At 41.1% G+C, this 144,179-nt stretch overlaps 1 protein-coding gene and 1 long non-coding RNA gene across 3 annotated transcripts; one reads left to right on the plus strand and one right to left on the minus strand.

The window, feature by feature from the left end:
- Positions 1–861: 861 nt before the first annotated feature.
- On the minus strand, positions 862–41,820 carry LOC129698159 (GRIP and coiled-coil domain-containing protein 2). The gene is made up of 23 exons (XM_055637096.1): positions 41,740–41,820; positions 38,184–38,240; positions 37,952–38,036; positions 35,459–35,526; positions 35,041–35,145; positions 31,966–34,434; positions 29,978–30,050; positions 28,396–28,496; positions 28,203–28,301; positions 26,405–26,524; positions 25,707–25,871; positions 25,162–25,266; positions 22,788–22,950; positions 21,992–22,092; positions 21,383–21,460; positions 18,419–18,556; positions 17,860–17,981; positions 16,573–16,749; positions 15,449–15,666; positions 10,385–10,579; positions 7,029–7,168; positions 5,318–5,519; positions 862–3,049 (listed from the first exon to the last, which is right to left on the minus strand). Exons 1-23 carry the CDS (start codon positions 41,743–41,745, stop codon positions 2,982–2,984), a joined length of 5,055 nt encoding a protein of 1,684 aa, XP_055493071.1. The 5' UTR covers positions 41,746–41,820; the 3' UTR covers positions 862–2,981.
- Positions 41,821–41,982: 162 nt separating this feature from the next.
- Positions 41,983–94,590, plus strand: LOC129698160 (uncharacterized). Of its 2 annotated transcripts, XR_008723626.1 has the most exons (4): positions 41,983–42,345; positions 49,579–49,786; positions 75,589–75,687; positions 92,357–94,590. It is a non-coding gene; the product is annotated as an uncharacterized LOC129698160 (long non-coding RNA). The 2 variants fall into 2 exon arrangements; XR_008723627.1 differs by lacking the exon at positions 49,579–49,786.
- Positions 94,591–144,179: the final 49,589 nt, after the last annotated feature.

Here is a 144,179-nt window from a genome sequence, read left to right on the forward strand (position 1 = left end):
CACCATTTATATCAGGAAAACACCTTCACCTTACTAGAAATACAAAACAGAAGCCTACTTTCAGAAGATAGGCTAAAATGTCTTAACTGTTGAATACCATAATTGAAATACGAGCAGACTTATCTTTACTAAATGTAATGATTACTATTATATATATTAGGAATATTGGTTTACACATTTCAAATTTACATACAACACGCTTAAATATTAATGATAAATGAAAATGCTGAGTTGTGCAAAATGTATATTTTCAAGTCAAGAATGCACTTAATTTATAATTGTGAACAGCTACAAATATACAATTTATGCAGTTCATTGTTATTACATAACCTTAGTGTCCAAAGTAATAGCTGAGAAGGAAGTCATTATAATCAGATTATTAATCCTCTAGGAAAAATGGATTACATTTTCAATCACAAATTTAGTTCAGATTGAAAACAAAGATACCCTTATAAATGCACAAATAAGAATAAAAGGCTATATATTTTACAAGATGTTTTTTTTTTGCAGCCTCTCTTAGTAGTCATATTTCATCTCTCAAACCATGAAGAATGTTCTCATTAATATACCGTTGGCTGAATTTAAATAAACATCGTCAAAAGAAATTCCAGTACTTTCTTTCGCATTACATTATTAAATGTGGTTTACTTGCAGGGTAAATCACAAATGTACAGAATCTGTGGCAAGGCAGAATGGGAATTCTTCAAATTATAGGGGCTTTCACTGACATTCCCCCCCCCACCAAAATTAAATAGCAGGCACAATGCTCAATTACCATCCGGATGGAGTTGGTATTAAACAATCGCTTATTGCGGAAAGGAATTGAGTCTTCTACAAAACAAACAGGCAAACTTCAGCTGAGTGGTCCATCGATAAAATGTAAGTTTAGTTTAGAGATACAGCCCCATCGGCCCACCAACCAATGATCCCTGCACATTAACACACACTAGGGACAATTTACACGTAAACCAAGCCAATTAACGTACAAACCTGTACGTCTTTGGAATGTGGGAGGAAACCGAAGATCTTGGAGAAAACCCACGCAGGTCACCGGGAGAACGTACAAACTCCATACGGACAGCACCTGTAGGTCAGAATCGTACCCAGGTCTCTGCCGCTGCAAGCGCTATAAGGCAGCAACTCTATCACTGCGCCACCCATAACATTTTACAATATATTTCTATGATCAAAATACTGCGCACATTCAAACAACATGTGATTCATCCAAGAACACACAATTTTATCTGCATCTGAGCCTTCTTACTGGTAATTACAAATTTACAAATGTGCACAACAGCTGAAAATCCATGCAAAGGCCATCACAACCAGCAAATGACCCAAGATATACCTTAACATTTCTTACTTTGCTTAGTATAAACGGAATTGCCCTTTCCTGCCTCAGTTTTGAAAGATGAATGCTGACGCATCCTGTAATTACAATGCATCATATTTGTTACAATTTGCATGTACAAATGACAATAAATTGAGGGGTGGATATTTGATTTAATAAGGGATTTGTTTTATATGTTAACGGGAAGGTGGGAAACATATTTAGTAGGCTCATCACCTCCCTGCTCTCAAACACTTTTTACTTCAGGCAGTAAATCGAGCAACTGACCATTTAGCCTCCAGTAGCAAGTAGTTACTGGAATTCTCAAAATGAAATCAGGAGAATCTTGCATCTAAAAATAAAAGCAAATAGTTGACAAACATGTACAGAAGAACCTTTAAATGCCAGTATGTGCAATTTGAAGGTATGGTTTCAGAAAATAAGTAATCAATTCATTTGATCCCTCCACTGAAAAGCTCATGGTGTAATTATATACAACTGAAAACAACTAAAATTTCTTACAAAGTAAAGTATTCAACAGGCTTTGAGATTCCAGAAATGCAGTGTTGTCTTAAAACCAGTAAGGTCTGCAAATCTTTTAGTCCCTTTCATTTTCTACATCTTCTACCAGCTTCCTTTGGTATATATTTATTCCAGTTAAATTACTGCACATACTAAAGAGTGGAATCAATTCAAATTTGCAACTGATCCCAATGAAAATATGTCTAATTTTCCAAAAAACTTTATCCCAGTACGATAACATGTATAACGCCTTAACATTGGAATTCTGTACATTTATGTACCTATATAATGCCCAGGCTGAAACTTGCAAATAATTTGTTTTGCATGTTGATATATATTTAAAAAAATTCAGTTTTTGTTTTAGTCATGACAAAATATTTTGTTTTAGAGTAAATTACCAACTCATGCTACACATAAACTATCGCTTCCATAAGTTAACACCAACTGTTCAAAAATCTGAAATAAACAGAAAATGATAACTAAAACGGAGAATTGAATGCAAAGTATCTGGGATGGTAATAAGTTTTAAAATAGATGTAGATATATAATAGCTTCCACGTTTCACTCTCAGATTTCTTGTTCACCTTCCTCATTTTACTACCCTGTATCTGTTTAAAATCTGTAATATATTTAACAGTTCTGATGAAAAGGCAAGTTGAAATATTACAATTTTAAATTCAAAGATCATGCTGGACTTGGAGATCTTCAGTTTTATACTATTTCTATAGGGCCACTTTACATCAGTAGCCCTTTTTTGCGGTAAATGTGAAGTAATTGTGTTTGTCATGCCAGGTATCATCAGGTACATGCTAACTATGCTTTTATAATTTTGGAAGAAAACAAAAATAGGCTCATCATAAATTTACATTAAAGATTAATCACTCTCCCTGTGAAAGTCTCTTTAAAATCTCTCTTCCAGTTATAAGTTCTTCCCCATGGGATATAAAGTTAGAAATATAAAAAAGGACAACAATGAACTCATAGCGACAAAATATTTACAGATCATGACAAACACAATAGACAAATCAATTTAAAGAAAAAAAGTCTAAGGCAGGTCTTCTCTCCATAACAACCAAATCTCTGTTCTTCATGGAATGTTAACTTAAATATCTCGCCCTGTCGAACTTTATCAAATTCCAGACCAACTGTGAAGATATGAAGTCCACCCTGATGACCGTGAAGTGCTTTCTTCTTCCCCTAAACATAAAACAAAGCAAAACTGAATATTTACATACAACAGAACATAAAAATAATTCACATTGACAAGAGAAATAAAGATCAAGGGGCATAAAGTTCTTGCCATTTTATCTGGTTCAACAGCAGAAAAAATTGCCTTCATGCATTTTCTCTACATCATGGAAAATCTCTGGTCTATTAGGCGAGCAGTCTACTTGGAAGGCTGCCAGTGCCGTCCTGCAACAGTCAGCTCAAAGAAAAGAAATCGAACAGTAGTTCCATTTTTTGTTCCATTTTTTGGAAACCATTTGCTTTTTGCTTGATGCCTCACCACTTTTGGCAGGTTAGCTAACTTTAGGAAGTCAACAACCAAGCAAAATTAGTGACATATACATTTTTAAAGTTGTAATTAATAATGTGCCTCTGACTTCAAATGTTCCCTTTGGGGAGAGACTCATCCATACTACTCTCTACTTAAGCCTGAGAATTCATTTGTGGGGAACATGTGTAAACATTATTATTATTACTGAATAGTCTGAAGGAGTGTCTAGGCCCTAAATGTCACCCATTCCTTCTCCAGAGATGCTGCCTGTCCCGCTGAGTCACTCCAGCTTTTTGTGTCGATCTTCAGTTTAAACCAGCATCTGCAGTACCTTCCTACACATTATTATTACTCTGTTAGTAGTGTAACAGTCAACACCACAAAATATTTATTTGGACACATTGGGTCAGGTTTGTAGTCGTTCTGAAGTCAGGAGGGGGGGGGTCACGGAAGTAGGGCATTTACATTATCGCCAAAGTCATCCACTAGACTGAACTGTGGATGAAATATAGCAAGTAACACGGGTATCTTCAGAATGACAGTCAGAACCTTTTTTGCCCCGGGGTGATAATGTCCAACACTGGAGGGCATAGCTATCAGGTGAGAAGGGGAAAGTTTAATGGAGATGTGTGGGGCAAGTTTTTTTTTTATTTTTAAACACAGAGTAGTGGGGGCCAGAAATGTATTGCCTGGGGTGGTGGTGGAGGCAGATACGATAGTAGCATTTATTTAGTTTTTAGATAGGCACATGGAAATGCAGGGAATAAAGGAATTTGGATCATGCATAGGAGGTGAGATCAGTTTAAATAGGCTTTATGAAGGGCCTGTTCCTGTGCTGTTATGTGTTATGCTCTATGTTCTGTTCCAATGCGAGATCTTCCTTATTTTCTGGATGCAAAGCAACAGTGTACTTTGGTACTAAACTATCTTCTTTAGATGTAATAGGGAGCCCATTAAATGATTCCAGATAATCCAATTTCAGTATTTTTGATAAATTCATGTTATTTCTCCATTGATTTTAACAGCACCCTTTGGTCATTTGACAGTTTTCCAACAGTTAAGTCCCTTGAGTACGGATAATGAGTCCAGCATCAAAAATAACAATGAGATATCCATGAAAATACTTCTATTTAACACAGCAAATTGCCCCTAGGTGTTTTACCTAACAGAAATTGACAGCAGGCCAGAGAAGGCTATATTAGGGCCTTATACGAGTCACCTTACCTTGGTCAAAGCTGTAGGTTAAAGACTCAAAAGAAAGAAACAGGAGGTTCAGCAAAGGAAATCCAGAGTGTCTTTACAGTTAAGACATGTCTATGGTATCACAGGTCAGAATTGTGATTATGGAAGATTACAAAGATAGGGAGGACAGAGGCCGTCGAGGGATATGGAAATAAGCCCGGGGATTTGAAAACTGTATGCCTTTAGTTCACCTGTGACAGTGAGATCTGATCAGATGAGGCTCAACCACAGGAGAAGTGGGTTTATCAGCAAAAGTTAGTGGTTTAAAAAACAAACTTGTTAAGAATGCTAGAGAGAAATGAGGGAATTTTTTCCAAGCATCGTCTTTTTCAGAACGCTGTTAAGATAATTACTCTATAAACTAGCAATAAAAAGAGACGCCAGGTGGTGGATAGGAACGGTTTAGATGAATATGGACTAAACACGAGCAAATGGGATTGGTTTAAATGGGGCATTTGATTAGCATGGATGATGTTGGGCTCAAGGGCCCGTTTCTGTGCTGCATGATCCAATGAGCTTACAAAACAAATGGCACATCTGAGACAGACGTCATTTTTACGAATGAGAAAATGTGGGCCAAAGTTTTCCAAGCTTACAAGGATAACAGCATCAACATTTTCATAAAGGAATGCCATGGTTTTTGGCTCTTCAGTCACCTCAAATTGCAGTACAAAAGCCCATTTAAAGACTGAGAAACTGTGCATTTATCAGATTTCATGTTTTACCTTGAGCAACAGCAGCAAGCTTACTCTTTTCCTCTGGGCTCAGTTGTAACATTGTGTCAATCACAGGGAGAAGACTCTGCTTCTCACTTCCTGCATTTAGGAATATAAACTTCAGCATGACGTTCTTCAAGTATTCCAGGTTTGCAATAGACTTTTCACGTTCCTGGTTCCTTTCTAGCCTCCTTACTTCACCCTTCAGCAGCTATTTGGTGAAAGAACGCACAGTAAACAATTAAAATGTGAAATCAGAAAGAAACCTGCAATTAACAGAAGTATTCTGTGGGCTCACAAAGATCCAACACAGATTTCACAGCAGTCTTTTAGGAAGCTGATCAATAAGTTTTTTCAAATTTCTCCCAACCTAGAAGGCAATTAGGTCCATAATTCCATGTTGGCTCTGGGGCTTCTCATGTACACACTTTTTCCTCGTTTGAAGAATTAAAAGCTTTTCCCATTGGAAGAAAGAAAGCCTTTTACCTAGAGTAGGAGAACCAAGGACCAGAGAACATAGGTTTAAGGTGAGAGAGAAAGGATTTAATAGGAATTGGGAGGCACCTTTGTTACACAGAGGGTGGAATGAGCTGCCAGAGGAAGTAGTTGAGGCAGGTACCATAACATTTAAAATACACTTACACAGGTACATGAATAGGAAAGATTTAGACATATGGCGTAAAAAAGTTCATGTGGGACTCGCGTAGATGGGGCATCTTGGTCAATATAAATATGGGCCGAAGGGCCTGTTTCTGTGCTATATGACTAAATACTAATGCTACAAATATGAAATAAAAGCAGAACTTAGTGGAAACACCCCGCAGGTCAGGTAACAACTGTGGAAAGAGAAGCAGACTTAATATAGACACAACTGCAGACGCTGGTTTACAACAAAAAGACAAAGTGTTGGAGTAGCTCAGCAGACCAGGCAGCGTCTCTGCAGGACATGGATGGGTGAAGCCTGAGATTTTTCAGAAGTACTGACAAAACAGTGGCCATGAAGGAGTTACCTCTCGCTGGAGAATCTAGAGCCACGAGGCACTATGTGAGACAACCAAGAGGTCATTAAATAGTGAGCAGAGAATTTTTATTTTATATACAGGACTATAGATCTCTCCAGTCAGAGAACCGTGGATTCTCAACCAATAGCCGAAAGTCTAGTCAAATTTTAAGATCAAAAGACATATGTTCAAATCAACTAATTGGCTTTTGATTTTTTAAACACAGGCAAAGAGTATGTGGATATCTGGTGAGATAGTAGACATGGAAGGAATCTATGTAGACATTCAACAGACAATGCAGGCCCCTATAGTGACAGTTTCTTAAGTCCTTATGTTTTAGAGAAGAGAATCAATTTGTAAATGGATTTCAGATTGGATAGTGATGGTAAAAATCCTGTAATGGCTAAAGAATCAATTCAAAACATAGATAAAGCCCTGTAGGAAATATCAGAACTTAGTGGAAACACTCAGCAGGTCAGGCTGCATTTATGTAAAGGGAAGCAGACAATGGACACAAGGAACTGCAGATGCTGGTTTATAACAAAAAGACAAAGACAATTTAAAAACTGATCAGCTTCTTTGGGATCAGGTAATATAATGAAATTGACATCAATGTATTGAAGCAGATTTCATTCCTTTACATCTACAGCAAAACTGAAATGAGTTATAAATCATTCCAGTCCCCTTTGAGCTTCAACCCACTGTGCGCACATGCCTACCGTAATTTGTTCCATAAGGATGGCATTGGTCGCTTCTGTCTCTCTTAGGAGCCCATTTAAATGGTCAATACTCTTTGTAGCTGTATTTAACTGTTGCACTATTTCTTCCTTTGTTGGCTCAGGATGCCATTCAGGAACATCTGCAATTTATCAATGGAATAAATAACAAGAATATGTTGGGTTAACAAAAATATATAAATATCAAAATATTTTGACAATCCATTGCCCTTCCCCCCCCCCTTTTAGAATTAAAACAACAAATAGATGCTTCCTGCAATTCAGGAGAAAATGAATGTTTGCATTTCTTAGCTAGAGATTTGGTTATAGTGCTGATGTTTTAGCACAGTTCTAGTGAAATCTATGTTTCTCGAAGCTTAGCTTTCCAAGTTGAAACACCACCAGACATTTTCTGCCACAAACTGCATTTGTACTTCATGTCAAACATGTACATATTTACATAATCATTTCTGCAATATTTGTTTAGAATATAGCCAAGAACTTGGGGTTTGACTTTGAATTGTCATATGTACCGAGGTACAGTCAGAGCTGTTTTGTCAGAGCATTTCAGTATTCTAGTACCTGAAAATCAGTATTTTGCTGAGGAAATCAGTATTTTTACGCGGTGCCATATTGCTGAAAAAGGTGTTATTTTTTATGTGCGGTCATACCCATATAAGAGTACAAGAATGCAAAACTTTGCTATCAAATGACACGTCTTCTACGCACCTTACTTAACAGTGCATTCATTGCCATCTCTTTGTATACTGCTGTTTGAACGGCTGCTTCCCGCTTTTAGCACCAGATGATGATGTAGAAGCCATTTTGGTAGCCTCCCTCTCCCTCCCTCGCTCCGTCTCCCTACTTCCTCTCTTTCCCTCCCTCTCCCTCCCACACCCTAACACCACCACTGATCATTTTCTGCTTGCCCCTCCCACTCTCTACCTAGTTGTCAGAGGCGGGAGAGTTGAATTACTGATTAGGGAGAAGGTCACAACTACAGTTTGAAAATACATCTTTGGGGGCTGTTCCAGCGAGGCAATAAATAAAATACGATCACTATGTTGAGTCTTTACTATAGGTCTTTCAATAGTCAGTGGGTGCTACAAGAGTGTAAAGATTTGTTGCTGTAGGTGATTATAACGGTCCCAATTTTGACTAGGTCATCCTGACAGCTATGGAATTATAATTTAAGTTAGGTGCATTCAGAAGAGTTTCTAGAAACAATATGACGATAGTTCAACTAGGGAGGGGGGGCTGTATGAGACCATATGCTGGGAATTGATCTTGGCCGGGTGATTCATGTTTCGTTGGGGGATCAATGTGAGAACAGTGATCGTAATTCCATAAGGTTTAAGATAGTTATGGCTGAGGATAGGATTGATCCTCAGATGCAACTACTAAGTTGGGAAGGCTAATTACAGCAGTATTAAGAATATTAGGCTGGACCGAGGAGAGGTAGATTCAAAGAGGCTGTTCGTGGGGAAAATTTTATTTAACATATGAGAGTGTTTTAAAAACCAGCGCATTCTTTAGAGGACAGAAGACAGTACGATTTGGAAATTTTGGAGGTCAAGAGATCGTGGAAGTTTAGCTAAAAAGGAAAAGAAGGCTTCATATTTAAAACGCTTAGTAAACTCAAATTAGGCAAGGCCCTTGAGACATATAAAGCACGCAGGAAAGAAATTAGGAGGGCTAAAAGAGGTCGTGAAATGTCCTTCGACAAAAGAATTCAGGAAAATCCCACTTTGTTTTAAGTCAAGAGTGTTTTATTGTCATATGTCCCAGACGGGACAATGAAATTCTTACTTGCTGCAGCACAACAGAATACGTGAAAACGTAAACGTTGTATATAACGGAGGGGGGAAAAAAAAAAGAAAAAGTTCAATAAATAACAAATATAGTGCAAATAAGAAATAATAATAGTCTTTTGCAATTCAGACCTCATAGCTTATTTGTTGTGTTTAATAGCCTGGCTGTGGGGAAGAGGCTGTTCCTGAACTTGGACGTTACAGTCTTCAGGCTCCTGTACCTTCTTCCTGATGGCAGTGGTGAGATAAGTGTGTGGCCAGGATGGTGTGGGTCCTTGATGATTTTGGTGGCCTTTTTGAGCAAACAACTACGATAGATCCCTTCGACGGTGGGAAGGTCAAAGCCGGTGATGGACTGGGCAGTGGTCACAACATTTTGTATTCTTTTCGCTCCTGGATGTTCAAGTTGCTGAACCAGGCCACGACGCAACCAGTCAGAATGCTCTCTACGGTGCGTGCACCTGTAGAAGTTTAGGAGAATCCTCTACGACATGATGAATCTCCGTAATCTTCTCAGGAAGTACAGTCGCTAATGTGCCTTCTTTACAATTGCATCAGTGTGTTGGGTCCAAGAAGATCTTCTGATATATACACGTCCAGGAATTTGAAGTTATTGACCCTCTTCACCATCGTCCCGTTGATATAAACAGGATTGTGGGTCCTCATCCTTCTCCTACTAAAGTCCACAATCAGTTCCTTGGTCTTACTGATGTTGAGAGCCAGGTTGTTCTGCTGGCACCATTTGATCAGTCGGTCACCCCCCCCCCGGCCAGTTGATGTTGATTTCATGGACTTTAGCAAAGTATTGGGAGGGTCATGCTGCAGTTATATATGACGTTTAGTTAGAGGGTAGTTAATCTATGGAACTCATTGCCACAGCAGGCTGTGGAGGCCAAGTCAGTGGATATTTTTTACAGCAGAGAGACATATTCTTGATTAGAACCGGTGTCAAGGGTTATGGGAAGAAGTCAGGAAAATTGGATTAAGAGGCAGAGATCAGCCATGATTGAATGGTGGACCGAATGGCCTTATTTTACTCCTATAACTTGTGAAGTTGTGATTGGTGAGGCCATATTTAGAGTATTGTGTTCAGTTTTGGGCACCATGTTATAGGAAAGATGTTGTCAAACTAGAAATGGGGCAGAAAAGATTTATGAGAAGCATTGGAGGCATGAAGTAATTTCCAGATAATTGGCTGTCGCAGCAGTTGTGATACACAAGCGCACGGAAAATTTAATGTCGCACAATTGGATTTGATAGCTTTTACAATTACAAAAAATAACACTTAAAAAAAGTATTTAGTATGATTTTGAAAATAGTTATCCTCTATATAAAGGGTAATTAAATATAATAAGCTAAACAGAAGACTTTCAGCAAAATAGCAATTATGTAGAGAAGGCAAATTGTACATTTAAGGTCAAGAGTCAAGAAGAGAGTCAAGAGTGTTTTATTGTCATGTGAATTAAATTCTTACTTGCACAAGTCTTATTAGCATGATAAGTTAAACAAGTACCATATTAATATTGTTCCAGACTCCTAATAACCAACCTGACTTAGTCTCAGGGAAACTGAGTAATTGCTCAAGAGATGTAACTTGGGAATTAGTAGACAGCACCGACTCTGTTTCAGTCATCTCCATTCCTTCTCCTTCCTCACGATCAATGGAATTCATATCCAATAAAGAAATATCCATGTTTTTTCGGTCACGCCAACTTTTTCCAGTGGGCGGAACTGGTGGAGAACCTTAAACATAATTATAGGAACAAAAGTCAAATGATGTTACAATTTTTTAACTGGTCAGAAAACACAACACCAATCCATCAGATGGTCTCATTTACAATGTTGGATATTAAACTTCTCTACTTGCCCTCCTGCTGTGCCTGTATTACTTAATTGCAGACGCTTGCGAGTCAGTCTGGTGCTGCAGTATAATTTTTGCTCTGACATTGTTGGTAAAAATTTGCTTATTTTTGAGAGGAATGTCTTCCAAGGTTTCAATATATTTGGTTCATAAGAATGTTTTCTAAAGATTAAACATTTATCTTTAAACATCCATGTAGCTGAGACAAAAAGGACAAAGGATTTAGTTTTAATGAAGTGAGAAGAGATTCATGTGGTGTCTCCCCTCAATCTCTTTCCCCATCTCCTTTCCCTTTTACCTCACTCAGGTAGAGCTAGGAGGATCTCCTCCAGCAATGTCCTGGAGCCAAAATGATCAGCCTCCAACAACCACAGAATCTGTATGAAGAAGGATCTCAACCAGAAACGTCACCTATCCATGTTTTCCAGGATGTGCCTGAACAGTTGAGTTACTCCAACACTTTGTGTCCTTTTGTGCATTAACCACCATCTGTCGTTCTTTCTTTATTCAACATTATTTTCTGCTGATAATGTTGCCTACCACTGCAGAGTTTTCCCTTTGATGCTCAAAGATTTCAATTTCATTACAACTCCTTGATACCACACATCGTCAAATACCGCTTTGTTGTAAAGCACAATCATTTTAATCTCACCTCTGGAATATAGCTCCTGTGTGTCTATGCTTAAACCAAGTTGCAATGAAGTCTGGAGCCAAATGACCAATTATAAGCAGGTAAAACTAGGGAGTTTTGGTAGATAGCACATTTGATGACCTTATTACTAAATGTAATTCAAAAAAGCATTTAGATGAATAATAATTAATTATTCAAAGTCAAACCTGTGGACATCTTTAACCTCTCCTTGCTCCTATCTAGATCCCCAACAGCTTCAAGAAGATCACTGTCATGCCAGTGGCAAAGAAAAACAAGGTAATGTGCGTCAATTACTACCACCCAGTGGCTCTGACATCCACCAACATACTGCATTACTACCACCCAGTGTCTTGTCTACTGCAGTTTACCTACTGACATAACAGGTCCAAAACGTATGCCATCTTTCTATCCCTAAGCTTATCCCTGCAACATCTGTTTAACAAGGATTCCAATATCAGATTCCCATTTATTGACTATAATTCTGCATTCAACACCAGATTTCTAACTAAAAACATTTCCAAATGTCTTGACCTATGACTAGGCACCCTCCTCTGCAACTGGATCCTTGACCTCCTTACTCATCGACGGCAACTAACAAAGATAAGCAACAACCCCCCCTCCACGAAAATTCTAAACATTGGTATCTCATAGGGCTACATATTCAGCTCGTTATTATATTTCCTCCAGTCATGACTGTGGGGGAAAATTTTGCACCAACTTCAGTTACAAATTTGCAGATGATATCACCGTGGTGGGCTGAATTTCAATGACGAGATTGTTCAGGAAGGAGATACAAAGCTGCGCAGCATGGTGTCAAGCCAACAAACACTCCTGCAACATCAGCAAAATAAAGGAGCTAGGCGTCAACTTCAAGAGTGGAGGAAGAGTACACACCCTTATCTGTATCAATGGTGCCAAGGAGCAGATGATCAAGAGCTTCAACTTCCGAGGTACAAATGACACTGACAATTTCATCTGGTCCAACCACATTGCTACGTCTTAAAAAAAGCACACCAGTCCATTATCCAAACCAGCCTCTCTCTGACTCTACCTACATTTCCCACTGCTTCGGGAAAGCAGCCAACATAACCACTCACATGCCAGTTATTCTCTCTTCTCCCCTCTCCTGTTGGGCACGAGTTACTGAAAGCACATTTCACCAGTTTCGGGAATAACTTCTTTCCAGCTGTTATCATATTTTTGAATGGACCTCTCATGTGCCACAGGTACATTCCTGTGTCACAATCCACCTCCTTGTACTTTTTTTTTATCTTCCCTTTCTCTGTAGTTCTAAATCCACACATTCTGAGTTGGTTTTCTTTCTCTTTTGCATTATTCTGATGTGCTTTTGTATGGTATGATTTGCCTGGATGGCATGTAGACAAAAATGCTGGAGAAACTCAGCCGGTGAAGCAGCATCTATGGAGAGAAGGAATAGGCGACGTTTCGGGTCGAGACCCTTCTTCATGCCTGGATGGCATGCTAAGTTTTACATATCTCAGAACACCTGTCAATAAATCAATTCTAATAATTAAAATATTTAGAGCCCCATTTATAAATTAACTATTTTAAAGAAAAAAAAATCACAACAACCCAATTAAAACAATTTTCTGTATTTTTTAAAAAATTAACAAATTAGCCAATAAAATCAAAATGATCAATAAATGAACCAGATTTGATAAGAGAACTCGAGGTAAAGGAACCGCTTGGTGGTAGTGATCATAATATGATTAGTTTTAATCTGCAATTTGAGAAGGAGAAGGTTAAATCTGAAGTGTCAGTGATGCAGTTGAACAAAGGGGATTATGAAGGCATGAGAGGGGAGCTGGCCAAGGCAGACTGGAAAGGGATCCTAGCAGGAATGGTGGTGGAACAGCAATGACAGGAATTTCTGGACATAATCCGGAAGACGCAGGATCATTTTATTCCAAAAAGGAAGATAGATTCTAAGGGGAGTAGGAGGTAACCGTGGCTGACAAGAGAAGTTAGGGATAGAATAAAACTAAAAGAAAATATGTATAACACAGCAAAGAGTAGCCAGAAGCCAGAGGATTGGGAAACTTTCATAGAACAACAGAAGGAAACAAAACGGGCAATACAGGCTGAAAAGATGAAGTAGGAAGGGAAGCTGGCCAGGAATATAAAGAAGGACAGTAAAAGCTTCTTTTGATATAAGGGAAAAAGAGTAGCAAAGTCAAATGTGGGTCCCTTGAAGGCAGACACGGCTGAAATTATTAAAGGCAACAAGGAAATGGCAGAAGAGTTGAATAGGTACTTCAGATCTGTCTTCACAAAGGAAGACACAAACAATCTCCCAGATGTACAGGAGGACAGAGGATCTAAGGAGGTAAAGGAACTGAAATAAATTTTCATTAGACGAGAAATAGTATTGGGTGGGCTAATGGGACTGAAGGATGATAAATCCCCTGGACCTGATGGTCTGCACCCCAGGGTCCTCAGGGAGGTGGCTCTAGAAATAGTGGACGCATTGGTGATCATTTTCTAATGTTCAATAGATTCAGGATCAGTTCCTGTGGATTAGAGGATAGCTAATGTTATCCCACTTTTCAAGAAAGGAGCGAGAGAGAAGACAGGGAATTACAGACCAGTTAGCCTGACTTCGGTGGTGGGAAAGATGCTGGAATCAATTATTAAAGAGGTAATAATGGGGCATTTGGATAGCAGTAAAAGGCTTAGTCCAAGTCAACATGGATTTATGAAAGGGAAATCATGCTTGACTAATCTTCCAGAATTTTCTGAGGATGTGACAAGTAAAATGGATGAAGGGGCGCCAGTGGATGTAGTGTATCTAGACTTTCAGAAAGCCTTAAGGTCCCTCACGGAAGACTGGTGACTAAAATTAGAGCACATGGTATTGGGGGTAGGGTGTTGACATGGATAGAAAATTGGTTGGCAGACAGGAAGCAAAGAGTAGGCGTGAACGGGTCGTTTTCAGAATGGCAGGCAGTGGCGAGTGGAGTGCTGCAAGGCTCGGTGTTGGGGCCGCAACTGTTTACCATATATATTAATGATCTGGAAGAGGAAATTAGGAGCAACACTAGCAGGTTTGCGGATGACACAAAGCTGGGTGGCAGTGTGAACTGTGAAGAGGATGTTAGGAGGTTGCAGGGTGATCTGGACAGGTTGAGTGAGTGGGCAGATGCATGGCAGATGCAGTATAATATAGATAAATGTGAGGTTATCCACTTTGGCGGCAAAAAGAAGGGGGCAGATTATTATCTCAATGGGGTTAATTTAGGTAAGGGGGAGGTGCAGCGAGACCTGGGCTTCCTTGTACACCAGTCACTGAAAGTTGGCTTACAGGTACAGCAGGCAGTGAAGAAAGCTAATGGAATGTTGGCCTTCATAACAAGAGGATTTCAGCATAGGAGTAAAGAGGCTCTTCTGCAGTTGTATAGGGCTCTGGTGAGACCACATCTTGAGTATCATGTACAGTTTAGGTCTCCTAATTTGAGGAAGGACATCCTTGTGATCGAGGCAGCGCAGGTTCACGAGATTGATCCCTGGGATGGCAGGACTGTCATATGAGGAAAGATTGAAAAGACTAGGCTTGTATTCACTGCAGTTTAGAAGGATGAGGGGTAATCTTATAGAAACATATAAAATTCTAAAAGGACTGGACAAGCTAGACGCAGGAAAAATGTTCCCAATGTGGGGCGAGTCCAGAACCAGGGGCCACAGTCTTAGAATAAAGGGGAGGTCATTTAAGACTGAGGTGAGAAAAAACTTTTTCACCCAGAGAGTTGTGAATTTATGGAATTCCCTGCCACAGAGGGCAGTGGAGGCCAAGTCACTGGATGGATTTAAGAGAGAGTTAGTTAGAGCTCTAGGGCTAGTGGAATCAAGGGATTATGGGGAGAAGGCAGGCATGGGTTATTGATAGGGGACAATCAGCCACGATCACAGTGAATGGCGGTGCTGGCTCGAAGGGCCAAATGGCCTCCACCTGCACCTATTTTCTATGTTTCTAAATATAAGCCATGACTTTTTTCTCCCTTTATGTCAACACGGTGTACTTTCTGAATTTATCTACCATAACAAATGAGCAGAAAGCAGACAGACATGTATTGATACTCACGTGGTAAAGTATTTTCAGTTTGATGCTGGAACATTTGTTGCTCCATTGTAGACAATTGTTCCTGTAATATTTCAACTGTCTTTCTGTGATTTTCTTGAAGAAGCTGGACTTGCTCGCGATAGCTCTTTTGTGCTGCTTCATTCTGGATAGTCAACTGACTCACAGTCTGAGCATGCTCCGATTTCAACATTGTACTTTCTGACTGCGCACAGCAAAGTCTGTAAATTATAATGCAAATGCATAGATCAAGACTCACTGAACTGATGTTTGGGACACTTAAGAATAGCATGTTCCCTCAAACACATCCTTGTTTAAATATCAATTGAAGAATTTATGGACTGTGATGCAAATTTTGAATTTATTGTTATACATGTTATTTTATTATATTATTGAGCTCCTTCATTATAAATAAAACTAGTGCACCATTAAAATAATGAATAGTAAATATTGAATCATGGCAAGGCAGAAGATTGGTAACAAATATCATGCCAAAACTTAATAAAGAGGCATGAAGATATACAAATGTGCAGGATTTTTGCTTCATTAATGGGCCATTCATACAGATTATCAATCAGATAATAAAAATGCTGCCAATTAGTACATTTCCATGCTTTTGAGAGACTTCAGTATTCAAACATATTTCAACACTATTTTGCTACTTTACACTGAAATTCACTGTGACCAAATGATAATATTTCACCGATATATAGAAGAGTACATGATTATATGGGATTAATTAATGCAATTCATAAGTGCTTGAGAAACAACCTCGAGTAGGCAACCTCTGGTTAGACCACATCTGGAGTATTGTGTACAGTTTTGGTCTCCTAATTTGAGGAAGAACATCCTTGTGATTGAGGCAGTGCAGCGTAGGTTCACGAGATTGATCCCCGGGATGGCGGGACTGTCATATGAGGAAAGATTGAAAAGACTAAGCTTGTATTCACTGGAGTTTAGAAGGATGAGGGGGACCCACCCAGTCGTGTGTGGTTTAGGCCAACCTGGTTAATTCTCTCCAATGTGAAACTTATTAGCCTCTGGCAATTCATTAATGTTACAGCAAATGCCAATGTTCCAGCAAATACTCCAAGTTTAAAAAAAAACATAAATAGTGTTTGTTATACTTTTCTCGAATCTCAGCTTCCCTGGTCACAGTTTCCTGCAGTATCTTGTTATGTCGTTCCAGTAGTCTGTCGTGCTCAACTTGCAGAGTCTGCAGCTCACCCACACTGACTTGTAGATTGCACTGAGTTTCCTGTAATTTGACCTTCAACTGGTCAATCACTTTTTGGAGATGTTCTCTGCAACAAAAAAAAAACATTTATTCAGTCCAATCTCTGTATGGTCCTTGAAGCTATATGGAACATGATCTGGCCCATTGAAGGGATGGAATTATGTTCCCATGTTCTTAGTTTAGTTTAGAAACAGGGCGTAGAAACAGGCCGTTTTGAAAATGATGCGGTCTGGGGAACGTACAAACTGTACAGACAACACCAATAGTCAGGATCGAACTTGGGTCTCTGGCGCTACAAGGCAGCAACTCTACCACTGTGCCACTGTACCACCCTTCTCTTTAGTGATTATAGTGTGAACATACTGACAGATCAGGGAGTGAGAGAAAAAGCTTTCCCCAGTCTAAAATGACAAAATGTAGACAAGCGCCTGCAAATGCTGGAATCTTCAGCAAAACACAAAACACTGGAGGAACTCAGCATGTCAGGTTGCATCTGTGGAGGGAAATAGACAGACAACATTTTGGGGCAGGACCTTCTTTAGATTGATGGAGTAGGAGAAGAAAGTTTACAACGAGAGGCAAAGGTGGACAAGCTTGGCAAGTGGTAGGTGGATATAGATTAGATGTGATCAGCAGATAGGTGAAATGACAAAGGCTAGCGGTGAAATGAGAGAGTGTCAGATAAGGAAAGAGCAGGAGTGAAATGTAAAGATAGATGGAGGGATATGGGTACAAAGTGAAAGAGATAAAAATGGGACTGATTTGGGAGATGTGATAGTGTGGAAACCGGCCCTTCAGCCCAGGAGTGAAAATAACTGGATGTGGGGGTGGGGGTAGTTGGGAGAAAGCTTTCGGATTTATTCCTTTCAACCTTCCTTTATCATGATACTATCTCTACCCATCTTCTACTTTTTGCATGAAACCAAGCTACACATTCCCTGAAACTCAAATTTTGTGTACATCCTTCACAATTCATAAATTTCTTTTGAAACTAAAAAATCAAAATGGTACAGAAAGTAGCATAAAAGAGCTCAGCTGCACCATGGGTTAGTTCCAAAATCAAAATGTGTATTTACACACATGAAAGAAGCAGTGCAAAAATCATCAGTAAATAACAGAATTGATTTATAAAGGGGGATAATGAATGGACAAAATTATTTTGCCTTCCATAACTCACTTTTCTTGTTGAGTTAATTCATTTTCATTCTGGGCAGCGGTTCGGTTCTTCTGTTGCTTTAAGACATTGTGAACTCGAACTTTGTAATTCTCAAAATCTACAGTAGTTGCAGCTTGCTCAGCCTACAAAGTAAAATTTTAAAAAAAAAATCACTACGTACCATACCTAGACTTGTACCTATCGTGTAACAAATCGTCCCTCTATCCTCACTTCAAAAATGTTTTTTCTACTTTTGCTAATAATCTATTCATTCAGCAAATTTCTTTTGTAGAATGCTGCAGTTCTCCCAAATATTAACAATATGACCTTAATTTGGTATCCTTTGCAAACTTAGAAATTGTGTTTTTGATTTAGTAATACTTAGTATAATATATGAACACAAGTCCTAGCAATGATTTGTGTTGTCATGATGACATGTCATTGTGTTGCAATGACATGTCATTGGGTTGCAATGATTTGTGTAATCATTATCCACATTATTTCACTGCAAAAGGGACCCTTTTTCGTTTTCTACAATTTTATACCACAGATTATATTTCAGACACATTCAAGACTGTACCTTAGCATTATTACTCTCTTCCTGCAGAGCTGTCATCTTCTGTGTAAGTGCACTTAAAGTACGATGGTTTTGTTCATTTGTCTGTCGCAACAGTTCATGAATGTTATGGTTTTCAGCAGTTAACTCTGCTCCTTGAATCTGCAACGTAATAGGTTTATTGATTTTCTGTAAACCTCTTGTGTAATATACTACAATCTATACTGTAGAAACAAAGAACTCAGTGGGCAAGTTGGGCCGAAGGACCTGTTTCCATGCTGTATGATTCAAACTGTAGATGCTAGTTTATGCCAAATGATAGACACAAAGTAACTCAGCAGGTCAGACGTCATCTCTGGAGAAAAAGGATGGTTGATGTTTTGGGTCGGGATTCTTCTACAGACTGAGAGCAGGAGGTAGGAGAGGTGAAGAGCCAGAGACGAGAAAAGACCAGGACCAATCAGGACCAGCCACAAATACTGTGCCCTCCATAATGTTTGGGCCAAAGACCCATCATTTATTTATTTGCCTCTGTACTCCACAATTTGAGATTTGTAGTTAAAAAAAAAAAAAATCACAGGTGGTTAAAGTGCACATTGTCAGATTTTAATAACAGCCATTTTTAATCCCATAATGTTTGGGACACAGCAATGTCATGCAAATTAAAGTAGTCATTGATTATTGCCTTGCTTTAGAATGAACTGCCGGTCAATGAATTTTGAGGCATTTGTTTGAACTTGAGCAGATAGGATGTGTCTATACATTTCCAGGACTCTAAATTAGCGGTTGCCTGGGTGCCAATAACCACCCAAAGTGCCGCCGGGCAAACTAAATGCGAGTCATTTTGCCCGGCTTGGCACTGCACATATTGGTTTATTCCGAAGATAGACACAAGAAAATGGAGACGACGACGTAATATTATTGACCTCAACTAAGTCTTTTTTTCTTCTTCGATGCTGCAGAGAATACAATCCCAGTTATCAAATCTTTCTTCAAAGTGAAAAGAAAAATCCCAGCCCTGCCAACATCTTCATAAGAGTGTGTGTTTGTGTGTGTGTGTGTGTGTGTGTGTGTGTGTGTGTGTGTGTGTGTGTGTGTGTGTGTGTGTGTGTGTGTGTGTGTGTGTGTGTGTGTGTGTGTGTGTGTGTGTGTGTGTGGGCGATGTTCGGGGAGCGTTTCCATCTCTCCCAGGTGCTCAGTGCCCAGCTGGGGTCAGGGGAGGAGAGGGTCAGTGACCCAAGGGTTGGGCATCGGAGCGGAGCCTTAGCCCGAGATTCATCTCCGCGGCTTCCGGAGGCAGCACCGACGCCCCCACTCACCTGGTCTGCTCCTGGCTCCGGACCAGGGTTAAAACTCCATGGGGTGTGGACAGAGCCGCCGGAGGCGAGGGTGGGAGGTGTGAGTGGTGCCTCGGGGTGGGGGGGGGGGAGGGGGGGGGGAGGTCGGTGCAGGGAACACCACCGCGTCTCACCTACCACACCATCTGCAGGGGAGGAGAAACAAAACTACTTTTTTCCCCCCCAAAATCACCTGCGGGCCGGTAGTTTGACACCCCTGCTTTAAACCAGTGCCCTCTAGTTCTTGAATCACATATCCCGGGATAAAGACTATGCATTCACCTTATATATTCCCCCCGTGGTTTTTACTCACCTTTAAAACAATTTTTGCTTTATTTTGAATTTCCAATACCTGCAGATTTTAATTCCATGAATGTTAAATGTACTGCAGTTTGCAATTTTAAATAGTGTGCTTAAGTGTCTAAGACAATTAAATTGCTTGTTCTTTACGGGAAACCCACCGACAGAAAACTATTCTTATTGTTAAGTGTGGAGGAGATCTGGAAGCCTTGGGCAAATTGAATTGTTTGTGACTTTATTTATTTAAAAAAAATTGAGTGTGAGAAATTTGTGATCAGCATGAGAGCGTGAGAATTTCGTGAAATGCGTGACTCTCACGCTCAATGTGTGAGAGTTGGCAGCCCTGATGTTCATACTGCTGGGTTGTAAGCTACCCAAACCAAAACCCAATCTATACTGCTTTGTTATTTTGAATTAAATACACGGACCAATAAAGAATAAAACTATAGAAGGACTTTATTTTTAGTAGTCCCCTTCATAATAACCATGGATAAAGTAGTCTAAAAAATCTAAAGTAAATGCAAAATTAAGCTTTGCAATTGGATCAAAACTGACAAGAGTTGCAACACAAAGGCCACTTAGCCCATCAAGTCAACGTAGAACATTTCATTCTGAACTAAAACACATTTGAAAGCTACATCGTCAACAAAAAACAATATATTTATGTATAACTTTTAGCAAAGTAAAATATCTCACAGCAACTCACAGGACCGCGATCAAACAGTTTCATAGTAATCTATGTGAAAAGTGACCAAAAACTTTGTCAACAATGTATAGGTTTTAAGTAGTATCTAAAAATACTGAAATACTCAAGAGTATTGTGCAAGGTTTGTGCAAGAATGCCAGGATGTTGAATCTCAGCAACTGAAGATATGGGTGCCACAAGTGCAGTGATTAAGATCAGGACAATGTAAGAGACCAGAACTGGAGGAGTGTTATATCTTGGAGTGCAGCCAAGTTTGAGGAAGTTCCTGATAGAGATCAGTAAGGTCACGGGAGGAATTAGAAAAAGCATTTTAAAATGGCTAAACAAGCAATAATGGTTGGTTAGTGAGCACAGTAGTTATGGGAGTTGATGCGAGGGAGAACAGCCACTAGAGGTTTAGATGACCTTCCTACTATGAAGCAGTTGGTAAATGGAAATCTAAAAAACTGCAGATACTGGAAATATGACACAAAGCATAAAATGCTGGAAACAATCAGCAGTTAAGACAATATCTCTAGAATTTTAGCTTGCAAGTCCTTTGTCAGAATAACTTAAAACGTTAACTCTTTCTCTTTGTTAGCTGCTGTCAAATTAGTAACTACCACTTGCAAGAACTCAATTGAAAAATACATTTAAAAAAAGTACCTTGTAATTTTCCACCTGCTGTTGGTATAATTCCAGCTCTCCTTTAATAGATGCTTGAAGAACTAATTGCTCAGCTTCCTAAAAACATAATACCACGACAATTATATACTTTTCTTCCAACATCAACAAGTCAAATTCAGGATATCATTTCCAGTTAATTTTGAGTATTAACCGTGTAATTAAATTCTACATTTACACCTGTTAAAGAATCGAATGTAGGCCCCCTTGTAAACTGCCAAAATTAGTATTATAGAATAATTGTTAAATTTCTTTGATCTTTTTCTGGATCTTTTTACTGGTTTATCTGTAGATCTATCAGACCCTTCGTTGGGAATCTTTTTATTTGCTGTACAAGGCTCTCCTGCTTCCTCATAGTCCCCGTTCTCAAGTACCCATAAATAAACAACACGAAAATTACTAGAGATGCAAGATATTCTCTTCAGAATTATGTCATTCAAAATCTCAGCAACCATCCAGTCTCAATCAAAACTCAAGGTACAGAAGTCATATCCTAAAACTTGACTGTGTTTAATCAAGGATAAAAATATATTGAATATACATTTGTTCCGAATGATTAGGGACATGTGAGAGATATTGTTTGTTACTCACAACTTTTTTTGAATCACTAAGTTCTTTCTTGGTTTTCACTAGCATTTGTTTAATCTTGGTGTTTTTTTCTATGTTTTCCTCCAATGTTTTCTGAAGACTTTCTGCAAACAAAAAAAATTATCATTATTTTTCAGAAGACATCATCCCATCTGTTTGAACAACTGATATAGAATTTAATTAAAAAATGGCACAGCAATTATGAGCCTTTTTAGGTAAACACATATTGGAATATAGTGAGTATATGAATAAGTTTTCTAAAAATCTAAGTTCATATCATATAGATTAGGGCCGAAGAAAAGTCCAGTGGAAATATTATTCAAAGTCCTGATGCCAAAAATGAAAAAGATAACAATTTCTTTCACTGCTATTAAAATAGTGGTGGCAAAATTTGTTATTTTATGAACATGCCCATTTACATTCCATGCCTTTAATTCACCCACGTTGCACTGTCCAATCGCACCCCTGATATGATGTTCCTTGTCTTTACAATTTCAGTGAAATCACTGTCAAGAAGGGAATGCTTTTACCAAAGTGTAGAAATAAAAAACTGCAGCTGCTGGTTAATACACAAAGTGCTGGAATAACTCAGCAGGTCAGGCAGCATCTCTGGAGAAAATGAAACCTGAATTGTCAAAACACTAATCACCTATTCATTACCTGCTGAGTTAGTTCCATCCTTTCACCAAAGTGGTTTGATTCATTTCACGGAAACCATGCTTGGAATAGTTCAAAACCATATACTTCGAATAAGACATATAATTTTAAACTTTCTATTGAACGAAACTGTTTAACTTACTTATTTCAACTTCCATGTTTTCCAGTTTCTGTCTGAAGGATGCAGTTTCTTCTACCACTTCACCAATCCTGTGGTCTCGTTCAGTAATTTTCTGGTTCAGTTCTTTTTCCAACCGCTGATATTCTGCAATCTCCATGTCCATTAATGTGCTTTTCTGAGCATCCTAGCAACAGTTGGTACAAACAGTAATTTACACTGTACTCACTGGATTTATTTCATTTGTGTGAAATAGAGTCCTTTTAATAGATGGGAGCAGAGCCTACATGGCTATTTCAGTACTATATAAAATAGTATATTATTTGTTATCAAATCAAGGCCCAATTAGGTATAAATAATTATCCTGTTGTCCTAATTGATGTACAATCTTTAACCATCAAAATGGACAGTAACTGGTTATCAGTCTAATTTACTGTGTGTACCTTATTGTGTCCAAGGTGCCCTGTTTATCTACACAGTAGTGGGTGCATTTCTATGAAGAGTGAATTGATTTTCTAATGTCAAGCGCTTTACACAATTTCAAGTTTTTTTTTCTTTCAAAATATTATACACTAAATCTAACTTGAACGTCATTTTCATGGATATATAATAGTTTAAAATCAGTAAAAAGTACTATGATATTCCAGCAATCCCATTCATTTATCTATGCCAAAATATTATACAGGTGCACAACCTTTTATCCGGTGTTCCAGAAACCAAAAAGCTCCGAAAACCGGCCATTTTTTCCAGATGTCGTCTGCGCACCAAAGCTCGCGTTTGGCGCCAAACTTGACCCAAAACGACCCACGGTCAACCCAGGTCTGTACTACTGTAGCGGCTGCCTCCTCCCTGGAGACCGGGAGACGCTTAAACATCTGTAAATCATTGCTTAAATGTTAGTCAGTTAGTTTGGAGGGCTTTTATGTGAAGGGGGGGTGAAGGGGTAAACTTTAATTCTTAGTCCCCTACCTGGTCGGAGAGACGGGGAGCGGTCAATGCCTTACCGGGTCGCCGTGCAGTAAGCTCCGCAGCGCTGTGGCCGTTGGGACTGCGGGCGGCGCCAGTTGTAGCTCCGACCCCGGCAACTCTACCCCTGGCTGCGAGGCGCTCCAAATCCAGCGCGGCCCGCGGCCGGACGCCCCAGCTCCGCAAATGTCGGGAGTCGGCAGCGTCGCAGCGCTGGGAAACCAGCGGGGAGCGGGCAATGCCTTACCGGGTCACCGTGCGGCAAGCTCCGGAGCGCTGTGGCCGCCGACACACAACATCGCGGAGCGTCGCTGGATTTGGAGCCGCGCAGCCAGGGGTAGAGTTGCCGGGGTTGGAGCTCCAACCGGCGCCGCCCGCGGCCGGACGGAGCCCCCAACTCCGCGGCTCCAAATCCAGCGACACTCCGCGATGTTGTGTGTCGGCGGCCACAGCGTTCCGGAGCTTGCCGCACGGCGACCCGGTAAGGCATTGCCCGCTCCCCGCTGGTATCCCAGCGCTGCGACGCTGCCGACTCCCGACATTCCCGGAGCTGGGACGTCCGACCGCGGGCGGCGCTGGATTTGGAGCACCTCGCAGCCAGGGGTAGAGTTGCCGGGGTCGGAGCTCCAACCGGCGCCGCCCGCGGCCGGACGGAGCCCCCAGCTCCGCGAGGTTGGGAGTCGCCGACCAGGTAGGGGACTAAGAATTAAAGTTTCCCCCTTCACCCCGACTCCACCACCACCACATAAAATCCCTCCAAACTAACTGACTAACATTTATGCAATGAGTCTCCCGGTCACCCGGGAGGAGGCAGCTGCTCCAGACTTTTCAAGCCGCCCGCGCTACCTACCTAATCTACGCTAAAAATCTTCCATTCTGAAATCCGAAAATGTCCGAAATCCGACAAGTGTCTGGTCCCAAGGCTTTCGGATAAAAGGTTGTGCACCTGTACTGGTAAATTTCTGAAGAACCCACTTTCAATCATTACTGTTTTTCCTAAAACTATTTTAATTTTTACTAATTAACTAATAAAATAGCCATAAATCTGATGCAGAAAATTGTAGATACATCGCAGCAGGTTAGATAGCAAATGCTTTAAAATAGTGTTAATGTTTTATGTCTTATGATCTAATATATAAAATCTGGAAATTTTAAGAGGCAACATTTTTTTCCCCCCAACTCTTTTAAAGATAAATCTTCCTGCTTCTGTCCACAGGGTTAAAGTTGGGGCAATGTCAGAAGAAAAGTTGCTGATCCACCTCACATTGAGATTCGCTGGATCAGGATACGAGGCTGGATATTATAGAGGGGGGAAGGAGTGAAGAGCCTAAGTCATAGACAACTAGGAGCATCTTGTTTTATTTCAGATTTAAGGCAACTGTAGTGCTTTACGTTTGAATGCAATGGGGTTGTGTCTGTTGGAGATTCCTACCTTTCTCACAAGTTGCAGTTCATGGATTGTTTGTTGAAGTTGGTATTTCTCATTTTGAAGTTGCTTTTTAAGTTCTTCAATTTCTTTTACCAATGCACAATTATCCTGCAGTGCAAAATACATTTTTAATATACAAGTTATCTGCTTCAGAAAAGAAATTGTTAGTTTAGATACAGTATGGAAACAGGCCCTTCAGCCCACATTGACTATCGATCACCCATTCACACTACTTTCGATGTTATTCAATTTTCTCATTTATTCACTACACATTTGTAGTAATTTACAGAGGCCGATTAACCTACAAACACGCACATCTTTGGGATGTGGAGGAAACTGGAGCACTCAAAAGAAACTTGTGGAGACAGGAAAAATGTGCTAACTCCACACAGACAGCACCTGAGGTCAGGATCAAACTTGGATCTCTGATGCTGTGAGCCCCACTATCTGCCACACTCTGTCACTCCCTAAATTGAATATAGCTCAATGCCTGAGAGTTTTAAATATATTTTGTGGAATTGTACCAGTTATTTTCTTAGTGTCCATACCTTGGATATCTGCTCCTTGACAACTTTTATGGCTTCTAGCTCTTTTTCAACAGCTATCTTGGCCTTTTCGGATTCCAATATCTGTATTTCTAGCTGTTTGGCATTTGACTGCAAAGTTCCTAAATGAACCAATATATTTTCTTTCTCTGAAGTCAATTGTTTGTGCTAAATGGAAAATAGGTGAAAGTCAGAAACAGATTCATTAATAAATAAAGCAGTGTATTCCTTCAAAGATTATGATTCTCACCTTTTTTTGCACAAGGCTCTAACATGCTATGTATTATCTAATTTTTGCATAATTGGGGACGACGACGACGATTGTTAATTTGTACTGTACAGAGCCCGATGAAAGACACGCACACAGACAGACAAGACACACACACAGAGTCCACAGAGCAAACAGAAATTAAATTATCTGCCAAGGATTTCGTTTACTGTGGGTCTTGGAATTAATAAAATGGGACCTTTTTGATTTGTTATTAACAAGATTAAATTTATTGTTTTCACATATTCTCAAATGTAGTTTTGTTTGCTTGTTGTTTGGCCGGTTTTACTTTAGGGAACAATTGTGCAACAATGCCCGATAAGGATTTTTAAATTAGCAGATTAAATATTTGTAGCATAAACTGAATTATAGATTTGCTGCATCGTAGACAGAAAAATAGGACAGTTAACTATGATGACAGATAGCACCCTACCTGTTGAAGACATGCTTGAAGGTGTTGTGTAAGCTCCTCCACCTGGTTTTCACAATTATTTGCGCGTTCTTTTTCCACATCCAGCTTTTCTGCTTGCTTCTCGTATTCCAGCAAAATATTCTGAGCAGAAGAAACATGATCTTAAATAAATTATAGCAGTTATAGGAAGGCCATTTATGACATTTTGTTTTTATTTAGATTAAATGACAAACTGCTTAATCAATGTTTTCCCCCACGGGTTTCTGAGCCACACAAACAGAGCAATCTGTAGCCGTTTTTTTAGCACGTGTGTGGTGGAATGTCTTGGGATCCCTCAATTGGGAAACAAATTAAATGCTTTCCCTTTAACCCTAGCCCACTATTCCATTGAAAGTGGATGTCTGATGTTCTGCGAGGAAAATATCTGCCTGATCAATCGGAAGAGAGGCTTCCATGTATCATACACAACTAATGACCACATAAAAGAAGTTATCTAGCATCTATAGAACAATCCAATGAAGAACTGACACCAAAAAAATGAGGAGGGAAAACCCAGCAGATTCTGAGTGTCAATTATTTTCATGGAGCGGATACTCAATTCAACATCTGAGCAGGTGATTATTTATATCACCAGTTATAAATCTTAATCCTCATATCAATCCTCATCCTTCCTTATAACTATAAAACTCTGATCTTGGATGTGGGGATGTGAGCATGTGTGCGCGCGCGCGCGTGTGTATTTATTTGAGTTAATCACATCTACTCGAAGAAATGACGTGTTAATGGGAAAGTTCTTTACATATTCCAATAGAGATTTACCCCCTGCAGGCAAAAATCGGCTTACCTGAAAATGCCCTGCTTTATTTCTTGAGTAGTTAATTAAAATGTTCACAAATCCCATCAAAATTTGAATTCAAACCGCCTGTTTTTTTCGCCGATGACATGACAATAGATCTGCCTGCCTGCCATGCCATGCCATCCCAGCCCCTGCACAGTTGTCGGTTATGGGCGAGTGGTGGAATATAGCATTGGGGTAAATATTGTGTTGGGGGAACGGGTTGCGTTGGGGGACCAGGCCTTCCGTGTGACAGGGACCCAATGGATCCAACTTGGTCTAGTATACTATAAACATCTTGTACGCTTCACAAGATTTCATCATTCAAAATTTTCCGACAATGCCAATACATTAAACAATCCAAGGCAAAAACTGACTACAAATAAGAACTATGCAATGGAGATATGATTACCAGGATAAGTATTAAAATATGAGCATGAAAGAGCCATAATTCAGTTTAAATCTTACAAATAGTCACCAGTAGAAATTATACCCCACATTAATTATCATGACAGGATTGGTTGAGTCACTTTATCTCAGTTCTTTTGCTGTCGGAATAGGTCATGATGATAATGACAACTAAGTTGCTTCATTCAATTTTTAAAATTTAGATATTTAAGAGAGATCAGAGAGATTCAGAGTGATTATTCATTAACTTTCTCAGTGTCTGTTGATCCTGATTTTTCCTCCCAGCAAATTGCATAACCACCAAGAAAACATACAACAGAATCAGAGGAATCTTTCCAAATTTCCCTTTCATTTTACCTTATCAACACCTGCGGTATTCTGATTATTTCATAACTGCTAGTATTTTCTTAATATACTTCCCTAAGCCTGTATAATGGCATTTCATCTGAAGATATTCTGAAAACAACACATGGTTGTCCACTACCCACTTGATATGCCACTTTCTCAAGCGAAAGCACATACATCATACATTGTTTTGTCTTTTACAATTCCCCTCCACAATGTTAGAAAGAATACCTTGTAGTTGTCAGATCCTTGCATAATGTCCTTGATGGAAAACGACAGTTTATCTCGCTCAGATTTTACAATTTCCATTTCTTCTGTTAAGAGTAGGACCTAGCCGAAAAGGAAGTATTTCTTTATACAAAAATCACTCCTAAACAACATTAATTTCAAGAGGAGAGGAAAAAAAAAATCACTGGGTACCTACCTGCTTTTTGCTGGCATCAAGTTCTTTTTTAGCTTTCACCGCCACAGCTTTAATCTTGTTTATTCGATTTTCCTTGTCATTGCTTACTTTTTCAAGTTCAACTGTTTTGAAATCAAAACATTCTAAATAAGCTAACCGCTATCTTTTAGTTCTCCACAGCCAACCACACATCTCCTCCCCCCCCCTTGCTTTCTTGAGGATGCTCAAATAAAAACGTGGAATATTATACAAATCAACAATCTAGGTTCAAGTTAATTTGAAATTGTGTGAAATTTGAGAAGCAAGTTTCATTCACATTATTTTACACATCACATTGTGCCTGAACTGCTCTGTCGGTGGATCACCAGCTTCCTGATAGACAGGAAGCAGCATGTGAGGCTGGGAAAGCACATCTCGGACCCGCAAACCCTCAGCATAGGAGCACCGCAAGGCTGCGTACTCTCTCCTCTCCTCTACTCTCTCTACACCAACGACTGCACCTCCACAGGCACCTCTTTCAAGCTTCTCAAGTTTGCGGACGACACAACCCTGATTTGACTGATCCAGGATGGGGAGGAATCTGCCTACAGACAGGAAGTGTCACAGTTGGCGTCCTGGTGTTGTCGCAACAACCTAGAGCTCAATGCTCTTAAGACAGTGGAATTGATTGTAGACTTTAGGAGACCTCCCCTCACCCCACTGACCAACAACACCACAGTCACATCAGTCGAGTCTTTTAAGTTCCTGGGAACCATCATCTCCAAGGACCTTAAATGGGGGGCTACCATCAACTCCAAAAGGCACAACGGTCAAAAAGGCACAACAGAAGATGTACTTCCTACGGCAGCTGAGGAAGCACAATCTGCCACAGGTAACGATGGTCCAATTCTACATGGCCATCGTAGTGTCTGTTCTCACTTTCTCCATCATGGTCTGGTTTGACTCAGCCACCAAGCACGACACCTGGAGGCTGCAGCGAATTGTCCGATCAGCAGAGAAGGTCATTGGCTGCAAACCTTCCCTCCATTGATGAACTGTACACTGCAAGGGCCAGGAAGCGAGCGGGTAAGATCATCTCTGACCCCTCTCAACCTGGCCACAAACTCTTTGAATCACTTCCCTCTGGAATGCGACTCCGGATTGTCTAAGCACAGCCAGACATAAAAAACGTTTTTATCCACGAGTAGTTGCTCTACTCAAGAGCCAAAAATCTGCAGCATTGGATTTCGGGGACCTGAAACATTACCCATCCATTTTCTCCAGAGACACTGCCTGACCTGCTGAGTTACTCCAGCACTTTGTGTCTATCTACAACAAATCTGTAATTTTAGATACTTTTCTTTTAAAAGATAAAGAAATGCAATACAATACTATTTAATACATCTAGAAGTACTACTTGATTCATTTTTATCAATAGAGTTGGACAGATTTATAAAGAGATTGCGATGTCTACGATGTTCATCACCCGAGTGACCCAATTATAAATAAATGAAAACTAACCGTGTTGAGTATTATTAACATTCATCACGTTTTCTTTTAGAGGCGTTCAGGTACATTGACCAATACTTAACCAAGAACAAAAAGTACTGAAATGGAAACATACCCACTTTCTCATTCAGTTCTACAATTGTGTTTTTTAAGGTGTTCTCTTCACTGGAGATTTTCAGCATCAAATCCTGTATCGAATACAATAAACAAAAGGTTAACCTTAAGTTGAAGGGTATTGCATTCTAAAATTTCCTGAAACAGAAAACAAAATACAGTCTTCAATCGAACAGCTAGACACTACCTGTTGTCCTAAACAAAAGTAAATATTGAATTCATAGCCCAATATTCAATTTAAGATATGAAAAATCAAAAATGGTTTTATACTGTAGCTCATCAGCTACCAATATTTGACTGAACATATTCAAGATTTCATCCATATAAAGAGAGACAACTACAACCATATCACAGACACAAATGATAAAATCAAGTCTAATTTCTCAATTTACGAGATTCAAAAAGAGTTGGAATTTACAGGTATATGTCTGAGTGCGTTATTTTTCTCAAGATAAATCAATCTGTTCAAGGATCTCTTCCTGACCAGCTTGTAATTTCAAAGGAATTCAATAATTTGACAAAACTTTGAATGGTACTCAGAAATTACAAGAAAAGGTTGAAATAAAATGTCCCATAAAACAAACATTGAGCATCAAAAGCGGTTATAAACTTAAAAGCCATGGTTACTTCATTAGCACCATTCTTCAGTACTACAGCCAGGATCCTTGCTAACATTGCAGTTTACTGGAATTGAATTGCTATCCAGATCATTCAGGTAGCTGCTGATCAACCCAGCCGATGTTGATCTGGACTCACATATAGAATCTCTGGAAAAAAAAGGACGAGACGTTTTTTGGGTCGGGACCCTTCTTCAGACTGAAGGGCTTACTTCTTCGGAATGTCAAATTTCTCAATCACCATGCCGATACTAGCTTTCTCAAGTTCCACAAGCATAGAGGAATTTGAACTAATGTCCTCTGGCCTATTGGTACATTGTCAGGGAGGTCTGTTAAACTGAAGCCAATGGGGAATTGGGGGAAAATACAGCACAGGTGGAGTTACACAAAGGGACAAGATGAATGTGACTATTATTTGATATTAAATCACCCCAATCCAAAGAGATCACTGCACAAACAAGCACAGACAATTCTGGAAACACAACAGGTCAGGCAGTATCTGGAAAGTGAGTTAACATTTCACAGTTGTACATACCTGAAATATTATCTATTCCACAAAGGACAAAGTAAGTATTCAGGTATTTTTCTGAAGGACCCTTGGACAGTACCTGACCTGCTGAAGATTTGCATTTTTTTCTGCATTTATTTCACATTCCTGCATCTGCAGTTAAAAACAAAAATAATTGCAGATGCAGGAAATGTGGGAAGTGCCATCTTCAGAGACTTCATGAAAAATCTTGAATCCACGATAATATCATACAATTGAATGTTGGTGATAATTTCACAATGTTTAATACCATTCGTAACTCTTCAATAAATGAAGCAGCCCAAATCTACATGGTGCAAGACCTGGATAAAATTGACAGTGACAGTAAAAATGGCAAAAGCAATTGTGTCACACAAAAGCTAGGTAGTGATTGATCAAAAAAAAGGGAAACTAAAAGCCTTTGACATTCAACAAAGTAAAAATATATCTTCAACAAAATCTCCACAGTTGAAAAATAAGTTGAGAAAGAATTTTATAAAAGATATTCCAAAATCAGTTTGGCTAATATCAAGTAAATTCAATGCACCAAGAAATGTATGTCTTCAAAAGAAAATAATAAACTGAAGAGATTTTCTATTTACAACAATATTTCCTTTGAAATTTAAATCATCATACCTTGGAAAGGTTGGGTTATCAAAGGACCAATACTTTAATACTTTTTTCAGCTAAGTGACTAATAATATTTGCTGGAAGCTTGGCTTAGACTTGGATCCACATAGCCAACAGAAAGATTTTTTAAACATAAAATGTCAACATTGCACTCTGTGCCACCAGTTATTTATTCTTAGTCTTATTCAGTATATTTAATTTTTTCATGTTAAATACCTTCAATTTTTCAAGCTCCTCTCTGCATTTTAATAGCTCAGATTCTTTTTCATTCAACTGGAGCTTCAATTTATCGTCTCCTTCTTGTGCCATTTCTTTTTCAGTTTTCTCACTCTGTTCTTGCCTTTGTGTTTCCAAGTTTTCAAGCTTCTGTGTAATATTCTGAATCTGAACCAGTAGATCTTCATTCTCATGGTTATTTTTTTCACTTAGGTTCTGCATCTCTAACAGATCTCTCTGCAGTCCTTCCTTATCAAACAATGCTTCATCTAGGTGCTTTTGCAAAAGGGTTTTCTCTTTCCTGAGGTCATCGATTAAACAATCAAGTTCAGCCTGTTGATCTCTATTTGCATCGCTCTGTAATTGCAATTCTTCTTGCAAATGTAGTATGCGCTCATCATGTAGTTGTACTATAGATTGCTTTTCATCCTTCATTTTTGTCACATATTCTTCAAGTAATTGCATTGCCTCAATTACACCCACCTCATGACCATCATTTCTAAAACTATAAGCTTCCTGTTCAACAATATTAACTATTGCACATCTGACATCAAAAAGTTGCTGTTTTCCAAGTTTATCTGCTATTTCTAAGCTCTTCTTTTCTTCAATTAAAGCTTGTAGTTGATTATTGAGATCATGACATTTTTCTTCATTTGATCCCATGTTTTCATTTTGCAAACTCAGCCTTGCTATTTCGTTTTGCAAAGATTCCTTTTCTTTTTCTAACTTTGTAAACAGTTCCTCTAAGCTTTTTGTCTGAGAGTCCAAATGCTCCTTCTCAATTTTAATAGTCTCCAGTCGGGTTTCCACTTCACTTAATTTTTGACAGGAATTATCTTTTTCTGAAACTGCCTCTCTTAAACAAAGTGCCATTTCATCCACTCTCTGCTGCGATTCATAATTGTCCTTACTGAGTTCTTGTATTTGTTGTTGAAGTTCTGCACAGTTACCTTGTTCTTGTTTGAGAGATTGTTCCAATTCACTTATTGACTTTTCAGAGATAACGCTTCTTGCTGTTAGTTCCTCCTTCTCTCTCATTATATTATCTACTTGCTCTTTTGAATCAATGGCAACTGCTTCCTTCAGCTGAATTGACAATGCCAACTCTTCATTCTTCTCCTGAAAATTACTTGCAATTTGCTTTAGTTCTTTAGCCTCCGCAACTTCAGTCTGCAGTTTGTTGATCGACTCCAAAAGATAATCTTTCTCATTAAAAACTTTTCTGAGCTTCTGTTGCAGGTCATGAATTTCATCAGATTGCTGCTGTTTCATAATCTCAAACTCATGGCTAATCTTTGAAGCAGATTCTCTTAATTCGGTCTGTAGTATTTCCATGGTTTTGCACAAGTTTTCATAGTGACACTCTGCCTCCTCTTTCTCTTCCAATAATGTTTGGCAATGCTTGGTCAAGTCATCTACCTTACGAAGCCATTCAAGTTTTTCATTTTCAGCTGCAGAAGATAAAGTTTGCTCTAACACCGAAATATTTTTTTTATGCTGTTCCATTACAATCTGTATTTCAGCAGTATGCTGCATGACTGCCTTTTCACAACTGTGATTGGCAGAATGAAGTTCATCTGTCAATTTGGTAACCATGCTCATATATTCTTCCTTGGACAGCTGGAGTTCATTTATCTTGAACTCCCAATCCTCTCTCTCATGAAACAACTCCTCTTTCACGTGCTGCAGTTCCATTTCTACTTTCTCTTTTTCATCTTTCAAGTATGCAATTTCATTCTGCCTCAAACTATGTTGCGATTCTAATTTTTTCGCACAGTTCTCAAGATATTTGATTTGCTCACTGGAGTCAGAGGTTGATTCTTTTGGAAGCTTTTGTTGCAAACGTTGAACCTTTTCTTGCTCTCCTGTCATTTTTCTTAACTGATCTTTCAGTTGATTCAACTGAAGCTCATAGTTGCTAATATTAGCAATCTGTTCATTCTCAAAACGTTTCTCTTTCTTTGAATGCTTCTCTTTTAAATCTTGCTCCAACATCTTAAGTTCTTGTTCATGTGCTATGACAGCAGATTCAAACTGTTGTGTTAATAGTGCCACTTCTTCTTGATGGGTTTTCTGAATGTTCTTCATTTCACTTTCCTGCTCAGAGGCAGAGTTCATATGAACTTCTTGCATCCTCTTCAATTCTTCCTTTTGCTCCTTGGTGATTGTTTCCAGCTGCCGTTTCAGTTGAAAATCAGAAGATTTTCTAACTTCATTTAATTCTTCTTCCAGCCTCTTTGTTTCATTCTGCTGCAATGAGTAGACTGCAAGCTGTTGCTCAAGTTGTCCAATGTGGTTAATGTGTTTGAGATTTGACTCCTGAAGTTCAATTTCTAACCTGTTCAGTTCATCTTTGTATTTTGCTCGAGTAGTTTCTAAATCACAATATATGGCTTCAATTTTGTCTAAATGCTGTTTTTTTAACAGTTCAATTTCGTCCTGGAGAGCTGCTTCTTTTGACAATGCATCCTGAAAAGATAAAAAATAATGTCATCACTGTTCATATATCATGGACACATGTTCTGCTCATCTTGTATTGATGTAGAGCTAATATTAAACTAAACGTTTTAGGTAAAATGAAGAAATTACCTATAGCATCGTTAAAGAAACCTTCTTCAAAAAAAATTATGCCCAAGAGTATCTTAGCATATACCAGCCTTACAATATCCATTGCTGATCACAAAATAATCAATCTGATGTGTAAAGTTCTAAAACTAAACAAATACATATTTTTCTCCATCTATACAATTTTTGTTTGAACAATGTCAAGGCAGATAGAAAATTTCAGCAATATATAGTTGTTGAAACGGCGTAAGCTATACCAATATCAGTGCATTATTCAGCTAAGTTAACTAATCTATTGAAGTACCCAAAGCATAATGATTAAACTAAATGTGTAGTGTTGAAAAGCAAAACTGGAGCTTAATATATGGAGGCCAAAATAAATGAACAAATAATCCATCCTCTCTTATTCAAAATGCTGATGAACAGAATATACAATGCAGTATTTTTAAATGCACACAAAATTTGCATTAAATGTTATTTTCAGGGACACAATAAATGGCTAATCACTACCTTCAATTCTTCTTTGCAATTTTCATTTGCTTTTCTCAGAGACAGTGTACTTTGTTGAGCTTCTGCTTTTTCCAAGAGTACTGTGTCCAGCCTGGTTGTAAGTTCCTGATCAAAGAAGCAAAACATTACAGTTTTACACCATTACAAAACATTACAATACAAGCAATACATCAAATTTATGATTTACAAAAAAAATCACTTTTTTAATACTTAGTTTAGTCAGAAGTCAATTAATAATCACTATGAAAATGAAATTTACAAATTATGACAGAACCTTAAGTTTACAAAATTATAAAATGACATTACCCAGAAGGTTTAATTGAACTCTGTTTATGCACACAAGTTACAATGATGTGCATTTGAGCAGCTTGTAAAAAGTAATATTAACATTACAAATAATCTGCTTCTTAGACATTACCTGGATGACTGCATCATTGTCTTCAATAGCTGATTTTGTTTTCAGCTGTTCAATTTCATTTTCCAGTACTGAAATGATATAACAAGAATTAATAGAATGACCTTGATTCGATAATATATTGTAAAAAAAACCCCATGAGTAAATATTAATGAGTTAAGCATGTGGAATAAACACAAAACATACAGTTTTGAGATAAAACATAATTGTTTACAAAAAGTGGAAATTGTAAGGAATTAATAACATCATGATGGTTATGAGGAAGTGAGGGCAGCGGTCATGTTGAAAGACCCGAAACACCCAATGACTCCAGGTACATCACTGATGATGTGTTCAGGAGCATCAATAGGCTTAACAGCTGCGGCCCACCTGCAGTCCGTCTGTTTTTTTTTCTTTCGTTTTGTTCCTTGTCATGTTTTAGTTAATTTTGTTTTATTAAGTTGTATATGTATGTGGGTGGGGTGGGAGAAACATGCTTTGGCCTCTTCCTTCGGGGGATGCGACTTTTTCTTCGGTCGTATCCCCCGTCTCCGTCTGCGCCGAGGCCTAATGGCGGAGCTGGCGGCAACGGAGCTGTAGCGGCGGCAGCAGCGGCGGAGACCTGACTCGGCCCTGGAGCTCTGGCGGCAGCAGCGGCAGCGGATACCTGACTCGGCACCGAAGCTGTAGCGGCGGCAGCGGCAGCAGAGACCTGACTCGGCCCTGGAGCTGGCGGTGGCGGCAGCAGCAGCGGAGACCTGACTCGGCACCGAAGCTGTAGCGGCGGCAGCGGCAGCGGAGACCTGACTCGGCCCTGGAGCTGTGGCGGAGGCAGCGGCAGCGGAGACCCGACTCGGCCTCTGAGCTGTGGCGAGGCAGCGACCACCCGCGGAGTTTGAACCGTCGCCTCGGCGCAGAGGGAGAACAAAGAGGGAAGAGCCAGAGACTTTAAGATTTTGCCTTCCACCACAGTGAGGAAGTGTTTGGTGAACTCACTGTGGTGGATGTTAAATTTGCGTTGACTACGTGTTTTGTCATTTTTTTAAAAATTACATGTATGACTGCAGGGAAACAGAATTTCGTTCAGACCGAAAGGTCTGAATGACAATAAACAAATCTAATCTAATCTAATCTAATCAATAGATGTATTTTTATCAATGGTATAATAATTTGTAAGTTCTATGAACCAGTCTGACAAATTAAAAAGAAACACTGAGAACAACGTAGTAAGAAACAATAACTTACACATATTACATTCAATGTACAAAATTGTGCCAAGGCTCTTCAAAGCATCAATAGTTTAAAGAATATAGATAAAGCAGATAACAGATTGGATCACCAAATTTATAATCAAATTGATGTGAGCTTACTAGGCCTTGAAGGTGAATAGGTAGACAGAAAAGGTAGTGGGTTTAGGAACAAATTCCAGATTAAAGGATCATTTGCAATTGGAGAGCATAGTTGAGGAGGAGTGTTGGGGTGAGGTAACTAACAATTCTCCATAACAACACAGGAAATAGTGTGAGTCGAAAAATACCCAGATGAAGAAACATCGGAGGATGGGGAATATGGCCAATCCAGAAACCTAAAACATGTGGCGTGAGAGCTGACCTGAAACACTGGAGTAGGAGACAGAGGAGTGGGAATTAGAAAGGGTGGTACAGGATAGTAATAATTTGAATTATGTGTAGGAAGGAGCTGCAGATGCTGGTTTAAATCTAAGATAGACACACAAAGCTGAAGTAACGCAGCGGGTCAGACAGCATCTCTGGAGAAAAGTAATCGGTGACATTTTGGTTCGACCCAAAAAGGAATCGAGACCTATTCCTTTTCTCCAGAGATGCTGTCTGACCCATTGAGTTACTCCAGTTTTTTGTGTCTACCTATGATTTGAATTATATCTACTTTTATGACAAGCCCCGTGAAGAACTGACAGACCAGTGTATTTATTCAGAAATATTGAAATGGCAAATGGTAAGGCACCCTTAACTGTAAATGTAATTATGTTACTGGGACGTACTTTGGGTCAATATTATAATTGCCCAATAAAATGAATTCAGTTTGCAGAAGAGTGATATCCATGCATTCACTCTGTTATGCATAAATTGTAAAAACTACCTTGCTATTTGGAAAGTAGGGTTAGTTTGGAGTTGGATAGACAGTACAGTTTTAGTAACGGAAATTCAAGGATTCAACATGCAAATGTCATTCTCTGAAAATTAATTTACATAAAAGGGACAGGTTTTCAGGATCGAAGCAAGTGTCGTTGTTTTTCATTTGGGTTGCCTAATCACATCTATATTATCATATGAACGTTATAATAGCACAAGTAAGACCATCAAAATTAATTTATTTTGAGCTGAATGAACAATAAAATAATTTATATCTTTTGCCTGCAATCAATCTCAGCATTGGATAGTATTCACTATTCAAGGTAGAAAAGGATACATGCTTTGATCATTTAAAAATACATGATTATACAATTGTTTTCCAAGATCTGCAGTAAAATCATATTACCAGTGCATTTTGACTTTGTCTTCTGTAAAAGGACCATTTGCTTCTTTGCAAATTTTATAAGGTCTTCCTTTGACAGAGTGTCTAGCTGCAAATACAACAGAATATGAATTAGTATGAACATGACATATTTCAATGTCAATTCACAAATACAAGTAATATTTAGTACGGGAAGAAGCTCTGAGAAATTGCATAATGTTTCAGAAATTCCAGAGGATGTTTCCAATTATCAAACCTTAGATTTTCCTGATGCAGAGCTTGCTGGCGATGCCACATTATCTGAGCCATTCTCCTGTGGGGCAAAAGAAATAGAAGCTTTACAACATGCATCATTGATAGCACGTTTTAACATGATACTAACACTCGCAGTATTGCCAACAGATTTTATTTCACCTGTAATGAATAATTGAAAAATACTATAACTGCAATTTAAATTGAACCTTTGAAATCAAGTTCCTTGTACATACTTATCATTAATAAGTATGTACAAGGGCCGCCATTACCCCGGAAGTGGCGGCGCTGCACTGGCAGCAGCGGCTCACCTGCAGTCCCGTTTGTTTTTGCTTTTTTGTGTTGTTTTTTTCGTTTTGGTTAGTCTAGTTTTTTGGTTTTTAGTTGTGTGTGTTTTGGGGGGGGGGGGGTTGAAACAGGGTCTGCTGTCTCTCCCTGCGGGGGGAATGCGACTTTTTTGTCGTATTTCCCTTCTCTGCCTCCGTCTGTGCTGAGGCCTAATGGCGGAGCTGGCGACCTTGAGGCTCAGGAGGCAGAGCCCGACAGGACTCGCCCTGAGCTCGCTGCCGTGAGGACGGTCCGGCTCGGTGCTGGAACAGTGCTTCCGTGAGGGGCTGTGCCGACCCCGTGAGGGCGGCCAGCACGAGGGAGGAATGGTGCTCCCGTCGGAGTGGCCGAGCTCGGGGAGGTACGGCTCTCCCAGCCTGAGGGAGAAGCGGCGCCCATGTCGGGGTGGCCCAGCCCGAGGGAGGAGCGGTGCCCATGTCGGGGCGGTCCGGCCCGAGGGAGGAGCGGCGCCCATGTCGGGGCGGCCCAGCCCGAGGGAGGAGCGGCGCCCATGTCGGGGCGGCCCAGCCCGAGGGAGGAGCAGGGCCCATGTCGGGGCGGCCTGGCGCGAGGCTGAGATGGTAACTTACGTGAGGGCGATCCGGCTCGGGGCTGGAACTGTGTTCCGGTGGCTGGGACGGTGTTCTGGCGGCGGTGACCTGAGTCCGGGGTTCGGCCTCGAGCCAGCGGTTGCGTCAGCAGGACTGGGTGGACGGCAGCTTCGACCACCCCGGGCCGCGGTGATTGAGCCACGGGACTGTTTTAACATCGCCCGGTGGGGTATCGCCTCAGCACAGAGGGAGAAGAGGAGGGAAGAGACTGCAGATCAAAGCTTTTGCCTCCATCACAGTGAGGAGGTGCTAGGTGGACTCACTGTGGTGGATGTTAATATGTGTTTATTGTTGGGTTTTTTTATTGTATTGTATGTATGTATGTATGTATGTATGACTGCAGGCACGAAATTTCGTTCAGACTTCGGTCTGAATGACAATAAAGGAAACCTGCAAGTAATTCACTATCTTTACAAGTACCATTTGAAAATGATTCATCTTCTCTGTAATCAGGGACTCTGTCCTAAGGAATATTCTTTTCAAATTACATTTATTTCCACACTAAGGTAGTTAGCAACACTGCATTTCTCCAACCTTCAACATGATCCACAACTAGTTGCATCCACCCGAGTCCACACTTCTTCGTAGAGACCACTCCCTCTGCAAATCCTGCATCCCTTCCCACCCAACCCACCACCTTCCTCAGGTATTTTCACCAATAAACACAGGAGATGTAATATCTATCCCTACAACTCCTCTTTCACTTCCACCCAGGGACCTCAACAGACCTTCCAGGTGAAACAGTGGAGTTTGCAACTTTTCAAATCTTGCTTCAGACTGAAGGGTCCCACCCCAAAATGTCACCTATACATGTTCTCTAGAAATGCTGCCTGACCTGCTGAGTTATTCCAGCTCCTTGTTCATCGATTTAGTTTAGTTTAGAGATACAGTGCAGAAACAGGCCCTTCAGCCCACCGAGTCCACACCAACCAGCGATCCCCGCACACTAACACAAGCCTACACACACTCAGGACAATTTATACTTATACCAAGTATACAAACCCAAGCCAATTAACCTACAAACATGTATGTCTTTGGAGTGTGGGAGGAAATCGCAGATCTCTGCGAAAACCCACGCAGTCACGGGGAGAACATACAAACTCTGTACAGACAGCACCCGTAGTCGGGATCGAACCGGGGTCTCTGGCGCTGCAAGCGCTGTAAAGCAGCAACTCAACTGCTGCACCATTGTGCCGCCCTAAAATGGGAATTATATTCATGATCTTTTGGTTCAATTGAGTTCTATTATTGGTTCTATTATAAATTAGCCAAGCCATCCACAGTACTTCATTTTGAGATTAACCTCCATTTGTCATGCTATCCCAAAGTGTTGACTGCAATACAAATGTGACAACACCAATAAACCTTGCTCTGCTTCTTTCCCTGATTCCAGACGGAATGAGCTAATAGCTACTGGAAAGGAATTGGCTGCTTGCGTTTCGATCAGATTCCATTAATATACACTTGATATTTTATTTTAATATATTACTCAGATTCAAAACAAAGGGACTCTGAATGGTTTTCAATTATGTATTTACCATTATTGATGGCTAGGCTAATTTATAATAGAACCAATAATACAACCCAATTGAACCAAAATATCACATGGATTTAATTGTGATATTGTGCCCCCCCATCCCCCCTGGACTGTCTCCCTCGGATGGTCACGTCACACAGCTTATTTATTTATTTTACTTTTCTTTACATCGGTTGGAAGCTGCATACTAAATCTCGCTGCACTGATGTACAATGACAATAAAAGATATTATTATTATTATTCCCAATTTAGGACACAGTTACATAATATTAGCTGATACAAGTGCAATATTAATAGACCACAATAAGTAAGATGTTTTTTGACTGGTTAGCTGGAAAAGCAGGTGGACATAATTTTACTGGAGTACAGCAGGAAGTTCTTTCAGCATCACAACATTCTTACCTTAAGCAATAACAAACTGGCATTGACTACAGGTCATAACTACTAATACATTTATAGTAGTGTGTTGGGGGTGGCATTATGTAACTACAAGTTCCCAAATTCCACTATAAGGCTAATTATAACGTTAGAAACAGCAAGCTTTGTGTCAAGGCAACAACCAAAAAGTTCAACCTTATACGTTTTTTTGTTTAAGGCAGTCTAATGGTTCAGTAAATGCAAACAGGTCAACAAGCAAAAACAGCTTGTTATAGGCGTGCATGAATGCTTTGTTCGTAAGATGGAAAATGAACTTTAACCTTTGCATGGCACATTTAAATTGCTGTCCGAGATAGAGCTACTTCCAAGAGCATCAGTATTTAATTGTGGGCCTCATTGCATCTCAAATGACTGACAGTTTAGTTCCTCCAAAATCTGCTGTATAAATATCCTGCACGTAAATGGTGCAGTCAATACTGTTAAAATGTAAACCTTTGCTAATTTAGCCTGAGTATATCAGTGGCATGTGGTTGTACAAGTCACATTCAATGCAGATGCGTAAGCAGATCAGGCCAGCAGGTTTTGCCGCAGTATTGATGATCATATCAGTTTTGGCATGAAAGTGATAAACAACCGAATGCCCCTTTACGCCAGATAACGCCGAAGGCAGCAGGGCAGTTGGATGAAGCCCTGGGTCGCCCACTTACCTCCATGGCCGCTCGACGCCCTCTCCCCCCCCGCCCCGCGCGGTCGCGTTCCGGCTCCGGCTCTGAGCCTCAGGCTCTTCCGGCCGCGTGCCTGCTGACGTCCCCACACCGGAGCGAAACCGGAAACGCAAGTAACCACGGCAACGGGTGAGGGGCGAGGCCTCCCCCACGTCACCGGATAAACAAGCGCCGCCGAGCGGAGGTGGGACGATGCCCAGTCATCGCTCCTTCTGCCACGGATAAAGGTGCCACGCATAAAGGTGCCCCGTCACCGCTCCTTCTGCCACGCATAAAGGTGCCCCGTCACCGCTCCTTCTGCCACGCATAAAGGTGCCACGCAAGAGCATCCAAAGGATAGGTTCAAGAATGGTCTCCGCCTGAAACGTCACCCATTCCTTCTCGCCAGAGATGCTGCCTGTCACTCCAGGTTTTTGTGTCCATGTTCTGGAATAATAATGTAATAGTAATAGAATAAACGAGACAACAATATAGTGAAATCACCTTCACTGGACAGTTTTAGGGGGGCACTAACAGCACGTTAGTGTGCACAACACATCCAAGTTGGCGATATGCAGAGTACTGCCCTGCCGACTACAAATTCAGAAGGTAACGTTCAGGTGGAAAGTCACTGATCAATGATCACATATCTAGAGTCATACAGCGTGGAAACAGGCCCTTCGGCCCAATTTGCCCACGCCAACCTACATGTCCCATCTACGCTAGTTCCACCTGCCTGCATTTGGCCCGTAGCCTTGCAACTATCCTTGTCCAAATGTTTATTTTAATGTTGTGATAATACCTGCCTCAACTACCATCTCTGGCAGCTCGTTCCATACACCCACAACCCTTTGCTAAAAAAAGTAGCCCTTCAGGTGCCTATTAAATCTTTTCCCCCTCACCTTAATCCTCTGGTTCTTGATTTCCTACTCAAGGTAAAAGACTGTGTTTACCCGATCTAATCCTCTCATGATCACATACACCTCCATAAGACCATCCCTCATCCTCCTGTGCTACAAAGAATAAACTCCTAGTCACAGAGTGAATCAGTGTGGAAACGGGCCCTTCCACCCAACTTGCCCACACCGACCAACATGTCCCAGCTACACTAGTCCCCCTAGTTCCTAGTCTGCTCAACCTCACCCTATATCTCAGGCCATTGTAAATCTTTTTGGGGCCCTTTCCATCTTAATATCTTTTCTATAACGGGGTGACCACACTGAACACAATACTCCAACTATGGCTTCACCAATGTCTTCTACAACTGTAACATCCTTATAACGTCTACTCAGTACTCCGACAGGTGAAGCCCAATATGCCGATGGTCTTCTTGACCACCCTATTTACCTGTGACACTGCTTTCAAGGTACTATGTACCTGCATTCCTAGATCTATTTGCCCCATAACACTCCCCAGAGCTCTGCCATTCATTATGTAGGTCCTGTTTAGATTTTGAAAAAGACAACACTTATTACATTAAAGGACATTAGCCATTCCTCAGCCCACCTGCCCAACCGATCCAGATGTAATCTTTGATGGACATCTTCGGTATTCATAATACCACCCACTTTTGTGTCATCTGAAAACTTACTAAGCATGCCATGTACGTTCTCATCCAAATCATTGATATAAATAACTAAGAGTTATGAGCCCAGCATCGAACCGTGGCACACGACGTCACATGGTCTCCAATCTGAAAAAAAGCCTTCCATCATCACCTTCTGCTAGCTTCAATGAAGCATATTTTCTATCCAGTTGGCTAGCTCTCCTTGGATCCCATGCAATCTAATTTTCCAGAGCAGCCTACCATGCAGAATCTTGTCAAACGCCTTGCTGAAATCTATATATATAATGTCTACAGCTCTGCCCTCATCAACCTTTTGGTTACATCTTCAATAAACTAAAATCAGATTCTTGAGACACAATCTCCCACGTACAAAACAGTACTGACTATCCAAAATCAGCCCTTATCTATTTCAATGCATGTATATCTTATCCCTCAGACTACTCTCTAGTAACTTTCCGACCACAGATGTTAGACTCACTGGCCTATAATTCTCATGATTTTTCTTGCAGTCCTTCTTAAATAGAGGCACAACATTTGCCACCTTCCAGTCTACTGGCACCTTACTCATACTTAATGATCTCAAATCTCAGCAAGGACACCTGCAAATTATTTTCTAATGTCCCACAATGTTCTCGGATATATTTGATCAGGCCTGTGAGATTTATCTACCTTCATATGCGTTGGGTCGTTCAGCACCTCCTAGACCGTATACTGACTGTCCTCAAGACAGCTCCATTGGTTGCCCCAAGTTCCCCAGTCCTCACGTCTTTCTCCACAGTAAAAACAGAGAATAAATACTCATTGAGTCCTTTGCCCATCTCCTGTGGCTCCAGGAGCCCAGCCATTTTTTCCGCTTTGATTCCTGAGACAGCCTTTTCACACTGGTTACCCTTTTTCCCTTAAAGCCCCTATCCCACTTAGGAAACCTGAACGGAAACCTCTGGAGACTTTACGCCCCACCCAAGGTTTCCGTGCGGTTCCCGGAGGTTGCAGGTGGTTGCCGGAGGTTGCAGGTAGTGGAAGCAGGTAGGGAGACTGACAAATACCTCCGGGAACAGCACGGAAACCTTGGGTGGGGCGTAAAGTCTCCAGAGGTTTCCGTTCAGGTTTCCTAAGTGGGACGGGGCATTAAAGTACTTATAAAATCTCTTTGGGTTATCCTTACTATTATCTTCAAGAGCTAACCCTTTCTCCCTTTTTGCCCTCCTGATTTCCTTCTTTACTGTGCTCCTCAGTTCCCAAAACTCCTTCAGAGATACACTTGAATCTAACTGCCTATACCTGCCCCATGCCTCCTTCTTATTCTTGACATGAGCCTGAATGGCCTGGTCAGCTGCTGTATGAATTACTTCATGTTCCGCTTTAACATTACATTCTGGGTGTTGCTTAAAACAGAAGTAAGAGAAAGAGGAGGCAATTTGGCCCTACCAGTCTGTTATGTCTCAATCGTGGCTGATTTCCTGTCTTAATCCCAAATTCCCACCTCATTCCCATGCCCTTGATATCTCCATGTTTGATCAACTGCTAGCCTCTTTATACTGTCGCTGGACAAAGAGCTTGGTAAGAAGAACCGGGGGGACGGGGGCGTCTTACACAGTAAATGCAGGGACGATGACAGGTCATGTTGTCTGAAAAATAGGATTAGTCTTTCAGAATAGATGTGAGAATAAACTTTGCAATCCAGAGAATAGTGAACCTTTGGATTTCTGTATTAAAGTGGGCTGTGGAAGCTCAATTTAGTCTTTATTAGTTTAGAGACATATCATGCCCTAACATGAGAGTTTGGGACATCAAATTTATACAAGTAGTGAAATAAGAAAGGCCAGGCAACATTTCAGGTATTCATAAAAGTGTACAATCCTAGATTATATCCAATCATACTCAGTAATCCAATTATCCACAGGTAAACTGTCAAGAAAATAAATCTCTCAGTTCAAAGCATTTGGATCGCAAAGGAGATTTAATACACTGACACACTGATGCCAGAGGCAAACTTAAACACAATTAAATTAAATATTGGAACACGATTGGACATTCACTGCTAAGAACCACGCCAGTAATTACTTGGTTCCCACTCAGGTCAACTGGCCCAAACAGACCAAAATGTTTAAGGCCTGAACAGGCTTTTGTGAATTTGTTTCTCAGACAGCACAGTGATAAATGTGCTCTACTTAGTCTCAATGTGAAGGGCCTATCCCACTTTCCCGAGTTATTCATGAATTCTCCTGAGTTATTCACAAATTCTCCCGAGTTTTCAAACTCGCAGAATGTTCGTAACGAGTTCGTAGGAGGCCGTGGATATATCGTAGCGGCTCGTTATGCCAGCCGTAGGTACTCGGGGCATCAGGTAAGTCGGGACTTTTTTTCAGCATGATGAAAAATGTCCACGAGTAAAAAAATAGCCCCAAGTACCTATGGCTGGCATATCGAGCCGCTACAATATATCAACGGACTCCTACGGACTCGTTACGAACATTCTGCAATCACAGATTTATAATCATGGTGTCTTCTTGCACTATGCAAAGCAGGTAAATTATAATATAAATGGATGTGCAATACTGATTTGACCTCAGCGGTGTATTATTCCGCTGCACACTCCAACAACACCCCAGCTTAATTTTACAAAGTTAATCATGGCACCAAATGGAATGCAGCACCCCATAAACAAAATTCATTAAAATAATTATGAATTATCATGCTGCTTTAAATCGAAGATAGACACAAAATGTTGGAGTAACCTAGTGGGACAGGCAGCATCTCTCGAGAGAATGAATGAGTGACGTTTCGGGTCGAGACCCTTCTTCAGACTGATGTCAGGGGAGAGAAAGGTACATAGATAAGGACGTGTAATGTGTGAAAGCAGGACAAAGGGAATGGAAATCCTATCCTGTAAATCGTTAAAGTTGCTAAATGGGATGAATCACAGATGGTGATGAGTTGGAGTATAGAAATGAAATCGACCGATTGACCAAATGGTGCCAGCACAACAGCCTGGCTCTCAACACCAGCAAAACCAAGGAACTAATTGTGGACTTTGGAATGGGGTAGGATAGGGTCCCACAATCCCGTTTATATCAATGGGACGATGGTGGAAAAGGGTAAGAAACTTCAAATTCCTGGGCGTGCATATTTTCAAAGATCTTTCCTGGTCCAAGCAATCTGATGCAATTATAAAGAAGGCACATCAGTGCCTCTACTTCCTGAGAAGATTATGGAGAGTCGGTATGTCAAAGAGGACTCTCTCGAACTTCTACAGGTGCACAATAGAGAGCATGCTGGCTGGCTGCACCGTGGCTTGGTTTTGCAAATTGAACATCCAGTAGCGGAAAAAACTGCAGAAAGTTGTGACCACTGCCCAGTCCATCACCGGCTCTGACCTCCCCGCCATCGTAGGGATCTATCGCAGTCGCTGCCTCAAAAAGGCTGCCAACATCATCAAAAACCCACACCATCCGGGTCACACACTCATCTCACCGTTGCCAACTGGAAGAAGGTATAGGAGCATGAAATCTGTAATGTCCAGGTTCAGGAACAGCTCCTTCCCCACAGCCATCAGGCTATTAAACACAGCATCAAATAAGCTCTGAACAATAACAGTCTATTATTAGTATTGCACTATATCTATTTATTGTGTATATATGGTCTATAGTCTGCAGACACACTGAACTTTTATCTTCCGTTTTGTATTATGTTTACATATTCTGTTGTGCTGCAGCAAGTAAGAATTTCATTGTCCTATCTGGGACACATGACAATACAACTCTCTTGACTTGACTCTTGAAATATTTTGAATAAGATTTGTGAGGATTAGAAGGCCACAGCACTAAAATATCTAACAGGTGATTCAATCCTGCCTGAGGTGTATGTACTTAACCTATTAAATGATTTATCATTTAAAAAACTATGATTAAATTACCTTTAAGATTAAGGGAATGCAAACTAAATATTTTCAAACAGCTTGCATATTTTAACTCCTCAGCTATTTTATTGTTTCCATAAAATTGTGCTATACTTCTCCCTGGCCAATACTTTCTAAGTTGGAATGTGCAAAATTGTTTCCTTTTGAGAAACAGCTCAGATGCAGGGAGATGTGACCTTAAGATGCTGGTTGCTCAAATATCTTATTAGTGAGTGTTGTTTGTGCTGTGTTGGGCCACTAGGTAGAGCAGTGCACATAGATTCCATCTGTCAGTGGAAACAAAAACGTACATCTCGGATTAGTCATACCATTTGTTTTTTGACCAATTTCAAGATTCATAGCAATCATAGAAAAGTCTGCAGCAAAGCTACTCAGAGTGGGTCAAGAATAAACCACTTTCAACAGGTTTTAAAAGAATAAAAAGAAAAACAAGTTGTTTTTGTAATTGAGAACCATCAAATATTTAGTAAAAGGCTTAGAACAAATTTGGCAATTATCATGCAAAGAAAATTATTAGTGAGGGGAGCAAAGGGAATTGACTTTCTTTCCCAAAAAATCCAACAAAAACATAGGAAACTGGAAAAGGGCTATAGGAATAGAATATACCACAAGTCAGTAAGGATTGGACAACAAACCGGTTAATGCACAACGTGTCCTTCAACAGAATTTAAAACTAACACAAAGCTAAGAATCTTACCGAGCGGGAAACAACTCGGGGATAGTAAGAGACATGGGGAAGGATGATAACAATAGTCCAACAATTGTAGTTTAGTCAATGGGATGAAGGACCTGCTGGAATTTCTGAGAGATGGAGATTCGATAAGATGTTATTTGAGATCAAATCAGAGAGCCCACAGATGAATCGGGGATGTAATGAATGCATATAAAGAAACAGGATACGATACCAGTCCGATCCCTGCAACAGTAACCTAGTGCTGCTACCAGGACAACTGGCCTTTAAGGCCTTTTTTTGACAGATCAGAAATCCCATTTTTATCAAATGTTCCAGCTTTTGGCATCAGTGAACCAAATAAATTTAATACGAAGCTACTGTCCGCAAGGTAAAACCTGTGCATGAGATTTCGATGGCAGACAACAGAGACAAAAGAGACTGCTGATGCTGTAATTTGGAACCAAAGCAAAACTGGAAGAAGTCAAGCAATATATGTGGAGGCAAAAGTTGTAGGTTGACATTTCAGGGTTTCAAACTGATTTTGGAGGCACTTTCCTGTTGAACGAGCGGGTGAAAGCAACAAAAACATGGATAAAATACAATCATATTACTGTCATTTTAACTGCTAAAAATGGGATTTCTTGATGACGTGTCAAAAAATATACGTTAACTTTGGGATTACAATACAAAAACTGAAAATTTGTCAATTTAATGTAAATGGACTCAGATGTACATCTTTAATGTATACATATATTAATACAACTAATTTGTTATAAAATAAATAATGTATATGATTACGAAGTGCCGAATATTGGATAAAAGCACCTGGTTTTAATTGTTGCTGGAGGCAGCTTCCAAAACTCAAAGTAGCTAAATAATTACATGGTAGCACAAATGACATTTATCAACCATCTCATGACTGGTGATATGTTGAATCTGATGAAGTGACTGAAATCTTATTAGCTGAATTTGTCACAACACCAACTCAATCTTAGGAGTAATATGTAACTTTTTGTACAAACAAATACAGTATATATTAAAACGGTCATGGTTGTGTGCACAGTGTTGTTGCTTTTATGGTGATGTTGCAGATGAGGTTGTGAAATGTTATAATGTACTTATTAGAATTTTAGATTGGTTGCAAACATGAGTTTTTCCATCATAAAATGGTGTTTGCAAAGCAAAGAAATAAATTGTTGTGACAGGATATAATGAGATTTCACCTCTTTTTAAATAGCAAACTGTCAGAAAACCTATGGGTACATAAAATCATGGGCTTCTAGTTATTTTCTATCTGTTGCAGAACATTCCTGAGTTTCATTGAATTGATTTGAATGAGACCAAAACCAATTTCATTTTATAAAATGTGGCCACTCTATTCTATTACTTATTGACTGGACAGTGATGATTAACAGTACCTCGTTATTGAGTTCTGCTTGATTCTTTGAATTATTGATAAATTATTCCAATGGTAATATGTCAATTCAGAATCAGAATCAGATTTTATTTGCCAAGTATGTTTTGCAACATATGAGGAATTTCACTGGCCAGGTCAGTCATACAATTAAAAGCAACAGACTCAAAAACAAATTTTAACATGAACATCCACCACTGTGACTCCTACACTTTCCTCACTGTGATGAAAGGCGAAATAAAGTCCTTCCTTTTGTTCTTCCTCGGTAGGGGGCTTCGAGCCCTCCATTGACTGGGACGGTCTTGACTCCTGCAGTCGTCGGCGTTTGGGCCCTCCACGTCGAGGCGTTCAGCTCCTGCATCGGGGGGTTGTCAGCTCCCCCGAGCCGGGCGATCGAACCTCGCGTCAGAGCTGGTCGAACCTTCTGCGGCGTTGGAGTTCCTGACTAGCCTCTCCCGAAACTGCGAGCCCTTGATGGTAAGTCTGCAGGCCGCCGTGGGAGCGATCCCAGGCAAGGGATCCGCTCCGATGTTAAGTCCACGCCCCGCGGTGGGGCTCACGACAGTCCGAGGAGGCCTCCAGCTCCAGCGATGGTAGGTCGCAGAGCTCGGAGAATGTGATCCGAAAATTGATCGCATCTCCGGGAAGGTAGGAACTTGAATAAAAGTTTCCCCTGATCCCCTCCCCTCTCCACCTATATAAACCAAAGTACATTAAAACAAACTTTTAACAAACGCTAAAAATAACAAAAAGATGAAAAAACAAACAGACTGCCGACAGGGCAATTGAGCACAATTACACACATGCAATGCACAACATTTGTCCAAACAGATGTTTTACTGGATTATCTCCTCATTCCAGATTTAATGATGCATTTAAAAGCAAATTAATAGAATGCATAGCTTTAAGGTGCACAAAGCAAAGTTTAAAAGAGATGTATGGTGCAGTTTTTGTACGCAGTGGGTGGTGGGTGCCTGGAATGCACTGCCAGACACAATAATGGCATTTAGGAGGCTTTTGAATAGGCACATAGATGTTCAAGTAATTGAGCGACATGAATCAAGTGCAAACAGGAAGTTAGTTAACTTAGCATCATGTTTGGCACAGACATAGTGGACCAAAGGACCTGTTTCTATGTTCCTTTTGATGGGATCATTTTAGGGACACACTGGTAGTGCTGTAGCCCAGCTAGCAGAACTGCTGTTTCAGAGCCACTCAGGTTCAGTCCTGACTAGTGCTTTCTGCATGTGGAGCTTGAACATTCTTTCTGTCATTGGGTATGTTTCCTTCATATGCTCCCATTTAAGGGCCTGTCCCACTTAGGAACTGCCGGCGACTGTCCCTTGCCTGGGATCGTAGCAGGTCGCCGATAAAGCGGCGACTGGACACCCCCCCCCCAACGACAATGTCTACGACAAGCTACGACAATCTACCACAGAGTCAACGTCAAGGCAAGCTACCGACAACTGATGACCCAATAGGACATCACCCACGACAACTTACGACCACACAGGCGACAAACTACGACAACCAAAGTGAACCTACGTCGACCCGCGACAAGCTACGACAAGCAACGATCCTGTCGGCGACAACTGAAGACAATTCAGTCGCCAGTACCTGTCGCCGGTTGGCATAGCTTGACGTAGGTAGTCGTCAAGGGAATTCACTGGTCAGCACCCGGCGACAACCAACGCCACCCGGCGACAACCTGCGTCATCCTGGTGACAACTTACAAGAGCACCTACGACAGGAGAAGACAAGCTACGTCAAACCCACAGTCGCTGAAAAGTTCAAAATCCAGCGGCGACCAGAAAAACGTTACGACTCTTTAGGCGACTTGAGGAAACTACTCACGACCGTACGGGCGTCACCTCGCGACCATGTGGCGACAGCCCAGTCACCTGTAGTCACCAAAAAAATCGCCTAAGTGGGACAGGGACTTTACTTCCTCATTCCAAGGATATGTAGATTTCCAGGTTAATTGGTCACTGTAAATTGCCCCTAGTATGTAGTGAGTTCCAATGCATATGCTCGCACCATTTTGAATGACTTCAACTCATTTTGTGCTTTCTCCACTAGTCCCACAATTTGCTGCTGTGTGCACTGGAATTCAGTGCAAAAATAGTACACCTTTTTGGCCAAGTAAATTATCACATTAGCTGATGTTTCCTTCTTAAGGTATGTGTCCATTTACTACTGAAGATTATATGAAGCATTTTAAATAAAAGCATTTTGGAGCGATTCTTCAATCTTTCTATTGGTTTTTGTATTGATTTGTATTGAACACTCAGATGCCATGGTGGCGCCGTGGTAGAGCTGCTGCCTAACAGCGACAGAAATCTAGGTCCGATCCTGAATACGGGTGCTGTCTATACGGAGTTTGTGCATTCTCCCCATGACCACGTGGATTTTCACTGGGTGCTCCAGTTTCCTCCCACATCCTAACACATACAGGTTTAGAGGTTAATTGGCTTCGGTAAAAATTGTAAATCGTCCCTACTGTGTTGGATAACGCTATGTAAGGGGATCACTGGTTGGTGTGGACTCGGTGGGCTGAAGGGCCTGATTCTGCACTGTATCTCTCACCTAAACTATATTTGGTTGCTTGTATGTATTTTCTGTGCCAAGTGAATGATTTGTTTGTAGCAGAAAAAGCATCTGCTCCAAAGGCGAGATAAGAAACTGCATATGCTGGAATCTTGAGCAAAACACAAAGAGCTGGAGTAAATCAGCAGAGCAGGTAGCACCTCTGAAGGGAACAGATAGGTGCCTTTTCGGGTCAGGACTCTTCTTCAGTCTGACACAGCACGAGTCTTAAAGTCACGAGTCAAAAGTTTAGTTTGAAGAATAGACACAATAAGTAAAACCAAAACAGTTTATTGAGAAGCCGGCAGCAGGTATATAAGCAATATAGACAAATTACATGCATCTTGTGCTGTGCCTGAGTTGTGGGCTATTAAGATCTAACTGAATTTCTTGACTAAGTCAATGGTTATTAATTTCCTGATATTCTCCCTCCATCTCGTTCCAGTAACAACACCTGCCTCACCCCTTACACCTGCTATACTGCAGTCTATGTTGTTGTATATTAGCCTTTATGAAGTCAAGAAATGAAATGCTGCTAGAATATATTGAGTATACAGAAGAGTGAAAATGCACCTCCAGATTCAGGGACAGTTTATCCCAGCTGTTATCAGGTAACTGAACCATCCTACCAACATGTGGACAGCAGTCCTGGGCTACTATCTACCGCATTGGAGACCCTTGAACTATATTTGACTGGACTTTACTGGACTTTATTTTGCACTAAACATTCTTCACATTATTACCATTATCATGTTAGGCAGATGAGCTGAGGGTATGGATAGGTACGAGCGACAGGGACATTGTAGCCATGACTGAAACTTGGTTAAGGGAGGGGCAGGACTGGCAGCTTAATGTTCCGGGGTACAGGAGCTTCAGGAGAGACAGGGCTGAGAGAAAAAGAGTAGGGGGGTTTGCATTGTTGGTTAAGGAGGAAGTCACGGCTGTGACATTAAGGACGGATCGTCTAGTGAGGCTATATGGGTGGAGCTGAGGATCAAAAAAGGGATGATCACCTTGTTGGGGGTGTACAACAGACCCCTGAATAGTCAACGGGAATTAGAAGAACAAATGTGCCGGGAGATTGCCGACAACTGCAGGTCAAATAAGGTTATTGTAGTAGGGGATTTTAACTTTCCCAATATAGACTGAGAAGATTATAGCGTGAAGGGTTCAGATGGGGTGCAATTCCTCAAAAGTGATCAGGAGCGTTTTCTTAAGCAGGATGTGGAAGCCCCCACATGTGAGAGGGCATTGCTGGATCTAGTATTGGGAAGGGCAAGTTAATGAAGTGTGTGTGGGGGAGCCTTTTGGGACCAGTGACCACAGTTTGATTAGGTTTAAGATAGTTATGGATAGGGACGGAGAGGGTCCACATGTTAAAATTCTCAACTGGGGTAAGGCCAACTTTGAGGGTATGAGAGAAGGCCTCGCTCAAGTTGACTGGAGCAGGTTATTAGAGGGGAAAGGGACATCGGCCAAGTGGGATGTTTTTAAAAGTGTACTGAAGAAAGAAGCTCAGGATGTGTATGCCCCCGTTTGAAGGGCAAAGCAGGCAAAAGTAAGGAAGCTTGGCTGACAAGGGAAATTGTGACGTTAGTCAAAAACAAGAAGGATACACGAGACAGGCATAGGCAGCTGGGATCAAGTGCATCCCTGGAGGAGTTTCGGGAACTAAGGAGTAAACTAAAAAAGGAAATCAGAAGGGCAAAAGGGGCCAGGAGATAGCTCTAGCAGGTAACATTAAGGACAAACCCAAAAGATTTTATATATACATAAGGGGGAAAAGGGTAACTAGAGAGAGAGTGGGACCTCTCAGGCATCAAAGCGGTCACCTCTGTGTGGAGCCACAGGAGATGGGCAAGGTCCTAAATGATTATTTCTCCTTACCGAGGAGAAAGACAGTAGGACAGAGGAAATTGGAGCAGTCACTGGAATTGGAGCAGTCACTGGAAGTGTCTTGAGAGCAGTCAGGGTTACTGTCGAAGAAGTACTGAAGGTACTATCGTGTTTGAAGGTAAACAAATCTCCAGGGCCTGATCTGATATATCCGAGGACATTGTGGGAAACTAGAGAGGAAATTGCAGGAGCTCTGGTTGAAATTTACAAGTCGTCCTTAAATACAGGAGAGGTGCCAGAAGACTGGAGGGTGGCAAATGTACCGCTTTTCAAGAAGGGCTGCAGGAAAAATGATGGGACCTATAGGCCGGTGAGCTTAACATCTGTAGTTGGTAAGTTACTGGAGAGTATTCTGAGTAAGGCGTCTGACAAGTTTCTGCTCTGGAAGGTTAGATTGCATGGGATCCAAGGAGAGATAGCTGAATGGATAGCAAATTGGCTCCATGGAAGGAAGCAGAGGGTAATGGTGGATGGTTGCTGGTCACTGGATGGCTTGATCCTTCCTGGTGACGAAGGTTGCAGATTTGGGCAGTTGTAATAAATTAGCCTTCATAAATTGTTACTATACATTCTGTAGTTAGTGCAAACCGGAGCCTTGGAATACTGATGGTGAAAGTGATGGATGTTTAATTTTGTGAATGAGATGCTGTTCGGGCAGATTACTTTGCACTAAATCTTACTAAGCTTATTGTGTATTGTTGTAGCTGCATGCATAAAACAAGTGAAAAGTTGTTTATCACACTGAAAATTGACAAGATCTGACAAGTTGATGAACATTCACTGCCTTTGAAACAACCAGTAACTAACAAGAGCTTGCTGTGCATCTATAATCAGGGCTGATCAATGTAGATTCGGTGTGGCAGCATTACATGATGCCTAAACGCATAGAGATCTTTATGGAAAGAATGACAGAAAGTGTAGAGTAAGGTGCTACAGGGGTCAGTACTAGGACCATTTTGTCTTATTAATGTTGCAGAATTTGGGCTTCCATAACTACCCCTTTTGAAAGTGGTGATAACTGAATGGTTTCCTAGGCATTTTTTTTTTTAAAGAGTCAGGCATGTTGTTGAACCTGGTGTCACATAAATAGCAGAGTGGGTAAGGATGTCAGATATTCTACCCTGAAGAAGAGTCATTTTCATGGTCATCTTTATAAAGGCAAGTTGTTACAAATTCCAGATTGTTAACTGCATCTAAATTCCACAACTACCATGATGGAATTTGAGTTTGGATGTCTGAATTGTTAGTGTGCGATTGATAGGGAAATCTTTGAAAATGTTTTTGCCTGTATCATTCTTTGCAATTAGGAGAGGCTTCATAATCATCCTGCAATTCAAATAAGGCTAGAGCTAAAATATATCACCAAGATTTTTGGTAGGAAAATTATATTTAAGGAATAAATAGAATTCCTTTTGTTAACTTTTTTTGTTACCTGATTTAAAAAATGCATCAGTAATTCCACCCCTATTTCCAAGATCTCAGTTAGTCAGATGCTTCTTGCCTCCAAAAAAAAAAATCACAATATGCCAAATCTTGATGGAATCTGGAGTGCTGAAGTGGGATACACATGTTGATACCCAGATCGATACACATGTTGAGACATTAACTTCCCAGTAACATGGCAAGATGATCTAGCCCAGTAATGAAATTGCAGAATGGGTATATCCTATTGAATTTCAATGGAGGTAACTGGAAGATCTTTAATAAGCAGCATTTGGAAGCCAAATATGGAATAATAGAATCTAAATGGAATGAAGGAATCAAGAAATACATACACAGAAATGAGTGCTGTGAGTTAAAATGCCTATAAAATATAAAACCAAATATTTGGATTTATTCTTTGAGGGCTAGAGCAGAAAAATACTAAATATTTTCAAAATATTTTCAAAATATTTACTGACATTGGAGAAGCTACAGTAAGGATCTATGTGGTTGGCATTAGAAGTGCAAGATTATACCCATCAGAAAACGTTGATCAGGATAGAGATTTCTCCACAGAAAGGAGGAGGCTGAAGGATGAAATTGTTGGAGATATTCAAAATTATTAAATAATTGATGGAGTGGACAGAGAAAATGTTTCCGCTTCCAATAAGCAGAGGCTATCATAATAAGATAATATTAAACAAATCAGATAGGGAATTAAGAAGAACAGTTTATAAGCGTTAACACATGGAACCTGCTACAACAAGGAGTCGTTAAGGTGACTAATGTCGATTTATTTGTAGTGACTGGATAAGCAGGTGAGGGAGAAGAGTGTTATTTAGATTGAGCTAGATCAGGGATGATCTGAGGAAGGCCATGAACACTGATCGGATCAGCTGAGTAGTTGAGTAGAAAGGGCTGTCTGTGCAGCATATTGAATGTAAATCAATGATATGATTCTTCAAAATCTCAAGCCAATTGCTTGATTGTTGACTTACTTATTTCTTAGCAGTTCCTTAAGAGCAAATATGACTTCTGTTCCAATTTTATTGATCATGTGGTGGTTAATGAAGCTGGTATGAGAACTAGCCTCTTAGTCTGATGGAACAGAAAGTGACTGATGGTGGATTGTTTGTGAGGAAATCCAGTTGTTCCACAGGGGGATGACTTGATGCATGACTTTGAGTATTTCTCCACTTTAAGTAGACATGAGCCAAAGCTTCCCAGGAATCACTAAGGGACATTGTATTTTGTCAAGAAACCTAATATCCTCTACCCACAATAAAGCTTGAGTAGAGTGTTTTGAGAACTGGGTGTCAAACAAGGGAGTGGAATGGTCTGTGAAGTGCAACTAACTGAATGTAATCAGGGGCTTAGCACTGGGGATGTTGGCCAGGGAGAGGATGCCAGCATTGCGTTGTATTAATAAAAAAAGACACACAAATTACTCAGCAGTGGATTACTTCAGCGTATCAAAAGAAAAGGTATATAAAATTGTATTTGTTGATACATTAGCTAATAATCATGCTCATAAGCATAGGAGCAGACTTAGGCCATGTGGCCCATCGAGTCTACTACTCTGTTCAATCTTTCTCTCTCAACCCAATACTCCTGCCTTCTCCCTATGATCTTTGATAATCTTACTAATCAAATACCTGCTCCACTTTAAAAATCTCTAATGGCATGGCCTCCACAGCTGTCTGTTGCAATGAATTCCACAGATTCACAACCTCAGATATGCTTTTGTATACTGAGTACACCTCTGGTCACCCAATTCCAGGAAAGATAGACTGGGTTCAAGGGAAATAATGAAAGATTATTTCAGACTGGTGGTTTTTAAGTTATAAAGATAATTTGGATAATCTGTTTATTTTCCTGGAAAGAGATTGTGAGTGAACTTGTTAACATTTTCAAGAATGGGAAAAAGATTGCCAAAGCCAAGTTAAGTAAATATTTTATATTGGAAAGGGTTCTGTTTCCTAGTGACACTAATTAGAAAAATAGAAATGAAAAAGAAACTCGGGTGGAAACTATTCCGCAGAAACATTAATTGGTTTGTAGAATATGTTACCCAGTCTGGCCAATGAAATGCACATAATAACTGATCAGACAACTTGAAAATCTGTTTAGGTAATGTTTAGATCAATCAAACAGCATCAAAACATTCAGGTTTTGAATTTCCTCAATCCAAAAAGTTAAATATCTCAACTGAAAGGCAGAGGTTAAACATCCACCTTTGTTGATCCCGTGGATCTTCTAAAATGTTACTGCTGCAAGCAAAAGGTTGATATAAGGTTTTCTTGAAATCAACAAAACCTGAGGTTCTGCCAATCAAAATAAGACCTTAGTTCCTATAAGATATTTTTTTGAGGCTTGTTTACTCCATTTTGATTCCAGCACTAATAATGTGCCTAGTAAATGTATGTTTCAAATCTACTAGGTTAACCGCCATGAGTAAAGCTACAGAACAGGAGTAATGAAATATAAATTGCCATTACTCCTAGAAAAAGCATGAGGCAATATTCTTGTTTGTCTGTTTCCGTTTGATTTATGTTGAAAGAACCAAAAGAAATTTTAATAATCTCATTACAAGTTACAGTTGTTTGGAAAGAAGTTGGTGAAACCTCACCTCTATGGCAATAATGTTTCAGATTAAAGGTAGAACCTCTCTGCTCCTATACTCCCTTTTGCTTTCCTTACTGTGACCCCCTTTTCCTGGACTTCCCTAACATCGGGAACAATCTTCCTGCATCTAGCCTGACAAACCCCTTGAGAACTTTGTAAGTTTCTATAAGATCCTCTCAATCTCCTAAATTCTAGAGAGTATAAACCAAGTCTATCCAGTCTTTCTTCATAAGACAGTCCTGACATCCCAGGAATCAGTCTGGTGAACCGTCTCTGCACTCCCTCTATGGCAATAATGTCCTTCCTCAGATTTGGAGACCAAAACTGTACGCAATACTCCAGATGTGGTCTCACCAAGACCCTGTACAACTGCAGTAGAACCTCTCTGCTCCTATACTCAAATCCTTTTGCAATGAAAGCTAACATACCATTCGCTTTCTTTACTGCCTGAATGCCTACCTTCAATGAAGTACCATGACACCCAGGTCTCGCTGTGACCATTTAGATAATAGTCCTGCTTTCACTTTTGATTAACTTACGAATTGGAGTTGCAAGATAGGAAATTCCAATGAGGAACAGTAGGGCAAGAGTGATGGGATCTATGGTGGTAGAAATGGGAATGTTAGTGGAAAGTTGAAGTAATAACTGCAGTGTAACTATAGGGAAAGAGTGAAAAGAAATAGCTTAAAACCAGATGGGGAATTGAAATTGGACGTGGAATTCATTATCACAGAAGTCTGTGGAGGCCAGGTCAACGGATATTTTTAAGGCGGAGATTGACAGATTTTTGATTTATAAGGGTGTCAGGGGTAATGGGGAGAAGGCAGGAGAATGGGGTTGAGAGGGAAAGATAGATAAGCCATGATTGAATTTCGGAGTAGACTTGATGGGCCGAATGGCCTAATTCTACTCTCAGAACTTATGGAAAATTATTAAGAGGAAACTGAACAGAGAATATGATGCAAATTTTTTGTGGTTGATTTTGGAGTTTTAGAAATGTTTGATCATATTTTTATAATATTCATATTTTGAATGTTATTGAAGTATTATGTTGAAATTATAATCTCCAGATTAGATAAAATGTTCTACAACCTCTTCCTGCTTTGAAAATCTACCACAAAAATGTCTTCAAGAAGTATCTTGAGTAATGTGATTGTGCTTCTGTTCTGTTGATGGCTGTTGTAGACTAACGGCCGTGTATTATTTTTCTGCCGTAATTTTTGTAATTCATGAATTTAATTCTAGTTATAGATGGGGATATTGATGATTTGTTGCGTTCTGAGTGAAGCAATTTGTGTAAGACAGTACGTGACATCTAAAAAGTGATGGATGAAAAGTGTGTGATATGTATATTGTTATCAAACTATCGAGGGAAGCCTAAGAAACAACTATAGAGGCAATTAAATGCATTTAATATTTTATAATGCAGATTCATATGTTGCCATCTTTAATATTTTGCTTTAGATGTCATTTGATTTGATTGCAAGTTGAATACCCACTTCACTGAGAACTATATGTTATTCTTTACTCAGTAGAATATTATGAAAAATAGAAAAATAAAAATTTTAGATTCAAAATCTATTTGCCTTTTAATTGATTACTTTTGACAGCCGTTATGAGAGAAAACAAAAGGCATTTCCTGTTACCAGTAACCCAGCCGTTTTGCTATTCATTAGCCATGGAACCTGTCTCTTTTGGGCTGTATTGGACTGCAGTTCTGACAGGTCATTTTCAGCAATGTTTCATATTTTGACAGAGCATTCCATATTTAAAGCCCTGTGTCCCTGCTTCATTGAACAATGACGTGATGATATCTGGTTGAAGATACTACAAAGTCTCTAAGCGTCTTGTAGCTTATGTCTGGGAGTCACGCAACCCATCTGTCAGCGCAATGACAATGTATCTATGTGCAAAAGCAGAATGGAAAGATTACTGCCAGATTGTTATTCATTAACATATTATAAATAAATTGCTGATCTATGACTGGATTAGAAATGCATCCACATTGTCTATTCCCTATGATTCTTCCCAATGAAAGGGGAATTGTTATGAGACACAAAATGCAGTAAATATGAAACTGCGCTCATGACAATGCATCAATGAAATATATGAAATTAATTGTCTCTTATAATTGGTCTTTCAGTCAGGAACAAATTCAGAGTGATGTTTCCCACTGCAGAAAAGGTAATTCATTTTGGGAGCTGGATCTGAAACGACAATTTAATTTGATATTGTATAAACCCAATACAACAAATGCTGAAATTCTGAAACAATAATAAAAGGTAATGGAAAGACGAAGGTGAGGAGTGTGAATGTGTGAAGGGAGTAGGAACATAATTTTTTTCTTCTTTTTTTTTTTTAATGTGGGTGTTGTTGGAACCCTTACAATTATTGTCCATCCTTAATTGATAAAATGGTGAGTAACTTCCTTCATGAAATCCTGTGAACATTCTGGTGAAGGTACTCCCACAGCATTGTAAAGATTTGAAGTTTTATAATTTTAAAAGACCTAGGTTTGATCCTGACTATGGGTGTTGTCTGTTTAGAGTTTGTACGTTCTCCCTGTGACCGTGTAGGTTTTCTCCGGCTGTTCTGGTGTCCTCACACACTCCACAGACGTCCAGGATTGTAGGTTAATTGGGTTCTATAAAATTGTAAATTGTTCCTATTGTGTAGGATAGTGCTAGTATATGGGGTGATTGCTGGCCAGCGAATGCTTGGTAGGCTGTAGGTGCCTATTTCGGCACTGTTTCTCTGTAATAAGAGGTTTTCCCCAAACAGTCTGTGGCTCATAGCGCTGTGGCCGGTAGCGCTATATTTAAAGCCTCATGGCGCTGTGGCCAGTAGCGTTATGGTTTATGTTTAAAACTTGGTGTGCCAAGCCAATAATGCTGTGTGTATTGCCTTGCGTGGCAAGTTTGCGGCCGTTAGCACTTTGTTTCCAAAGGTAAGGGGGGGGCCTCACTCGGATGGAGGCACTTGTCATTGGTTGCAGTTTGAATTTGGAGGCAGCACTATTAGCCAGGACTTGACGGCGGTTATTTTTGGCTGATTACTTCCAGTTCAAAAGGCAGGCACTGGTAAGCTTAGTTCTTTACGAGTGGGGTTAATTCTTCACCGACGGGCTAGGTCACCATCAGCACCGCAGACGGGGGCAGAGAGAGGGGGAGGGATGCTGCTGTAAAACGGGCCCCGCATATACCGAGACAGCGCTTCAACATCGGGAGCCTCGATCGCCCCGACGCAGCAGTTTAATTTTAAGCCGCGCCGGTGATGAAAGGCCCAGCAAATGGGCCAATTCAGCCCTTAGATAGCGTCTGATACCCACTTGCAGCTTTCAAAACCTACAATGTGATACATAACACAAACAAATAAAACTGAAGCAAATAAAGACAAACAGAAGAACCAACCTTGGGGGGGGGGGGGGGTGGGGGGGGGGGGAGAGATGGGAAAAACATACTAAATAACGCGAGTGACCGTGATCGAGGGACTTACCTGCAATCCAACCAGGAAACACATTCGACTGGAGCCCTTAATGACCTGACCCGTTTAAATCCGATACCCGTTTAAATCTTTCCCATCCACCAATACATCCAATTAGTTCAAATGGTAATTGTACCCACATCAGACAGCTTTAAGAAATTCTCTGTGAATACGTTCAGTAATACTTGAAGGTCAAAACACAATTGGTAACATATCGTGTTAATACGATGTTAATAGAGACATTTAACAAGCGCTTAACAGTGACACCCCCACTGTCTTGCGGAAAGTGGAGATTTGAATAGATTTATTTCACCAAATCTCAAAATCCGGATTACAAAACAAGGGAGGACATTGTCCCCCACTTCTCAAAGCATGGGGGACAACCCCCCCCCCCCCCCCCCCCCCCCCCCCCCCCCCCCCCCCCCCCCCCCCCCCCCCCCCCCCCCCCCCCCCCCCGCCCATGGAACATCATTCATGTTGTTTAGGCACCCATAGTTTTGTTCACAATAAACAGTAGCTGGGGAACAAGCAAACAAACTGCTGGAGGAACTCAGCCGGTCAAACAACATGGGTGGAAGAACCGGAATGGTCAGCATTTCGTATTGAGACTCTGAGTCCTGATGTAGGGCGTTAACCCAAAATGTCCACTGACCCTTTGGCTCCACGTTTGCTACCTGACCTGTTGATTTTGTTCAGCAGCTTGTTTTGTGCTCCAGTTTCCAGCATCTGCTGTCTCTTGCATCTTTGGTAGCTAAGGATGATTTGTCCTTCAGTAAATGCTGCTGGAGAGCACACTTAACTTTGAGCAAGCTTATTGTCATTTTTACTGTGGATACATAATCAGACCTTTGGGATTAATTTTAGGTGAAGTCAACCGCAGTTGAAGTGCCACACTGCATGTTATTTTGCTGCAGTTTATTCAACACTCCCAGTCATATTACCAAAGAAGTAAATGTGGCAAGGACGTTTAAATAAGAAAGTTTAAATAAGAAATATTGGGGATTCTCACCCAACGTAATTGTAGTCAAGCATAATATGTGAGTGGCTGTGTGAGTGTGGGTGGTTGTTTAAATTGTGCAGCTGCAGCAAATGAGTGCTATTGTAATATATTTTTCCTCCTTAGATATACTGTATAAAGTGTACTAATTTCTTGCACCAACTCTCAAAATGATTATTGTACAAGGAATGATGTTATTCAATGAGCACACTATGCATCAAATATTGGGCATATTGTGGTGTGCATTGTTATCAAAGATGCATGACTTAATTTCCTGAACTGCATAATTTTCAGAGATTAATTGCAATTTCAATAGTACTTCCAAAAAGCAATTTTCAACCATACAGCTTTTAACAAGATATACTGCAATAGAGCTATGCCAGAATTTCAAGGCATTAATGTATTGTCGCGAAAGTGACTGACATAACAATACCGACATTCCTTTTATCTATTTATTTATTTATTTATTTATATTAGAAGTACAGTAAATTACAGTAATACACATCACATATATCTTATTACATTTGTTGTACCACTTTGCTTTTCGAGCTTTAAAAAAGGTAGAAATAAAAGAAGTAAGGAAAGTGAGCAAGAGTTGTGAAGGTGCAGGAAAGTGTTGGGAAAAGAAAGCCCCTTAGAGAAGAAGTTAGAGAAGGAAGAAAGGAAATAGACCCTAGAAAGAGAAGAAAAAAAGGAGAAATAATCACTATTATAACACAAAACTCCACAAAAAAGGATATACCAACTGTGTTTTTTTTTACCCCCCGTTACCAGATCCTGGTACCGTTTATTTTTTAAATTACTATTACACCGTATGCTTGTAATAGTTCCATAAATGCAGACCACGTCAATTTCAAAAGAGAGCTGGGATAAACACTTACTATATGTGCATAAATGCTCGATCAACATACGACATACTCTAATTCAATTCAAAACATTACATAGACTATATTATTTAAAAACTAAAATAAATAAACTTTTCCCCAATGTCTCACCCACTTGTGATAAATGTCAGTCACAAGAAGCTACCATAGCGCACTCTTTTGTTTTTTGTACAAAAATCCCAAAATTCTGGAACGAAATATTTGAAATCTTCACAAAATTAATTAAAATAAAACTTGTACCAAAAGCAGAATGGATCATTTTTGGAATATCGAAGGTAACCCCGAACTAAACGTGTTTCAAAAGAACTTACTTAATTACGGGCTAATAATGGGAAAAAAGCTTATACTCAAATTCTGGAAAAACGCTCCAATACCAACAGTAAAAATGTGGATTTCAAACATGTTCGAAACATTACACCTGGAAGAGATGAGACTCCTCCTAGCAGGCAAAGCAGACCACTTCCAAAAGACAATACCTACATTTTAACTGCACTTTTATCTATTTACTGTCATAGTCATGGATAGAAATGCTGCCTTTGGTGTCAATGAAGTATTGAATTGAGATTTTAGAGATACAGCATGGAAACAGGCCCTTCAGTCCACTGATTCCATGCCGACCAGCAATCACCCTGTGCTCTAGCGTTTTTCACGACACGAGGGACAATTTACAATTTACAGAACCCAATTAACCTTCAAACCTGTATGTCTGGGAGGAAACTGGAGCAACCAAAGAAAATCAACACCGTTGCAAGAAGAATGTATAAACACCGTCCAGACCGTACCCGTAGTCAGGATCGATCCTGGGTCTTTGCCACTATAAGGCAGTAACTCTACCACTGCGCCACCATGCACCCATTTTATAAGCTCCAAGGAACAACATCTCATCTTCTAAATTGGCGCATTGTAATCCTACTGGAATGCCAAAAAAACCTATCTGGGAGGAAATCAGTCACGCTCGCCTGATCTGGCCTATATATTACTCAAGACCAAAGAACAAGGCTTATTCTTAAGTACTCTCTGATAAAAATAATAATAATAATAATTTTATTTATAGAGCACTTTAAAAACAATCATAGTTGCAACAAAGTGCTGTACATCACTAATCATTGACAAAAAAGTTAATACACACCAATAATAACAATCAAAAGAAATAGTAGGAAAAGATATGTAAAATAAAGAAACATTAAAAACAATAAAGACAGAAGCAAAGTCTCAGGCATGGTCAAAAGCCAGGGAGTACAAATGTGTTTTAACACTGGATTTGAAGATGGACAGTGAGGGGGCCTGTCTGATGTGCAACGGCAGGGTGTTCCAGAGTGCTGGAGCAGCAACAGAGAAGGCTCTATCCCCTCTGAGCTTCCGATTAGACCTCGGAACCTCCAGGAGCAACTGACCAGCTGACCTGAGGGACCGGGCAGGAGCGTATGGGTGGAGCAGCTCAGAGAGGTAAGGCGGGGCGAGCCCATTCAGAGATTTAGAAAACAAATAACAGTATCTTAAAATGAACTCGAAAGTGCACCGGGAGCCAGTGTAGGGAGGCCAGAATTGGCGATATGTGCTCCCTCTTTCGAGTCCCAGTTAAAAGGCGAGCAGCAGCATTCTGAATCAATTGGAGACGAGCCAGTGAAGAACGAGCAACTCCAAAATAGAGTGCGTTACAATAATCCAGCCTAGATGTAATAAAGGCATGGATTACTGTTTCAAAATGCTGCCGCTCGAGAATGGGCTTCACCTTCGCCAGCTTCCTTAAGTGAAAGAAGCTGGACTTAACCACCGCGCATATTTGGCGATCTAATTTAAAGTCACTGTCCATCCTAAAACCCAAGTTCAAAACTGTTGGCTTCACGTACCGTGACAATGGACCTAAATCAACAAATGGAGGTTCACGGCAGCCATTGGGATCAAATAAAATCACCTCTGTCTTCTTTTCATTAAATCCTAGAAAGTTTAGGGCCATCCAGGACTTAATGTCATCAAGACAAGACAGAAGTGATTTTACAGAAAAGGCGTCTTCCTTCCTCAGCGGCAAATAAAGCTGGGTATCATCTGCATAAAACTAAGGAGGTCACAATTCAAGAAGCAATCGAGGAATAATTAGGACATCCTTATCTATAAATGAATTTAAAGAAAATCAAATTTGATTTTCAATTGATCAGTGGAGTTGATAAAGTAAAAAATATAATTTGAAAAATAAGATTTGAAAATTGTATTTATAAGATATAAATGAACAATCAGATATCATTATAGCACAAAAATTCAAAGGGCGAAAGAAGTTGTGTGTGCATTGTTTATGATACTGTCAATGTTATAATGAAGGCTATAATTGATCAGTAACAATGTGCAATGTAATTATTGAGGTGAGAATAATTGCTTTATAAGGAAATTCCATGCAGTGTAATTTAAAAAAAGATCATCTTAGCCATTACGAGTACTGGTAGATTGAGATTTCACCCCATCTGACCTCTGCTGGGGCAAAGAATGATTGTTGCCATGTTTATTAATTATAAATGAATCTTGACATTTCACTGCCTCCAATTTTGTGATTTCCGAAGAAAAATAATTGATGTTTGGTTGTGTGATTGTAAACCTGCTTCAAATCATCAGTCTTCAACGCTTCTATGCTCCGAGCAAAAATAAAAATAGATGTTAAATTCGGCTTCCTTCTGCTTTGAAAGATTTTAATGACACCAAGGTACCCATTTTATTTTGTTACTCTTCATATTTGTATGTTTTAAAAGGTATGGTTCTCAATCCCACCATTCAATCTTTTTTCCCATTTTTATTTCACCTATTTTGTTTTTGTTCAGCGGAAAGACCTTGTAGCAAAACTTGTAACTGATTGCTGGTTGAATCTTCAGAAGAAATATTATGATTGGCCCTTGTACAATCTGGAGTGGCCCTTGATTGCTGATTAAAGGTTACCTGTCGATCACATTAATGGCAATGCAGCAAATTTCAAATAAGAATGCAAGAAGGAAGATAGTGATTGTCAAACTCAATTTATTTAATGCCTAGTTTTGATTCTGGAGCACGATGTTAACTAGGAAGGAAGTTTATGAAATTATCACATCCAGATAATGATGTCCTTTGAATTAAAAAACGATATTTATTGTGAAATAATGTGAATTGCTATTGATACAGTTATGATAGCGGGAGATTTACCTTAATGCAAAAACTAAACATTGGCTGGTCAAATACAATTAAAATCATAATACATGCAAGCCCAATCATATATAAGTAAAAAAGCGTAATGATTGAGTCGATTTACTAGAATGTTGCCTGGGTTTCAGCAACTAAGTTACAGAGAAAGGTTGAACAAGTTAGGGCTTTATTCTTTGGAGCGCAGAAGGTTAAGGGGGGACTTGATAGAGGTTTTTAAAATGATGAGAGGGATGGACAGAGTTGACGTGGAAAAGCTTTTCCCACTGAGAGTAGGGAAGATTCAAACAAGGGGACATGACATGAGAATTAAGGGACTGAAGTTTAGGGGTAACATGAGGGGGAACTTCTTTACTCAGAGTGGTAGCTGTGTGGAATGAGCTTCCAGCGAAGGTGGTGGAGGCAGGTTCATTTTTATCATTTAAAAATAAATTGGATAGTTATATGGATGGGAAGGGAATGGAGGGTTATGGTCTGAGCGCAGGTATATGGGACAAGGGGAGATTATGTGTTCGGCACGGACTAGAAGGGTCGAGATGGCCCGTTTCCGTGCTGTAATTGTTATATGGTTATTATATGGTTATTTAGTGGGCGGTACAGTGGCACAGCGGGTAGAGCTGCTGCCTCACATCGCCAGAGACCCGGGTTCGATCCTGACCTTGGGTGCTATCTGTGTGGAATTTGCAAGGTCTCCCTGGGACTGTGTGGGTTTCTTCCAGGTGGTCTGGTTTCTCCCAAAGACATGTGGGTTTGTAGATTAATTGGCTTCTGTAAATTGCCCCTAGTGCGTAGGGAGTGGATGAGAAAGTGGGATAACATAGAACTGGCATGATTGGGTGATCGATGATCATCATGGACTCAGTGTGCTTAAGGACCTTTTTTGTGCTGTATTTTTAAACTAAACTGAACTACATTTCTTAAGGCAGTACACAAAGAGTCACCATGTTTCCAGCACCATCTTGCCATTCCGAGTCCTTGGAGTGCTGCATGTTGTGTCCCAACTTTTTAAAGCCCATTTTATAACTGCCACAAAGGCACAATGATATGGATATTTTACATTACATATCTTTTGTTATTAATTAAGTAAATAGTTTATCCATTATATCCCACAGCTGAGCATGTATTTGCTCTTTGTGTCCCCTGCAGTTTTTTAATCAAATTATTTTACAGCATCACACATTGAACATTGCTCCGACTTCCATTATCAGTGTAAAAGCAAAATTTGACATTAATTTAATATTAACCATTGGATCTTGATACCTGATTATATATTAAAATTAGCAATCCACTGAAGTAATTGCCCTCGTTTCTTTATTCATTAACCTTTGAGAGAATGTCCTAAACACGCTCAAGCCATAACACTTCTGAAGCCAATAACTGTTAACTAAGAAACAGTGGAGATGTAAAACCACTGCAGCAGTTGTGCTGCAGGCTCCTGGTGTATTTGTAAATGTGAAAGATCCCCACTTAGCTAATAAAAGTACTCTTGAAATTTAATACGGAGCCAGACTTCAACCGATGAGCAACAAAAACATAATTATCACTGTATCAAGAATGAATAAACTTGGGACTGTAAAATGGCGCTAAAATTGTGCCTCTTGCATATGGACTCATATTAACCATTCCTCAGCCCACCTGCACTTTCTGACAGCAATCTTTGCTGTCTACAATACCACCTACTTTTGTGTTATCTGCAAACTTACTATTCATGCCTTGTACGTTCTCTTCGAAATCATTGATATAGATGGCAAACAGCAATGGGCTCAGCACCGAACCCGAGGCATGCCACTAGTCACAGAGCACCAGTCCGAAAAGCAACCTTCCACCATCACCCTCTGCTGCCTTCCACGAAGCCAATTTTCTATCCAGTCAGCAAGCTCTCCTTGCATCCCATGCAATCAAATGTTCCACAACGTGGAACCTTGTCAAATGCAAGCTTCCTCTTAATCCAAGCTTCCCTTCATTTCCTTTAATTTTCTTTCTGGGCCTGATTTGTCACCGAAATTATGTCTTTAAGTCATTCTATGTTATTTTACTGTGACTGTACTTTCCCAATCATCACTCTCACTGATTGTCAGACAACCAGCTCAAGCTCAAGACCCTCCTTCAGACTGATTGAGGCGATGGAGGGGGAAGGGAGAAGGGGGAGGGGGCGGCGGCAGAAGAAAGCTGGAAGTGGGGTGAGACTGTACAAAGTGTGGCAGGTAAAAGAGGAGAGAGGATGTTGATAGGCAGATGGTTGGATAAAGACCAAAGACACCCTGTTGATTAGGCTACCGCTTTGGTTCTAATGACCCTTTCTTCCTCAGTCTGCTATTATCAGCTCACACTTTCAGAAACTTAATGAGCATAAAAATTGTGAGCTGAAAGGAACAATGGCATGTGTAATTATTAACAGTCCTTGTAAATGCGCTATACAAAATCTGGTTTTATTAAAAGTAACTATTGCGCAAAGCTCTCAGTAATGTTATTATTATTGTTTGCTTTCTACAGCACTAAAAAACCTTCATAATGTGTAGGTTGCCAGCATTTTAAACTGAATTATGAGTTGAAGTCTCATTTCAGAGAAAGGCTGTACAGGTTGTTACTGGACCGTTGTATTGAGAGGTCCCACATTATCAAAAGTGCCTTCTTTTAGACAAGATGTTAAACTGAGAAAAAACTTTATGAGATGGATTAAAAAAAATCCAGATATAATATAGGCATTACTGGTGAGACCATTCTTTACTAATCATCCTGAATTTATTTACATGATGGGCAATTCCATTTGGTTTGCCAGTAATATGGTGACGATCTTCACCCTGCATCATCTCCAAACGAAATGGACAGAAATGAAGAAAGTAGCACCAACCACTATTCATGGCCTTTGTTAAACCGACTAAAGCTTTTGACTCCAACAGTTGGGATACCTTGCTCTAATTCATCTGCCCAGAAATGTTTTATGTCTGCTTTGTAATGGCATGATCCTAAACAATTTCACGTGAATAATAATATCAAACAAAACTTAGCATTGGCCTCAAACCTCCGTGATCTTTGCCCTCATGTATGCTTCTGAGTCCTGGACTCTCTCCAGCAGATACCTCAAAACACATGAAAATTGTCTCCACAAAACTCTCCAAAGTAATTGGAAGGATAAACAAACCAACATCAGCATCCTCTCCCAGGCCAACATCTACCTGTATAAAACTCAAGCCTTAATTCTACCTTGTCACCTCTATTGGTCATGCCACAGAAGGTTCTTGAAGGAGATGCTCTATTCTGCCAAGGGAAGAGATTGTCAGATGAACAGATGAAAAGATTCAAGGATATACTCAAAACATGAAAAAAAAAAAAAAAAAATGCAGCATATTTACTGACTCTTCTAAATCCCTGCACCATGACTGTGCAAAACAAAAGAGCATTTAATGTTTAGTTTAGCTTAATTTATTGTCATGTGTACCGAGGTAAATTGAAAAGCTTTTTTGTCACATCCTATCCAGTCAGCGGAATGACTATACATGATCACAATCAAGCCATCCACAGTGTACTGATACAGGATAAAGGGAATAACGCATAATGCAAGAGAAGTCTAGTAAAGTCAGATTCATGAGCATAGTTAGAAATGCTACTGTTGGAGTAGAGGTTTAAAAGAGTGGAGCAATTGTCATGAGTGACTGCAAATCCGCTTCTGGGACCAGCACGCAGAAGAGACCAGCTTGGGCGCCATATTCACATGCAGCATCATGGCAGCGTAATATGGTACGGACAGGACTAGACAGGAACGTGTAAGTGCCAGAAGGAGCACTCCACCTCCAGAATACCCACCTGCCCGTGCCCTCGGAGAACATTCTTTAGTTTCTTCATTGATCTCATATGCACGATCCTGAGGGATTACTAAGGAAGAAGAATATCTAACAATTATTAATAGATACAGCAGTAAACAACCATCGCACCAAGGTCCAATTCACCTAAAATGTTGTAATATTTAAAGAATATTCAATTGAATTTGGGGTGGAATGCATAGTGGTGGGCACTTACGGACCCAAACTATGGACATGTACCACATCCCAAAGAATGAACAGCTTGTTGTTACACTTCTCATCTGCCAGCTGTTACATGAATTACCAACAAGAAGAAAGATATCGAATTGGATTTTTCCAGCTGGCTTTAAAGATTTGAATCCTTTGATGCTGTTAGCCATTTTATCTGACTTCACATTGAATTATTGATCACAGTCTGCTGTTCACTTTGTCTATGTTGTGTTTTTTTATGTGATATGCTAAACAGAACTAAAAATTGAACGTTAACTTGAAAATGTGCCAACTTGACGGCTTGAGATTGAAGTCCTCCTTTGTTGAAAGTATCAACTTTATTTCCGTATTCTGCATAATCAATGTTAATAATCATAATATATATTCAGCATGCCGTCCGTCTTCAGTTGAAATGTTTTTAAGCTGATCTCAGCACGGGGGTGCTAGGCCGGCTGCTACGCAACAACAAAGTTGTATTTTTGGTCTGCACTGCCAACATCAAAGAAGGACTCGAAGATAGGCCCAAAATCTCTCTACATCACCATCTATGTCTCTCATTTTACCTTTCCCCTGGCCCTCAGTCTGAAGAAGGGTCTCGACCCGAAACGTCACCCATTCCTTCTCTCCAGAGATGCTGCCCGTCCTTCCGAGTTACTTCAGCATTTTGTGTCTATCTTCGATTTAAACCAGCATCTACAGTTCTTTCCTACACTCAAAGAAGGACTCGGTAGGCCACACCACCACGATCAACGAGGGACCCAGCAGTGGGGGGGGGGGGGGGGGGGGGGGGCAGTGGAGGGACCAGGGTGGGGGACGAGAACAAACAGGGACCAGGTATGGGGAGGCACCGAGAGAACAAACAGGGACCCAGTGTGGGGCCACCGAGAACTTAGATGGACCCAGTGGGCAACCTGCGGCCACATGTGGCAGCAGGCCTGGTTCTCCGCTGCGAGAAGATAAGACAATACTAAGAACTTTTGAACCTTTGTCGATGCCAGAAATGTGGCAAACCATTGTGCACTGCCCAGGCATAGTCTACTATATGATTTTACTGCATTGTTTGCAAAAACAATTAATTTCACTGCACATGTGACAATAAAGCATCATTGAAGCTTATTTAGTAACGCTCTGCCCCTATTGAGATGTTCCAGACAGAAGGAGATAACCCTGAGGTATTGCAGCATTGATGCTCAGATCTGCAATCCATTTCCACAACTTTCCACAGGGTCAGTGAATGCAGCCGTTAGCAATTATAAACAGCAGCCCCTTACAATAACAGGATGAAATTGCATCTTTGTTCTTTAAATGCCAGATATCTGAATACTGAGTGTTCTACCAGAGTAGTGGATACAAAGAACTGCAGATGCCGCTTCACAAAAAAGAGACACGAAATGCTGGAGTAACTCAGTGGGGTCAGGGAGCATCTGTTTACCAAGTTCAGTTCTACATCAGCACCTTTAGCTGACAACACTATGACTTAGCATCACACCAAGGACTGCAGTAGTTCATGTAGACAGCTCACCACCCTCTTCTGAAGAGTAATTTGGAAAGTGCAATAAATTGTAACCTTGCCAATGACTCTCACATTCCGTGAATAAATTAAAAGGAATATTTTGAAATAACATTTGAAATAATTTGAACATCTAGACCAAAAATATATTTAATATTCAAGTATACGTTAATTAGCTATTGAATGAAGATTTTATCTCATACAGAGCAGCAACTGCAACTTTAGGTTTCATTAGCTTTCTGAACTTCCTAACTTGTAGAATTGAATTTTGCGGATAATAATTAGGGATGGAATATCTATACACTTTTATATAATGATGATTATCCAGTTCAGTGTCTTATTATGCTTTGCAACATGCATGTTTATTTTTTGTCCTTGAAAGAGGTATCATTCATCTCTCTCGTAATTCTTTCCTTTTGTTAATGCTGCCAATGATTTCTATTAGAGCTGAGGCCTTGAAGTATCAAATATTCATCCTAAAGACTTTTAAGTTTGACATTTGTCTCATACTGTTACAATGGCAATTATTTCTGGTTTAGCCCGGTGAATCATCCTCCTCAGCTACCTGCTGTGTGACTTAAATTGATAAATCAAATGATCCTGGACTGATGTCTAAAGAAGAAAAATCTCCTTTATTCATGTTCTATGCTATTTGTTAGCATTTGTAAAAAAGTCATGGTATGATATTGTGGAATAAATTAAGTTATAGGGAAATGAAAGGAAAATGAAAAGCGGAGGCTTTGCAGGTTTGCTTCGAGATTTTATTGCATGATACCATGGAGAGATGGCGGCAGAAAACTGCTCACTAGTTCTCTGACTTCACAGCAGAATTAGCCAATAGACAATAGGTACAGGAGTAGGCCATTTGGCTCTTTGAACCAGCACCACCATTCAATGTGATCATGGCTGATCATCCACAATCCACAAAATACCCCGTTCCTGCCTTCTCCCCATATCCCCTGACTCCGCTATCTTTAAGAGCTCTATCTAACTATCTCTTGAAAGCATCCAGAGAACTGGCCTCCACCGCCTTCTGAGGCAGAGAATTCTACAGACTCACAACTCTCTGTGTGAAAAAGTTTTTCCTCATCTCCGTTCTAAATGGCTTACTCCTTATTTTTAAACTGTGGCCCGTGGTTCTGGAATCCCCCAATATCGGGAACAGCCGACAGTTATACTGTGCAGTAAACAACATGTTTTTTGTCAGATATAACAATACGAAAATATACTATCTACAACATGGGTCCAATTATTTCATTAGTAATAACATACTTTTTGTTCATGTCAATCTTATTCAACAACAGATGGTTAATACAAGTCAAACACCATCCCCTCCTCGAGCCAATCATAAGTTCCCCATTTACTGCAACTTATCTACGCTACTGGCGGTAGGTCTACTGTAACACACTGCCGAGAGAAACAAGCTTCCTTATCTCCGTCTACTATTTCATGTTTACGTTTACCATCCACCCTTCAACACATTCCTAGACAAGAAGTTGTATATCTAATCTTACTTTGCCGATTCCCTCGAACCTCTTCCACACCTGGTCAATGAGAGATGCTGATTGTCATCCAAACACCATTTCGTAACCTTCAATACCAATCAAAATTAAGTAAGGAAGAATATTAATATTTTCTTCCACAGATATAATTTATGTAGTCTAATAGTTCACAGAAGAACTCAGTAACTTTCAATTCTTCAGCGTATCATTAATGATTCAAGGTAACTTTATTGTCATGTGTTGGTAGGCACAGTGAAAGATCTCTAATCTAAAACAATCCCATATTCTATTCAACGTCTGATTTTAAAAATCCAGATCTTGAAAGGGATCAATATTATAAACATACGCTTCAGCCTTGCTTGTTTATCTTGATAATTAAATGTATGACATGTTCTCAACATGTTGCGGTGAGTGGGTACTAACTGGTGAGTGACTGAAGTATATTGACCTGTAGATTCCAGACTTTATCTCAGACTGTGAGTCCCTGATTACTATCTTTATACTCAACATGACAAAATATGTGTCGGAAGCAACTGTGGATGCTAGTTTAAACTGAAACTAGAAACAAAATGCTGGAGTAACCCAGCAGGACAGGCAGCATCTCTGGAGAGAAGGAATGGGTGATGTTTCGGGTTGAGACCCTTCTTCAGACTCATGGGTGATGTTTCGGGGTTGAGACCCGAAACATCCCCCTTTCCTTCTCTCCAGAGATGCTGCCTGTCCCGCTGAGTTACTCCAGCATTTTGTGGCTATCTTCATGACTAATATGTTCTTTGTACCTTTTCATACCTCTAGTTTATCTCTCCCTTGACTCTCAGACTGAAGAAGGGTCTCATCCCAAAATGTCACCTATACCTTTTCTCCAGAGATGCTACCTGGCCCCTACCTTTTGCATCTATCTTCAGTGTAAACCAGCATCTGTAGTTTCTCCCTACATAAAAAAACTGGAAATAATTTGTATTAAAATGCAATAGCGCAAAAACAATGATAAAATAATTCTCAGGTTACTTTACATCCAAATTACTCGAATACTGCAGAGTTTTTTTCACAATCTGGCACTTACAGTAAAATGAAAACCAAGAAACTGCAGATACTGGACATCTGAAATGCAGATGGAGAATGCCGGGGAAACCTTGCAGGACAGGCAGCATTCAGGCCATCAACCTGAACTGTTACCTCTGTTTCTCTCCCCAATGTATCTCCCCTGGGGACAGCAGAGTGGCACAACTAAAGCCCTGCTGCCTCTCAGCATTAGAAACATAGAAATTAGGTGCAGGAGTAGGCCATTCGGCCCTTGGAGCCTGCACCGCCATTCAATATGATCATGGCTGGTCATCCAACTCAGTATCCTGTACCTGGCTTCTCTCCATACCCTCTGATCCCTTTAGCCACAAGGGCCACATCTAACTCCCTCTTAAATATAGCCAATGAACTACCCTCTGTGCCAGAGAGTTCCAGAGATTCACCACTCTCTGTGTGAAAAAAGTTTTTCTCATCTCGGTTTTAAAGGATTTCCCCCTTATCCTTAAGCTGTGACCCCTTGTCCTGGACTTCCCCAACATCGGGAACAATCTTCCTGCATCTAGACTGTCCAACCCCTTAAGAATTTTGTAAGTTTCTATAAGATCCCCTCTCAATCTCCTAAATTCTAGAGAGTATAAACCAAGTCTATCCAGTCTTCGATGCTGACTACGGGTGCTGCCTGTGTAGAGTTTGGCCACATGTGTTTTCCCTGGGTACTCCAGTTACTTCCCACATTCCAATGTTTGTAGGTTCATTGGCTTTTGCAAATTGTCCTTAGTGTATAGCATGTAAAAATGGGATAACATAGAATTAGTCTATGGATGGTCAATGGTTGGTGTGGATTTGATGGGCCAAAGGGCCTGTTTCCATGTTGTATCTCTGAACTTAATTAAACTAAACAAAATGTGGCCTGATTAGTTGAGGTTTTTTTTAGCACTTTATGCTTTCAAGGAACAGCAACTAAATAGAACCTTCAGATTCAAAAATGACATTTTGACTTTGAGGTACTTATATAGTTAACTTTATTAACTTTGAGTTACTTATATAGTTCCATTATCGTGTATCTGTATACTGTGAATAGCTCGATTGTCTTTCTGCTGACTGTTTAGCATGCAACAAAAGCTTTTCACTGCAACTTGGAACACGTGACAATAAACTAAACTGAACTAAACTATGTTTTAGGGTAAAACCTCATGGGTAGACCTTCAGCTGACCAACGATGCTTGGGCTCACTGGATCAATGGGCCTTGGCAGAGGAAGACCAATCCCAACCACAAACTGGTACGTAAACTGGGGAAAGGAAGGTTGGTTTTGGAACCTTTGTTTGTAACAACAGCTGGTCCGTTTGTTTCTTTTTATTACAAAGAAGATTAATGATGACAGATTTGAACAATGGGAAAGCTGCACCTGTTGCGTGAGACCTTTTAACTATATTAACTATCATGAGAGACAAGAAGAAACATTGATTGACTTTGGACTTCAGAGATAAAGAGCAGAAACAGGGCTTTCAGCCCACCGAGTCCGTGCGGACCAATAGTCATCCTGTACACTAGCACTATCTTACACACTAGGCACAGTTTACAATTTTCCCCAAAACCTAATAACCTCCAAACCCATATGTCTTTGGATTGTGGGAGGAAACCAGAGCACTCAGAGGAAGCCCACGCAGTCACAGGGAGAATATATAAACTCCATACAGACAGCATCCATAGTCAGGATTGAACCCAGGCATTGTAAAGCAGCAACTCTACTACCCCGTGCCACCCCGTAATTGGTTGATGTAAGATTGGTACATTCAAAAGAGGGTCTCATGGACAAGATAAGTTTAGACAATCAATGATGAAAATGAAAAAGGAGACAGAGGTAATCACAAGATTATGGCTCTACCAGGGAGCATATAGAAGAAGATTTGGCCCATTGGAGGCAGAGGAGACCTGTAAAAACATCTAAAACATGATCTAAATTTTTCATGTATTTACATAATTTAAATGTCACTAATGTAGACATACATTGTCTTTATAGTTTTCAAGGAGAAAGTTATTATTTTACACAGAAATGGGAGGTTAAGTGCTTGATGCTTCTTTCACATTTCTGTAAATGCTTTGGACAGCTCAACAGTTGGTCTGGGGCAATTTCTCTGGCAGTCATGAAGGAATTGTCTGCAATCTAATGAGGGGTTCCAACCCAAAATGTCGCCTGTCCATTTCCAGCCCCAGATGCTGCCTGACCTGCTGAGTTCCACCAGCACTTTGTGTTTTGCTCAAGGAATCGTCCCTAATGCCCCTGTCCCGCTTAGGAAACCTGAACGGAAACCTCTGGAGACTTTGCGCCCCACCCAAGTTTTCCATGCGGTTCCCGGAGGTTGCAGGAGGTTGCAGGTAGTGGAAGCAGGTAGTGAGACTGACAAAAACCTCTGGGAACCACACGGAAACCTTGGGTGGGGCACAAAATCTCCAGAGGTTTCCGTTCAGGTTTCTTAAGTGGGACAGGGGCATTATGTGTCAGTATATTTTATTTGACTAAATCATACCATGAAGTGAGAACATAAGTAGATACTAACAAAAAAAAGAAATGGCCCATTATTATCATGCTTTTCATCCTGCATATCATGTCAAATCTCAATTAGAAAGGAACCTGATTCAAATCAGACATGGTTAAGGGTGATATTATTAACATGACACAAGCAATGAAACTCATAGAGTTAAAATAACAATTTGGGCTTAACTTTCCCAAATATCAAGTAATTTGACTATCTTATGCATGCTTCCTTTATGTTGTACATAAGAACAGGTCTGGTGTGGAGAATTGAGCAAGTGACAAGCCATCCATTACATTAAGTGTATATAAGCAAAAAAAACAAAAGCAAAATGTATTAGTAATTCACAAACCAGCTGGCACAGGCAAAATTTAATTATGACTTTCATCATCTATACATTGTGAAAAATTCAACATGACTGTTGGGAAATGTCTCATGACCTCAAGTCAATAAATACTGAATTATTGAGGAAGTAATTTCAAAATAAGATCAATCCCTGATCCCTTACCTAATATTACCTTCTAGTAGGTAATATCAGTTCTGGTTCCAAAACTCAAATACATAGATAAGCTTTTCAGTTATAACATTCAGGGAATGTATTATTAAAGTTTAAGTTCATGGAGAAGATGTCCGCATATTGTTATTTTACTGTTTAACACACATTTAAAAATATACCAAACTTTTATTGATATAGGTTTTCTGGAAGAGGCAAACCACCATAATCATTGCTCTCCTATTAAAGAAATGCGGAACAAATATTTAAACACCGAAGTCCCAACTTAGCCAGTCCTCTAAATTATCAAACTCAATTTGTGTTAGTTTAGTTTTTTTTTTAGTTTTCGTTTAGTTTATTGTCACGAGTACTGAGGTACAGTGAAATTAAGCTTTTTGTTGCATGCTATCCAGTCTGCAGAATGAATATACATGATTACAATCGATGATTACATGATTACTGCCGTCTACAGTGTACAGCTATAAGATCAAGTATAAGTCTAATCTTATTTAGTCTAAGTCTGGACGAATCTAAGACGATGTGTCCAGACTAGTCTTTGGACTAGTGTTTTAATTTTCTTATTTTGTGGGATGTAATGAACTTTAAATATGTTGATAATATGAATAGTTTTTGATCTTCAAAGTCATTCATTGCTTTTGATAATTTTGCCAATTGGCTAAATTGTGATTTGGCTATTGAAATATTTCTTCAGCATTTCTTTAATAGCAGTGTTGTGAGTTGATAGTTTGCCTGTTTTAGAAAATTCTGGCACAAACCACAAAATCTACAAAGTACATTTTTCTTACACATAACAATAAAAAAATAACCAACTGTTAATTTTGGGGTTAGAACTGTCAAAAAACTAGACGGCAACCCAGAAAACATAAAGTAGAAACAAGGAAATGCAAATGCTGGTTTACAGAGAAGGACACAATGTGTTGGGTCCCGATCCGAAACATCACCTATCCATGTTCTGCAGAGATGCTTGATCCACTGAGTTCCTCCAGCACTTTGTGTCCTTTTTTAAGCCAAAACATAAGCAATTTCTGCACGTACACAAAGGATCAGCACAAAGTGACTCAGTAGGTCAGGCATCAATTCTGGAGAAAATGGATACCTCATGGAGATTTTGCAGTGGAGCAGCCAAACTGTAATAAGAAGGAACTGCAGATGATGGTTTATACTAAAGACAGACACAACATGCTGGAGTAATTCAACAGGTCAGGCGGCATCTCTGGAGAATATATTTGGGCCAATAAATTTTTCTTAACCGTTTTATCGGCAATGCTTACCATGTGAGAATAATTGTTCATACAAGGCCCTGCTATTCTGTTTAGGCTTCACTGTTTCACTGCAAGATATACTTTTAAATGGTTCAATGGTTCTATGGTTTAATTATATGAATTAAGAAACATGAGATTACTCCATGCTGCAGCAGTAAGCGGAGCTGACACGTTCCAAACTGATACAATTCATTTTTTAACAATCCAGTTTTCTATAATTCTCATTTGGAAATGATTTTAGTTATCAATTAACTTTCACGAGTCATGATTCCATATTTTCCACCAAGTGCACCATCACCACACCACAATCACTCACATACCACACTTTACCAACATTAATAGGTTTGTTCAGTCGCACATGTGAAACACTTGCGCGTTTCATTACCATATTCCAAAAAAATTTACATTCTGGTGTAGAAATTGAACACACCCATTTTTTTTCTCCGTTTTATTTTAGTGCAGATGTCTGTACTGAGTCGACACCTTCAAATAAGATAAATTGAGGATCAATTTGCTTGCTCAGCAGAACATAAAAGATCGGGGGTCAAACAGGGGACCAGGGGTCAAATGAGACGGAGGAACTGAGTGAAATCCAGGTTAGCCGGGAAGTGGTGTTAGGTAAATTGAATGGATTAAAGGCCGATAAATCCCCAGGGTACTAGGCTGCATCCCAGAGTACTTAAGGAAGTAGCCTCAGAAATAGTGGATGCATTAGTGATAATTTTTCAAAATTCTTTAGATTCTTTAGTTCCTGAGGATTGGAGGGTAGCTAATGTAACCCTATTTTTTTATAAAGGGGGAGAGAGAAAACAGGGAATAACAGACCAGTTAGTCTAACATCGGTAGTGGGGAAAATGCTTGAGTCAGTTATTAAAGATGGGACAGCAGCACATTTGGAAAGTGGTGAAATCATTGGACAAAGTCAGCATGGATTTATGAAAGGTAAATCATATCTGATGAATCTTATAGAATTTATCGAGGATGTATCTAGTAGAGTGGATAAGGGAGAACCGGTGGATGTGTTATATCTGGACTTTCAGAAGGCTTTCGACAAGGTCAAAGCAAAAGGATTTGAGTATAGGAGCAGGGAGGTTCTACTGCAGTTGTACAGGGTCTTGGTGATACCACACCTGGAGTATTGTGCACAGTTTTGGTCTCCTAACCTGAGGAAAGACATTCTTGCCATAGAGGGAGTACAGAGAAAGTTCACCAGACTGATTCCTGGGATGTCAGGACTCATATGAAGAAAGACTAGATAGACTCGGCTTGTACTCGTTAGAATTTAGAAGATTGAGGGGGGATCTTATAGAAACTTACAAAATTCTTACGGGGTTGGACAGGCTAGATGCAGGAAGATTGTTCCTGATGTTGGGAAAGTTCAGAACAAGGGGTCACAGTTTAAGGATAAGGGGGAAATCTTTTAGGACCGATATGAGAAAAACATTTTTCACACAGAGTGGTGAATCTCTGGAATTTTACTTCGGAGTCACGTGAGTGACTACGTGAAGACCCCGCCAATGCAACAGCGACGGGCGGGGGTGGAGCGCTCCCGCGGGAAAAATTCAAACGGACCTACACAGGTAAGGAAAAATTGAAGTTGTATTTCTTCCCCTTGCTGTGCTTTATGTTACAGCACTTTGGACAAGGGGAAGAAAAAACGGACCTGGATCGCAGGCTGCCACGGGGAACCAAGTAGGTCCCGTTAGCCGACAGCCACGGGCTACCAGCGGCTCCAGGACCGCAGGCTGCGGGGATCAAGGTAGGTCCCGACAGCTAACCCACGGACGTCCAGCGGCTCCAGGACCGCAGGCTGCTGAAGTGAACGAGGTAGTTCCCGGCAGCTGGCAGCCATGGGCTCCCAGCGGCTCCAGGACCGCAGGCTGCGGGGAACTAGGGAAAGTTCCCAGCAGCCAACAAGCCATGGTCAAACAGCGGTTCCAGGACCACAGGCTGTGAGGAACTAGGAAGGTTCCGGCAGCCGACAGCCGGGTACGACCGGTGCAGGCTGAGCCCAGCACCGCGAGCTGTATGCCTGGAAACAACACAGCTGGCTGCAGGCAGGCAGGAGTCGGTACGGCCGATAGACTCAGGGTGTCCGGCCAGGAGGACGCACTGCCCAATGGCAGTGAAAGTGACCGTTGGCGTGGTTACTAAGGTCCACTTACCGACTCCAAGCTGAATCCAGCGCCATGAGTCGTACAGCTCAAAGCAGCACAGCAGGCTGGAGGCAAAGCCCAGCAGGATTCAGCCTGGCCGATCATACTCATCTGAGTCCGGCCGAAGGGGCGCGCTGACCAAGTGTAGCAGAGGTCCGCCCGTGACTTGCTCCGGGAGATGGAGCAAGCTCATCATGGGAGTCTTCGCACTCCCATTACAGCACCTTATCGAGGGCTGTAAAACAATGCATCTCCCTCGATAGAGGAATGCGATGTGGACCAGGGCTGGGCTAGTCCGGAAGTAGGGGACGTGGCTGAAGAAAGCGGCAGTGTGCAGGGGGTGCAGAATCCTAAGGAGCTACTGGGAGTGATCACCAAAATTACAGATCAACGAAAAGTACCATTACAGACCAGTCTGGTGGCGAGCATCGACTACCTGTATTTCCTTCTTCTGCAGAAACAGGCAACAAAACTACGCAGAAGTATAGGCCTCCTGTGAACTTTACTTCGTTAAAAATGTCTGCAGCAAACAATGCGATCTGGGGGTACAGTGGGACTGACATTTTACAAAACAGTATGCTGATAGTATTGGTCTCAGCTCTAGGGGTCCAGTTTCTACATAAACTGAGACTGGGATAAATGATGGCATCTCCAGAAAAGATAACTTTGCATATTGGAGCTTGTTAAACAAGATAGACCATGAACATAAGGACAAAATTTAGAATTCCAGATATACCCAAATGACACCTGACCATGTGTAATGACACACCTTCTATTATACCTTAAAACTACAAAAACTTAAGAGGAAGTAAATTAGCACTATGGGCAGCCACAAGCAGCCTAATGGCCGGGTATCAGCACTAACCATCGCTAGTTGACTCAGGCCTCGGAGCTGCTGGGGTGGATACTGACATCTTAAGTTTCTATCCACAAGGGCAACAGCAACACTGGCAGTTAGAGACAAGGAAGTGCCTATGGACCATATCCTGGCAACAGCAGGATGGTCTAGAGAAAGACCTTCCAATTCTTTATAATAAACCAATAATCAAACCTGCGGTATTGCAGAATCAAGTTTGAATTCTGCAATATATTTAGCCCTAGGGAGGATTATTTTGTCAAAATAAATTGTTATTTCCTGAATTGGATGCATGTCTGAATAAAATAACATACTTTCTCCCTTGAATGACTTCGGCAGTGAGTGAAGCATGGACTGTTTCACGGCTTGAAATCACAGAGCTTTAAAATCTTCACGTAATCACTCACGTGACTCCGAAGTAAAATAGTAAGATTAAATGAGAACTTACCAGTTTGAAGTTTGATCTTTATTTTATGAGGAGTTACGATGAGGGATTACATGCTCTCCGCTCCCGCCCTCAATTATAAAGGTCAACTGGTATCTTAGTTCTCCTTGTCTTTAGATTCAGATTCAGATTCAATTTCAATTCAGATTCAAACACTCCTTTACTATGTACTTCAATTACTATTTCTGAGATTCCACACCGCTGCTTTGAAGAATGTCGCGCATGCGTGCTGGCGGGGTCTTCACGTAATTCCTCATCGTAACTCCTCATAAAATAACGATTAAACTTCAAACTGGTAAGTTCTCGTTTAATCTTACTATTCTCTGCCACAGAAGGTAGTTGAGGCCAGTTCATTGGCTATATTTAAGAGGAAGTTAGATGTGGCCCTTGTGGCTAAAGGGATCAGGGGTATGGAGAGAAGGCAGGTATGGGATACTGAGTTGGATGATCAGCCATGATCATATTGAATGGCGGTGCAGGCTCAAAGGGCCGAATGGCCTACACCTGCACCTATTTTCTATGTTTCTATGTTTCTATGTCCCACATAAGAGATTAGTATACAAACTTAAAGCACACAGTATTGGGGGTTCAGTATTGATGTGGATAGAGAACTGGCTGGCAGACAGGAAGCAAAGAGTAGGAGTAAACGGGTCCTTTTCAGAATGGCAGGCAGTGACTAGTGGGGTACTGCAAGGTTCAGTGCTATTTACAATATATCTTAATGATCTGGATGAGGGAATTGAATGCAACATCTCCAAGCTTGCAGATGACACGAAGCTGGGGGGCAGTGTTAGCTGTGAGGAGGATGCTAGGAGGCTGCAAGGTGACTTGGATAGGTTGGGTGAGTGGGCAAATGCATGGCGGATGCAGTATAATGTGGATAAATGTGAGGTTATCCACTTTGGTGGCAAAAACGGGAAAGTAGACTATTACCTGAATGGTGGCTGATTAGGAAAAGGGGAGATGCAACGAGACCTAGGTGTCATGGTACATTGAAAGTAGGTGTGCAAGTGCAGCAGGCAGTGAAGAAAGCGAATGGTATGTTAGCATTCATAGCAAAAGAATTTGAGTATAGGAGCAGGGAGGTTCTATTGCAGTTGTACAGGGTCTTGGTGAGACCACACCTGGAGTATTGCGTACAGTTTTGGTCTCCTAATCTGAGGAAAGACATTCTTGCCATAGAGGGAGTACAGAGACGGTTCACCAGACTGATTCCTGGGATAGCAGGACTTTCATATGAAGAAAGACTGGATAGACTTGGCTTGGACGCGCTAGAATTTAGAAGATTGAGGGGGGATCTTATAGAAACTTATAAAATTCTTAAGTGGTTGGACAGGCTAGATGCAGGAAGATTGTTCCCGATGTTGGGGAAGTCCAGAACAAGGGGACACAGTTTAAGGATAAGGGGGAAGTATTTTAGGACTGAGATGAGAAAAACATTTTTTGCACAGAGAGTGGTGAATCTGTGGTATTCTCTGCCACAAAAGGTAGTTGAAGCTAGTTCATTGGCTATATTTAAGAGGGAGTTAGATGTGGCCCTTGTGGCTAAAGGGATCAGGGGGTTTGGAGAGAAGGCATGTACGGGATAATGAGGTGGATGATCAGCCATGATCATATTGAATGGCGGTGCAGGCTCGAAGGGCTGAATGGCCTACTCCTGCACCTATTTTCTATGTTTCTATGTTTTTATCTAATTGCACCATCAAGAATGGTCAGGGAGGTTGTTCTAATTAACTCTTTCCCATATCAGCAGCAGGTATGCAAAACATTTGACCTTTAAAGAGATCTGGCAGTCAAGTTTACATAACGACTATAATAACTTTTAAAATGTAGTTAATTTGCAGTAAATTACTTGGGTACTCCTGGATTCACTGAGTTACTCCAACCTTTTGCGTCAATCTTCGGTGGAAACCAGCACCTGCAGTTCCTTCCTAATGCCCCTGTCCCACTTAGGAAACCTGAACGGAAACCTCTGGAGACTTTGTGCCCCACCCAAGGTTTCCGTATGGTTCTCTGAGGTTTTAGTCAGTCTCCCTAATGGTCGAAAGTGGTTTCCATTTCTTCTATGTTCCGGCGATTATTTAAAAAAATTCCAAACCGGCCACGACTAAAAATAATTTGTCATTTTAAAAATCGTTAATTTTTTCATCAAAGCTGGTTGCGATGCTAGTAACCAGTTGCGATGCTAGGGATGTAAGACGTTCCACCACCTGCAACCTCCGGCAACCACCTTCAACTAACATCGCAACCGGCTTTGACTTAAAAATTACCGATTTTGCTCTATGTACTCTGAATACAAGAGGAGAGGACAAGTAATTTGCTACATACTGAACAAATATCACAATATTTTTTTTGTGTGTGTTTTTATTAGAAGCAATGTACTGTAGTATAAACCGCAGCATATGACAAAATATATTTAATGTACATCTTCTATTTTAAATTTAACAAGAAAGAACAAGAGAAAAAGAGCGAGAAACAGAGAAAGTGAAAGAAATAGTGATGTGTAAAACCCCTAGACTACCAGATAGTGCAGTCCAGGAGTGAACGAGTAAAAGCCTATAGAAGAGTAAGAAGACAAAAACAAAAAATAATAAAGAAAAAGAGAAAAGGGACCCTTACATGTTGATATAACTGCTTCATTTCTCACCACACCCATCGTGAATCGGTTTAAAATATTACAATCTTAACATATTCAAACTCTTTCTTGTTCTAATCCATTCTTAAAAGTTTTAAAGAATAGTTAAAATTCATTTACATTAGATCATTAATGGATGCCTTGAATTTAGACAAATTTATGTGTTTCACCTGTCAGATTTTAATTGAAGTTGCCATTCAGTTAATTTTGGGGAAGTTAAATATATCAATTAAATAAACAGTGCAAATATCACTGGCAAAGAGCTGAATTTACAACAAATTAACCAGGTAATTGAAAGCCTAAATCAGAGGATCTTCATGTTTTAATTAATGTAAACATTAGAGAAGAATTTTATACTCATTTATATGATCAGAATTTGTGTATTGCCTCCTTGTCCATTATGTTATTACAGAAAAAAAGCCATATTAACAAAATCATCAAATGAGGACAGTTTTTTAGCTCTGTACTTTCAAGAAATGCTACACACCAGATGAATTAATCTTTGGGGTTTTTTTTAAACCTTGATAGCTTATTTGCAAATAAAATATGACCATTTATGGGTTCTGACATACACTATGCCATCAATTAATTGACTGCACCTTTAGGCTGTGTTTTTACAATGATTTTCTCCTTGACTGGTTCAGCTAGCATTTGTCATTCACAACAGCAAATGCTCCCGCATAAAACTACCCATTGCCTTTCTGCAAGAACATAATCTTGACGGGTTCACTTTCAATCATGGTTAATGGTGTCCAGGCAGAAACTCAGTGCTTTAGGAAAGCTCAATTATTTTGAGTATTGTGATACTTACATATATTATATAACATAAAAAATCTCACTGAACTGAGCATTAAGTATGAAAAACTGTAGGTTCTCAATCGGTTATGATAAGGTAGCTTCACATCTTTCTAAAGTAGTTAATTTAATCTTTGGTTTATGGAAAAATATTTGGATGCAAAATGAGCAATGGATGAACGTGTTATACGATATTGCATTAAATATCTGCCGCACATACAATTTAATTATTTAACAGCTGTATAACATTGAAGGTGGGTAGCATTGTAGACAGGATGAAATGAATTTAATAGGCGTAAGCAATCTTAGAGCATGGAATTTTTATATTAAAACATTGTTAGCAGTCAAATAAACAAGTCCAAGTAATCATATCACTATTCTTCATCACCCTTTGCTTAATATTTTGAGAAAGCAAGGAATGTATAAAGTGTGCCTAATGTGTTAATACTAAGATTGTTAATAGTCCAGTTACTTAAATGTCCCCTTTCCAGTAGAACATGCAAAGCATCAGGTAAGTAAAGTGGATATATGAAGTAAATAAATATGATAAAAATGAAACCTTCAATATCATCTCTGAAAAACAAATGTATGATTTTAAAGTTTTCTAACCACTCATTAATATCACCATAGTTTAAATGTTTTATTAATTTAGATTCATTTGATGAAGAATTTATCTTAAATGCAAGTCATGCCTCAATTCATTGGAAATTTAAGAGATTTAAAACAATCAAGACAACACAGTGGCGCAGCAGTAGAGTTGCCACCTTACAGCGCCAGAGACCCTAGTTCGATCCTGACCAGGGGTGCTCTTTGTATGGAGTTTGTATGTTCTCCCTGTGACCACGTGGGTTTTCTCCAGGTAGTCCGGTTTCCTCCCACACTCTAAAGGTGTATAGATTTGTAGGCTAATTGGCCTCTGTAAAATTATAAATTGTCCAAAGTGTGTAAGTACAGGGTGATTGCTGATAGTGCAGACTCAGTGGGCCAAAGGGCATGTTTCCATGCTGTTTCTCTAAAGTACTAAACTAAGGATAAAGAAATTATGCTGATACCTGGTGCAGGTTAGAAAGGAGATCTTCACCTCAATTCTGCTTCCTCCAACATCGAGTTTGTTAACAGGAGCAGATAATAACTGGCCCAAATGCTTTAGTTTCTCTAATAATGCTGTAAGAAAGGCAGCCCACCAGGTTCTTCTGCATTTTTGAAACCATGCCACTAGATCTACTCTTTTTGTCCAGAATTCCTAACTTTTGATTGGTAATATGTACTATTTGACGCATTTACTAAATAAAAATCATAGATGTTTAAGGCAGAGAACATCTCTGCCAATCATGTCCACACTGGCCAAATATAACCAAGGATATAATTTGGAGATGGAAAACCTATTTTAATTATGTTTCAATAATAACACCTCTCCAGAGACTGAGTGCTGCCATTTGAAATGATAAATTAATGGCACTGTCTTGACTCTCAATCAACAATGTGCATTTATATAGATCTTTCACGTAAAAAAATCTCACAAAACCAATTTGATTTAGACATGTTTGTGGCTGAGAAGATTTAATAAACACTAAAATATATTTGTGTCTGTAGTAAGTTGGGTTGTCTGTTGTTGACTTAGAAAATGATAATAGAAAAATATAATATAATACTAGACTAGGTGGGACACGTTGGGTCCCATGTTCACACAGGAGGGCTGGTCCCCCAACACAATATTCCACCTCTTCACCAATTCCAATATTGCTGGCCGGGGGGGGGGGGGGTGGGGTTCTGGAGCACTAGTATGGGTGTTGTGGGCAAAATGGGTTTTTGGGCTGGCAGATCAGTCACTCAGGCCTGGCGGGCTGGCAGCTCAGTCACTCAGGCCTGGTGGGCTGGCAGCTCAGAAACTGCCAGAAATTCTGCCCAAAACAGGTGAGAGACTCTGTAAGAGAGAGAAGGGGGAGAGGGTGGAGAATCAATTTTAGACATTTTTCATCTTTTTCTGCAGATCACAGCAATGAAGGAGGAAAGTCTATCCTGGTCTCAATCTCATAGTGAGCAAATGAAGGGAGGGAGAAAAGTACTGGGGTGAAGTTTAATACTTGTAGGGGGGAATACTTACTGATGGACCGAAGGGACTCCTGGGCTAGTGCAGGCCTGATGGGCCGAAGGGCCTCTTAAAAAAATCTGAGTGAAATCTCAGTGAAAGGCACTTTTTCCTGTACTTTTCCTGGCCTAGCAAGGGGCTTTTGGGGCAAATTGCTCCTCCTGGGCTAGTACGGGTATTTTTGGCAAAAGGGACTGCATTTTTGGCTAAGAGGAGCCTTGTGCGCCGAATTAAGTGGGTTCAGGCAGGCAAATAACTAATTTCATTTCATTTCCAATTGCATTGCAGTTTCAAGCACAGGGCAGGCCGAATAGCTCATTGCATTTTCATTTCACTTCCATTGCCATTGCAGTTTCAAGCACAGGGCAGGCCAAGCCAAACAGCTGATTGCATTTTCACTTAATTTCTATTGCCATTGCACTTTCAAGCACAGGGCAGGCTCAAGCCAAACAGCTGATTACATTTTCATTCATTTTCATTGCCATTGCACTTTCAAGCACAGGGCAGGCTCAAGCCAAACAGCTGATTGCATTTTCATTTCATTTCCATTGCCACTGCACTTTCAAGCACAGGGCAGGCTCAAGCCAAACAGCTCATTGCATTTTCACTTCATTTCCATTGCCATTGCACTTTCAAGCACAGGGCAGGCTCAAGCCAAACAGCTCATTGCATTTTCACTTCATTTCCATTGCCATTGCACTTTCAAGCACAGGGCAGGCTCAAGCCAAACAGCTCATTGCATTTTCACTTCATTTCCATTGCCATTGCAGTTTCAAGCACAGGGCAGGCCCTAGCCAAATATCCCATTGCATTTTCACTTCATTTCCATTGCCATTGCAGTTTCAAGCACAGGCCAGGCCAAACTACTAATTTCATTTTCATTAAGGGCTAACAAATCATTTATTCACGTACATTGAAAACTCAGTGTTCTGTAGTTTCCCAGCTCAGACAGAGTCGTGACCTCTCCCTCGCCATCTTGCAGACAGACTGAACCACATCCACACTTCTGGGTTTTATAGTCCCTCCCCCTCCCACCAGAAGGGGCGTGGCCTTAATGGCGGTGATTGACAGGAGAGAGAATCTCAAGATTTTTAAAATAAAACACTAATAAGTCTTTTATTTTTCATCGATGGGAAAAATCCTTGGGGCTTGCGCAGCGGAGGAGGACTGAGTAAGATGGCCATATGTGGTAGCGTTTTTTTCTAAAATCAAAGCACAGTGCAAACAGGAAGTGGTCAAGATGAGACTTTTAATTATATAGATTCAATTACTAAAGAATAGTAATTGAGTCTGATTATTTTTTTGGTTTAAGGATTACCTAGAAATCTCTGTTTATTACTTTAAGTGTTTCAGATACAACTGCATACCATCACAGATACTTAGGATGAATATATTTTTCCTGCTCGGGTGATTCTGCATTCTTACCACACATCAATGAAAAGTGAAAGTAAACAAAAGGAAAATATCCCACAGACATTACAAATTGGTGCAAAAAAATTATAAACGTTTTCCTAGATTTATCTCTACACAGAAACCTCGTAATTCTTTCCTTCATAAATCCTCTCATAACTGAACAGTGCATGAAAGGGCATCAATGGCACTTCTTTCCTGAGGTGCATTCCCCCCTGTGGATACACCAGTGACTCCCTTGTTATGATTCTTTGTATTGCTGAAATAGAGATCTGAAGGACTTTCTCTGCTTGGTACTTGCTAACTCTGCGTACTGATACTATGGTGCTGCTTGTTGTATTGTCAAGCCATATAAACATCCTTATGGGAGACTTTTCAAGAGTAATTTTTTTATGGCTGTGTAGATATTATGAAAATAGAACTTGTGATTAAGAATTCTTTAATGGTGAACTTTGTCCGCCTACAGCCAACATTATTACTGATAAGATGCACAGAAAAGAGGGAAGTGCTCAGGAAAAAAACATTTTAGAGTCAGATCACATACTTTCTGCAGTACACTTAGGAGTTCTGCCAGAGGCACCTGCCAGCTTCTTTGACATTGTGCGCAGATAAAGCTAAGTACAGTACGGTACACTATTGTATCGGTTCTTTTTATGTCCACTTTCACTTCTAATTTTAACTAACTGTATAAAGTTGCAGAATGTAATGCAAAAGGCTATTATAAATCTTTTGATCTGTAATTAATATTTCGTGATTTATGAACTACCTTAAAGCTGTTAAATATCACCACTCTCTTGGATGTTTTTTTATACATCCAGATCAGTCTCATAATTTGCACAGGAAGGAACTGCAAATGCTGGTCTGAAGAAGGGTCTCGACCTGAAACGTCACCAATGTCTTCTCTCCAGAGATGCGGCCAGTCCCGCTGAAATACTCCAGCATTTTGTGTCTACCCTCATAAATAACGTTCATTAATGCCTTTACTAATTAACTGGGATTGCTTAATGCTGGAAAACAAATAAGCAACCTTTTTTGAAAAACAAGAGGCTATTATTCACAAAATTATTAAAGAAAATTATTGATTTAGATGCAACATACATGGCATGTTTAGCAAGTTTGCAGATGATACTAAAGAGAGTGGTATTGTAGATAATGAAGATGATTGTCAAAAATTGCAGCAGGATCTTAATCAGTTGGGCATTTGGGCAGTTTGATGGAATTTGATACAGAGAAATGTGTGGTGTTGCATTTTTGGAAGACTAACATGGACAGGACCTACACAGTGAATGGTAGGGATCTGGGGAGTGTTGTAGAGTAGAGGGATCTAGGAATGCAGGTACATAGTTCATTGAAAGTGAGGCTTTTGGCACATTGGCCATCAGTCAGTGTATTTAGTGTAGAAGTCGGAAGGTCATGTTGCAGTTATATGGGACATTGGTGGAGAGTATTGTGTTCAGTTCTGTGCATCATGTTATAGGAAAGATCTTGTCAAGCTGGAAAGGGTGCATGGAAGATTTATGAGGATGTTGCTAGAACTCCAAGGTCTGAACTATAGGGAGAGATTGAGTAGGCTAAGACTTCCGTGGAACGCAGGAGGATGAGGGGTGATCTTATAGAGGTATACAAAATAATGAGAGGAAAATCGGGTAGACGCAGTCTCTTGCCCAGAGTAGGGAATTGAGACCCAGAGGATTTGAGGTGACGGGGAAAAGATTTAATAGGAAATCAAGGGATAACTTTTTCACACAGTGCATGTATGGAACGAGCTGTTGGAGGAAGTAGTTGAGACAGGCACTATTGCAATATACAAGAATCATTTGAACAGGTACATGGATAGGACAGGTTTTGAGGGATTATGGGCCCAATGCAGGCAGGTGGGAATAGTGCAGGTGTGATATGTTGGTCAGTGTGGGCAAATTGGGCCGAAGGGTCTGTTTCAACATTGTATGACTATGACTCTAAAAGGTTGAGAAGGCAAGGAATTAATATTATGCTAGCTGTGGATGAGAACCATCAAGAGCTCATGTATCCTGCATTGTGCAGATACAAAGTACCCTGACAGCTGCATTATTAATATTTCGATAAGATGGAAGCTTTCTTTATATTTTCCCATAAGAAGCGGGGTGGATTGGGAGGGGTCTTCACATCATAAATTTAGAGATACAAGGGTGGAAACAGGCCCTTCGGTCCACCGAGCCAGCGTTAACCAGAGATCCCTGTGCACTAGCATTATCCTACCCACTTGGAACAATTTTACAATTTTTACCAAAGCCAATTAACCTACAAACCTGTACGTCTTTGGAATGTGGGAGGAAACTGGAGCACCCGTAGAAAACTCATGCAAATCATGAGAGAATAGGTAGTGTCCATAGTCAGGATGGAACGCGGGTCTCTGGCGCTGTAAGGCAGCAATCTACCGCTGTGCCACCATGCCATATAAGGAATATATTCCTTATATGGCATATGGCAATGTTCCCGATGTTAGGGAAGTCCAGGACAAGGGGTCACAGCTTAAGGATTAAGGGGAAATCCTTTAAAACCGAGATGAGAAGAACTTTTTTCACACAGAAAGTGGTGAATCTCTGGAACTCTCTGCCACAGAGGGTAGTTGAGGCAAGTTCAGTGGCTATATTTAAGAGGGAGTTAGATGTGGCCCTCGGGCTAAGGGGATCAGGGGGTATGGAGAGAAGGCAGGTACGGGATTTTATGATCAGCCATGTTTTGACTTGAGAGAGGCCGAATGGCCTAAACCTACTAATTTCAATGTATGTTTTATAACACAAAAAAAGAAGCAAGGCTTAGGCAATGCTGCAGTCGGTTCAGTGTTTACTTGAGAGAGGGCAAATACTTGTTTTTTTTAGGGACAGTCTGTGCACATTTTTTTTAGAATGTACTTGTTGAATGTCTATAAATTGATAAAGGAAGTTCAAAGATTGTGTCATTCCATGCCAACTTTCCCTGTGGTTCTCTTTGCCATTCTTTTTGTTGGTTAAGTATTTAATAACCTGAGACCTTCCTAAAAATGTCATGAAATCTGAGGTAGATAGTTAACCAAGCACAAATATGGATATTGTTGTGAAGTGTTGCATTTATCGTAATAATGAGTTACCGCAAAGCCCAAGTGACTCCAGTTCATGAAATATTGCACAACAACATCTGTGATTCTTGGAAGCAGCTGCTTTCAGAGATTTTTATATGTACAAAAATTATACGCTGTTGTGTTTATTTGATTTCCATTTCTCTCTCCTGTAGGTGTGGATCCTGCTGGTCTGAAAATCTGGAGGAGGCCAAATTATATGTCTACCTCAAATTGCTTTTGTGAGATGTTTCCATGTTAAAGGATACGTGCACGTTGTTGATTGGAGAGTCAAGACAGTGCCACTAATTTATCATTTCAAATGGCAGCACTCAGTCACTGGGGAGGTGTTATTATTGAAATGTATTAAAATACGTTTTCTATCTCCAAATTGTAACCTTGGTTATATTTGGTCAGTGTGAACGTGATGGGCCGAGTGGAGCCCTTCTATGCCATAAAATGGTTTGAAAGAGAGAGATAAATATATTCCAAAGCACAATTCTGTCAACGGTGCTTTATCACCTTTGTAATGCAGACACATCTTTGTAATCACCATACTCCCACAAACAGTGATATAATAAAGACCAGATAAATTGTACCTATGACATTTTCTTCCACAAAATGCCTGTTATTAATGGCAGAGCATTGGGCACCATGGTTTCCAGTGCAGGTGTCTGTTTAAATCGCCCATGGAATGTTCCATCCTGCTGGATGTCTCGCAGCTGCCCTCGTGGTGCTCTGGGGGAGATATCTCATCAACAGGGCAGCAGTACCTTTCACACGTTTCCCAGCTCTCGGGCTGGAAATCCTGTCTGGTTAAATAGTGCGAGCACAGTAATCTTTCTCTCAGACAGGCCCTGGGGGCCCTGGATGACTTGTTCTCGCTCCATTTCCGACAAGTAGAAGATACCATGAGTTCACTTATTAACATTGTACACAGATCCCATTGAAGTAAATGGGAGATATTGCATCTTGGAAGAAAGGTAAGAAGTTGTGTTTTAGTATTTCCGTAAATTTGTTTTAATAGTTTTAATTGACATTTAATCTTTTAATCTGCAATTAATCGTTAGTGATCTAAGATCCATTTTACCGAATATTGCCACTCGCTTGGATGTTATTTTAGTACATGCACAGTAGATACACAGAGTCTCTTGCCCAGAGAAGGTGAATCAAGGACTAGAGGACTTAGGTTTAAGGTGAAGGGGAAAAGATTTAATAGAAATCTGAGGGGTAACTTTTTTACACAAAGGGTGTTAGGTGTATGGAACAAGCTGCCAGAGGAGGTAGTTGAGGCAGGGACCATCCCAACATATAAGAAACAGTTACACAGGTACATGTGAAAGAGCTAATAGTCAAATCTAATAGTCAAATCTAAAATGGAGTCGTTCTTCTACAAAAGCATGGCTTAGTAGAACAAAAGAATCGCTCGGTGCCAAGTCTGAATGACTTTGTAAATTATATGGAACAAAATATGGAGGACAGGTTGTCTTTTCAATAAAGACATTAAGATGGCAGCCTGCGTAATAACATGTGCTTCTTTTCAAGGCCATGAAGAAGACAAGATTGAAAAAATAGCTGACGCTCCAGAGATATGTAATAACTTGTTATTGGATGAGCTTGATATAGACCCAGCTTTTCTTATATTCTGAAAGGCTACAGAATCTTTCAGTCATGCCATATTCAGACTTGGTAGGAGTGTTTTACTGATAAGAAACATGTATAATTGTGCTAGCTTTCCTTTGTTCTGTGAGTGGAGCTCGAGAAGCACTGAGCAACGTTTGTGCTCATTGTAGATCTTTGCCATTCCCATCTGATGAATCAATTAAAGATTGCCATGGTTTACCTTTAACAGCTTTTTGTTGCTATTTGTTGCTATCTGCTTTTTAAGAAACGGACTTTGACATATGGATACGAGGTTTGAAGGGATATGGACCAAATGTGGGCAGGTGGAACGAGTGTAGCTGGGACATGTTGGCCGATGTGGAAAAGTTGGGTCAAAGGGCTGGGGACACAACATGCTGGAGAAACTCATCAGGTCAGGCAGCATCTCTGGAGAAAAAGAATAGGTGATGTTTTGGATTTGAAAGGCCCCAAGCTCACTCCAGGCTGTGACAGCCTAAGAACCAGGGGCCACATTTTAAGAATTAGGAGTAGGCCATTTAGAACATAGATGAGGAAAAACGTTTTCACCCAGAGAGTTGTGAATCTGTGGAATTCTCTCCCTCAGAGGGCAGGGAGGGCAATTCTCTGTATGCTTTCAAGAGAGAGTTAGATAGAGTTCTTAAAGCTAGCGGAGTCAGGGTATATGGCGAGAAGGCAGGAACGGGGTACTAATTCTGGATTATCAGCTATGATCATATTGAATCGATTATAGGAGCAAAGAGGTCCTTCTGCAGTTATACAGAGCCCTAGTGAGGCCACACCTGGAGTATTGTGTGCATTTTTTGTCCCCTAATGTGAGGAAGGACATTCTTGCTATTGAGGGAATGCAGTGTAGGTTTACAAAGGTTAATTCCACGGAAGGCGGGACTGTCATATGCTGAGAGAATGGAGCAGCTGTGCTTGTACACTCTGGAGTTTAGGATGAGAGGGTATCTCATTGAAACATATAAGATTGTTAAGGGCTTGGACATGCCAGAGGCAGGAAACATGTTCCCGATGTTGGGGAAGTCCAGAACCAGGGACCACAGTTTAAGAATAAGGAGTAAGCCATTTAGAACGGAGACGAGGAAACACTTTTTCTCACAGAGAGTGGTGAGTGTGGAATTCTCTGCCTCAGAGGGCGGTGAAGGCAGGTTCTCTGGATGCTTTCAAGAGAGAGCTAGATAGGGCTCTTAAAAATAGCGGAGTCAGGGGATATGGGGAGAAGGCAGGAACGGGGTACTGATTGGGGATGATCAGCCATGATCACATTGAATGGTGGTGCTGGGTCAAAGGGCCGAATGGCCTACTCCTGCACTTATTGTTTATTGTCTATTTTTGCAACGCTTCACTGGCTCTTGGGGTGGGGGATTCTGTGAGTTCAGTGTGGTGTCCACATGTAAACAGCCCTGCATTTGCTGGGACAAGACAAAATGGGAATCTGCCTGCAGAGAGGGAAATTGAAGATTTGCCCCAATATCTAAGGAAGGAATACATATTGGCTGTAAGTTTTGTACCGTTGGATCCTTTATGTCCATCTGAAGTACCTAACGGGACCTTGGTTTCACATCTTATTCCAAAAGACTGCAATTATAGCAATGTGACACTTGGCCAATGCGATCTCCTGATTGCCAAATATTTTAACTCCCCTTCCCATTCTCATACTAACCTTTCTGTTTTGGGCCTCCTCCACTGTCAGAATGAAGCCATATGCAAATTGGAGGAACAACACCTCATATTTCGCTTGGGCAGCTTACAACCCAGCAGTAAGTATATTGATCTCTCTAATTTCAAGTAACCCTTGCATTCCCTCATCCCCTTTCTCTCCATCTCTCCCCATCCTAGTCATCCTGCTAGTGTCACTGTTGTGCTGCTCATTTCACTGTTTGTATCCCTTCGTTATCGCCTCTTCCAAAGCCAACAATGGACCATTGTGGACTCCACCTTTCCTTGATCATTGGTGTGGGCTCTGATTTTTTCTGTACCTTTTCATACCTCTAGTTTCCCTCTCCCCTGACTCTCAGTCTGAGGAAGAGTCTTGACCGTAACGTCACGTATTATTTTTCTTCAGAGATGCTGCTTGACCTGCTGAGTTACTCCAGCATTTTGTGCCTATCTTCGGTGTAAACCAGCATCTGCAGTTGCTTCCTACACAAGGTGACACTCCCTCAGTATAGCACTGGAGTGTCAGAATGGAAAGGCATACTCCAGACTATGGAGACCATGTAACATCCCAAAAAATCTTCGACTTGGAGGTTCAGAGGTAAGGAGATCACTCCTGACCATCAAATTAATTGACTGCAGTACCGCTGAATGACGCACTGATAGAGTTCTTAACACGGTAACATCATCAGTGTGTTTGACATGTGGAATACCTCGCTCCAATTGAGTCATGTCTACAGCTGATAGAAATTCTACAAAGAAAATGACTCTGAAAAAGGCATTTTCCTTTCTCCATTACATATGATTTAAATATCATCCTGTCAATTACCAGTAAAGCAGCAATGGGGAACGAGCCAAATAACTTGGCTAAAGTTTACATGTCATTGTCAAATTTCAATTGCTGCTGTAAAATGCTCTCTCAAGACTCCAGTTATAATAATTAAAAGAGGAAATAACCTAGGAAAGCTTAAATAATCTGCCAATTGCAATTTTGTGGGATGAACATAAATGGAACACCTAGCATTAAATATCAGATATACATTTCACAACTTTTTCTGTCCCTTTAGAGTGAAGCTTTTTATATTAAATTTACAACGCTCATCTACCATAACTTCGCTGATAAACATAATCATTTGTGGAGTGTGTATCTGCAAAAGGATAAATTAGTAATATGGTTGAGAAGGCATATAGGATGCATTCCTTTAGAACAGAGACATTATATTAGACTTGAAAGGGTTTGAACTTGAAGGTTGCAAGATGGTGCCTAAAATGTGGCAACTCTATTGTACTGACAGTGTGGTCTACTGTCTTACACTCCTATACTTAGTATGATTATGCCTAATGTATAGTAGAAATGGCACTGAACTGTATGCAAAACAAGAATGTCACTACACTTATGTACACATGATAATAATATGCCAATGAACGATTGAACTGTATGCGATAATGGTCAGATCACAGTGCATGTACAATCCAAATCATCACAATGTAGGAAATATTTGATTGTACCTGAGTGGGTGCAGAGGAGATCTGTGCAGATGTTGCTGGGACTGAAAGATGGAAGATATGAGGAAATATTGAATAAGCTGAAGAAGGGTCTCAACCCGAAACATCACCCATTCCTTCTCTCCAGAGATGCTGCCTGTCCCACTGAGTTACTCCAGCTATTTGTGTCTATTTTCTATTCACTAAGCTATTTGGAACAGAGGAGGTTGATGGAAAATTTATCTGAGTGTAGAATATAAAATTGTGAGGGGTCCATAGTAGGTATATAGGAAGGTTCCTATTTATTTTCAAGGGATGTGTCATAAAACAGGGTGGAGACTTAAAATATTTGGTAGAAGTGTTAGAGCGCAGATGTGGAAAGGCCTTTCTCACTGAGAGAGTGGTAGGGTTCTGAAAATCACTGTCTGAGTGAGTGGTTCAAATGTAGACCCTCATCTCATGTTATAAAGTTCATGGTTGTCTACTTGAAGGGCTTTAACCTGCAGAGGTATTCACCAAGTCATGGAAGATTGCATTAGGCTGGAGAGACCATTTTCATCCAAGACGATGGGCTGAATGGACTCCATCCATGTTGTAAAATTTCTATTACTGCAAGAAGTGCCTTAGTAGTATTGGAATTCATGCACATAAATGGGCTGTCAGACTATCTTTCATCTTGAGGATGAAATAAATCTGTAGTCACTTTTTATTATTGCTTTAATGCAAAGCATGAAACAGCTACAATTACCATGCAGATAAATTTTCAATAAATGAAATACCTTTTACCTTGCAAAATACCAACTTTTGAGGGTCGCACAGTGGCACAGCAGTGGAGTTGCTGCCTTGGAGCCCCAGAGACCCGGGTTCGAGCCTGACTATGGGGGCTATCTGTACGGACTTTGTACGTTCTCCCCTGACCGTGTGGGTTTTCTCTGGGTGCTCCGGTTTCCTCCCCCATCACAAAGACAAACAGGTTGTAGGTTAATTGGCTTTGAGTAAATTGTCCAAAGTGTGTCGGATAAAACTATTATGAATGGATCATTGCTGGTCGGCGTAAACTTGTTGGGCCAAAGGGCCTGTTTCCACACTGTACCTCTAAGCTAAAAATTAAAACAATGGCTGATACTCACTGTTTTAGCCAGAGTGAAGTCAATGTGGGGTGGTGGCACCCTGTACATCAGCCCACCCAACCCACCCCTCTACCAGTCACTGCACATCGATTCGTCGAGATACACAGTACAGAAACGGGCCCATCTCGTCTACGCCAACCAAAATGCCTATCTAAACTAATCCCATTTATTTGCATTTTGTCATTATCTCTCTACATCGTGCCTATCCATGTACCTGTCCATATGTTTTTTAATTATACCTATCTCGATCACATTCCCCTGCAGCTTGTTCCATGTACTAACCAGTTGCTCCTCAGATCCCCTTTAAATCTTCCCCTCTCACTTTAAACTTCTAGAGTTAGACTCTCCTGCCCTGGACTGTAACTCTCTACCCTCTCTATGCACCTGATAATTTTCCAGACCTCTGTCAGGTTACGCCTCAGCTTCCATCCCTCCAGGTAAAACAGTCCCAAAATATCCAATCTCTCCTTATAACTCAAGCCCACTAGTCCCAGCGACTTCCGTGAATTTTCTCTACACCCTTCCTAGCTTAATCAAATCCTTCCTATTAATTGCATTGGTAGCTCCCTCCATTTTAACCTTTGCAGCCATGAGATTATTTTGGCTATTCCAGTGCTGTAGACCAGTGTGCACAAAGTCGGGGGGGGGGGGGGGGGGGGGGTCATGGGTCTGGGCCAGGTTATAAATTCATGTTCATAAGTTCTAGGAACAGAATTACGACATACAGCCCATTGAGTCTATTCTGCCATTCAAACAGGTCTGATCTATCTTTTCCTCTCAACCCCATTCTCCAGCCTTCTCCTCATAACCCCTAACACCCATACTAATCAAGAATCTGTCAATCTCTATCTTAAATATATCCATTTACTAGGCAGCCATCAGTGGCAAATAATTTCATAGTTTCACCACCCTCTGAGTAAAGAAATTCCTTCTCATCTCCTTTCTAAAGGAACGTCCTTTTATTCGGAGACTACAGCCTCTGGTCCTAGACTCTACCACTAGTAGAAACATCCTCTCCAGATTCACTCTATCCAGGCTTTTCACTGTTCGGTTCGTTTCAATGAGGTTCCGCCTCATCCTTCTAAACTCCAGCGAGAACAAACCCAGTGTTTTCAAATGCTCAAATGCTATGATACAGTAGTGCTGTCGGTAACATATCTTTCTTTATAATGCTATAATGACCTATTTTAACATGGATTGCACGAGTGCTTTCATTGTTGGCAATGCATCACGAGTGTAAAGCGAAGTACCAGTGTGTATGAACAACTCAATTTTGACAACTTTTCCTTGACAGTGAGTTTGCTGGTGCAGACCTATTATTCGAAGGGGGACAGTCCCTTTTATTGCTGTTGCAATGAAAGTGAATATCAAACATTTGCCCTATGAGAATATTCATAGGTTAAAGCAAACAGAATATACTGTAGTAGAATGCTGATGAAGGTTCTTGTGCAGGATAATAAATTACATGTAAATGAGAGGTTATATAATAACAGATTTTTTTCTGCTGCGAATCGCTGGCTTTTTCTGTTTTTATTTTACATAAATAATTTTGTGCCAAAGCTACCAATTTGGAATATATTTTTAATTAAAACATTGACCAATGTAAAAAATATTTTGTTCATGAAGAAAAGTATGATGAATGAATGCAAATAATGCATTTTGATAGGTGCTTTAGAAAAATAACTACAATTTGTACCTGGAAATGTAACTATAAATGTAACTATCCTGATTTTAATGATTCCCACATTGAGAACTGCAGAGCAAATTTTAAATTATTGATTTTCTGGAATTTTCTAGGAATATTATTTTAATTCACACACTTGTGAATAGTTTTCTGAAGTTTGTTTGCTTTGTTCCTGTTTGAACTGCTTGTCTTTTTTTTAAATTTAGTTTGGAGATACAACATGGAAACAGGCCCTTCGGCCCACTGAGTCCACACAGACCATTGATCACCCATTTACACTAGTTCTATACTATCCCAGTTTTTCATCTACTACCTACACACTAAGGGCAATTTTACCAAGGCCAATTAACCTACAAACCCACACATCTTTGGGATGCAGGAGGGAACCAGAGAGACCAGAGGAAACCCATGTGGTCACAAGGAGAACATGCAAACTCCACACAGATAGCACACGAGGTTAAGATCAAACCCACGTCTCTGGCGCTGTGAGGTAGCAGCTCTATCGCTGCGCCTCTGTCTATAATAGATAGGTGAGAATAATCAATTTGTAATACAAAATGTAGAAGGAAGGGAATTAAAAGTATTTCTGAGTATGACATGTGTTATAATATTTACATATACAATGTAAATTTAATATACAATTTTGTGCAGTTTTCAGCTCCAATTCTCTCAAGTATCTATGCAAGCTACGGCTTTAGTCAACACAGCTAGATGCTGAAATAGTTACTCAGATTTGGGACTTTTTGTACCTTGAAAAAACTGCACATGCAACAAATGCAAGAATCATTTGAATCCCATATTTCATGTGTTAGAGTGAGCGCTTCCCCTTACAGCTAATCTATCAAATGGCGTACTGACGGGAGATGCAGTCAGTCTTACAGTATCAATGACATTATCCATTGAGAGAAGAAGGTCACAAAGATCCATCAGATCAGAATCAGATCTCTTTAGAAAACCTTTTAGCAGATCAATGTGAAATAATGTCAACACTAAGTGAACTTGACATTTATATGATGGCACAATTAAATTATCCGTGAAGTCCTTGGAGATTTTAATGAACAATCGCATTTAATCTGGGGATCTTCTGGTTCCGTGTATCTTCAGATGGAAGGTCAAAAGGATTTTATGATCCAAATACCCAGTTCAAGATTTTTTTTTGTTGTAAATATGCAGTATAAAGCCATATCATAATAATGCAATTTATTGATCTACTAACAATTGACTGGTAAAAACTGGTAATAATTGGCTGGCCTAAGACGTGATTTGAAAATTGAATAAAGCCTAACCAGGGGATGAGGGGTGATCTTAAAGACATGTACAAAATAATGAGAAGAATAGATCGGGTAAACACAGTTTTTTGCCCAGAGTAGGGGATTCGAGAACCGGAGGACATAGGTTTAAGGTGAGGGGGGAAAATGTAGGTGAGGGGTGATTTTTTTATGCAAAGGGTGGTGGGTAAATGGAACAAGTTGCCAGAGGAGGTTGTTGAGGCAGATACTATTGAAACATTTAAGAAACATTTAGACAGGTACATAGATAGAGTAGGTTTAGAGGGATATGGGCCAAAAGCAGGCAGGTGGGTCTAGTTTAGATGGGGCATGTTGGTTGGCGTAGGCAAGTTGGGACAAAGGGCTTGTTTCCACGCTGTATGTCTCTATATAAATAGAAAGTAATTTAGTTTTCTTCCCTTCAAATTTATCTTTTATAATTAACCAAAGTGTAGTTAAACAGAGCTACCTATAACTGGTCCTCACTGGAAAACTGATGACCAGCAAAGGAGACATAAATAGTTCTATCAGCACTGCTCCTGTACAAACATAACAACAAGGAATCTAAGAGGAAGATGAAGTATTGGATTATTTTTTCGCTGTTTTGTTTGGTTTCTTTAGACAGGGAGATGCTGGAGAGGAATACATTTTTATTGGAAGTAGAATGCCTAGATTCCACTTAGAGTCAAAATCTGATTTAAATGGAATTGGAGCATTTGGTCAGTTGAAAATGGCAATAAAATCCCAACATTTTCAAGATATATCTCGATTTCTTATTCTTTAATTTAAGGAAGCTTAGTCTGTATAGTTAAACATGTTAGGATTAAAAAGTAATGTAGCCCAGTCTTCAACAGTTATGGCTCAAGGCTTTGGAATTTAGTTTAGTTTAGTGATATTCATCGTGGTAACAAGCCCTTCGGCCCACCGAGCCCACGTCGACCAATGATCGTCTGTACACTAGTTTTATGTTATTCCCAGATACGCATCCTACACACTAGGAACAATTTTACAGAAGCCAATTAACCTACACACCTGCACTCGTTGGAATGTGGGAGGAAATTGGAGCACCTGGAGAAAACCCACGCAGTCACAAGGAGAACGTACAAACTCCGTACACACAGCACCCGTGGTCAGGATCGAACCCGGGTCTCTGGCGCTGTAAGGCAGCAAATCTACTGGTGCGCCACTGTGCAGCCCTTCCGTTAATTCTTCCCGTAACATTTTCTGCTTTGTTTCCTCTCTTCACTCCCTTCAGAAGCTCCTCAATGTTTATTTCTGTGACCTACCTGCCCTAATATCCCCTTGAGTGGCTTGGAATCAAATCTCCTTTGATGTCAATGTTGTGGAGTCTTGAGAGGTTTTGCCATACTAATGATGATCTATAAATACATATTGCTGTTTGCTCAGAAGAAATGAAAACAGTTCCATAAATTCCTTTAATTTATTGCTGAATGCATTATAGTAATTCACTTATGCAGCACAGATGGGAACTGTAAACTCATTACGACAAACATGGTTAAGGTTGCAAGCACCAATCTGATAGTTGTGATGTGGTGGAGCTCTTTGGAGATTTGTCTTTGCGCATCTGTATCTAAACACATGGTTGGCTGGTATGAATTTTTTGAGAGCAGTGGAGTCTGACAAAAGTGCAAGGATGTGCTTTAACATAAATGAAACAGCACATTACATAAAAGCAACGTTTTTCCATTTCAGTATTGGATTAGCATAACATTTCAAAATAAATCAGAGAATCAATATCTTGATGCAGATTCAACTGGACCTGTACTTAAAATAATTAAATTGCCTGCCTGCTGTGAATACCACCCATTCTTACTTCAGTGACCCCTCTGTAATGAAGCTTATTCTCTTTTTATTGTGCCCTTGAAACAATGCCATCTGGACTGATTTAATTACTGACTTGACATTATGAAGAACTGCACTGCAAATTATGATATTACAATATCAATACCTACTTCTCTGAATTCTAACCCAACATAGCTTAATGTTTAGGAAGGAACTGCAGTTGTTGCATTACACAGAAGATAGACCCAAAATGCTGGAGTAATTCAGCAGGTCAGGCAGCATCTCTGGAGAAAAGGAATAGGTGACAATTTTGGGTTGAGACCCTTCTTCAGACCCTGGTACTTAATGTTTAAGAGCCTTTGTTTGAGTGAAATGGTTGAGATTTTGAATGTCTGTTCAGACATTCTAATCTAACATAGCTTTATGTTTAAGAGCCGCCTATTAAGTGAAGTGGCTGAACTTGTTCATGTCTGTGCAGATATAGCAGCATTTAAAGAAGAAACAAGACACTTACAGACCAAATGATTAGTTTCTTGCTTCCATCTTTTGGATCTTTTGAGATAAGAAGTAAATGTCCAAGAAAAAAAAACTCCACAGAATTTTAACTGTTCTGTTTTTTTGCTGCAGATTTTTAAACGTACTGTTGGCAGCTTCACTGAAGAGGCAATTTGAGAAATTGCTTTGCTGGATACGTCCCGATTCACAGCACACCACATCTCACAGTGACAAAAAGTGACAGCGGTGGGAGGCTTTGTTGCCGGATCTAGGAAATCTTGTAATACTACAATGATTTTAATGAGGTCCCATGCCAAATTCACATTCTTTTCATCTGCTCTGTTCCATTGCTACCCTCTCTCAAAATCTGCATATTTGACTAACCCCCTGGTAATCCAATTTTGTTGATTCTTGGAGCTTGGTTTCGTTTGCTGTGGTGGAGACAATTAACTTATTTTAAATAGTTTTAAATTGTTTTAATTAATTAATTAATTGTATTGTTTTTTGACATTGTAGTCATCTTGCAGATTAGTTGCACTAATCTTCCATGCTGTGTCTTTCAATCAATTATTTTGTGGCACAGTGCTGTAGAACTACTGGCTCACAGCGCCAGAGATGTAGGTTTGATCCTGACCTCGAGTGCTGTCGACATGGAGTTTGTACCATGCTCCCCCCCCCCCCCCCCCCCCCGCATGGGATTTCTTGGATGCTAAGGTTTTCACCCACGTTCTTAAAATTTGCAGGTTTGTGGAATAATTGTCTTCTGTAAATTGTCCCAAGTGTGTAGGATGGAACTCGTGATCAGTGGCCGGTACAGACTCAGTGGGCCAAAGTGCCTGTTTCCACACTGTATCTCTAAAAACTATAATTAATATCAAATGCTGAGGGAAAACTAACCTAGAAATCAACCACATTCACTGTATATCCATTTACAGCTTATGCATTGCTGCTTAGAAATATTTTAAGGCCACAGTATCAGAGTATTTTCTGTTTGCACAGTCTTTCTGGGGAATAGCATCTGAACTATCAGTTTCACACAAAATCATAAGAGGATAGGGGCAGGAGTAGACCACTGCCATTCAATGTGACCATGACTGATCTACACTGCCCTCGTCTCCTCTTCACGAGGGAATGCGCTAAATACAATTTCCTGCAAAAAATACAATGTTCGTTTGCCTGGGAATTCAGTTGGATTTCTTTTGTCTGTTTGCCGTAAACAATTTGAAATTGACTTCACCTGAGTGACACATGATAATGACCATTTCCCAGCGGTTCCGCATCACTGGAAATTCAGACAGGTATCTTCTGGAATGATTGTCACTGTGAGACTGATGTGGTGGCTTGTCAGTTGTGCAAGGGATATTATCTTCCATCTAGCACTCTCTTTGGAAGTAACAATGACTTGCACTCGGTTTTATGGTACCATGACTGGCACTTGGCACAGTGATGTAGCAGCAGCGTTGCTGCCTCGCAGCACCAGAGACCTGGGTTTGATCCTAACCTCGGGTGCTGTCTGTACGGAGTTTGTAACCTTCCCGTGATCGCATGGGTTTTCTCCAGGTGCTCCGGTTTCCTCTCACACTCCGAAGATGTGCAAAGTCTTTGCAGGTTAATTGACCTTTATAAATTGTCCCTAGTGAGTAAGGTAGAACTAGTGTAGGGATGATTGCTGGTCAGCATGGACTCAGTGTGCCGAAGGGCCTGTTTCTACGCCGTATCTCTGAACTAAACTAGACTGAACTAAACCAGCTGGGTGATGAATTAGGTAAAGTCCCATCTTTACCTTTGATTCTTACTACACTCCAAATGCCACCAGTAGGTGCCTGGCCTCAAAACTCAGATTACTATCTAAATGGCGTCCAGTTGGGAAAAGGGGAAGTTCAATGGGATCTGGGGGGTCCTTGTACATCAGTATGAAAGTAAGCATGCAGGTACAGCAGGCAGTGAAGAATGCAAATGGCATGTTGGCCTTTATAACAAGAGGAATCAAATATAGGAGCAAAGAGGTCCTTCTGCAGTTGTACAGAGCCCTAGTGAGACCACACCTGGAGTATTGTGTGCAGTTTTGGTCCCCTAATTTGAGGAAGGACATTCCTGCTATTGAGGGAGTGCAGCGTAGGTTTATAAGGTTAATTCCCGGGATGGCGGGACTGTCATATGCTGAGAGAATGGAGCAGCTGGGCTTGTACACTCTGGAGTTTAGAAGGATGAGAGGGTATCTCATTGAAACATATAAGTTTGTTAAGGGCTTGGACACATTAGAGGCAGGAAACATGTTCCCGATGTTGAGGGAGTCCAGAACCAGGGGCTACAGTTTAAGAATAAGGAGTAAGCCATTTAGGACGGAGATGAGGAACACTTTTTCTCACAGAGAGTGGTGGGTGTGTGGAATTCTCTGCCTCAGAGAGTGGTGGAGGCAGGTTCTCTGGATGCTTTCAAGAGAGAGCTAGATAGGGCTCTTATAAATAGTGGAGTTAGGGGATATGGGAAGAAGGCAGGAACGGGGTACTGATTGGGGATGATCAGCCATGATCACATTGAATGGTGGTGCTGGCTCGAAGGGCCAAATGGCCTACTCCTGCACCTATTGTCTATTGTCTACTCCCAGCTTCCTAAGGCCTGGCTCCAACCATTTGACTAAAGGTCCCAACACTCTGATCCTCTGGGGTTCCTATTCACCCCATCTCTCTGACATCCCATGACCGTGACTAACAGATCCTCAATGGTCTTCACTATGATGGTCCTGATTCTCCTCTGCTCATCTCTCCCACCCTAACTCCAGGCCCTGATCACCTGTGCATTAGTTCCATGTTTTTCCACTTTCGCATCCCACACACAAGAGACAATTTACAGAAGCAAATTAACCTGCAAACCTGCACATCTGTGGAACATGGGAGGAAACAGGAGCAGCTGGAGAAACCCCACACGGTCACAGAGAGAACCTACTTCCCTTCACTTACATTATTTATGGGAGTTATGCCCCTGTCCCACTTAGGAAACCTGAACGGAAACCTCTGGAGACTTTGTGCCCCACCCAAGGTTTCCGTGCGGTTCCCGGAGGTTGCAGGTGGTTGCCGGTGGTTGCAGGTAGTGGAAGCAGGTAGAGAGACTGACAAAAACCTCCGGGAACCGCACGGAAACCTTGCGTGGGGTGCAAAATCAGTCGTGTTTATTCTTGTCCAGTTCCTTGCATTCCCTACAGAAACAAGGGGAGTGAATTAATCATTAATTTTAATTGAATTAAAATCCACAATTGCTTTTAGCCCTACGCTATATATTTTTGGCTACTAAAAGCCCGATTGTCAATCTATTATGTTATTTTGCAGAGTTTGTCTATGCCAATGCCCAATATCCAAGGATCTGACACAACCCATTCATTTTTCTAGAACTTAATGTTGCTGTACAGTTTTAGAATCAAGGTCACCATTCCGACTGATTTATTGAAGAGGCAGCTTGGAGAAGAATGGCAAATAAAGTGCGCAATGTTACATTGAACTGTCTCCTTGGAATTGACATTGAATAGCCCATTAGTACGCCGAAAGGACGACTCAGGTAACTAACATGAGTAAACGCCCAAAATAGTGACTCAATATGCCCTTCGAAACTTCAGTCTTCAGAAGGGCTTCAAAATTATCATTCATGAGAAGAAGTCAGTGAGAAGCCTTCAGGTTTCCTAAGTGGGACAGGGGCATTACTGACTAGAAACTAGGCTCAAGACCATGCCCTTTGTTTTCCAGCCTTCTCACACCACTTCACCTACAACTCTTCTCTGACCCTGGTCTTTATCCTGGGAAGCATTACTTCCATCATGAAAGAAAGCAAGATGCCACTGACATTTATAGCAGGAGGTTCTTGTGAAAAATTGGATTAGGAAGCTGCTGTAACAAGAATACCTCCCCTTCCTCATGGTATGGATATGATACCTTGCCGGCATGAAGAAGAAGAAGAAGCCCCTGTGAACATCTTTAGTATCCTCCATTCCATCTTCCTTTCCTTTGAACACAGTGGTGCAGCAGTAGAGTTGCTGCCTTACAGCACCAGAGACCTGGCTTCATTTCTGACTAAGGGTGCTGTCCGTATAGAGATTGTACGTTCTTCCTGCGACTGTGTGGGTTTTCTCCAGCTGCTCCGGTTTCCTCCAATGTTCCAAAGATGTGCAGGTTTGCAGGTTAATTTTCTTCTGTAAACTGTCCCTGGTGGGTAACAAGATCTTATCTAAATGATTAAAAAAATTGCATAATTTGTCTTTAAATGTTCTGCTTTCAAAATTAGGGCTGATCTTTGTTAAATTTTCAGAAAAAAATCTTTATAAACTTTTTTCCTTTCACAAATGCATGCACTAATGGGCACGAGAGTGATGTACTCTTTGTGGATGGTACACATAAAATGCTAATGGCATTTTTCCTAATTACTTCAGTCTGTTCCTTTGTCAAACTTCTGTAGCAGTGACTTCATACATAGTTTGCATGAGCAAACTCTGCCTGAAATATATTTCTTGCATTTTTTCGAATTTTATAGCCCAGGTTTTATCTTTAATATAGATCATTTTCCTGTTAGAATGCTCTCTTTAGTAAATGTATATCCTGCCACTACTGAATGAGGAATATAGAAACAAGGAATGGCAAGCGCTGGGTTACGAATGAAAGCACAAAGTGCTGGAGTAATTTAGCAGGTCACGCAGCATCTCTGGAGAACATGGGGAGGTGACCTTTCAGGTCAGGACTCTTCTTCAGACTGATTGTGGGGGATGGGGGAGGGGGATAGCTGGAAGAGAGGAGGGACAAGGTGAGGCTTGGTAGGGAATAGGTCGATGCAGGTGTGGAGGGTTTTTTGATAGGCAGATGGGAGGACAAAATTCTGAGATTAAAATATAGGGGTGAGACAAAAGGACCGAAGAGATGTGAATTGTGAAGCTAGAGAAAGGAATGTAGATGGAAGCAGAGGGGGAGGGGGGGAAATAAGTGTGAATCAAGTTTCGGGGGTTGCAGGCAAAAGAAGAGGGGGTGTTATATGGGATAATAAGGGAGAAGGGGAGGGTTATGTAGTCACCTAAAATTAGAAAATTCAACATTCATACGATTTGGTTGTAAGCCATCCAAGTGGAACGTGAGGTGGTGTTCTTCTAGTTTGCATGTGATCTCACTCTGGCAATGGAGGAGTCCCAGAACGGAAAGGTCAGTATGAAAATGAGGATGAAGTATTGTTCAACAAGATGAACATGACATGAACATGAGTGGTGAAATCATTGGACAAAGTCAGCATGGATTTACGAAAGGTAAATCATGTCTGACGAATCTTATAGAATTTTTCGAGGATGTAACTAGTAGCGTGGATAGGGGAGAACCAGTGGATGTGGTGTATCTGGACTTCCAGAAGGCTTTCGACAAGGTCCCACATGAGAGATTAATATACAAACTTAAAGCACATGGCATTGGGGGTTCAGTATTGATGTGGATAGAGAACTGGCTGGCAAACAGGAAGCAAAGAGTAGGAGTAAACGGGTCCTTTTCACAATGGCAGGCAGTGACTAGTGGGGTACCGCAAGGCTCAGTACTGGGACCCCAGCTATTTACAATATATATTAATGATCTGGATGAGGGAATTGAAGGCAATATCTCCAAGTTTGCGGATGACACTAAGCTGGGGGGCAGTGTTAGGTGTGAGGAGGATGCTAGGAGACTGCAAAGTGACTTGGATAGGCTGGGTGAGTGGGCAAATGTTTGGCAGATGCAGTTTAATGTGGATAAATGTGAGGTTATCCATTTTGGTGGCAAAAACGGGAAAGCAGATTATTATCTAAACGGTGGCCGATTGGGAAAGGGGGAGATGCAGCGAGACCTGGGTGTCATGGTACACCAGTCATTGAAGGTAGGCATGCAGGTGCAGCAGGCAGTAAAGAAAGCGAATGGCATGTTGGCTTTCATAGCAAGAGGATTTGAGTATAGGAGCAGGCAGGTTCTACTGCAGATGTATAGGGTCTTGGTGAGACCACACCTGGAGTATTGCGTGCAGTTTTGGTCTCCAAATCTGAGGAAGGACATTATTGCCATAGAGGGAGTGCAGAGAAGGTTCACCAGACTGATTCCTGGGATGTCAGGACTGTCTTATGAAGAAAGACTGGATAGACTTGGTTTATACTCTCTAGAGTTTAGGAGATTGAGAGGGGATCTTATAGAAACTTACAAAATTCTTAAGGGGTTGGACAGGCTAGATGCAGGAAGATTGTTTCCGATGTTGGGGAAGTCCAGGACAAGGGGTCACAGCTTAAGGATAAGGGGGAAATCCTTTAAAACCGAGATGAGGAGAACTTTTTTTCACACAGAGAGTGGTGAATCTCTGGAACTCTCTGCCACAGAGGGTAGTTGAGGCCAGTTCATTGGCTATATTTAAGAGGGAGTTAGATGTGGCCCTTGTGGCCAAGGGGATCAGAGGGTATGGAGAAAAGGCAGGTACGGGATACTGAGTTGGATGATCAGCCATGATCATATTAAATGGCGGTGCAGGCTCGAAGGGCCGAATGGCCTACTCCTGCACCTAATTTCTATGTTTCTATGTTTCTATGACACAAATTATTGAATCCAACAGTCATTTCCTCAGGTTAGGTGAGTCTAAACTTAGAAGGCATTGGTTTAAGGTGAGAGGGAAAGATTTAGAAGGAACCTGAGGGGGCAACGTTTTCATATAGAAGGTGGCATGCATAAGGCCAAGCTGCCAGAGGTAGTGTTTGAGGTTGGTACTATCATGGCATATAAAGGGCACTTGAATGGGTACATGGTAAAGAAAGGTTTTCAGGGATTTGGACCAGGCACAGGCAAGTGGGACAGAAGGGCCTGTTTCTGTGTTGCATAGCTCTATGGCTCTATGATCTCCAGTATTTCTTCTTTATCGTGGCGTCATCCATTTTATAATGTTAAAACAACCCTCACCTGTATCCTATTATCACTTGGCAGGCCCCTGCCCCCCATCTCTTTTCCAGCTTTCTCTCCCCCCACTGCAATCACTAAAGATGGGCCCTGACCTGAAACATTACCTATCCATGCCCTCCAGAGATGCCTCCTGACCCACTGAATTAGTCCAGGATGTGTTCGATGCAAGATTAGGAATCATGACATTGTCATATGTCCTGAAACAGAACAATGAAATTCTAACTTGTAGCACCAAATATGTCGTACTCTGTAAACACAATAATAAATAACAAAAATGTTCAGTGTAAATATATATTAAAAAAAATAATAGTGCAAAGATAAAAATTTTACAGGGGAACAGAGATTAAATCAAAGTAAAGATCATCTAACTTGGCAGTGGAGGAGATTCTACATGAGTGAAGGGCATCAGCTTCAAGCGTTAGGGATTAGGGATTAGGCCGGCTGCCTACCTGAATGGTGATAGAAACATAGAAATTAGGTGCAGGAGTAGGCCATTCGGCCCTTCGAGCCTGCACCGCCATTCAATATGATCATGGCTGATCATCCAACTCGGTATCCCGTACCTGCCTTCTCTCCATACCCTCTGATCCCCTTAGCCACAAGGGCCACTTCTAACTCCCTCTTAAATATAGCCAATGAACTGGCCTCGACTACCCTCTGCGGCAGAGAGTTCCAGAGATTCACCACTCTCTGTGTGAAAAAAGTTCTTCTCATCTCGGTTTTAAAGGATTTCCCCCTTATCCTTAAGCTGTGACTCCTTGTCCTGGACTTCTCCAACATCGGGAGCAATCTTCCTGCATCTAGCCTGTCCAACCCCTTAAGAATTTTGTAAGTTTCTATAAGATCCCCTCTCAATCTCCTAAATTCTAGAGAGTATAAACCAAGTCTATCCAGTCTTTCTTCATAAGACAGTCCTGACATCCCAGGAATCAGTCTGGTGAACCTTCTCTACACTCCCTCTATGGCAATAATGTCCTTCCTCAGATTTGGAGACCAAAACTGTACGCAATACTCCAGGTGTGGTCTCACCAAGACCCTGTACAACTGCAGTAGAACCTCCCTGCTCCTATACTCAAATCCTTTTGCTATGAAAGCTAACATACCATTCGCTTTCTTCACTGCCTGCTGCACCTGCATGCCTACTTTCAATGACTGGTGTACCATGACACCCAGGTCTCGCTGCATCTCCCCTTTTCCTAGTCGGCCACCATTTAGATAATAATGATGTATCCACTCCGATATATAAAAATCTTTAAAGTCAATGTGAAGATCCTCTTTTCTTGTCAAACCTTTCTGCAGAAGTATCTAACCGAAAGTGCCATTAAACTAATTGTCATAGCGTCATTAATTACACTTGCAGTTCGTTTCCATCAGACCAATGCACCTCGAGAGTAATCTCCTTTCAATATAGGCAGGGAACATATCTTTGCATCCATTCAACTATTGGACATGTGAGTGGCCCTACCAAAAGTAATGTGATTAGTGAAATTATTTCTCTATAGATTTATGTAAAATGTTGACGTTGTCGCATTCAGTTTTCATTTTACCTTTACTGAATCAATGTTTGGTGGTTATAATGGTTTTGACTCCATATTTGAGTCGAATCGGAGTCGAGTCACTCAATAGATGCTCCATAGATGCTGCTGCACCCGCTGAGTTTCTTCAGCTTTTTTGTGCACCTTCGAGTCACTCAACTCTGTTATACATTAACATTTGCTTTAAAGAAATTAAACCAAGTCGAGGGTTGATTAATATTGATCGCCGTGCAGATCTTATTTATTAGACTGCCGCTGGGTTTCCTAATGTAACCTATTACAGATTTTACATTTAGCCTCTAATTTGCATTCAGACTTTATGTAAAAAAACACAAGACAAAAGCTACTAAACTGGATGTGGAGTAGATTAGATTAGTTTACAATCCATAAATCTAATTTGTTACCTTGACTTCCTGCATTGAAACAAACGATGTAAACACTGAATAATGTCAAAATTAGCATGCGTGATCAGTTGCTTTTCTTAGTCCTTCCTCAATTAGATGGAATTGCATTACTGATGATACTGCTTTTGGAGCTCATAAATATTTTTGTAACTTGCTGTCTAATAAAATGAATTGGGATGCAAATATCCTGCCTTCTTTAACCTTTTAGTTTACTCTTTGACGCATTATAATATCTATAAGCTGATGGCCTGATTTAAAGCATTGTTGATCAGATGGAGTGAATGGTCCCTTGTGAGACCCTATTTGGCTTGGCCTAGCAACAATTGTCATCTTTTCCATTAGCTGTCAATAGCTGGCAGCATCTGCTAAAGTGGTTGTGGCCAGAAATACTTTTTTTATGAAGCAGTCTAGAGCTAAGATAAGGTTGACTTAAAAGCTATTCACTGATGCTTTTTTTGACTTGAGGCGACATACAAAGAATACAAAATGAAAATGGGATGAGCACGTATTTTGACACTTCTCTACTTTATTCTCAGGCAGCACAATGTAATGTTTCATCAGGTTCGAATAGTATATACCAATAACTGAGAAATATCGAAAAATCATTCCAAACATATTCTCTCTTCTAAACTTTAATGATACTTTAACAAACTACTAGTAGTCACAAATGACAGGAGCAAAAACAAACTGCAGAGGAAGGGCAGCTGCTTCGAATTTCTCCCACACTCCAAAGACATAGAATTTTACTTCGGAGTCACGTGAGTGACTACGTGAAGAACCCCGCCACAACGCATGAGTGTCATATCGCTTCACGCTTGCGAAACGACAGGCGGGGTGGAGTGTCCCCCGCAGCGGTAAGTTTGAAAGGAATTTGGAGGAATTGTTTATTTACGCATTCCCTCCTTTCCTGCCTCATCAGTCGGGTATTAAGGAAAATACAACAAGACTCTGTGTCTGGTATTGGTAGTACCCGATTGGCCTACTCAACCATGGTTCCCAGTGGTATTAAACATGGTATTAGAACCATGTATCACCATCCCACATAGACCAGATTTATTGCTACATCCCGTAACAAGGGATAGCCACCCATGCCATAAACATTTGAACTTATCAATTTGTAGAGTCTTAAAAACACCTCTACTACAACTGGAACTGATGGACCGAACAGTGAACATGATCTCGGCGGCCCAAAGACAGTCAACCAAAAAAAACAACAAAAAAAACAGTATCTGGTCTATATCAGGAAGTGGGCGATGCACTGCCATAAAAACAACATCACCTACAGAGACATGAACATCCCGTCTGTTCTGGAATATCTGGCAGGCCTCCACTAAGATGAGGGGCTCAGTTACAGTGCCATCAACTGCGCCAGAAGTGCCCTATCGACTTACCTATGGCAGGGGACAGAGCGTTACTCTGTTGGGACTCACCCACTGGTAACAAAACTTATGAGGGGAAATTTTAATACTAATCCCCCAAGAACCAGGTACTCCCAAATATGGGATGTAAGTATTATCCTGAAGATGCTCAGGAATTGGTCTCCAGCAACAGCTCTGTCCCTCCACAGACTGACATTAAAAACAGTCATGCTAATGGCATTGGTCACGGCACAGAGGGTACAGTCACTGCATAAACTAAGACTGGCCAACATGACTTCCTCAACAGAAAATATTACGTTTCATATCTATGAGTTAGTAAGCAGAACAGACAGGGGTCAGCAGGCCTCAATATATAATTTAGGTCATACCCAACAGATGACCGTCTGTGTATAGTAAGACATCTGTCGTTATACATGGAGAAAATGAAAATCCTAAGAGGCAAGAGAAGGCACTTTTTGGTCAGCCACTAGCAACCACACAAAAGAGTGACGGTCCAGACCATCTCGAGATGGCTGAAACAGGTGCTAACACAGGCTGGGGTGGATACTAATATTTTTAAATCTCATTCCACCAGGGCTGCAGCTACATCAGCAGCGATACCGTTGGATGTACCAATGGACCAAATCCTCTAGGCAGCAGGATGGTCTGGGGGAAAAAACATTCCAATTATTTTACAATAAACCAGTAATGAAACCTGGAACATTTGCAGAAACAAATTTAAGTTCTGTAAATTAATTTAAACCCATAAAAAGGGGTTATAATTTTGTGTTAATAAATTTTATGATTTCAATGTCGAATTCATGTCCAAATTATGTTAACACAATTCCTCCTACAGTCATCAAGGCAGACGTGATGCATGGACTCGTTTCCTCGGCATTAAATCACAGAGCTTTAAAATCTTCACGTAGTCACTCACGTGACTCCGAAGTAAAATAGTAAGATTAAACGAGAACTTACCAGTTTGAAGTTTGATCTGTATTTTATGAGGCGTTCCGATGAGGGATTACGTGCCCTCCGCTCCCACCCTTGATCATATACTTAACTGGTATCTCTTCTCTAATCTTACTATGTTTAGTCATTACAGTTATCTGTGATTTCACACCGCTGCTTTGAAGAATGACACGCATGCGTCGTGGCGGGGTTCTTCACGTAATCCCTCATCGTAACTCCTCATAAAATAACGATCAAACTTCAAACTGGTAAGTTCTCGTTTAATCTTACTAGTTTGTTGGTTAATTGGTTTCAGTAAAAACATTGTAAATTGTCCCTAGTGTGTAGGATAGTTCTAGTGTACGGGGTGACTGCTGGTCGGCGCGGACTCGGTGGGCTGAAGGGCCCATTTCTGCACTGTATCTCTAAAGTCTAATGTCTAAAGGAAAGGAGAATAATTTAACTTGTACCATGTACAGCACAACATTGTGGACTTTTTCCCACAGTGTACTATTCTATATTCTGTGCTGGGGGACAGGCAGCATCTGTGAGGGAGAAATGGACAGTCTACGTTCAGGTTGAGACTGAAAGGGTAGGGAGGGGGGGAGCTAGTCACTGTAAGGAGGTGAGGGGGAGTGTTGGGGAAAGACCTGGCAAGTGAAATTAGTACTCTCAGGTTACTTGCCAGTTAGTGCTTCCTGTGCTAATTAATCCTTCAGCTATCGACCTCTCTGTCCTCGGCCTCCTCCTCTGCCAGAGTGAGGCCGCATGCAAACTGGAAGGACAGCACCGCACATTCTGCTTGGGCAGCCTGTAATCCAACAGCATGAATATTGAATTCTCCAATTTCAGGTAACCCACCCCTCTCTTTCTCATCTACCCAGTTCCCCCCACCACCACCACTCTCGCTATTTAAAAATCAATTGGACAGGTACATGGATAGGATAGGTCTAGAGGGATATGGGCCAAAAGCAGTCAGGTGGGACTAATGCAGATGGGACGTGTTGGGCAAGTTGTGGCGAAGGGACTGTTTCCACGCTGTATGACCATGACATTGTTGCACATTTTTCTTTCCACTCCCCCCACACCTTCACCTCCTCCATTTGCTCATCTTCCACCCCTCTCCCAGGTCCCCTATTCCCCCCCCCCCCCCCCCCCCCCCCCCCCCCCCCCCCCCGCCACACCAACACCACCATGTCTGGTTCCCTACTTCCAATATATTCTAGGAAATGGCAATATGAAATCTTGATGAATACCTTCTTGAAATCCATTTAGATATTATTCATACACATGCACTTATTACTGACTTCTACAAGAAATCCAATTAGCTTAATGCGACACGACTCATCTTTCATTCAGTAGAAACCTCAGCATACATCCCACAGAAAATAGGCACAATGGCACACTTCCAATGTCTTGATGATCCAGCTTCTCACTGACTTCTTCTCATGAATGATAATTTTGTAGCCTTTCTGAAGACTGAAGTTGCGAAGGGCATATTGAGCCACTATTTTGGGCGTTTACTCATGTTAGTTACCTGAGTCGTCCTTTCGGCGTACTAATGGGCTATTCAATGTCAATTCCAAGGAGACAGTTCAATGTAACATTCTGCACTTTATTTGCCATTCTTCTCCAAGCTGCCTCTTCAATAAATCAGTCAGAATGGTGACCTTGATTCTAAAACTGTACAGGAACATTAAGTTCTAGAAAAATGAATGGGTTGTGTCAGATCCTTGGATATTGGGCATTGGCATAGACAAACTCTGCAAAATAACATAATAGATTGACAATCGGGCTTTTAGTAGCCAAACAAATATAGCGTAGGGCTAAAAGCAATTGTGGATTTTAATTCAATTAAAATTAATGATTAATTCACTCCCCTTGTTTCTGTAGGGAATGCAAGGAACTGGACAAGAATAAACATGACTGATTTGGCAAACATCACTTGTTGGCATTTGGAGTGAGCTAATGGCCAAAAGGCTGAAATCGTGCAATTCTTAACCAAGCTAAGCACTGTCACGTTCATAGGTTCATAATTTATAGGAGCAGAATTAGGCCATTCGGCCCATCAAGTCTACTCCTCCATTCAATCATGGCTGATCTATCTTCCCCTCTTAAACCCATTCTCCTGCCTTCACCCCAGAACCCCTAACACCTGTAATAATCAAGAATCTGTCAATCTCAGCCTTAAAAATATCCATTGACGGCCTCCACAGCTGTCTGTGGCAATGAAATCCATGGATTTACCACCCTCTAACAAAATAAATTCCTCCTCATCTCCTTTCTAAAGGTATATTCTTTTATTCTGAGGCTACGGCCTCTGGTCCTAGACTCTCCCACCAGTGGAAACATCCTCTCCACATCCACTCTATTCAGACCTTTCACATTCAATAAGTTTCAATGAGGTGCCCCTTCATTCCTCTAAGCTCTAGTGAGTACGGGCCTGGTGTCGGCAAACGCTCAGCATATGTTACCCTCCTGGTAGGGCCGCCCATGGCGGTAAGGTCGAGGGGGAGGTCCCTGACAAAGAGCAATCCAACCAAGATCTCAACGGTGGAACAGGCGGAGGATGATGGCTGACTTTAGTGGCGCGTCACAACGGCTGGGAAGGTGGATGAAGGCTGCAGCAGAAAAGGGTCCCCGATCGTCTTGGATTCCATGCCACTGGATCCTGACCCAGATCTGTCAAGAACCATGTGGTGGCTGTCTGTGCACCAGTCTCCCCACGTTAAACAAAGTCACGCACACACGTCCCCCCAAAAGAGAACAGTCATACTTGTTTCGAGTGACCACCGATGATGATGATGATATGTTACCCAATCAGTCCTGGGATCATTCTTTTAAACCTCCTCTGGACCCTCTCCAATGCCAGCACATCTTTCCTCAGATATGGGGTCCCGTTCTGTTTCTATGCCTTTCAGAGACATGTATAAAGATGCTCCATGAATCGAGGCCTCACTCTTTTCAGTTGTCTATTTGGTTTCCTTTAAATCACTTTTCTTGTTCATTCTAAATTGGTGAAGTCCTTGGTCTTTGTCCCTCACCTTCTTTTGTCATAGTAAGTATTAGATTAATTGCATTGTATTATTCAACAGTGAACCTGGATGTTTCAAACCTGGATGAAGCCAAATATGCAGCTGAAAAGAAAATTTAAATTGCAACTATTGCACATTCTTCATGACGAAGATAAACTTCAGCAGTGGGCAAAGGTGGCATATTAAAACCATCCACTTTCAGGGAAAATAATCCAGGAATTTTGTGAATTTGCTGCAACATGCCTGTTAATTTACATTAGTAATGAATCTGGGATGGACTTTTCATCATTTTCTGCTTTGGGAGTGCTGGGATCAAAATCCAATTAATCAATGTGCAATTATGCTTTATTGTCACGTACTTGGGTACAGACAAATTATTGTTTGCAAACCTTTCAGTAACAACCTTACTATACATTGGCACAATCATACTTAAGTACAAGAGTGTAACATAGTCAATTACATCAAGATAGTCATAGAGTCATACAACGTGGAAACAGGCCCTTCAGCCCATCTTGCCCACACCTGCCAACATGACCCTTATACACTCATCCCACCTGCTTGCGTTTGGCCTGTACGCCTCCAAACCTTTCCTATCGTTGTACCTGTCTAGATGTTTCTTAAAAGTTGCCATAGCACCTGGCTCAACTACCTCCTCCAGCAGCTCATTCCAGACACCCACCACTGAAAAAGTGACCCCCCTCAGGTTCCTGTTAAATTCCCCCCCCCCCCACCTGACCTTACAATTACATCGATTATGGTGCCATCTTGAACCCTTCAATTGTAAGGTGAGGTTAGGAAAGATTTAATAGGAACCTGAGGGGTAACGTTTTCATACAGAGAGTGGTGAGTATATGGAACGCGATAGTTGAGGCAGACAGGTGGGACTAGTACTAGTGTGATGGTCAGTGTGATGGTCAGTGTGAACCTGATGGGCTGAAGTGCCTGTTTCCATGCTGTATCTTTCTATGAATAAATTCAGTAACATCTTGTTTGGAAGTATAGCAAGACTACAATGTCTTACTGCTCGGGACTGCGAAGAACTAATTGAGGATTTTTTGAAGGTGCCAGAGCTACTGGTACTTGTCACATCTCCACAGGAGGATATAACTTAAAGTGACAACTCTCTCGGTAGCTTGTCACTGATACTGACAGACACTTGCTGACAGTGCTGCTTTAAGCCCACTGCAAAACAAAATGGATAAATCAAAGGCATTAGTTATCTTCTTTGTGGAAAAATTGCATGGTGATCCATTTCAGTAAAATGTATCAGTCAGATAAAATACAATCAGAATCTTGTAACATGAGGATTTTGTGTTTCAAATCAAATCCTAATGCTGTAAGTAGAAAAATAGTTTGAAGTTAAAGAATTTCAGTAAGTATATTGATACCATAATAACAGTGTTCAGATGCTGGTAATTCTGATATTGCAAAATAAAGTTGAAATACGTGTATTTAAAAATGACGTGTTTAACCATGATCACATTCAATGAAGAATGACTCAAGCTGATTGGAATAAGGTCCCAGAGGTCATCACAAAGCTGGTAAAAGCTTACTTCCAGGACCTCCATTTCTGCGTCACAACACAGGACAACACCACCGCCTGGCAGCACCTTGAGCTAGGCATAATGGCAGGCTGCACCATTTCTCCTCTGGGTTTTCACCATGGCAATGGAGTCATCATTCGAGCATCACGATGGGTGGCCGGAAGGGAACGCTTGAAGAGTGGGCTTCCTCCAATCAGGACGTACATGGATGACATGACCACAATAACAACAACAAAAGCATGCACCAAACGCCTGCTGGATAAACTCCAGGAAAACATCAAATGGGCACGAATGGAGATTAAACCCAGCAAATCCTGCAGTATTTGCCTCGTCAAAGGCTGGCTCACTGATGAAAGGTTCCGCATCAATAACGAGACAATACCAACTGACCTGGAGAAGCCTGTCAAAAGCCTCGGGCGATGGTACACCGCATACCTCAAGGATGCAGAGCAGGTGGAACAACTCAGGCAGGATACAATCAGTGGCCTCAAGCAAATCAACAACACTGCTCTCCCAGGGAAGCTGAAGCTTTGGTGCCTTCAATTCGGTCACTGCCCCGACTCATGTGGCCAATTACCATCTATGAGGTCACTTTATCCCATGTCAACCAGCTGGAGAGACTGGTGAACTCACAAGTGAGGAAGTGGCTTGGGCTACCGAGATGCCTCAGCAGCATAGGGCTCTATGGGAATGGAGCCCTCTCACTGCCAGTCTCAAGCCTGGTGGAGGAATACAAATGTGCCAAAGTGAGGCTGGACATGACACTAACAGAATCCCGGGACCCAATAATAAGAGGTGTCGCTCCAACCCTAGCAACAGGGAAGAAATGGACTCCAGCAGCAGTGGTACTGGACGCTAAATCCGACCTCTGACACCGGGACATAGTGGGCCATGTCCAACAAGGGAGCAATGAAACCTACCTGGCAAAAGGCTACTCCAGCTGAACGTCGGCACCTGGTGGTGGAGGAGGTGCGCCACCAGGAAGAAGCAGCCAGGTGTGCCAAAGCCATATCCCAAGACAAACAAGGCCGCTGGATGACATGGGATGGCGTTGAGAGGAGGAAGATCACATGGAGAGAGCTGTGGACCATGGAGTCAAATAAGTTGAGCTTCATTATCAGAGCCACATATGACATCCTTCCCTCTCCCACAAACCTAAATCTTTGGCTGGGAGAGGATCCAGCCTGCCCCCTGTGTGCAGTTCCAGCAAACCTCAAGCACATCCTGGTCGGTTGTAAGACCAGCCTAACACAAGGCAGATACACCTGGCGACACAACCAGGTGCTGAGGTGTTTGGCCGCTGAACTCGAGTGCAAGAGAGTTACCTCCAACGCCGTGCCTATCAATGCCCAGATAACATTCTCGCAAATTACCTCCTTCATCCGGGAAGGAGCGAAATGGAGGACTAACCCCTCGCCCCTCAACTCATGCCCACTGAACGCAGCCAGGGACTGGGAAATGCGTGTTGACCTAGGCCAGAGGCTTTCGTTCCCAGTTGAAATCGCAGTTACCAACCTGCGACCAGACCTCGTTCTCTGGTCCAACTCCTGTTGCCGTGTTTTCATCATCGAGCTGATGGTCCCCTGGGAGGAGGCTGTGGACGAGGCTTATGAAAGAAAAAGGCTTTGATATTCAAACCTTGCAGCAGAGGCAGAGGAGAGAGGTTGGAGGGTAAGGGTGTGTCCAGTGGAGGTGGGGGTGCAGGGGCTTTGTAGCCAGTTCCACCGCAAGGCTCCTGAGGGAAGTAGGAGTCAGAGGGCAGGTACAAAGGAGGGCAATAAAAGAACTTGCCAATACCGCCGAATGGAGCTGTCACTGGCTATGGCTGAAGAGGAAAGATGCTGTCTGGGCTGCCATGTGACCATCTTAGAGGCTAACCATAAGACACACACCCAGGTCTGATCACCCTGTGGTGGGCCTGCCTCGACTGAGGGTGTCTTGTGATAAAAGGCCGAAACACCCAGTGACGTTGAGGTACACAACTGAAGATGTGTCTGATTGGTAGCAAAATCACCTAGTGGTCATACCCAAGAATGTCAATTGTAGTGAAAAACCTTAGGGATTGTAACATCCAGTCCTACTAATCAATCTGGTGACTAGTCAAGATTTAATTGTCATATGTAGCGAAAACAGAACTACGCAATGCTTACCTGCAGCAGGTTAACAGCGATGGTTAATAGCTGGCCAAATCATTTATGGTGGAGCGTGATTTTAGTTTTGAAGACATAAAGATGTCAAAACTTACGGGGAGAATGCAGGAGAATGGGGTTGAGAGGGAAAGATAGATTCAGGGACAGTTTCTTCCCAGCTGTTATCAGGCAACTGAACCATCCTATCAACAACTAGAGAGCAGCCCCCTTACCTCATTACCTCATTGGAGTCCCTCGGATTATCTTTAATCGGACTTTACTGGACTTTATCTTGCACTGAATGTTACTCCCTTTATCATGTATCTGTACACTATGGACAGCTCGGTTCTAATGATATATAGTTTTTCCGCTGACTGGTTAGCACGCAACAAAAGCTGTTCACTGTACCTCGGTATACATGACAATAAACAAAACTACATCAGCTATGATTGAATGGCGAAGTAGACGATGGGCAGAATTGCCTGGTTCGGCTCCTATGACACATGAACTTTTGCGGCCCTTGGGATCAGCAGGAAAGAGACAGCTTAGTTGCTATTACATGAGAGCTAGAGGGAACTGTTGCTGAGCTTCAGAAAAATGATCAGCTTGGGTAAACCACAGAAAATGCAGTTGGGGGTGGAGAAACCGAGATATTCAACTTTTTCTAAGGATAGATAGATAGATTGATAGATAGCCTTTTATTGTCATTCAGACCGAAGTCTGAACGAAATTGAGAGTATTCCTGCTGTTCCTGGTCCACAAACACAAGAGTCATCTGCTGTCAGATCCCGAAAGCTTCAGCAGGTTGGGAAATCACTGCAGAAAATCCCTCCATTTCCTGCATATCCATATGCCTGTCCCAAAACCTCTTGCATGCCACTATCATATCTGCCTCCACCACCAACCCTGGCAACGCGTTCTATGTCCTCACCACCCTCTGTACAAAAAGGTTCCTCTCACTTTCAGGGAGCAATGGGCTTGGACCCCAAGATCAATGTACATAAATGCTGTTGAGGGCCATACATTAATTGTAAATTTTCCCGTTACATTTGGCCTTTCAAAGTGCAAAACCTTGCAATTGCTCAGATTAAACTCCATCTGCCATTTCTCTGCCCTTTTCTGTAGCTGATCTATCTATATCCTGCTTGATAGCCTTGACTGCCTTCCTCTCACCACTTTCAACAGTCTTGGTGTCATCTGCAAACTTACCAACCATTTATAAATAATTATTGTATATTATTGAAACAAGTCATGTTGGCTTTGAACAAGTGTCTTGACCACCTACAGTTTAAAGTTGCAGGCAAATAGACCAGAATGGGTGGTTCCCAGTTATAGTTTAACTGTGTAAGAAGGAACTGCAGATTCTGGTTTAAACCGAAGATGGACCCAAAAAGCTGGAGTAACTCAGGCATCATCTCTGGAGAGAAGGAATGGGTGACATTTCGGGTCGAGGCCCTTCTTCAGACTGGTTAGGGATAAGGGAAACGAGAGATATAGATGGTGAAGTGGAGAGATAAAGAACAATGAATGAAAGAGATGCAAAATAGTAACGGTGATAAAAGAAACAAGCCATCGTTCTTATAGAAACTTACAAAATTCTTAAGGGGTTGGACAGGCTAGATGCAGGAAGATTATTCCCAATGTTGGGGAAGTCCAAAACAAGGGGTCACAGTTTAAGGATAAGAGGGAAGTCTTTTAGGACCGAGATGCGAAAATCATTTTTTACACAGAGAGTGGTGAATCTGTGGAATTCTCTGCCACAGAAGGTAGTTGTGGCCAGTTCATTGGCTATATTTAAGAGGGAGTTAGATGTGGCCCTTGTGGCTAAAGGGATCAGGGGGTTTGGAGAGAAGGCATGTATGGGATACTGAGTTGGATGATCAGCCATGATCATATTGAATGGCGGTGCAGGCCTACTCCTGCATCTATTTTCTGTTTCTATGTTTCTATGTTAGCCGTTTGTAGGGTGAAAATGAGAGTTAGTGCTACTTGGGTGGGGGAGGGTTAGAGAGAGATTTTAACTGCTTTCCTCTCTCTCCCCAGCCCCCAATCACTGCCTGATAGAGGTTAATCAATTTCCTCCCACAGATTTTACCAAATCCATTTAAGAGATTACTAACTTTCCTTGTCTGGTGCAATTCAATTTATTTATTGAAGGTCAGAGAAGTTCACTTTAGAAATCCCATAACTCTATTAGTCATTTCCCAAAACAGAACTGCCAACCATTTACCAAGAAAGAAAAGTGACAGATTGCCAGCCATTAAAAATGTAATGGGTTAATCTGCAGTAATGCACAGTCACCTACTTTCCAAGATCAGTCCTAGCTGAAATAAGAAACAAGTCTGAGAGGCAGAGAAGGATAAGGTCATAATTGTTGTTACTTTTGCCTTTTTTTTTAGATTTTGAAGCAGAATAGAAATATGGAATTTTTAAGGATGAGGGAGTATAAAGTGAACATTGTGTCTTCAGGGAGCTTTCAACAGGGCATTCATTAATAAGGGCAGGTTAGAGTCTAAGTCAGTCTAATATCCCATAAGATAGACACAAAATGCTGGAGCAACTCAGCAGGTCAGGCAGCATCTCTGGAGAAAAGGAATAGGTGATGTTTCGGGTCGCCACCCTTCTTCAGACCCGAAACGTCACCTATTTATTTTCTCCAGAGATGCTGCGTGGCCCGTTGAGTTACTCCAGCAATTCTATGTCTACCTTCGTGTAAACCAGCATCTGCAGTCCCTTCCTACACATAAAATCCCATGAGAATCAATATACTTAATACATGAGATTAGTGAATTCTTGGGTACTGGTATCTATGAGAAGTTATGCTTGTAAGATTAAACATCAACTTAATAGTTTACCTTGGCACGATGTTCAGTTTAGTTTTAGTTTTAGTTTAGTTTAGTTTAGAGATACAGTGAGGAAACAGGCCATTTGCCCATCGAGTCCGCAACTCTACCGCTGCACCACTGTTCTGTACAGACATTGAAGGTCAAAGGGCTCATTCCTCTGCCGTATTGTTCCACATGTTATCTGTACACATTCTGGACTTGTCAACTACTATAATGTGGTGAAAAGGGGAGCTGTGTTGCAAATAAGTTTACTGGGTTGAATATTCCAATGTTGTATATTGTACAGGGGATGCCTCTCAAACTTTCTCTGCACCAACCCCAAAGATGAACATGCTAATTGAATAGTTTGTGCCTTTTTATTGAAACTATTTCTTCTGTAGCAGTTGGTTGAGTACATAAATATGATCAAATCTGAGTTTACGCATCTTCTGAATGTTATGGAATGACGATTCCCTGGGTCAGCTGGACTTGGAGTGGTACATCATTTCTAAATGCAACTGGTCTTCTGAAAGGGGAAATAAACCAAGTATGAAGGAACCAACATTTCTAATTCATGGATGTTGACTCTATTTATTCAGATGAGAGGAGTTGTCCAGCATCGATTACAGCCAACATTTGTAACAGTTCTTCATGTGTGCTGTTTGCTTAATGAAGTTTTATCTACTGCCTTAACCAAATCCATTGACATATTTCTCTGTCATTTTAATCTGAAGTAGAATACTGTGAGCTGAACTTGGTGCCATGGAACATCTGGTTGTATGTTTAGACAAACAAAATATGTAAATATACTTTCTAAATTACCTTTCTCCCTAAAATGTGCTGCCACGTTCTACAGTCCACGCATTTTAACATTGCCTAAAAATAATTTATGCCCTGATTATTTCATGATCACCAGGCAGAAACCATATCCCGCCATCCACCCGCCCCCAAATCCCCCAACACACTCACACAGGCACACACACATACACACACACAAACTCATGTGCGCACACACACTCGTGAGTTGTGTGGAATTGGGCGGAATTTTCTCTTGATATATACAACACGCCTTTGTTACATAGTAAAAGGCTTGTTCTAAATGCTAATAGAGTGAGCATCCAGGAGTTCAAAAATAGATCCATGGTCATATATACTCTGCAATGCTCTCCTTCTCTGCCTAGATTACAGATTTTATAGTTATTGACAATAACTGTCATATAAATAGGTCTCAGTGAGATTTTAGTATAATTGGTCGCTGCTGCTCTTGTTACGGAAAGAGAGAAAAATAGGCAAATTTAAAGTTTGTACCAAGCTTCGTCCCATATGTAGGAGGCTGGTGAAGTTTTGTATTTAAATTGTCAACTCATCCTATTTAAACATTGAGGACTATCTTAAACATTGTGGCCCTTGTGGCTAAAGGGATCAGGGGGTATGGAGAGAAGGCAGGTACAGGATACTGAGTTGGATGATCAGCCATGATCATATTGAATGGCGAAGCAGGCTCGAAGGGCCGAATGGCCTACTCCTGCACCTAATTTCTATGTTTCTATGTTACTCCAGTTCTTTCACTGTTAAATTATAAAGTATTGTAGCACTCTTGTCTTAATAGGAAAGCACAATTCACACTGCCATTCTGTATCAATGAAAGTAATGTTATTTAGATTTGATACTTTAGCTAAACTGCTGATAAAATAATAATATTCAATTTTTCCTTCAATAGGTTTAAATTGTTTCCTTTCAAATAGTAAAAATCTACTGTAAGACAGCTTTTGTATAAGCAATTGCTTCCCTTGTCATCATGCATTCCTTGAGGTAAACATCTCTGAAACCGTATCGTTTTGGAGTATGAAATCTGCCAAGCTGTCTTGCTTTAGAGCATTTTTATGTGAAAGCACAAAGACTTCATAATGAGCAGGAACCAGACACCATTCTGATTATCCAATAGTGACTCCAATGTCAGCCTGTTATTTATCAACAAAAATATAATTGAAGATGGCATTTATAAAATGGGAGTCCTTGAGGATTCATCAATAAATGTATCAAGCTGAGGATGATTTTACATCAGGCTTTGTGAGGAATTTATATGATCACAGAACATAACTAGACAAACTGTAGATTCACAACTTCGATCAGTTTTTGCTTTGTGATTGCATGAATATTTAATGAAGGCCGATGCAAGAATATCCTGTTAAAATAAGTTTCCTCACTATTTTTTTCAACAATAGAAACCAGAATAAGTAGAATTGATTAGATTTGCTTTCATGCTTTTCAAGGCACAAATTAGTATTTATTTGATGCAAATGCCATACTGCACAAAACCAAAGAACAATTCAAATGAAGTGTTGCTCAGGGGGGAAAGCATTTCCGTTGATAACTATTGAGGATTGAGCTATTGGTTTTGTGGGGATATGCTTGTAACCATGTGGAAAACAACAATGGCTTTTAGAGAGGCAATGGTCGGCAGCGTTAACAATACCACAAATGAAACAATGACATCCATATCAACAGCAGGTTTAGTTTAGCTTAGATTAAATACAGCGCGGAAACAGGTCCTTCGACCCACCAAGTCCGCTCCGACCAGTAAGCACCACACACTAACACCATCCTACACACACTAGAGACAATTTATAATTTACAGAAACCAATTAGCCTACAAACCTGTATGTCTTCGAATTGTGGGAGGAAACCGGAGCACCCGGAGAAAACCCATGTGGTTACAGGGAGAATGTACAAACTCAATACAGACAGTACCCTTAGTCACGATTGAACCCGGGTCTCTGGTGCTGTAAGGAAGACACTCTACCACTGCACCACCATGCCATGCCGCCCTGTTTTATTTGTGTTTTATTAAAATAGTGAATTTTACTCTAAATATGTCCAATAAGAAAGGATTGAGATTGTGTATTTGTTCACATATCACTTCAAGATTTATTTCTTCGCCCTGGTCATAATGATAAATTGAACATTGAGAGATTAAGATTTGTTACCCACCCGAGCTATCAAGCAGAGCTTGTATATTGAGCTATCAATAGCGGATAGAAATTGATGACGGACTGACGAAAGTGCCAATTAACTAAAAGGTAATTTACCATTTTTTTTCCAAGAGCAAAGTGCGTCTATGTGAAATAAATGTGACCAGCACAGATAGTAACAAATTGGACAGCTCAGGCATTAAATAACTTTCTGGCATGGACTGCTGCCTTTGAGAATTTTTCAGGGACACAGAATTAACTGGGATATTAAGCAATTAAAACAATATAAGCTAGTTTGTTCCAATAAACTTTGTAATTGACATTACATTAAGTGACTTTCACTCCAACCGAGTTTGCCTCTCTAAAAGCCATTGTTGTTTTCCACATGGTTACAGGCATATCCCCATAAAACCAGTGGCTCAATCCTCAGTCCTCTCCCAGCAAGAAAGAAAGAACACAATACATAACAGAAATTCAACATAAAACATCCACCACAGTGGGACTAGCACTTCCCACTGTGATGGATGGTACTAAAATTCAGTCAGCCTTCCTCATTCTGTGGACCCATGGTTGGGGCCCTGAACCCTCCGCAGTCGCCGCTATGGACGGCCGGATGTACAGGCCCTCTTGCCGGGATGATGGAAACACTGACATCGGGACGGATCGGAACACCACGCGGCTTGGAATTCCTGAATCGGCCGCTTCCTACTGGAGACTGTGGCTTCACGATGCTAAGTCCACAGGCTCGGCGCTCGGGGCACCCCATCAAGCGATCCTCGGCAAAGGTCGCAGACACCTCCACGATGGTGAAGTCCATGCCGCGCCCGCGGCTAGAAGCTCCACAGACCAAACTCCACGATGTTAGAGCAGGCCCCCGCGGTCGGAGCTCCTACACTGGAGCTCTGCGATGTTGAAGTCCATGCTGGGCCTGTTGCTGAAGCGCTAGGCTCTGGGCCAGTCTCTGGTTGGAAAGGCCGCACCAATCCAGTTGGTGGGCCGCGAATGGCGGCGAAAATGCGACACGGAGAAAAGTTGCATCTCAGCTGAGGTGGGTGACTGGAAGCGGTTTCTCCCATTCCCCGCCAACACCCCCAGCATAAGACACACTGAGAGACATTAATACATACACTAGGACACACAAAAAATACCAAAAGTGGAAAAATACACACAAGGTGCTGGCGGGTCTGCTGCACGTGGCACAATCTTGGAGGGGTTTGTCATCGAACCATGTACTCCAGAGATGCTGCCTGACCTGCTGAATTCCACCAGCACTTTACATAGAAACATGGAAACATAGAAAATAGGTGCAGGAGGAGGCCACTCGGCCCTTCGATCCTGCACCGCCAATCATTGTGATCATGGCTGATCATCCACAATAGGGAAACCGGTGCCTGCCTTCTCCTCATTTTCTTTGCTAAAACAATGTATAGAATTAGTGAAAATAGGTGTTTGATGGTCAGTGCGGATGCAGTGGGTTGAAGGACTAGCTGTTGCATAACTCCATAACTGTGATAGTTTTGTTTTTAACTTAATTGCTTATTCACTCTGACCCAGAAGGAAGCTATTTATAGCCCATGAGGTTCATGCCAGATAAATTCTGCATTTTGCCTATTTTGGGATGAACTGTAGCTGCTTTCTGGTTTGCAGTCCTTGGATAGCCCCGCGGCCTTTCATCTCTTTACGTATTTTTCGAACAAACTCTCTCAGGTAGTAGCTGCATCCCCCGGGAACATTCCCAGATCCTGCATATAATCCAGTCCCCGATCAGTGAGTGCTTCAAGTCCGTGTAGCTGCTGTTACCTGCAAACAATCATAGCTCTGTTAGGAAATTATCAAAGTCTTCTTCCTGTTGCTGGTCGGGAGTAATGAACTAGTAACGCCCAGCTGTTTCATTTCTACATGGATTGCAAAGTTCCTGTAATGCATCTGATGCATCCTCCAGGGTCTCATTAGAGGGCGATATGATATGAAACCTCTCTCTCCTTGTTACTAATGAGATACAATAATGTCTCTACTTTTGTCTACTCTGGTTTATCTGCCACAGCCAGATAAGTATACAGTGTGAACTCTTACATATACTGTTTCTATTCTGTAGTCGTTATTTTCTATAGCAACCTAGTGGCTTGCGGCAATTTTATTGATTCTATTGTCTTTACACTTTAGAGACACAGCGTGGAAACAGGCCCTTTGGCCCACCGAGTCTACGCCAACCAGCGATCACCTCGTACACTAGCACTATCCTATACAGTAGGGACAATTTACAAATTTTATCAGAGCCAATTAACCTACAAACCTATATGTCTTTTGAGTGTTGGATGAAACTGGAGCACCCAGAATACCTGGAGGAAACCCACGCAGTCACTGGGAGAATGTATAAATTCCGTACAACCAGCATCCGTAGTCAGGATCGAACCTGGGTCTCTGGTGCTGTAAGGCGGCAACTCTACCATTGCACCACCGTGTCACCCCAAATTGAATCACACGGCTGGTATAGAGCCATGTATCTCAGTTGCAGATGACTATGCCCAGTGTTTGTTGTTCTGATTCAGGCATGGAATTTAATAGTGCAAAGTGTTGGAGTAAGTGCAGGACAGGCAGCATCTCTGGAAGACATGGATAGGCGACGTTTCGGGTTGGGATACCCCCACTCTTCTAGTTTCCTCCTCTCTACTACAATTACTCTGAAAAGGAATCCCAACTTGAAACCTCTCCCATCCATGTTCTCCGGAGATGCTGCCTGACCCACTGAGTTACTCCAGTCTCTCAGGTGGTCAAATGTAATAATGTGGGGTGCTTTTATATATACACCTATAGAAGGCTCCAAATCTCGGGATGGCGAGGAGAGGGGGGGAGAGAGGAGAGGAGGGGATAGCAACAGTTCTTGGGGGGGAGAGAGGAGAAGGGGGGAGAGAGAGGAGAGGGGGGGGGTCTCTTTCCTATAGCATTTTTCTTGTTATTTTTTCTAGGCAGACCACATATTTCAGTAGAGATTTTCCTTTTTAGAGGAGAGGGGGGACATTTGGTAGGAGAGGGGGGGGGGAGGGACCAATCTGACCTTTTTTAAATCTGGGGGCCCAGGGACGTTACAATAGAGTGAGGAGGGGGGGTGAGGTAGGAGAGGGGGGGGATTTTCAAAATCCAGTCCTCTATAAATTTGGTCAAGGAGAGGGGGCCCACCCTCTCTGCTCCCCCCTCCCTCCTTTGCTCGTGCCCCCTCCCCCCCCCCCCCCCCCCCCCCCCCCCGGCCGTGGTGAATATTGGGACCAATGGGTAAGTGGTGGAATATTGCATTTGGGAACCAGCCCTCCCCTGTGATAACATGCCCTCCCCGCCCCCAAATCTCTACGCCTTCCCCTTCCCTCTCCACCGCCCCCCCCTTCTCTAGCCATGCCTGCGCAGTTGGGGGTTATGCGTGTGGATAGGGCGGGGGATGGAGTAAAAGGTGCAAATTAATATAATATCAAGGGGGGGGGGTTAGTGTGTGTAGGGGTGATTAGCGTGTGTGTGATGTATATGGCCGCACCCCCCCCCCCCCCCTCGCAACCCCGTGCTGGGGGAACAGACCCAACGGGTCTGCACTCGGTCTAGTCTCCTTTAAATTTTGTCCCTCTTCCCTTAAAGCTGGACCTCTAGTCATAGAGTCATAAAGCCATAGAGCATGGAAACAGGCCCTGCTGCCCAACTTGCACATGCCAACCAAGATGCCTTATCTACACTAGTCCCACCTGGCCATGTTCGGCCCATATCCCTCTAAATTGTTTCTATCCATGAACCTGTCCAAATGTCTTTTAAATGAAATAATACCTGCCTCAGCTACCTCTTTTGCAAACTCGTTCCTCATATCCACTACCTTCTGTGTGAAAAAGTTAAAGCGTTCTACACTCACCTTAAACATGTCCTTTGGTTCTTCCTTCCCCTTCTCTGGGAGAAAGACTGTGCATTTACTCTATCTATTCCATTCATGATCTTATACATCTCTATAAGATCAACCCTCAGCTTCCTGTACGTGAAGGAATAAAGTATTTGACATTTATACCATGGGATAAAGGTTCTTGTGGTTCCTCTATTTTAAAGAGGGAATTCCTCAATGATACAGTGTGAACAATTGTCCATCCAATGTACAAGTCTAATGAGTAACAATCAATAGGCAATAGACGATAGGTGCAGGAGTAGGCCATTCGGCCCTTCGAGCCAGCACCGCCATTCAATGTGATCATGGCTGATCATTCCCAATCAGTACCCCGTTCTTGCCTTCTCCCCATATCCCCTGACTCCGCTATTTTTAAGAGCGCTATCTAACTCTCTCTTGAAAGCATCCAGAGAACCCGCCTCCACTGTCCTCTGAGGCACAGAATTCCACAGACTCACCACTCTCTGTGAGAAAAAGTGTTTCCTCATCTCCATTCTAAATGGCTTTCTCCTTATTTTTAAACTGTGGCCCCTGGTTCTGGACTCCCCCGACATCGGATACATGTTTCCTGCCTCTAGCGTGTCCAAACCCTTAACAATCTTATATGTTTCAATGAGATAACCTCTCATCCTTCTAAACAAGCCCAGCTGCTCCATTCTCTCAGCATATGACAGTCCCATCCCGGGAATTAACCTACGCTGCACTCCCTCAATAGCAAGAATATCCTTCCTCAAATTAGGGGACCAAAATTGCACACAATACTCCAGGTGCGGTCTCACTAAGGCTCTGTACAACTGCAGAAGGACCTCTTTGCTCCTATATTCGATTCCTCTTGTTATAAAGGCCAACATGCCATTCGCTTTCTTCACTGCCTGCTGTACCTGCATGCTTACTTTCATAGACTGATGTGCAAGGACCCCCCAGATCCTGTTGTACTTCTCCTGTTCCCAACTTGACGCCATTTAGATAGTAATCACTGGTCATCCCCCAGGAAGTTATTCATGATCATGTCTCGGAAACCTTCAGTGGAGAAATTTGGCTCCATGCTGACTACAGATCTTTCAATACTAAATGTGAAGCACTTTCTAAAGGCTGCTTGGTAGCTTTAAAAATAAACCGATATAGACAATGCATTGTACACTGCAACAACCTGTACCTCAGTGTGCCTTCTCCTTTAAACATGCTTCATTATTTAAAGACACAAAGTGCTGGAGTAACTCAGCCGGTCAGGCAGCATCTCTGGAGAACATGGATAGGTGATGTTTCAGTCTAAAGAAGGGTCCCAATCCATAACGTCGTTCTGAAAAATAGTCTCAACCTGAAACACCATCTATCCATGTTCTCCAGAGAATCTGCCTAGCCCGCTGAGTTACTGCAGCACTGTGTGCCCTTTTTTTTGGTAAACCAGCATCTGCAGTTCCTTGTTTCTTCATTATTTAAACGATTAATAAAAAAAAGGTTGATGGGAAGGACTAAACATGCTGTCGACCTTCTCATAACTTTAATTATTCTGCAGTGTAGCCACATCCACAAAATAATCACCAAAGCAACCATAAATGCTTTACATTAATGAAATAATACTGTTAGTAAACAATATAATAATAAGAAATTGAATGTACTGAACAACCATGAATCTAACTATTTCTTTATATAAATGCTACTAGTGGAATCATGCTTTACAACATTTCTCCATTCAAACTCAATCTGACCTTTCCATTGCTTGGTAGGAACAATTAAGAAATTTCTGCACCACTTACATGGAGTGGCGATGTTGCTGATTGGAGTCAGGATCCCATTACAGAGAGTCAATTCATGTCTCAGGATGATCATCTTCGATAATGTTGCAACCTCGATCATCTTCCACCTATTTACAATCTATCTTTGGTTCTGTGCTGACAGGAAAATAAAAACCTCACAAAAGTTGGATACAATCCGTGATGATTTGATTTGGACTATCTGATCCATTAATCATGTCTGAACCACCAGTCTGAAGAGAGTCCTGAGCCAAAATGTCACCTCTTCATGTTCTCCAGAGATGCTGCCTGACCCACTGAGTTACTCCAGCAATTTGTGTCTTTTTTTTGTAAACCAGCATCTGCAGTTCCTTCAGTCTCCCAACGTTGTGCAAGGAATGAAACAGGGTGTAGAATTAGTAATATGATAGGTTGGAGCAAGCACTCCGTCTGGGTTTGTGATGAGATTATCTTCTGATGTCATTTGCAAGAACCTTAATTGGGTTTGGGTAATCTCAACTCCATTTATAATGGGCTGAAACCATACTAGGAATCTATTAATTAATTTTCAGAACAAATGTCATTCTCACTGAGAAAGTCTGGAAGTATGATTCATTTGAAAAACGATACCACACAGGTTATATTTGGATTATTCAGAGGGTAAGATCCACATAGACTGTTAGCAGAGAACAGTTGCTTGTGGTATGAGAATAATTGTGATTAAGCATTAGGGTGGCACAGTGGCTCAGCTGGTGGAGCTGCCTCCTCACAGAGGCAGAGGCCCAGGAGGGGGTGAGATGATGTTGGAGGTGGTGGAGACCTTGTTTCTACGGGGATGATTCATTGCTGAGAGAGTAACAGGTACCTGGAAGAGCACTGTGGATCGATTGAGACGGCAGGCGTTCCTTACACTTCGATTGCTGATACAACACTGTGATCAGTAATGCTATAATGAACCCCCTTTTAGCAGCTATTACACTGGTGCTCTGGGGTGGGAGATTGAAACCTTCACGTGGTCCACCCTCTTTCGACTAATGCAATCAACCACAAGCAAAAAGATCAAATCGAACAAGTTGACCTACAACTTTAGGCTGTGCACGCCATACCCAAGAAGAAGAAGACTGGTGCTCTGAATCCTGGGAACACATCCCGAGTGCTACGCAACGTTGCAGCATATCACTGGAATTTATTAACTATCCCTATTTCTCCTGGGCTGAAGGTGCAGGTAATTTTTAAGTTAGAGAGACACAGCATGGAAATGGGCCCTTCGGCCCAGTTAGTCCATGCTGACCATCGATCACCCGTTCACATTAGTTCTATGTTATCCCACTTTCACATCCACTCCTTACACACTAGGGGCAATTTTACTAAGGCCAATTAACCTACAAACCCGCACATTTTTGAAATGTGAGAGGAAACCAGAGCACCAGCAGGAAGCCCCTGCAGTCACAGGGAGAACGTGCAAACTCCGCACAGACAGCACCCGAGCTCAGGATTGAATCCGGGACTCTGGCGCTGTGAGGCAGTAGCTCCAGCTGCGCCACTGTTTCACTATTGGCATTTGGCCTGTTTCCCAAACTTGCCCTCATGCTATTCTCATGGTTACAGTCATGTTTCACTAATCAAGCTGCACGTCTGGTTGCCATGGTCATCCTGCATGCTGGAGCAGTCTGTGAATGGCAACCCTTGGTCATCTAGTTGTACATGCCAAAGATTCAAGAGCAAACCATAATGTGAAGGATTTTTCTACAAAATGCTTTTAAGCAATCATTTCCAATGCACTAATTATAAAGGGAAAACACGATGGCACTGCATACAAATGCACTGGGCCAGGTTAGATGGACAGCTGGCTGGATTGTTGGTTTCCCTTGATTTCCCTGAGGTCTAATGTAAAGCCAAAACTAGTAGTGAGTCCAGTCAAAGTCTCAATTTCCATTGCCTGCTGTTTACTAATTCTCCCTTGTCAGTTTTGTGCTCTTGCTTCACAGCATGCAAGCACAATGAAAGAAAATTCTGTAGATTCATTTTTGTCAAAACAAAGCATTTGATGTTCCTCACTATCAATCATTTTATTATCTGTTAAATTCGAAGGTAACGTTCTTTTTATTTGGCTTCACTTTATCTTTCTCCCTCACTTATCGATTCAGTGCTTTTGGTTTCCCATGGATGTATTGACCCATTCTAGATCATGCCTACATAACCTCTTTACAGGATGAGAAGAATGACAATAGCGTCATTTCCAGAAGCGGAGTTTCATTTAAAGATATTTAACTTGTTGCTAATGACTCAAACGTCTCAATCTCGTGCCTATATCTTTTAAAAACAAATCTGGCCTGTTTTCTTTTACACACGGCATGTGACCAGTCTTAAGAAGGGTCTCGACCCGAAACGTCGCCTATTTCCTTCGCTCCATAGATGCGCCTCACCCGCTGAGTTTCTCCAGCATTTTGTCTGCCTGCAATCTTATGGTTGTGTTTGTAATCTAACAATTCATTATCCTTATGACTGGATATGTTTCACTGCGATGCTTCCCAAATAATATTAACTAGTTCAATTTACTTAACTGCAACATGGTTATCAGTCTTGAAGATATACTGTATATGCATCCAACATAAAACTAATCCTTGGTAGACAAAAATGCTGGAGAAATATAACAACCATATGACAATAAAACACTCATGACTTGACTCTTGATCCCCACCCCATTCTTCAATCACAATGTTCTCTTCAATTACATTGGTTCAGCCTCAACCAAATGATCTGCCACCCCTCCTCTCCCTGCTGTAACCCCTGCCTTGCCACTTACCTGATCGCTGTTCCTGACCCAGGTTCCAGTTATTTGAAGGGACCTCCATTCAGGCTTCAGTCTCTCTGACGTATTGGGTTTTCAGTGCCATTGAAAGACGTAGCCAATGGTCTGTGACGAAAATATCATTACTGCCCCTGCATCAACCACATAACACCAACAAATAGATGATACTACTTGGTATCTTATCATCAGCAAAACCTCTCAAAGTACCTCATTCTAATAAAAGCATTCAATTAAAATGTCCCAGTCTCATTTTGGAATCTTGTTTCAGCCTCTTTGAAGCCTTGACGTTGGGGTTGTTTTTAATTCAGGGCTCCTCTCTTTTGTTTCCACTGTCCCTTTCCCTGAATCATTTTCCAAATTTGAGTTTCATTTCAGCTCTGCTGTTATCATAGAGTGTGGAAACAGACCCGTCGACCCAACTTGCCCACACTGACCAACATGCCCCATCTACTGTAGTCGCACCTGCCTGCGTTTGGACCATATCCCTCTGAACATATCCTATCCATGTACCTATCCAAATGTCTTTCAAACGTTGTGATAATACATGTTGCTACAACCTTCTCTGGCAGCTCGTTCTATATAACAGCTACACTTTGAGTGAAAAAGTTGCCCCTCAGGTTCCGATTAAATAATGCCCCCTCACTTTTTGGCACCATATCTGAGGATGGATGTGTTTGCTCTGGAGAGGGTCCAGAGGAGGTTGACAAGAATGATCCCAGGAATGAGTAGGTTAACCTATGATGAGCATGTGTTGGCACTGGGCCTGTACTCGCTGGAGTTTAGAAGAATGAAGGAGAACCTCATAGAAACATACGGAATAGTGAAAGGCTTGGATAGAGTGGATGTGGAGAGGATGTTCCCACTAGTGGGAGAGTCTAGGACCAGAGCAGTGGTTCTTAACCTGGGGGTTGTTTGGGGCTTTGCCGGGCCAGGGGTCATGAAGGGCACACAAATAACATCAATTTGTTGAGCCCATGTTTAGGACTCAAAATGACTCAAAGGTACACACCACATACAGTATTTTGTTTGCGTATGCGCGTACTGGTGCCAAAAAGGTTAAGAACCACTGGACTGGAGGTTATAGCCTCAGAATTAAAGGACGTTTTAGGTAGGAGATGAGGAAAAATTCCTTTAGTCAGAGGGTGGTGAATCTGTGGAATTAATTGCCACAGAAGGCTGTGACGGCCAAGCAGGTGGATATTTGTAAGGCAGAAATTGGTATATTCTTGATTAGTACAGGTGTCAGAGGTTATGGGGAGAAGGCAGGGGAATGGGGTTAGGAGGGAGAAATAGATCAGTGATGATTGAATGGCGGTGTAGACTTGATAGGCCAAATGGCTTAATTTTAGTCCTATTCCTTATGACCTTATGACCTGATGACTCTCCTATTCCTAATGACCTTATGGTCTTATGACATTAAACCTAAGTCCACTGGTTCTTGATTCTTTTTCTCTGGGTAAAACACTGTGCATTTACCCTATCTATTCCTCTCACGACCTTGAGACACCTCATCCTCCAGTGCTCCAAGGAATAAAGTCCTAGCCTGCCCAACCTCTCCTTATAACTCAGGCCCTCGAGGCCTGGCAACATCCTTGTAAATCTTCTCTGCACCCTTGTCAGCTTAACAACATTTTTCCTATAACTGGGTGACCAAAACTAAACATAATACTCTAAATCTGGCCTCATCAAACTCTTGCACAACTGTAACATAACATCCCCACTTCTATACTCGAATGGAATTCTTTTTGAATTTCATCTGTGTTGCTTATACCTTGGTCTTCATTTCAAGTTATTTGAAGGGACCTCCATTCAGGCTGCAGTCTCTTTTCAGCACCAGTGAAAGACATAGCCAATGGTTCATGACCAAAATATTATTAAGCTGCCCCTCATTTAACCGTCTACAGTTGTCTTTTCTTATTAAAATATGTGCTTTGCTTTGATACAATTTCAGCTGTAATGTGGTTCATAATCCTTCATTCTGCCTTATCTGAAAATCCCAGCTATAATTCAATTCTTTGTACATCTTCTCTAAAAATGACAAGACAACTCTGTGATACATGGTCCCATTGTGCACATAAATCAGAATCCCACTCAGTATTGGTGACTCAGCTACAAACTAAATCGGATGATTCATTGCACAAATTGTTTTGTTCAACCAACAGAGTGAAAGGACTGGAATTTTGCAAAATTATAGCAACATGAATATTTAAGCAGGAGTAAAATAATAAAATAAAATCAACAAGATGCTGTCAAATTCTGTCATTGTTTAACTCATGACATCTAATGAAGTAGTTAAAATAAGATTTATCTCCTATTCTAAGGCTCAGTCCACCTTGGCCTACACAATCTCCCGGTTGCCAAACACTTTAAATCCCCTTCCCATTACCACACTGACCTTTCTGCCCTGGGCCTCCTCCATTGCCAGAGTGAAGCCAAATGCAAATTGGAGGAACAGCGCCTCATATTTCGCTTGGGCAGCTTCCAACCCAGCGGTATGAATATTGATTTCCATAATTTTGTTACCCTTGCTGGAGTTTCACCATCCCAAGGCTGGAGTGCATCTTGCTGATTTTATTATTTTACTCCGTCTCTCTCCGTCGCTCCCCCACCCTAGTCGTCTTATAGTTTCACTGTCGTCCTGCTGAGTCCTACCCTTGTTGGAGTTACGTGACAGCTGTGCCGTTACTGTGCCACACCTTACTCTGAACATTGCTCAAAGCCAAGTAGACAGAAATCAATAAAATCAGTGGTCTGAGCAAACAGCTCATCCACACCATGTCAGGGAGAGAAATATCTCCTGCTGTTACTTAGCAGGATCCGTGTGGGTGAATTCCAGGTCAAAATTATCTTTGCATCCACTTGTGGAGTTGGAAGTAAATCTGGCTCAGTCTGTCTCTCTGTGTATGTGGCTAATTATTTGATAGTGAGTTGATCATAACTCTCTTCCCGCAAAGGCTATCAATTGAAATATGCAAAGCAGCAACCGAACATTTCTGGGACAACAAATAATATCTTCAATAATATCTGACACAAGGAAAATTGTAAAGAAGCTCATGCCAGTAGTCCTGGTTTATAGAATTTATTCCTTTAGACTTTACTTTATTTAGAGATACAGTGCGGAAATAGGCCCTTTGGCCCATCACTGTGCCGACCAGTGATCACCTTGTACACTAGCACTATCATGGACAAATTACAATATTACTAATGTCAATTAACCTACAAGTCTTTGGTGTGGGAGGAAACAAGAGCACCCAGTGAAAACCCATGTGGTCACAGGGGTACAAACTCCATATAGACAGCAGCTGTAGTCAGGTTCAAACCCATGTGCCTTGCATTGGAAGGCAGCAACTCCACCACTATGCCACTGTGCCGCCCCAATACTTTGGTACATGGATTTTGCTTAATTGGCATTGGAACTTGGGAAAGCAAATGTTATCAGCTGAGATGCCTCAAACTTTGCTTGAAACATTTGTTGGGGATTCTGGAAAATCTTTTCCCATTAGCTGCATACATTGTTGCCCCATTTTCAATCTGAAAATCTGGACCGTTACATCTTGAGCCAATGGTGTTCAGGGTTCAAGCGATACCCTGCAGTTGTACAGGGCCTTGGTGAGACCACACCTGGAGTATTGCATACAGTTTTGGTCTCCTAATCTGAGGAAAGACATTCTTGCCATAGAGGGAGTACAGAGAAGGTCACCAGACTGATTCCTGGGATGGCAGGACTTTTATATGAAGAAAGACTGGATAGACTCGGCTTGTACTCGCTGGAATTTAGAAGATTGAGGGGGGATCTTATAGAAACCTACAAAATTCTTAAGGGGTTGGACAAGCTAGATGCAGGAAGATTGTTCCCGATGTTGGGGAAGTCCAGAACAAGGGGGTCACAGTTTAAGGATAAGGGGGAAGTCTTTTAGGACCGAGAAAACAATTTTCACACAGAAAGTGGTGAATCTGTGGAATTCTCTGCCACAGAAGGTAGTTGGGGCCAGTTCATTGGCTATATTTAAGAGGGAGTTAGATGTGGCCCTTGTGGCTAAAGGGACCAGGGGGTATGGAGAGAAGGCAGGTACAGGATACTGAGTTGGATGATCAGCCACAATCATAATGAATGGCGGTGCAAGCTTGAAGGGCCGAATGGCCTACTCCTGCACCTATTTTCTATGTTTCTATGTTTCTATGATATTGTGTGGTATTGTTTTCGCACACTTAGTGATAAACAACATTATTTTCGGGAAACACTTGGTCTTATGAATATTCACTAATGTCAGCAAATCTTATTGCTAGCTGTGATTTCAAAACTCAGGGATGTGCTGCTGTTATTTTCCAATTAAAATTACTAGACAGATAATCATGTAGCTATCTCTAATTTCCTACTATGCTTGATTGCAAGTTTTCAGATGACAAGCCAGAGACAGGTTTTCATGTCTACAAATAGAAGAACATCCAGCCCATATATTTCTGCAGCAGATGTAATTTTCTCCTCTTTAGTCCATGTGTTTTTTTTTTTGCAGTTATGTAATTTTTAGAAGTCTCATGAATTATTTCTGGTCGTTCTATCAAAAGGGTTCAATTGTTATATTAGATTTCTGACTGATCTAATCATCCTGTTAGCAGAATAAGTTGAAGAAACTAGGAACTGCAGATGCTAGACATAAAATGCTGGAGTAACTCAGTGGGTCAGGCAGCATCTCAGGAGAAAAGGAATAGGTGAAGTTTTGGGTCAAGATCCTTCTTCCCAGATGCCAGTGCACAAAGGAAGACACAAAGTGCTGGAGTAACTCAGCGGGTCAAGCAGCATCTCGGGAGAATATGGATAGGCAATATTTTGGAATGAAGCATTGCTTATCCACATATTTATATCTACAGTATTTGCACATGTAAAGCCTCAACGTAATTTTCTTTCACACAACTCCTCTGAATAGATGTTTACAACCCAGTATTTAATTTCCCTTTATGATTGCTTGGAATCCATTGCCGCAGAAGGCTGTGGAGGCTGTCAATGGATATTTTTAAAGCAGAGATAGATAGATTCTTGATTAGTACGGGTGTCAGGGGTTATGGGGAGAAGGCAGGAGAATGGGGTTGAGAGGGAAAGATAGATCCACCATGATTGAAAGACGGTGGGTTCCAATCCAGCCAAATGGTCTGTTTTATTTCTTTCCATGTTGTTGGGTGACCTGCAATTAAAACGTGTGACCTTTCTTATTTTGTGACACCATTAATTCAACACTTGAAACCAAAAATAAGGACAATTCTTCAGATCGAGCATTTCAGGCAAAAAATAATGTGAATTTCTGTCAGAGACCTTATATGGAAAATAAGGCAGAATGAAATCAATGCAGCTAAATATGTGGTGAGATGCCCTGTGGGTCAATATCCATCAAATAGCTCCTGCTGCTGTTTCGGTAGTGACTAAATGCTCACTGTAGGACTCTAATTAAACTTTGAGCGCAAGCAGAATGAATAAAAATTGAATTGTGGGAGGTTGGTCTGCAGTTAAAATGGCAAATACATTTGTGTCACTGATACTAATAATTAATCCCAGAAATTATTTAATAGGAAGATTAAATATATCGGACAATTTTTTTTATTGATATGTATATGTGAAAAAAAAAGTTAGAATGATACATTCAGCTTTAGAAAGTGAGGACATGGTACGGATTCACATGGAGCCTTAATCTAAAATGAATATCTATACTGTTAACTCACTTTAAAGTCATAAAGTCATACAGCATGAAAACAGGCCCTTCAGCCCAACTTGTTCCTGCCAACCAAGATGTCCCATCTACACGAGTTCCACCTGTTCGTGTTTGGTCTCTCTAAACCTTTACTATCCATGTTCCTGTCCAAATGCCTTTTAAATGTTGTTATAGCATCTGTCTTAACTACCTCCTCTGGCATTTCGTTCCATATACTGTTTGAAAAAGTGGCCCCTCATGTTCCTATAAAATCTTCATCTTAAATCTTTACCCTCTGGTTCTTGCTACCCTTACTCTGTGAAACTTTATAACTTTTCCCTGAGTAGCTTTATAACTCCAACCTTTAATGGTTTGTTCCGTCCTAGCAACCTATCCTTATAATCTCTCATCTGGTACTGCTAGGAGGAAGGTGGCAAATATATAAGGTGGCTAACCTTAAGGTTAGGAGTAAGGCCAGCTTGTAAGCACACAGATGTTTGACAGGTAATTCTGCATTGCATTTACATTGTTCATTTTGAATTTGCATTAATGTACTACATCTTCAAAGCAATCATTCCCAAATGAATAATGAAACAGCACCCATTTATTACTGAGAGAATTAAAGATTGAGAAAAGAACTGATCAATCTTGTCATGGTTCATTCAAACCTGCTGGCTGGACTAATAACAGCAAAATAAGTAATGCCAGGGCTGAATTCTCATCAATAATTGCAAATGAACTAATGCCAGTATAAAGCTAACAGCTGAAGAGTAATTGACTTGAAAACAGTAGGATTCAGACAGGATCCAACATCAGCCGCGGGGTGTTAAGGGAATGTGGTTCATTTTCAGGCATGTCAAGTGGGCAAAGCATTTCACATCTGTTCAGTGGGACACCCAATTAAAATGCAGAGGAAACCCTTATAATAGGAAACTTAGGGCGAATGTTTTTGATGGAGAAAATGCACAGTCTTTTGCCCAGAGTAGGATCATCGAGAACAAGAGGACATAGGTTTAAGTTAAGGAGGGAAAGACTTAATAGGAGCCTGAGGGGTAACTTTGTTTACACAAACAGTGGTGGGTGTATGGAACAAGCTGCCAGAGGAGGTAGTTGAGGCAGGTACTATTGCTATGTTTAAGAGATATTTGGACAGGTACATGGACAGGAGGTATATAGGTACATGGATAGAGGGTGATGGGCCAAATGCGGGCAGGTGTGACTAGTATAGATGAAGCATTTTTGTTGATGTGGGTAAATTGGGCTGAAGGGCCTGTTTCCATACTGTATGACTGTGAATGTATCTGGGTTCATGATGAGCCTACACTGCCCCTGCCTCTCCCAAATTAAATGCACTTACATAATTTTAGGAGCTTCTGTGTTCAAGCAACTAAAGAAGTGCAAAATTATATGTTCTCTTTCCCCGTTAGACATACTGTTGGTTTTTAATATGCCGAATATTAATATGCCAACTGTGCCAAATATTTGATTAGTACAGGTGTCAGGGGTCATGGGGGAAAAAGCAGGAGAGGGAAAGATAGATCAGCCAAGATTGAAATGCAGAGTAGACCTGATGGGCCGAATGGCCAAATTCTGTTCCTAGATCTAATGAATTTATGAACATGAACATTCAGCAAAATGGGTTTTATAATCAAACAACTGTCTAAAATAATCTGCTCTTATGTCTTTCCTTGGTAAACCAGCGTAAAAACAGGCATTTGGCCCTTTTTTTTTGTAAGCTATCATGAACAGTTCTTTGTTTCCACAAGGAATCTCCTGATCTTTAAACTGTGGGTGATGTTCACTGCTAGTACTCTGTTAAGGTTTGTTGACTCACCCTCAATTCTCAGTAGAGTGAGGCCTCCACATGACTGAGACCTGGGAAGGAACATGGTGGGAGTCTGATACCACAAGGCTACATGAGAGACTGTTAATACTAGATCAGAGCAAATAACAAACTACTGGAGGATCTGTATGCTACCACAATGCTTGGTTTATTAAAATACTTGGTAGTAAATCAAACAATAACTGCCAAATCTTGAAACATAAATGCCACAAACGGAAAATAAATGCAAGTGTCTTCTGATATTCATAACACAATCATTTTCTACGGCAGAGGTAGAATTACTTTCATGCTGGTTCTAAACTAGGGATTATATTTCTCTAAACAATAGCAATTAGACTCCAATGGAGTTGGGAATGCAAGTGATTATGGCAGATGATTTCCAGCAGAAATCAGATTTTGATTCTTTTACACAATGGTTGGGAACTTCAAGCACAGTTTTACGTTGACAACAGGGTTCATTGCAGTGCTACCAGAGGGACAATTAGACAGGGAGGATCCTGCACCATTAAGGTGGTTTACGCAAATTCTGACAAAGGGTCACAGACCCAAAATCCTAACCACTTATATTTCCACAGCTGCTGCCTGACCTTCAGAGTTTTTCCAGCATGTTCTGGCTTTGCTTCAGACGTCTAGAATCTGCAGTTAATTTTTTTTTAAATTTTCATTTTGTAATCATCAGCCTGGTTAAATGGAGACGGGATGATTAAATGTGTAGGAAGGAACTGCAGATGCTGGTTTATACCAAAGATAGACACAAAATACTGGAGTAGCTCAATGGATCAGGCAGCAATTCTGGGGAAATGGAATGCATGACATTTTGTGTCTGAAGAAGGGTTACGACCCAAAACGTCACCCATTCCTTTTCTGCAGATGTGCTGATTGACCCACTGAGTTACACCAGCATTTTGTGTCTATCTTCAGATAATTAAATGTGTCCACTTAGGAACAAAGTGACGTACGAGAATAATGCACAGTCTCCAAATAACATTAGTACAAAGAGATGCTTAGACAGTGAGGAGTGTGAGGATTAGCCAAATTATTGTGGGTGATGGTTGGATGAATTATGATGGGAGAGACAGTAAATCTCTGACTGGGGGAGATGTGAAGTTGGAACAAGATCTGCGGCATGGTCTGTCATTTGGAGGAGATGGAGGAGAGGCGGCTGCAGCAACA

Source organism: Leucoraja erinacea, chromosome 6 (assembly GCF_028641065.1).
Source record: "Leucoraja erinacea ecotype New England chromosome 6, Leri_hhj_1, whole genome shotgun sequence".
NCBI lineage: Eukaryota > Metazoa > Chordata > Chondrichthyes > Rajiformes > Rajidae > Leucoraja > Leucoraja erinaceus.

Bases quoted from the DNA above. Each gene is read 5' to 3' on its own strand.
- LOC129698159 (XM_055637096.1), bottom strand. The intron at 15,667-16,572 runs GTATAACAAACA...TATAATTTACAG, and splicing joins GAAGCTGAGATTCGAGAAAA to ACTTTGCTGTGCGCAGTCAG. The intron at 3,050-5,317 runs GTAAAACATGAA...TTTTATGTTTAG, and splicing joins GCTTGCTGCTGTTGCTCAAG to GGGAAGAAGAAAGCACTTCA.